Below are 144,179 nucleotides of genomic sequence, written 5' to 3' on the forward strand. Positions count from 1 at the left end.
TAACTTGTGTCACATAGGGCAGTGTTGTGTGTGCGCTACGGTGCAGTTTGATTATCAGTTTCCGCCCCACCAACTTCAAATGTCACCAGCCGCCACTGCCCCAGTGTCTGGCACCTCAGGCAGTCTGATACGGCAATGAGATAGATCCTTTGTAGTCTGGCTGGAGTGAGATTCCACCTGTGTAGTATTATGATGGATATGTTGAAAATTTGCATTCTGGGCCACTTTGCGTGGGTACAGTGATATCCTATCCCACTAATTTGGCGCAAATGCAAAGCCTATATTCTCCTCCCAGGTCCCTTTAGGAGTGGACAAGGAGTCCTTTAGTGTGTGAGCTTGTGTTTTGTGTAGCCAGGTAATCAAATGGCAGCCTTCACCTATTGCCTGGACAGTTCGCATCAATGGGTAGGGATTCGGTTCTGAGTCCACTATGTCTCACCGTCTGGCTAGTACGCTCGTTAGCCTACGATAGGTGAGGAAATGGCCCGCCAGGAGGCCTGCTATGTCCAACAACTGGTCAAACGGGATAAGGGCCCCATTCAGAAAAAGGTCTCCCAAAGTGCTGACTCCTGCCGCTTCCCAATGTCCCACAACCTCTTGGCTGATCTGCTCTCAGAAGGCCCAAAGGGATCTCAGTTGGATCTCGGGGGCATATTGAGTCACAAGGCCCTGGCAAACCTACAATGGGTCTCCAGCAGCAGACCATATGCAGGAAAAGGTAACAAGGTTTCTTGCACTGTCTGTCTTGGCCTCTCACCAGGAGTGAAGATAAAAAAGTCTATAAGTCTCCTTGTGAGCCAGCGGGCAGGCCACTGCAGCTTCACCACCAAATAGTACTGTTCAAAGTTTGAGACCTCAAGACACCTGCGCTCCTTCAGGAGCTGTAATTTAGAGAGTGTGACACGCCGTCTGCCTTTGTTCCAAATGAGACCACTCAGCATGGCGTGCAATCTTAGAAAGGTGCCTCGTGGAATTTCACTAACAAGTTGGCAAAGTAGTATAAGTCTCTGGAGCATTACCATTTTAGAAAGCACCACCGTGCTCTGCACTAACAGGGGGAGGAGGCACCAGGAGGTGATCTGGGGGCAAAGGAATGCAGTTGCTTTTGTGAGGTTTTTGTTGATGCAGTCAATGGGCGTATGAATTTGAATTTTTGAATTTGAATTTGAATTTTGAGCTGTTTGTAAAGCGCACGTTCACTGGGCAGTTTCTTGGCGCTATAGGATTTCAATTGAGGGAGGGAGAGAGGTTATGAACTAAATGCTTGCTGAAACAAAAAAGTCTTGAGGTTACTACGAAATTCTGTGTAGGAAGACAAGGATCTGAGGGAGGGTGGAAGGGAGTTCCAAAAAGTAGGGGCGAGCACCGAGAATTTCTGGCCACCGGAGCGCTTCTTTTTAAACCGAGGAATGACTAATAGGGATTTAGAAGAGGAGCGCAGGTCTCTGGCAGGAATGTAATTAGTGATAACTGTGTTAATGAAGGCAGGAGCAGTGCCCACTCGGGCCTTGAAAGTAAGACAGCCAAGTTTAAAGAGGGCTCTTTGCTTTATTGGGAGCCAGTGAAGGGCGGCAAGCAGAGGGGAGGAATGATGAAATTTTGATAGGCCATGTACCAGGCGAGCTGCCTGGTTCTGCACCAGCTGGAGGCGATGGAGTGCGTAGGCCGGTGCGCCGTTGTAAATGATATTGCCATAATCGATTTTGGATAAAATCATGGCCATGACGATCAATTGCAGGGCAGAGGGAGAAAAGAACCTAGAAACTTTCCTGATAATACGTAAAGTGAAAAAAGAAGAAGAAACAACAGAACTAATATGGGAGTGAAGTGTCAGCTGAGAATTGAGCATGATCCCAAGGGTTTTAACCGAGTGAGAAGGGATGGGGGGGGGAACCAAAGGAAACAGGCCAAAAGGAAGATGACTAAGGGTTATCGCTGCCCCTAGTCAAAATCAGTTCTGCCTTTTCCGGGTTGAGTTTGAGATGGTTTGCATTCATCCAACCACGGATAAACAGAAGGACCGACTGGAAGCTAGAAGGAACAGAAGAAGATGGGGAAAAATTAAAAATAAGCTGTAGGTCATCAGCATAGTTATAGACTGTGACCTCCATTTGTTGGAGTGCAAAAATAAGGGGAAATATATAGAGGTTAAACAAAAGAGGGGAGAGGGAAAAACCCTGGGGAACCCCGCAGTTCACTTTGCTTGGTGAGGCTGAAAATTCACCCAGGTGAACCGCCTGTGTGCGACCCTTCAGGAAAGAACCTATCCAGGCGAGGGCCTGGCCGCCTATTCCCGCCGCCTTGACACGGGACAGGAATGGTCCACCGTGTCAAAGGCGGCGGATAGGTCCAAGTGGACCAAGGCTTGGGGAGTGTTAGAGTCTAGGCCCTCCCTGAGTTGGTCCATTACTGAGATGACTACCTTCTCTGTGGAGTGCCGGGGGCGGAAGCCCGCCTGGCTGGATGCGTGATAGCTACTACTTTCAATAAAGGAGCTAAGCACTTGGGTGGCATGGGACTCTGCTATTTTTCCCAAATAGGGGAGAAGGGATATGGGGCGATAATTTGCAGGGGAGGAGGGATCTGCTCCAGATTTTTTCAATATTGGGAGAATAGTGGCTGTCTTGAGAGAGGCCGGGACGAAGCCAGATGCAAAGCAATTATTCAGGAGGGTCAGGACCGGGGTAGGGCTCGCCAGAAAAAACTGGCTGAGAATACGTGCAGGGGCAATATCAGCCGGGGAACCCGATTTAACTCGATTGAGTAAGGGAGACAACAGCTCTCTAGTGAGCGGGGGAATGGAGATGAGGGAACAGTGGTTTTCGGGTGGTTGGGGAGAAGTAAAAGAAGTGGGGGGAAGGGGAATGTTGGCTTTGATGAGGATTATCTTGTCGATGAAAAAATTATTAGGAGAATCGCATAGTGCCTGGGAGGTGGGAAATTTGGGTGAAGTTCTGTCCGAAGCAGCTAACTCATGCACAGTAGAAAAAATCACACAAGACTGGCATTCTGCCGCCAGGATGCGTCCGGAGAAGTAATCGGTTTTAGCCGTGAGTATGGAGGTTTTATATTCCTTAAGTACCATGACGAAGTGTTCCCGACTGATGGGTGAGTAGGTACGACGCCAGGCACGTTCGGCCTGTCTAACCTCCAATTTCTTGGTTTTGAGGTCCGGAGTGAACCATTTATTTGCCTGATGGGTACGGTTAATAACCATGCGCTACAGGGGGGCCACTGGGTCGCAGGCGGTGATAAGCCATTGATCCAGTGTGGCAATCTGGGAGTGGGGATCTAGTCCCATGATATCAGGGCAGGTAGCAGAGAGTGAATTGAAGAGAGAAGTGATATCTACTTTATTCCAGTTCCTGGCCCAGGTGTTTTTAGGAACGGGTGGTGGAATTATAGGGTTCAAGTCCATGGAGAAAGCCAGGAGAAAGTGATCCGACCAAGAACAGGGCGAAGAAATGGGGGAGGAAGTGGGGATATTAATTGTCCATATCTGATCCAAGATGTGGCCACCGATGTGGGTGGGGCTTTGAACATGTTGGATAAAATTAAGACTGGAGAGAACTTGAGTAAAGTCTTTGGAGGGGGAATCTTCAGCGGGATCCGTAGGCCAATAGTTAAAATCGCCCAGGACTAAGACTGAGGCGTTGTTAATTACCAAGGTGGCCAGAAGATTCTGAAAGGCAAGAAGGAAGTCAGGGGACGACTGGGGGGGGTCGGTACGTTATAACACATGTAATCGGTGACTTGAGGTAGGTAGAGCGCACCACAAGGCAGTCAGCAGCTGGTAGAGTGGGTGAGGGCAGAATCTGAAAGTTGAATTCCTTGCGGGCAATCAGAGCTGCACCGCCTCCTGCTCTGCCGCCTGGATGATCAGCGCGGAGTATGGAGTATTCAGGAGGGAGGGCAGCAAGAACAAAGGGCATGGAGTCAGGCCTGTACCAGGTTTCTGTGAGGAACAAGAGATCAGGGGTGATTGAGTCCAAGAGATCGTAGATTTCGATCTGGTGCTTAACAGCCGATCTGGTGTTAAGGAGAAGGGCAGAGGTAGTTGGGTGGGAAGGGGAGGCAAATATGAAATAGGACCTGGTGCTGCGATACCCAATTTGTGGGTGTATGTCCTAGTGCCTTGATTCAATTGCCAGTCATCATTTAACGAGCGCAGCGTATGCTACACATTGATGCCAAAATATCGGAAAGTGCGGGCTTGCCAATGCACCACGTGCAGGTCCACCACCATGTGTTATGGGGACAATATAGGCCCAGCCAAGTCTTCGTCCAGTTTATGTCCAACCCAAAGCACACTGAAAGGCGTCCAGTATATCTGTGATCTCTGCAATGTCCACCCTGATGTCCCTGACATAAATAAGAATGTTGTCAGCATATAGGGTGTCTGTATCTGTTGTGTCTCCCAATGGGTTGCCTCAGGCCTGACCAGCCTGTCTTACTTTTTGTGCCAAGGGTTCCATTGCCAGGGCAAATAATAGCGATAAAAGAGGACAGCCCTGACGCGTGCCTCTGCTGAGTGTAAAGAGGCCCGATGAGCGTTGACCTATCTTCACCCTGCATTGGGATTAATATATAATAGTTTAATGAGTTGCAGTAATCTGCCAAGTATGCCCATCGTCTCTAGGGTTGCCAACATAAATCGCCAATCTAAGGTGTTGAACACTTTTTCTAGTACTAAGACCACACAAGCTGCAAAGGACCAGTGTTTTGGGGCCTCTTCTAACATCCGATGTAGTCTACAGATATTGAGTGACGTGGATCTGTGAAGGATAAATCTTGAATGGTCCCAGTGTACTAGATCCAGTAAATGTTCCAGAAGCCTCGCAGCTATTGCCTTACTCAGTATCTTATAGTTGCTGCCTAACATTGATAGTGGCCTGTAAGAAGTTATTTCCAGGTGATCATACCCTGCCTTTGGCAGCAAGATGAGGAGCGATTCCCAAAGGGACATGAGTAGTTGGCGCGATGCAAGTGCAACATTACACACCTCCAGGAGTTTAGGGACTGGGTGGTCTCATACATTTTGTAAAATTCAACTGCAGTCCATCTAGACACAGAGTTTTGCGTGTGGGAGAGGCTCGGATGACTCCCTGAAGTTCCTGTTCCATTAGGGGGCCATTGAGGGTCTCACGGTGCTCCAGCAACACTGCAGGTAATTGGATCTGGCCTAAAATATCCCCAATATGTTTCGGATGATGGACGGGATGTGGATTATACAGCATGCGATAGGATAGTAGGAACAAAATGCCTTTGTGGATGTCTTCCTGACTAGTGGCTAGCGTTGTTGGGGAGCTGCAAATGGCTTTGATTGGAGTGGTAGCTGTTTCAGACCTCAAAAGACATGCCAATAAATGACCCGCTTTATCGCACTCAGCATTCATTCTGGCCTGGTATGTTTTATAGTCGAGGCCATGTAGATGCCGATGACTCTCTCTCTGCTCTGCCGGCATGTTCCGCTTGTTCAGATCCTTCCTAGTTATCTTTCTAGGGTTCCCAGCTCGTTCAATACCTGTGTTAGCTCTTGGTAGATGGTACCTTTAACCCCTATCACTATGTGCATGTTATGGCCCCGTATTTCCCATTTCATGGCCTCCCAGTTCAAGTTCAAGTTCAAGTTCGGAGATTTGTATAGCGCACTACTCACCCAGAGGGTCTCAAGGCGCTTGAGGGAGGGGGGTGCTTTACTTATCGAATATCCAAGTTTTTAGTTGCTTTCTGAAGGCGAGTTGGTTCTGTGTAAGGCGGAGGTGGGTGGGGAGAGAATTCCAGGTTTTGGCCGCTAAGTAGGAGAAGGATCTTCCCCCCATGGTGGATTTATGGATGCGCAGAATAGCGGCGAGGGCTTGATTGGACAATCGTAGTTGGCGGGAGGGGGTGTAGAAGGACAGTCGCGTGTTGAGGCAATCGGGTCCTTGGTCGTAGAGGGCTTTGTGTGCGTGGGTGAGGAGGCGGAACGTTATTCTCTTGTTGACGGGGAGCCAATGGAGGTCTTTTAGGTGGTCAGAAATGTGAGCTTGCCGAGGGATGTATATATAAAGGAGAAGCACACCTTGATTTTTAACTATTTTACCTTTCTATAAATTCCAATTTTTCTTGTGAATACTCAATGCGTGCTACAGTGGTGGCCCGTATGTCCACACGTGCCCAAACTGACCCTACCTACCTAGAGTGAAATCACACCCGACCACTGTGCACTGTTGCAAGACGCTTTTTTGTTTATTTGTTTGAATAAAACTTTTTCATTTCTTCATTTCCAAAAGTAGATCAAATTAAACATTTTCTTCAATTCTGAAGTTTCAACAAAACATTCACAATTTTTTTAACAGTTAGCAGATCTGACAGCAAAATTTGTAGGCTAAACAAACATATCACATTATACATTGCATTTTACAATTTGATGCCCGATGCATTTCGAGCCGAACAAGGCTCTTCTTCCGGGGCCTGAAAACTGAACAGAAATGAAACAGATATATCAGAAACAATCCGGCAAATGCGGGACCGACTCATTAGTGTATGGTTTGTGTGTGTGCGCGAACTCGTGAACCTTCACCTATCACCACGTGATAGAAATGTAGAATGCTTACCCTGCGCCTTGAGTCACACAAGACGAAGTCTACAAATACAAATAAGGGGAACATCAAGATTAGCCTAAGTTGGAAAATGCACGGACGAAACCTGCTCTGTGCGGACTCTGGTAACTTCAAAGGAGCACAACTCACCCTTGACGATCGAAATACACTCGTGTATTCTGAAAGGCAAAAAACAAAACCTCAGCTCACCGCTCCTACAATACTCCTAAACTGCTTCCCGCTGACACTAATAAGTACCTTGTAAGCTCGAGTATCTGACTCCTCTGCTGTCTCCGCTACCGCTGTGGTGATTTCTTACACGTACAGGGCCACCATTTTTACGTTGCGTCTTCCGTCTCTCTTAACCAATCAAACGCGGACCATCCTCCTTTACAAGCTAACGACAACTAGACCGAACCTGGTTCTTCAAAACGGCAATACTTCCTGGTTCCTCTAAAATCACGTGAGCGCATACAACTCACTGCGTCTATCGGAAGCGTATGACGGTGCGCAATGGTCTAGTGACTAAATGGTACAACAATGTTCTTCTGGACTGGAAAAATCGACAAGATGTAGTTCGGCGCAAAACTAAAAGAAACGTGGTGAAAACAATAATGTGGTGAATAACTCGTGGCTGTGATTCAACAAGTGTTCATGCAGTGATATAATGAAAACTTGGAATGGACCAGAAACAAGTTCACAAATATACAAGCATAATTCTTCTGAATAACGATCAACCAGATTTACAAGCATGTGCTGTGGGTGCCATACTAATAGATACATCATAGAAAACATGAGAAATCTATTTTTTCATTTAACCCCTTCGGGTCTTGGGTACCTAATCTTTTGATCCAGTAAATTTCTCTCTGTAAGAGAGATCTAGTCAAGTCTGTGCCTTCAAAATGTTGGACTTTTTCTAGGACTGAAAATTGTAGTTGGGCTATACTGTGCTTTGCCTCCGACCAGTGTGTAGCTAATGGACTTTTGATTGACCGGTTCCTGATTATACTTTTATGTTCTGATATTCGGATTTTTATTTTGCGCTCTGTTTTGCCTGCATAAAGTTTCCCGCATGGGCACTTTATGTAGTAAACCAAAGTGTTAGAGTTGCAGTCTGTATTGTGATGTAATGATATGGTTTGTCCTGTTTGTGGATGGTGAAGAATGGATCCTGTTATAACATTATTGCAATGCACGCAGTTGCCACATTTTTTCATCCCATTATAGGACGAGGGTTGTTTCTGTTTGAATTTGGGTTTCAGTAGTTCTTTCAAGTTTTTTGACCTTGTGTAGGCGAAAATTGGCTTCTGATCAAAAATTCCATTGAAATCTTCTTCATTTTTTTTAAAGTTCCCAATGTTGATTGACTATATTTTTAATTTTTTGAGAGCTTGTAGAGAATTTAGATACAAACACGTGTCTTTCTGTATTGGGTTTAGGTCTCTGTTGAAGTAGGTTTGTTCTGTCATATGTTTTTATGCGTTCTCTTGTTTTCAACAAAATATCCTTAGGGTATCCTCTTTCTTCATATTTTTTCTGTTGTGTATCCAAATGTTTTTCCAATGTCGATTCTTTTGAGCAAATTCTTTTAATTCTCATGAATTGCGATAATGGTAGGTTATTTTTCAAATTTTGAGGATGGAAGCTCTGAAAAAGTAGTGCATTATTTACATCTGTGTCTTTCCGGAAGACCTCTGTGTGCAATTCTGAATTGTCCAAGCAAATTGCTACATCTAGGAATGAAATATTTTTGTTACTTATATTGAAAGTAAACTGTATGTGTTCATTATGTTGGTTAAGTAGAGTCAGTTTACTCTCCAAATGGCTTTTGTCTGAGTTCCATATGACGAAAATATCGTCTATAAATCTGCAGTAAATAGTTGCATATTTCTTCCAATCTTGATCTGCATATATGTAGTCTGCTTCAAATTTAGCCATAAACGTATTGGCGTATGCAGGGGCCCCTGCAAATCCCATAGAGGTTCCTTGTTGCTGTAAGAAGAAACGATCTTCCCATTGGAAATAGCTGTGATATAGACAGTAATGTAAAATTTCCAAAATGAACACCTTTTCCGCTCTGATTGAGGGTTGGCTCAGCAAAGCCCATTCCACAGCCTCCAGGCCTCCTTGGTGAGGGATAGAAGTATACAGCGATTTAACATCTATGGTACATAGTAACATATTGTTATTTACTGTAATGGCTTGAAGTTTCAATAAAAAGTCTGTGGTGTCTTTCACGTATGAGGGCCACTGTTGCACAAATGGTTGTAAAAATGTATCTATATAGTGTCCCAGGGGTTCGAAGATGGTACCACACACTGTCACTATTGGTCTCATTGGTGGATTATGTAAGTCTTTATGTATTTTAGGGAGCATATACAGGCGTGGTCTCCTTGGATGGTCTACTGTCAGGAATTGTTTAGTGGTGGTAGTGATATGACCGAGTTCCAAAGATTTCTCCAAGATAATTTGAAGTGTCATTTTGAGTTCATTTGTTGGATCCCTATCTAAATGTAAATATGTTTGGGTATCGGCAACATGTTCTTCCACTTTCTCTGTGTAAAATTTCTTGTTCATCACGACAATTGCACCTCCTTTGTCTGCTTTCTGTATCAAGATATCTGGGTTATCTTGCAGTGACCTTAGGACACTTCTATGTTGTATAGACAAGTTTTTCTTTGGACACCTTTGTAGGTTGATTTTCTGAAGATCATTGCGAACTGATCTTTCGAAAGCATCTAGAATCTTGAGAGAAACTGGTGCCTGAAACTTTGATTTGGGACGGAATTCCAAATAATCTGTTTCTTGTTTTTGAGATGAAGCTTGGATGACGTTCGTGAAGAAATGCCTCAACCTTAATGTTCTCATGAACTTTAACAGCGACACTTCACAGTCAAGTTGGTTGGTGGTGTAGGTGGGCACAAATCCCAATCCTTTGTTCAGAATCCTCAGTTGCTGGGCGGAAAGATTAGTATCAGAAATGTTCACTACTAGATTTACTTCTGACTCCTTGTAATTGGTTTTTTTAAGACCTCGCCTGGTTTTCCTGTTGGTTTCGATGTTCCCGGTGGTTGGCTGGAATCCGCAGCGTTGGATAAAAAAGGCTGCTTTGACCCAGAGGCTTGTGCCCCTGTTTCTTCCGGTGTTTTGGCTGATGTAGATTCCCCTGAAAGTTGTGATCGTCCTGGTGGTCTGTTGGTTGAAAGATCTGAGTCTGACACTGAGCTCTCTTCTGATGACAAATTTGTTTTCTTCTTAGGGTAGCTTCTCCGCTGGGCGTAGACCTCCGCCCAAGTGTAGACCTCTTGCAATTTATAATCTAATGTATCCCTTTTAAATTTTCTCAGTTTGCCTTCTTGGATTTCTTTTGTATGCTTTTCCAACCTCATATTGATTTCCTCTAGGGATTTGTCCCAATCAACTTTGTCCATTCTCTCTTCTAGATTAGCCTTGACTTCTTCAATTTCTTTTGAAAGTTCATTTATAACTCTAGCTAGTTCTACTAGAAGCAAAATTAAATCCAAGCTGCATTTGTTTAAAATCGAATACCATCGTTCCATAAAGTCTTTGTTGAGATGAAACCTAAATAGCATGGGCTTGATAGACAGCCTCAATCCCCTGGGAATACGTTTAACTCGATGGTATTGCACCAACGTCGATGCGTGTAATTTCTGGTTGATTTCTCTCCTTGCCGAGAATTCAAAGTGTTTTAATTGCTGAATGATCGTGGTCCCTTGTGTGTCGGTTGTTTTGATTTCTTGTATTAGTGAATAGATGTCAGATGCTTGTTCCGCTGTATAAGCTAGAGTGCTTGCTCTGTGTTCTGTGGTATTTGAAATTGCTTCGAATTGCATGGTGGGTGCTTTCTCTCAGTGGACAAAGTGACTGAAGTATATATAAAGGAGAAGCACACCTTGATTTTTAACTATTTTACCTTTCTATAAATTCCAATGTTACTTGTGAATACTCAATGTGTGCTACAGTGGTGGCCCGTATGTCCACACGTGCCCAAACTGACCCTACCTACCTCGAGTGAAATCACACCCAACCACTGTGCACTGTTGCAAGACGCTTTTTTGTTTATTTGTTTAAATAAAACTTTTTCATTTCTTCATTTCCAAAAGTAGATCAAATTAAACATTTTCTTCAATTCTGAAGTTTCAACAAAACATTCACAATTTTTTGAACAGTTAGCAGATCTGACAGCAAAATTTGTAGGCTAAACAAACATATCACATTATACATTGCATTTTACAATTTGATGCCCGATGCATTTCGAGCCGAACAAGGCTCTTCTTCCGGGGCCTGAAAACTGAACAGAAATGAAACAGATATATCAGAAACAATCCGGCAAATGCAGAATTGAAGAACATTTTTAATTTGATCTACTTTTGGAAATGAAGAAATGAAAAAGTTTTATTTAAACAAATAAACAAAAAAGCGTCTTGCAACAGTGCACAGTGGTCGGGCGAGGTCTTGCTGAGGGATGTCCAATATGAGTCTGGCTGAGGCGTTTTGGATTCGTTGGAGTTTTTTCTGTAGTTTGGCTGTGGTTCCGGTTTAGAGGATGTTTCCGTAATCCAGTCGGATGGTGATCAGTGTGTGGGTGACCGTCGTTCTTGTTTCGGTGGGGATCCAACGGAAGATTTTTTTGAGCATGCGGAGGATGTTGAAGCAAGATGATGAGACGGCGTTGGCTTGTCTGGTCATCGAGAGGGCGGAGTCCAGGATGAAGCCAAGGTTACGTGCGTGATCCGTAGGTCTGGGTGCGGTTCCCAGGGCTGGTGGCCACCAAGAGTCGTCCCAGGCAGAGGGGGATGATCCTAAGATGAGGACTTCCGTTTTGTCCGAGTTTAGTTTTAGACCGCTGTTCTTCATCCACTCGGCTACGTCTTTCATCCCTTCGTGTAGGTTGGTGTTGGCGGTGTATGGGTCTTTGGTGAGGGATAGGATCAGCTGAATGTCATCTGCGTAGGAGATAATGTTGGGGTTGTGCTGGCGTGCAATGGATGCGAGGGGACTCATGTATATGTTGAAGAGGGTGGGACTAAGTGAATATCCTTGTGGTACGCCGCAGATGACTTCGGTGGCCTCTGATATAAAAGGGGGAGGCGGACTCTCTGGGTTCTTCCGGCGAGGAATGAGATGATCCAGTCCAATACTTTCCCTTGTATTCCGATGTTGCTGAGGCGTTGTATGAGGGTGCTATGACAGACTGTGTCGAAGGCTGAGGAGAGGTCGATTAGGATGAGGGCAACTGTTTCTCCGTTGCCCAGTAGTGTTCGAATGTCGTCTGTTGCTGCGATGAGGGCTGTTTCAGTGCTGTGTTTGGCTCGGAAGCCGGACTGTGAAGGGTCGAGGGATTTGTTGGATTCGAGGAAGGCGGCGAGTTGACTGTTGACGGCTTTCTCAATGACTTTGGCAGGGAATGGGAGGAGCGAGATGGGGCGGTAGTTCTTAAGTTCAGTGGGATCTGCTGTGGGTTTCTTCAGAAGGGCGCTGAGTTCGGAATGTTTCCAGCTTTCCGGGAAGGTAGCGGAGTTGAAGGAACAGTTGATGACGTCTCAGAGATGGGGTGCAATAAGGGAGTCTGCTTTGTTGAAAATGTGGTGGGGGCATGGGTCGGTTGGCGATCCTGAGTGGATGGAGTTCATAAGGCGGATGGTGTCTTCGGTGGTGATTGGGTTCCATGTGCACAGGTTGTTAGAGTGCGGTTTTGGTTCGGAGGTGGGTGGAGTGGGCTGGTGTTCGGACTGGTTTTCAAAGCTGTTATGTATATCAGCGATTTTGTTGTAGAAGAATGAGGATAGAGAGTCGTAGAGGTCTTGGGAGGGAGTGATGTCGTTGGTGCCGGCGGTGGGGTTGGTAAATTCTTTGACGATGTTGAATAGTTCCTTACTGTTTTGGGCATTGTTGTCAAGTCGATCCTTGAATGCTGATTTCTTGGTGGATCGGATCAGTTGGTGGTGTTTGCGGGTGACGTTCTTGAAGGTGGCCAGGTTGTCAGTGGTTGGGTTTTTTCTCCAGGCTTTCTCGAGAGTCCGATAGATCTTCTTGGATTTCTTAAGGTCATCGTTGAACCAGGGGGCTTTTTTGCTACTTTGCTTGAAAAGATGGTTCTTCGAGGGTGCTAGTTCGTCGGCGCTGTGGGTGATCCATTGTGTGAGGTTGGTGGCTGCTTGGTTTGGGTCCGATGATATGGCAGGAGGGTTTTGGTGGAGCGAAGTGAAAAGCTGGTCGGTGGTGATTTTGTTCCAGTTTCTTCGAGGAATAGGATGTGGGGGGTTGTGGGTCGTGGTCTTTTTGTAGCTGAAGTGAACGCAGCTGTGGTCCATCCAATGGAGGGCTGTGGTGTGATCGAAGGAGATGTGCTTGCTGGAGGTGAAGATAGGGTCGAGCGTGTGTCCGGCAAGGTGGGTGGGGGTGTCAACAAGTTGTTTGAGTCCGAGATTGTTCAGGTTGTCCAGAAGGGAGGTGGTGTTGCTGTCGTTTTTCTTTTCCAAATGGAAGTTGAGGTCTCCTAGTAGAATGTAGTTCTCGGAGGTGAGGGCATATGGGCTGATGAAGTCAGTGATGTCTTCACTGAATTGTGTGCGGGGTCCTGGTGGTCTGTAGATGAGGGTGCCTCTGAGTGTGATCTTGGGGTTGGTGTGGATCTGGAAGTGAAGGTGTTCGGCGTTAGCGAGGTTATCGTCGGAGCTGGTTGTGATGCGGATGGTGTTCTTATGGACGATGGCGATGCCTCCTCCTGTTTGGTTGATGCGTCCTTTCGGATGATCTTGTAGCCGTCCGGGATGGCTATGGCGATGTCGGGCGCTGATGAGGCGTTCATCCAGGTTTCTGTAAGAAAGGCGACGTCCGGTAAAGTAGTGTCGAGTAGGTTCCAGAGTTCAATGGAGTGTCTGTGGACCGAGCGGGTGTTCAACAGGATGCACTTCAGGAGGTTAGAGTCAGAATTATGTCTTGAGTTAGAGGATTTGGTGTGGGTCCTGATGCAGTCGAATTTGCAGGAGTGGCAGGAGAAAGGTCCAGGGGTGTGTCCTGGGGCAGCTTGGTAGCAGTTTGGTGGTCGGCCGGGGTTAAGGGCTGAGAGGGTTGTGGCGTCGTACGTTATGCGGGCAAATTGGGTATTGCAGGGGCCAGGGAGTCTGCGCTGGGCGCGGTCCAGGCGCGGACGGGCGTAGACGGGCTTACCTTTGGCGCACCTTCGGCGCGCATGGGGCGTGACCGCTGCGCGCAAAGGCATCTGTCATATGTGGATGGTGGAGGGGGAGGGGCGAGGGAGGAGCAGCTGGGAGGCGGGGCGGGGTGGAGAGCCAGGCAGGGAGGCACAATAACAAACAACAAAATAGATGGCTGCGAGCCAAAAGCGAAAGAGGATTGGGGCACAAGCAATGAAAACGCGAACAAATTGGCAATGGCACTGGCACAATCAGGCACAAGACAAATAATTAGGCAAAGGCAGCACAGCACAGTACAATGATATAGAAAGCGCACTTTCGCACCATAGCGCTGTTATACAAATAAATGTGCAGTCAGGCACTACTGGTTTTGTGAGCAATGCGAGCTAGCAGGTATTAATTTTGCAGTCTGGTGCTACAATACCAATCAGCAGGGAGCTGGGAGCTGGGAGCAGCGTGAGGAGCGACCGCTTCTGATCGGATCAGGAGCAGGTGGTAGTGGTAGTGGTAGTGGTATCCCAGTTGTCGGTTACGTCAGTTGATTCCCGGAACTGTGTCCTACAGTGTTGTAAGCTGCAACTGCCACATTGGCACAGGAAGAAGCAGCACTCCCCATGCTATCTGCAAAAGCAAGGGATTGTGGACGGATAGGGTCTTCCCGAGGTACTCTGCCATTTTACTCATAGCTCTATGGAGAGGCTGCAGAGGCTGCACAGCAGTTGGTGCTGTGCTATGTTTGGAGCATCAATGCTCCTCAGTAAGACGTCTCTACCTTCTAACTGACCCTCAACAAAAAGAATTTACTACAACTGTTGCATTTCGGAAGGGTACTGTGGGTCTTGTCCATATGAGTGTTCCCCTAGCATACCCAGAGTATGTGGTGCTGTAACATTGGCCACACCAGACGCTTCTGGAGCCGGCTGTCTTTTCCTTTGGCAATATGCATCTTCTGGAGGAATACTATGTGAAAACCCTTTAGATTTGAGATATTGGTGTGCCACTTTACTCTTGCGTGTTTTTCCCATTCCCCAGACATTCCAGGTTAGAATAGGTTCCCAAACCATGGCGTGTGGTCAGCCAGGACACTATGAGGTGTGTAGTGGGTGGGTGGCCACTAAACTGAAGGGTTATAGCAGAGGGGCAGGCCAAGCGTATTTAGGCAGCATAGCATGTCATGCAGTGTAACTGAAACAATGAACAACTTTCCCAACTCCCATACCTAGGGCAGCAGAGTAATGCCTAACTGTCCCAACAATAAACACAGAACATCTTCAGAGGGGACTCCAAGCCTTTCGATATGTTGCCGCCATATTCCTGTGGAAAGACAGGGGAAGGGTGAAAAATAGGGGGTAACTGAGAATCCTACTCAAAGGTGCAAGATGTTTGGGGACAATGCTCCAAAAGGCATGTGGCCCCCAGTTTTAACATAAAATCTATAACTAATTAGCCATCTGGGCATGCTTCACCGAGCCTCCACTCACACACAATTAGACAATGTTATCAGGAGTCTGTGGAGTGACCAGTGAGAGTGCGGTTGAGGTTGCGCTGTATTTGGAGGAAGTGGATTCAGACTCCGATGGCACACCATCCACAACTGCCATGGGTTGAAAGGAGTTATCTGCCCACATGCTGGTGGCCACCGTGAGTGACTGTCCTAGCTCCTCTTGAGGCTGCTCCAGGGTCTGCCAGATGTCAAAACTCTTTTGCTTCCCTATTGGCATGTCCTGTAGCAGTCTATCTCTTCCATGCGTTCGGAGTTCCCTTCACAGGAAATTTATAGCGTTGGTGTTCTACCCAGTCCCAGGCATCCGCTAGTTCTGTAAAAAAATAGCTGGTGTGGTTTGCTACCACCATTAATTTGACTGAGAAGAGGAGCGATTAAACTAGGCCAACAGCATGCAGCATTTTCCTCACTCCCAGGAACAAAGCTCTGCGACACTGCACTGGCAGTGTGAAGTCTGGGAAGATGAATATACTTGCATTGCTGAAATTTAGGGGCCTGGCTCGCTGACCTGCCTTTAGGATGGATTCCTTGTTGTGGAGGTTCATGAGCTTGGCCACCACCAGTCTCAATGGGGCTCTTTGGGGAGGCCGTCTGGCCGGCACCCTGTGTGCCCTCTCCAGTAGGAATAAGAGCAACAGGCCTTAAGGAGCCCCCACTGTGGAGATCCAGTTTTTGGAGAAAGAGACCGGGTTTGGGCCCTACAGGAAGCCCACGATCCAGATAGCCCATTATCCGGATGTTCCTTCGTCAGGATTGTCCATCTGCGTCGGCCACTCTATTTTTGAGGGCCTGTAATCTGACCGTCGGGTATTGGATCCTTTCCTCTAGGTCTGTCACAGCCAGTTGCAGGATTTGTCAGGTGGCTTGAGTATGTGTGACACAGTTCATAAGCTCCTGCTGGTCACCGTTCAGCAGACTGTGTTCTACTGCCACTGTATCCATTCTGTCCCTGAGGTCCTGCCTGGTATCGACTATGGCAGCTAAGATCATGTAAAATTTTGTGTCTGCAGGCTCTGGGGGAATGGTTGTCTGTGGCATGTCCGCCATTTCCGGTTGTCGGCCTCCTCACCATGTATCTAAATGTCTTATGGACCGAGCACCTCCGATACCTCAGCACCCCATGTGTCATCCGGGGCCATAGAGCAGGGGCAGAACTCCATGTGGGGGCCAAAAGTCGCAGGGCTAGTCAATCCAGTATTTAGTAAAGTGGTGATCCATAGGTGTGGGAGGTGGTGGAATTAAGGTGTCTGGCATCTGAGAGGCACCTCAATCGTTCACACCCTCTGCAGTCAGGCCTGGGGACCCGTGTTCCCCCAGGCTGACGTTCTTCTAGCTCTGTTGCAGGGGGGCATGAGCAGTCCCTGTGTAGGGCGCTTGGTGAAGAGGGAGGATACAGGGCCCAGGCGCACCCCTCAAGCACTGTTATAAAAAGGGAGGTCCCTCTCCCTCTTCCCTACAAGTGGGGGTGTACCCGCATGAGGAGAACCAGTTGCCGTGTGGCCTACTCTGATGAATCACATTAGTCAATCCTGGAACCCGCCTCACCCCACCCCGGGCATGGCATATGATGCTGAAGGGGGAGGCCGCAGGACCCAAGTGCCTTGCTCAGTTATGCACTGTGAGGGGGGCTCCTCTATCACACACCCTTATCCCCCCACCCCCCAAAGTAACAGTCAATGGGGGGTAGAGGAGGGCAATGTGGGCATTTAACAGGTTGGGAGAGGTGATGGGAGAAACTGCAACCCTTGCAGGGGCCCTTCAACAATCCAGGGCTGCACATGATCGGGAGCTTCTGCCACCTTGGCCTACCCCCGTCCGTCCTGCTTTAATAGAGTTTCATCCCCTCGAGCTGTTACCCAATTTTCAACAGACTGTTTCAAACTGGATTATAGTGTTAGATGTTTGAGGACCCTAGTGATTACCATAGTGCACTCCCTTACTCACCCACAACCCTCCGAGCCCAGGTTTTCTGTGGCGCAGACTTTCGCCTTCTTGAGAATGCCCTAATAAAAGGCATGCTAGGCCTGTTTGCAGTAAGGAAACAGGAACTACTGAAAAAGTGGATAGGGTTGCCCCAGGAAGGTTTTACACAATTGATTAGAGATTGCCCAGGAGTCACCACTCCCACAAGCTGACCCCATACCTAAATGTGACGCTAGAAGGCACCTGGACAGAACACTTTCTGGACCTTCAGAAGAACAGAAGAAAACTGGACCTATTGTCAGTGACCTGAGAGGAGCCCTGAAGGAATTGACCTGTTCTCCCTTGTGGCCAGGACAAAGAAGTGGGCTTGAAAGTTCAGTTGGCTAACCCTTGTATGGCTACAGAGACACAACAAGTTGCAAGAGCCCTTTTCCATAGAGTGCCCAGCTGACCAGGAGCAATTGAACCTGGACTGGACCTTCCTGGCGGCCTCCACTGAAGTAAGTTCTGGCATCTAAGTGTTGACCCTATGGTCCTGGGTGCCTTGGAGGTGACCCAGAAAAGCTGCTCCAGAAACCCTAAAAAGTTGGGACTTGAAAAGCTAAGGAGCTAATTTAGTGTTTGGCGGACCATGTTAGAAGCATCATCATGGCAGAGCACTTTACTCATGCTATGGCTAAGGTACTCTGCCCACCAAATTTAGAGATGTCCACCAGCACAGCAGACATGTCTAGCATTTACAGGAACCACCGTCATGGCGGTTCCTGTAAATGCATTGTACGTGTGCCGTGCAGCTCTCTCATCATGACGGGTCAGCACTGCACATTTTCATTTACTTTTTTTATTTTCAAAACCAAATTCCAAAAACAGGAATTTGTTTTTGAAAATGAAAACAATAAGGACCCCCTTACCTTGGGAGCTTTCTTCTATGGCGTGAGGGTCATTGAATTTTTTTTTTACTTTTTCATCTGCCACATTTTGGGTTGCGGTTTGTAAAAGTAAAACTAGCCATGTGTCTGCCCACTCAAAATTGGGTGGGTGGAAACATGGCCAAATCTTCTACGGCCTTTATTCTGTCGGACTGTCGTAGGGGTATGTAGACGGAGGAGACAGAGTAGTCTCCATTGCCCACATACTGAAGGTCCACCCATCTGCAAATCAGATGGGGGACCTTCCATTTTGCGGAATGGGAATCCTTTGCTTTTGAGTACCCTCTCTGCCAAACTCTGAATCAACCTCTTTGTCAGAAAGTAAAATCAATGATCGAGATGAACCTGGTTGCCTTACCCGACTCAGGCTTCATTTCATTTAGCCTGAAATCATGTCTCAGTCCTGATCTATTGCAGTCTGAGACTATCATTGCTGCTTAGTATTTTCTGGCACTATTTTTACTTAAAGCTGTACAAATTCACATCTCCAGTTCTCCATATTAGATTTGTATTGCTTTGATGTCCTTTTGTTTATTAAATGTTATTCGAAGTCTCGAATGTGTTTTGGGATTTGTATTACTTGGTGGCATCCTACTAATTACAGTGTTACAAAGATTTATTGTGTAAAGATACTATATTTACTGATATTATTTGAATAAGGTTGGACTAATTTATTAATAATTAATTTATTGTGCTAAGATTCGGAAGTTAATGCCGTCCTAATAAGCTTGTATAGTGGTTTGAATATTTTGGTACAACACAATATGACGTTATTTCTTTGCAATTAGCTGGCATGTGTGTGACATGACAATAATCAATACGGTGTTGCTTCCTTAAACTGATGTGGTTATATGGCAAATCTATGTGAGGGCTAAAGGTATCAGATGGCCTAACAATACATTGAAATCTCATATATTTTGTTTTATATTTCGCAGAGAAAACAGAAGAATTTGAGGACTTACAGCCTGATTCATTATTCTCCCGTTTTGCGAGCCCCTAATAGCGATTCATAGCGAATCGCTATTAAGGACTCGCAAAACGGGATTCATGTAGAAATTGCATAAAGAAATGCGATTCCTACATATTCCTTATTTGCGATTAGCAAATTGCTAATCACAAATAAGGAATAACTCGCCATTCATTCCTATTGGCCAAAAGGCCCATAGGAATAAATGGGGAGTATTCCTTATTTGCGATTAGCAATTTGCTAATCGCAAATGAGATAGCGATTTGAAGGGTGCCAGGGGTGTCCAAAGGACACCCTGTAGCACCCTTCAAATGAAATTGTACACAGGTGTTGCACACACACATGTCCAAAGGACATGTGTGTGTGTGTAACATGCAACTCAGAAAAATGCATTTAAATGCATTTTTCTGAGTTTTCGCAATTTACCACGAGGTCTGACCTCGCGGTAAATTGCGGCCAGAAATTGCGAATTCGCAAAAAAAATGTGGATGATGAATTGCATTTAAGGAATCTCAAATAGAGATTCCTTAAATGTAATTCCTCGCAAAATTGCGAGATCGCAATTAGCGATTTTTGCATTTGGGATGCTGAATCCCAAATGCAAAAATCGCACTCGCAAAGGGCCGGATTCTCAGAATCTGGCCCTTTGCGAGCCGATTTCGGCATGATGAATCAGGCCGCTAATTTGCTTAAAGTGCGATCCAGCATATGGATTCAAGTATTTGTACACCCTGGAAAGGTTGGAAAATAAATGTTGCGCATAAAAATTAGACTGAATGAATGTGTACCTGCCATCCTTGCTTATTTTGCCATCTTCGACTGAGAAAATGAGGCCAAATAACTCTAGAGGCTCCGGTTTGTGTATATTCAATGGAAATATAGTACTAATGTCTGCTGTCATCGAATAATTAGGCCCACGTCATGAATAGGGGAGCACACACAGTTGTTTCTTATTTATACAGGATGCAAGGGCATTATTTTGTGCTTGTGGATGTCTGCATACAACATATTGGAATCTAGCCTTGCATATTTTGCTTGCACGTCCTACAATACATGATGTAACGTTGCATAATTGTGGGGCAACTAACCATATTAAATTGTGTTTTTTCACAACAGGATGCTGTGTACGTGAAAAAGGCACATGTGATGGTGTGCATGTGATCATTGTTCATCTGCCTGCTGTTCAGCGATCGATCCAGCCAGGGAAGGGAACTTTTCCTGCCTCTGCCTCTGGGCCCACATCCTCCATCATCCCTGGATGGAAGCCATACTCCTAATCAGATGCTGATTTTCTCTCTGCTACATCTGCAGATCTAAACTTTAAAAAGCTGATTAATTCAGCTCCCTCGCTTGCCTCTCTGCCTGAATTGTGCTCGAGTTATGTATTATTGAAGAGAGCATTTGCATCACATACGGATAACTCAATAAAATAGGACGAGACATTGTCTATTTTCTCAGTAGAAAGGGGATGTCTGGCACATTTAACTTCTGGTCCGAGTCCAGCCATTGTCAGACAGTCGCATTTGCACTGTGTGGACCGCCCTAGTGGGTGGACATTGTTCATTTTAAATTGCATTTTGGTAAGATAATTTTTTTGGATAAAGGGTCAGTGACTGGTGTTTCCAACTCACAGGGCACTAAAATGACCATACTAGGTATAATGATGCAAATATATAAATATTGACATTAGATAAGGACTGCCGTGCCTTCTTAGATTACCCATTACTCCGCTCTGACTGCCCAAAGCCTTTTAGCATTTTATTATGACGCTCACTCCTGACAACCAGGATCATAGCTTAGGGCCTTATTTTGAGGTTAGAGGGTGGGATACTTAGTCACAGCTGGCGGGTGACACGTCTGCTACAAGTGCCTATGGCACTTCTAATATGGCGACAGGACATCAGTTACATTTTGACAGAGTATCTTACTTGGCAAACTCTAAATTATCCCCTTTGTAATTGAGACTCGGGTAGGTGCTGTGAAACCAAAATTTCCCAACAATTATCATGGAGAATCCAACTAAAAAAAATGCTAATGGGAAGTGAGGTAATCCATATATGGTATGGTGCGTGAGGGGATTGATAGGGAATCACTCCCAGGTTACAGGCTTTACTCCGAATAATTATAAATATGATCCAAATAGTTAGAACAATTAAGTGTCTGAAGCTGTCATCTATGCATAACCGGCACAATGACCACTTTTCAGACATCTCCTGGTGGCATCCCATCTCTACTCTATAAAGCAGGGTGCAATATCTTCTCCCCTGAACACATGATGCGCTGTACCCTTCCCAGGAGGCCTAGGGACTAACAGCATATTTACAGAAGAATCTGAAAGAAGCAGGTGAAGCCACCCCATTCCACTGATTCCGACCTGCAGTTTACCAGAGCAATCTACCTTCACATGGGTGTTCCTATAGCATGAAAGCTAGGTAAAACCTCCGCTGTAGCGTGCAGCCAGGTTTCACTGCATGAGATACTAGTGCTGGCGGGGTTTGTGGTAAGCTACCTCCCCGCTGCATCAATAACTACGGGATGTACTGCTAAGTTCAATGCGAGATGACCAGAAACTGTTCTCCTCACCAAGCTGCACACACCAAGCCCCGTAAGCGAAGCACAGTCCTGAGGACCTAATGGTGTAGAGCTGCTGAGCCAGAGGACCAGGAGTCCTCTATCTTAGATTGAGCTCTGGTCGCATCGTTTTCATTCACTGGACTCAAAGCCCAAACCTTTGCCCATGTGGAACGCTCCCTTGGTCATCCATTAGCAAGGTGCAGCAGTCCTCCGTTAACACGGCCAAAGAACTTATGTTTCTCAATACTGAAGTGGCAACTTTTCTCCAACTGCTGGACTGATCCAACTAATGAAAAGAGAAACTTGATTCCACAGTACAGAATATGCCTGACTGGGGCAATGAATCCCCAATAATGGGTCACAGAACTGGCGAATAGAAACAGATGTAATAATATCCCATTATATGGCGCTTCAGAAGCATAAGATAAAGGCATATATCAAATTTCCAGTCCACTTTTTTCTCCCAACTTCTGGAAAGAGAGTTCAATCCAGCATTAGAATTTCAGAGGACCCCCCAACTCGATTGCTCCACAACATTAAAAAGAACTTTCCCAGACCTATCATTTTCTGCCTCAACAGGTGCACCAAATTATAAATCTGCATCGTCCACCTGCCTGCAAAATTCATACAATTTCACTAGCAGTAGACTTTTATGTCAAAACCAACCCACTCAGGAGAATATCCCTTGCTCTACAACCAAGACTTAGACATCATGAGCTGAGAGACGAATTGTTTGTACCGGCCCCAATGCTCGTGATTATAAACGGCAGACTGAGTGGACCTAGAATGTTTTCTTGACACACTAGACCAAGCCCACTGCGAGACTTTAAACCTCACTTATCTCAACCATGGAAACTGCGCTATCTTATTCCCTGATGATGTTTTCCTTGAAAGTGTGTCCAGCTCTGCCACTAACCTGAAACGCAAAGCACAGAGAAGGGATCTGAAACCTCGGGTAGAAGCAGATGCAAATCGAGTTCTGCCCTTTAGCCCTAGATCTGGACCATACACAGACCAATGTGTCTACCTTCTCAGTGGGACTTGACTAGATGAATAATTGATCCCATGCACTAAACACTTACAGTAGGCCCCTGCAAGCCACCTAAAATAGAAAGCTCGCTCGTATAAAGACTGCTACTAGACATTGATTATTGACCTCTGCTTGAGTCCCTCATACCTCTCTCACTTTACATACAGAGTTCAATGTAACTGCCCTCCTCATTGCCCATACCACCTTGCCCTTTCAACTCACTACAAAAATTATACATACCTGTGCCATGTTTACGATCTCACTATTGTCCATATGGTCCTTGAATGTCAACAACATGAGAAACTACTTCTGAAATAAAACAAGCATTTGCAATGCAATAGGTCTCGCATTTACGTGAGTTTAAGCTATTGGCATTGTAAAGGAAAATGCCTTTTATTTGTTTTAAAAACGAAAACAAATAAAAAGCATTGTCAGTTACAATGCCAATAGCTCAAACTCTGGTAAATGTGAGACCTATTGCATTGCAAATGCTTTTTTTGTTAATTTTGTGTTTGCTCCACCGATGGAGCCCTGCCTCTTTACCCAACTCTTTGATTGGCTGGTTTCTTTGCTTGTTCTGTTCACATTTAGGAAACTTCTTTTCATGCTTCACTTTCAATCAATCTTTTGCAATACTTTATGTTTTAATTTGATGATCCATCTTCGATGAATAAATAAAAAAGAACAAAAAGACACAATGTGGCAGGGGCCACATCATACCACTGATTTCATCTGTAGTGCACTGCATACTGCAAGGCTACAGCCTCCAACTCTGATGACCTGCATGCTAAAAGGGGTGGCCATGCTGGAATTTTAAAACAATGCAACGCTATTTACCACAAGGCATATACCCTTTGCTATGTTTAATTTATGTTTTTATTACATTCGTATGCCTGTCCTGTTTTGACAACAGTATATTTTATGGGTTTTTTTCCCTTCCCTTTGTATCTTCCATATGGTGTTCAGTTTGTGTGTGTGTGTGTTATTGTAATTGTGTAAGTGAATGGATGCAAAAATCAGTCAGCAGGTGACTGGATGGATGCTTGAGTACATGGTGATAAAGTTGCATGTATGCTGACTTACTGAGTGCTTATACTCATCATCAATGACTGAAGAGGCCCTTTCATTTAAAAGCCAGACCTACTGGCATTGCCAATTCTAGTTTCTTTGTAGGTCTTACTCCTTTTAAGAAGAGACGTTGAGTGCAAACATTAGCTGTACTGAAAGAAAGTACACTCAGAGAATTTATTCAACTTTTAGTAAGGGTGGCCAAGGCCGTGCAGGTGGATGCAGAGCTGAAGTTGATATTTTTCCTTTAGGCATGTCATATCCCAGTTGGACATGATAACCTTTGTTTTCTTTGGGATAAGACCTTGTGCCGATATTAGCTACTGTGTGTGAGCAGGGCAGAGAATTATCGCTTGGCATTGTTTGCCTGGGTGCTATTTTGAACTAATTGCCACTTAGCACCAGTGTTTTTCCACCTGCTCTGCAGTAGACACTGGTACCTTTCCCCCTGCTCTGTGAGTGGACACCAGTCACACAGCGCTTCCTGGTCTCCTCTGTTTCGGTGACGTGATGTAGTGAGTCTGAACTGAAGCTCTGCATGTTTATCCTCCCTCCGCACATTCAGTGCTCTCAGGAAGTGCACTTCCCAGCAGGGTCATGCCGTCGTGTTTATTACAGAGCTCCGTGTACAGGATCTAACAAGACGACTCTGAGACTGCTGATGCCATGCAGGGTCCCCGGGAGCTTCAGAGATGATCTGGAGCCGACAGGGAAGCATCCTGCACGAATGTGAAAGCGTGCCAGCCCTACACAGGCACAGGATATGTGCACGCGTACGGAGTGCACATTTCCTGTCCGTACGCGTGCACATCTCCTGTCCCCCTTTGCCCACCAAACCGACAACAATAGGTCTCGCCAAGGCGAGCAGCGCATGCGCTATATCGCTAGGCGAGACTTAAAAAGGCACTGAACTATTTTTCATCAAACAATTCTGACATGGCCCTTGTTCAGGGGACCCACTAATCCCCTGAAGAATCAGACAGAACATGGTGGTAGAACAAGGTGGAGCTCTAGTCCTTTTCTAATCCTTTTTTCTGACTCCGGATTCCTTAATTAATTCAAGTGAATAATCTCATACCAAAGCACCAAGAAAGATACCACCACCACAATAACAAATGTGAATATGGCACAACTGGTGCAACCTGCATTCCTGGGCAGCTAGAAGTAAGAAGAGCAGCTGGTTAAAATAACCCACCACCAACATGAATGGACCATCACTAAAAAAACTCATTCTTACTCTCACTGCTGCACTGAAAGCAATAATGGGGTATGTGGGAGAGTTGAAGCACACAGAAAAGGAAGTAGGCACGCCTGGGGAGAAGCGTGAAGAGAGTGAGATTGCTTCATCGTAAAGGTCTTCATTTCCATCATCTCCTTCAAGTCCAACTCACTTTACATCTAAAATCCCCTTTCAGATGATAATCTAAGGATTGGGCCCCCAGTCTGTAAACCAAGGGAAACAGGGCAAAAGGGTGTTTCATGAAACCCTACCTATCAAGAAGATGAACCTATGATTGTGATAGTGGCAATGAGAGATTGTAAGCAGTAGCCACTAGTTGCCTCTATTGTTTGTAATAAGAAGCAACAGCAGTATCCTGGTTTCGCCACCCCCCTGGATTTCAATACCCTCACTTCCGTTAGTCTTGAAATAGCCTTCATTTTATGTTTTGTGTCATTTATCATGTCAGTTGTATCATGTTTGGTTGCAGAAGTGGTAGTTTGTACAGTTTAGTTTTAGACCACTGCTTGCACCTGTGCATACACAGGCTGAAGTTGAAATTACTATGAACTTACAATGAGGCTGAGGACGTCTGAGACTCTGCCTACGCAGTGAGTCAAAGTGGAGAAAGTTCACTCACCGTCACGCTCCCTCCTACACGCTGCAAGTGTGGGACACAGCAAGTCTGTTCATAATACAGCTCCTGGAGGGCCAACCATTTGACAACAAGAAACAGATGATGGTGACGCTAGATGTGTCATCTTTGTACACCTCTATTCCCCAGATCACTGCAATGGAAGTCATTACGAAAACGCTAGACAGAAGAGAGAGACCCCACTGGATACCGACTGAATTTTTGATGAACCTCCTTGAGATTGCGATGAAGAAGAATTTCTTTGTGTTTAGGAATCAATTCTATTATCAATGTAAAGGAGTAGCCATGGGGGCAACTTATGCTCCTAGTCTGGCTAACATCTTCATGGACCACTACGAGGAGGAGCATCTGTATGACCTCAGCAACCCCTACCTGCACAACATTGATGTATGGAAACGATACATTGATGATGTGCTTATGATTTGGTCTGGAACTGAAATGGAACTGAAAGACTTCTATACATGGATAAATACCAGGAATAATGATATCCAATTTACGATGACCAGCAACTCAGAATCTATTGACTTCCTGGACCTTACATTTAAAGTTGAAAATGGTCAATTGTACACTGATTTGTTTCGCAAACCAATGGGAAGAAATACACTCCTGATGTATAGATCACATCATCCCAGGAACCTAAGAGACAATTTACCCTATGGACAGTATTTAAGGGTAAGAAGAAATTGCTATAGACGCCAGGACTTCTTCCAGGCTGCGGAAGACCTGACATCGCGACTGAGGAGACGTGGATATCCATCGAGCTTGCTAAAAAAGGCGAGAAAACGCGCATGGTATCAACCACGTGAACAATTGCTGGAACCAAAGGAGAAGACAGATGGCATGAAGAACCTGGTATGTGTAACCACATATAACACCAAAAGTGCGGATATTAAGAAAACTATAAAGAAGTACTGGAACTTGGTGGCGAGTGACCTACAGACTGAGGAGCAGCCATTATTCGCATTCAAACGGGGACGGAACATCAAGGACGTAGTGGTTAGTGCCTTTCTCAGTCCACCCAAGCAGCAAGACTTAAGAAGTATGTTGAATTTGCCTCCGTTGGTTGGCAACCACAAATGTGGTAGCTGCAAGGTGTGCGATCTTTGCCAGGAAGGATCCAGCTTCACGCACAACTCCAGAACATACAAATTGGCACAGTTTACGAATTGCAACAGTACGCATGTGATATACGCCATCACTTGTCCATGTGGGTTGCTTTACGTAGGACAAACTACACAAAAAGTCAAAATAAGAATTTTGCAGCATATGAGCCGAATTAGATGCAACACTATTGGGGCCCCACTGGTTGAGCATTATAACACCTATAAACATAAGCCTGATGAGATCAAGTGGAGAGTTGTGGAAAAAGTAACCGTAGGCCCAAGGGGTGGATCCACAGCGAAGACAATGAGCTATAAGGAATGTAGATGGATACATTCTTTAAACAGTGTCTCAGAGGGGCTCAATGAGAGAGAAGAAACAGCGAGACAAATGGGACAGCTATGAATATTTAGCCATGAATATATTTGTTGCCTTATTTTTGACCAAAAACATCCCCAAACACTCTAGCTTAAAATATCACACTGTTTTCGCTAGCAGAAAAAATCCTAACGTTGGATGTTTTTTAAATATAATGTGCATGGATCACGTCAACATCGTTTGTTTTTTCAAATGTAATAATTCATGTTAACATTATTTATGGCGATGGAAATATGTTAATTTTCCTCTGTGTCCCCTTTCTTCTAATCTGCCTAGAACTGATTCATGAACAAATGTAGTAGTTCTAATACCGCTGTTCATTAACCCCAAGGTCTGTTTAGCCTTCTCGTACTTATCACCTAGCAACGAGAGGCGTCGTGTAACTGACTCGGTACACTTCCACCATAGACGGGCTGACGTCAATCTGACGCGTGCCGTGTCTCGCGTTGTTGCTAGGCAACCCCAACGCCGACGTCCTCGAGGCGAACGCGGAAGTTGATAACTACCGCCGTCTGGGACTCGCATTGAACTAATCGGCACTGCTTAGCCGAGCGAGCGAGTCCAGAATCCCGACCAGACGAAGGCAACCATGGATAAAAAAGTAAGCGCCGCAAAACCACTGAACTAACACGGAATTTAATTCCGTCTGTGTGTTGACGTTACCTGACGGATTTTTCCGTTTCAATATTACAGAATTCCTACATTGAATGCGAGAGGGCTTAATTGATGGCAGACAGCAATATGGATACCCACATATGCTAATGGTGAGTGCTGCCTAGTCAGTTTAGTGGGGTGACTAACTATGATTAGACACTCCTAATAAACTTTTCTTCTTTTTTAAACAAACACTATTTTCCTCTTAAAAAAACACTAATTTTCTTTTTTAAAAGCACTAATACCTTGCAAATGATATTAATTCGCAGATTGTTGAGAGTGATGCACAACGATCGTGGTGATCAGGGAGAACAGTCATCCCATAATTAGAAATAACTTCGAATATGGCCACATGATACGCAGAATGGGTGAGTGTAATACACCCGTGAGGTCTGATCCAATTCCTAATATGGTTAATATTCAGTAATCAGTCCACTAATACTCATTGTTTGATTACTCAGATTCAAGATTGATGAAGACACCCGTATAAAGTAGAATATAAGGATGTCTGCTCGGTGAAGACCTGGTAATTTAATTATAACAACGTCTTCCTACAATAATTTCTCGTGCAAAACCCAAACTTGATGGTTTTATCCTTTTAAACCAACAGGCGCAATAATCCTTCCCAGTCCCCGTCCTGAAGAAGACCCGCCAGTGACCCATAAATAAGGTGTCCACAGGGTCGAAACGTCGACAGAGCCATCAAAGGACCAACGTACCGAGTCCAACACATTATAGCTAATTGAAATAGCGTGTTGGTCCCGAGTCTAAATGAGATAGGAACTGGCCTTTTATAAACCTATCCCCTTTCCTCATAATCACTTATTCACTTGTATATAGACCTTCACGTATATATGTCACAATGTCACAATATTTCACACTCAGTCACTTCTTACACTGATTTGAATTGTTGCGCCGCAATTTGTATTTTGTAAAAAAGTAAAAAATTGCTTTTTATGTTCTAACGGAAGGTGTCAGTTGAAAACTAAAAAGAAAAGAGAAAAAAATAACTGTTTAATTAAAAAACACCCTGACCCTTCTTCTGGTGTTTGGTTTTGCACTTTAAAGATGACTAATGTAGCATATTTTTGAAATTATAATTTTTTGATTATTGCCGAAGGCATGCATATGATTCAAAGCAATTGTTGAGATACCCGAAGGAACCACTGTTGAAATTACTACTGTATTGCCCAGGTTCTCAGGGATACTGGGTTACCCCGTAAGAATTAACCCCCCCATAATCTAGCAAAGGCAGAGACCCCCCCCGTATTGCCAGACATCCAACTTGTGCTTTTTCTTGCCTCAATGATCACTTCTCCCTGGACATCCCTCTTCACATCCCCGGGCCTGAATCTGCAGAGTGTTGTGAGGTCAGTGACCAAACGCCATCTCGGCACTACCTCAACGTTTGCATCTCCTCATGCACCTCAGTGAGCCTCCCTGTCCTCGCCACACTCAGCAAAGCACTCCTGCTTTCCAAAGGTGTAGACTAGCCAGAAGCCGACTGCAGGCACCAAAGAAATAGGGGGCCTAGTTCAGGTGCTCAGAAGCCTATGGTAAGCCATGGAAATAAACATAACTAGCAGGACACTAAAAAGAAGATACCTCCCTCAGTGGCCCTTGAAGCTATCTTGGTGTCGGCTGCCATGTTGCCATTTAGGCAACAACACAGAGTGCACTAGTATCAGAGGTATAAAATATGGTTGGCTCAAATCCTAAAAATAATAGTAGCAGGGATATTGGCCCACATGCATCATTGTGACCTTTTGCACTTCCCAATTTGCGAAAAATAAGGAATCGCAAATTAAGAAGTGCAAAATGCTATGCATCATTATTTTCGGTATTCATTTGTGATTCGGTAAAAATCGCAATTTTTACCGAATCCCAAATGAATACCGAATTCTTAAGTTAATTTTCGCAATTCCCATTGATTCCTATGGGCCAAAAGGCCCATAGGAGTCAATGGGAATTGCGAGTGGCACTTTGAAAATTTCATGGGTGCAGGGAGGGGTCCAAAGGACCCCCCCCATGCACCCCTGAAATGTATTTTTTGCATCATGTTTCACACACACATGTCCTAAGGACATGTGTGTGTGAAACATGAATGTTGAAAAAAAAACATTTTAAGCATTTTAAACACTTTTCCCAAATTTACCGAGTGGTTCAACCACTCGGTAAATTTGGCACCCTAATTGCGAATTTACAGTTTTAAATTTAATGATGCATTGCTTTTAAGAAATCGCACATCTGCGACTTCTTAAAAGCACCCGCAATTTTAGAACTCGCAAACATGTTACGAATTCTAAAATTGCTTCATGCATCCCAAAAAGCACTTTTGCATTCGCAAACGGCCGATTTTAAGGAATCGCACCGTTTGCGAATGAAAAAGTGCTTGATGCATGTGGGCCTTTGAGTTCTTTGAAATGGAAACTGGCAGACATAGAAATGGAAAAGGCAGAAGACTCATGTCCTGTATGTCGAGGTGATTAGGACCTGCACTAGTATCAGAGGTGTAAAATATGGTTGGCTCAAATCCTAAAAATAATAGTAGCAGGGATTTTGAGTTCTTTGAAATGGAAACTGGCAGACATAGAAATGGAAAAGGCAGAAGACTCATGTCCTGTATGTCGAGGTGATTAGGACCTGCCCTGTGAGTTATGTACTCCACCGTATTGGATTCATCTCTCCCTATAAGGGCTCTCTAATTCTTCACACTGCATTTGGGGATCATGGGCCCGATTCACAGAACTAACTTAAGAAAAAATCCTAAACTTACTACCATTTTGGTATTCACCAAAGGCACATACTCATTTTGGTATTCACAGAAGGCACTTACTCATTTCGGTATTCACAGAAGTTAGGAGTCCTAACTTTAGGACTCCTAAATGCCTTCTGTGAATTAAAAAAAGTTTTAAAAGTTAGGATTTTTCTCAGTTTATGAGTCCTAAACTTAGGAGTCCTAACTTTAGGACTCCTAAATGCCTTCTGTGAATAAAGAAAGTTTTAAAAGTTAGGATTTTTCTCAGTTTAGGACTCCTAAAGTTAGAAGTCCTAACTTTAGGACTCCTAAATGCCTTCTGTGAATAACGAAAGTTTTAAAAATTAGGATTTTTCTCAGTTTAGGAGTCCTAAAGTTAGAAGTCCTAACTTTACTACTCCTAAACTGAGAAAAATCCTAACTTTAAGACTTTTGGTATTCACAGAAGGCATTTAGGAGTCCTATAGTTAGGACTCCCAACTTCTGTGAATACCGAAATGAGTAAGTGCCTTCTGTGAATACCAAAATGGTAGTACGTTTAGGATTTTGTCTTAAGTTAGTTCTGTGAATCGGCCCCCTATATTTATCCCTGTTTATTCATCTTGCCTAGATTACTCAGGGCCTCACTTCCTCCATCATTCTGTGTGGCCCTGCATCTTATGTATTACTCTTTCTGAGGTTGCGACTACCTCACCTGGATTTTTTCAACCTAACTAGGCTCGGTGTCAGCAATTGTGCCCGATTTGTGCAGCCCTGTCCAGATCCTCCAGACTTGTGTTGCTCCTATTCATACGCATAGCACCCTGAAGAAGAAATGACCCCTGTATCCGGGTCTTGCACCGAAACGCGCTCCTGCGTATTTTTTCTACTCGACTGGTGCAAGTTCCCCACAAAAGTGGATGCCATTATATGTTTCTAGAAAAACGTTTTGTGAAAGAATTTACAGAATCCAAAAGATGTAACAATAGCAATTACTGATATTCTTACAGCACTGTATAAGGAAACAGTTGTTATCTTAATCTTTTTCATTATTTGTCCGATTATTCTTTGGTCTATTATTTGGGTTCATGTGGAGTCTATGTGCTGTCCATGTGTTTGATGAGTGATTTAATGAGTGTGGTTTCGATTAGAATCTATGACAATGAGGGCGTTTATGTATAATATGTGTGGTTCACTCGTCTGTCCTGGGAGGTAATTTTTTATATATACTTCTCATGTGTATCTATTTATACCGACTATATGTAATCAATTTATGTAATATGTTATAATCCTATATTATCTATTTGTACTATAAATGAAGGATGTTTATCCTAATAAAATGAAAAACTATCTATCACCCGTTTAATTTTGCCCTCTGTCTGTACACTGTGTTTGCCCGGTAATAAGGTGGCAGCCTATTCCCCCTTTTTTCATATGAAGACGTTGTCGCTTTAGGTAATAAATAAGTTTCAGTCAGTGGGTTTGTTTGTTTGATTGAATGTTGGTCAACACCTACAAGCACCTGGAATATTGTACAGAGAATTACAGCTGCTATAAGAAAACCCGGATGCTTCAACTTCACTTTGACAATGTATTGACAATCGATCAATGGCCAAAGTGGTTAGCAAAAACGTTGACAAAGCTGTGTGTAATGATGAATCGGTCACTTGTGGATATAAAGAAAAGGCTTTATTCAGGAACACAGCACATGTTAACACTGAGATCCCACACCTGCTTCAGGGTAAATGCCAGGTGTAGAACCCCACGGCTGGCAGCACACTCATCATGAGAATACTCAGCATGCAGATCCCACTGAGAATTCTAAAAATTAAGTCACAACACATCTATTTCTTTTATTTTAAAAAGCAAGCAAGAAGAACAAAAATAATAAGACCTAAAAGCAGTGACAAGAGATTGCGGATCCCACAACATAATACAAACTAGAAAAATAACACACTCTGTATTACATAGTCCTGCAGGTATTCTGGAGTACTTTATTTTACATAGTCCAATAATTATTCCACAGGTCTTTAGCACCATATTAATCTCCCCCTTCTTTGGATGTCTGGAACAATGTTCTGCTGTCCACTATTGTCCCCTCCATCACTGTCTGTCATATCCCTTCCTGCCACATCTTTTCTTCCCAACAAATCATCATCATTCATGACCAAGAAGCTACTGGACTGCTCTTGTTCTACAGTGTCAACGTTTCCATTCCTACAATACAAGGCCATGCTCCTTCTAATCTGTCTTTCACCATTTTTCAAAACATCAAGTGGGGAATGAATCACTTGTCCTGCATAACATGGGTTAGCGGTTCCTCGTGTTCAATGTCCCAATATAAAACCCTCAATTTATTTATTTTGTGGTTTTTATAGAGCGCATCAATCATCCCGAAGGATATCACGGCGCTAAGAGCCAGAGAAGCTGCTAGGGTGACAGCTGGGATTTATGGTTTAGTATAGAGATACGTTTTGAGATTCCTTCTGAACTGAAGATAGTTGGAGGTGTGTCTTAGCTTGGGGGGGAGCTCGTTCCATCTCTTGGCTGCTAGGTGGGAAAAGGAACGTCCACCTGTTCTGACCTTATGGATGCGTTTAGGCTTTGCCAATGCAGATTGGCAAGATCGCAGATTTCTGTTAGGTTTGTAAAATTCGATCCTTCCTTGCAGTATCGAAGGGCCAGTTCCATGTAGGGTCTTGTGAGCATGACTGAGTAGCTTGAAGGCAGCCCTCTGACGCATTGGGAGCCAGTGGAGTTTATTTAGGCACTCTGATGCTGAGTCGCGCTTACTTTTGTTAAGAATAAGTTTAGCCGCCTGGTTTTGCACAATCTGCAGACGTGAGAATAGATGGTCGTTCATCCCATTGAAAAGTGCATTACCATAATCCAGGCGACTGACCAGTAGTGCCTGCGTAACGGACCGTCTGCAGTCCAAGGGTAGCCAAGGGAATATTTTAGCAAGGAGTTTGAGTATGGCAAAACTTTTCCCGCAGAGTGATCTGACATGATCTTTCATGGAAAGAGTATCGTCCATAATGATTCCCAGGTTCCTGGCCTGTTGACTGGGAGAGGGGGCCGTTCCCAGTGAAGGGGGCCACCATGTGGCATCCCATACATGTTTTGCTCCCCCAAATAGTAGGATCTCTGATTTCCCGGCATTCAGCTTCAGGGAATGCTTGTGCATCCAGTGGGCCATTTCTCCTAGACAGTTGTGTAGTTTGGATTTGATGACCTCAGGGCCTTCATCCATAGTCACCACCAGCTGTGTGTCGTCAGCGTATGAGCAGACTCCAATGCCCCACTTCCTCCCAATGTCGGCTAAAGATGAAACATAGACATTGAAGAGGGTGGGGCTCAAAGAGGCACCCTGTGGTACCCCACAGCCGATGGTGCTTGGTTTAGAGTGATACTGTCCCATGTGTACAGCTTGGGTACGGTTGGATAAGAAGGAGTGGAGCCAGCCCAAGGCTTTGGACTGTACTCCCTTGCTTCGAAGTATATGAAGCAGGTGTTCGTGGGAGACCGTATCAAACGCCGCTGACAGGTCGAGCAATATCAGTGCCACCGCCCCACCCTGGTCGGCGGTGGATCTGATACCGTCCGACACTGCCAGCAACGTTGCTTCGGTACTGTTATTGGCTCTAAACCCTGTTTGGGACGGGTCTAGGAGGGAGTTGGTCTCTAGGTATTTAGTCAGCTGTATGTTGACCAGTTTCTCCAGGGCTTTTGAGAGAAAAGGGAGCTGTGATATTGGTCTATAGTTTTCGGGATTTAAGATGTCGGTTCCAGCTTTCTTTAGTAAGGGAGTGACAGAGGCGTGCTTCCAGGCTTGTGGGAAGGTGGCTGTGGTTAGTGATTTATTGAACAGTTGGGTGATGAGGGGACAAAGCGCGGATATAATTTTTGAAAACACAAAATGGGGGCAGGGATCTGAAGGGGATCCAGATTTAATTGTGTTCAGTACTGCCAGGACCTCTTCGGTTGAAAATAATTCGAAGCTGGTGAGATTGGGCCCGGTGTCTAGGTCTGAGGAGTTTAGGAGGTCTGTACGGGATTCTGATGGGGGGACATTTGTGAAGGAAAAGTTAAACAAATTAGTGTTTTGAGGGATGAAGGAGGAGTAAATCTTTTTGATTTTGTCCGAAAAGAAAGTGCTAATACGTTCACAGGCCTCTGTGGAGGGGGTTAGAGTTTGTGACGTACTGGGGGGTTTGCCTAGTTCTTTGACTATTTTGAATAACTCTTTTGTTGAGTTGCAGTTATCCTGTATTCGTTGTGTGAAGTAGTCCTTTTTTGCTTGTTTTATGGCACGGATGTATTGTTTCCGAGCGTTGACGTAGTTTAATCTGGTTTCACTGTCTTTGGACTTTCTCCATAGATGTTCCTTTATTTGGCAGATTTTTTTTAGGCTTTTTAGGTTGGGAGTATACCATTTCTCAGATATGGTTTTGGTTCTGGCTGTTCTTAGTGGGGCTAATGCATTCAGTGTTTGCAGAATGCCCTCCTCAAGTAGGGCGGCGTTCAGACAAATAGAAGAGTCCTCCGGAAATATGACCTTGTCTTTAGGGAAATTGGAATCAAAGTTTGTTTCGTTAATCAACCTCCAAGCTCGCTTGGATATCTGTTGAACGGATTTGGTTTTAGGGGGTCGCCCAGGAAGGGAGAGAGAAAAATCTATAAGAGAGTGGTCTGACCAAGGCAGTGGGTTGATTTCTTTAATGCTGGTGGAAGTGATGTTGGTGAGTAGAAGATCAAGTGTGTGGCCCGCAGAGTGCGTGGGGCCCACAATACACTGTTTAAGTTGAAGAATTTCCATATCTGATTTGAGTTCAGTAGATCCTGGGGCGTCTGTTTTTTCGAAATGAATGTTAAAATCACCGACTAGCATGTAGTTTCTGTGTTTTAAACATATTGGCAGGAGTTGCTTTAATAGGTTTGCCCCGATGTTTGTCTGATGTCCTGGGGGGTTGTAAACCACTGCACCTGCTAGCATGGTATAGCCGTCCAGGAGAATTTTGAACGGTAAGATTTCGTGTTCGGGTTGGGCGGTTGTTGTTTCGACCAGGCAGGTTAAGTGCTCTCTGAATATAACAGCAACCCCGCCACCTCTCTTTTTGCCGGCTCTGTCTTTGGAGATGATTTTGTAATTGGGGGGGATGGCAATCGCAAGATCAGGAGCATTGGATTCAGACAACCATGTTTCTGTTACAAAAACCAGGTCCGGTGACTTGGATGTTAATAGCTCCCAGATATCTAGAGCATGTCCCGGTAAAGATCTGGCATTAAAATATAAACAGTTTAGTACAAGATTATTATTCGTGGGGGGTGAATGACTATTGAATTGGGCTGGAGCCATACTAGACCAGTGACAGGCCATGCACGAAATGGGTCCATGGGTAGAGCCTGGTGTCAGGCGAGCGCATTGTTGGCTTACGGCAACTCTGTTGTTTTTCTGATAAGTTAGCAGTTCACTACGAGAATAGTGAATGGGTGTCTGCAGGCATTGGGTTGAACTTGCAGGGGGTATCGCCCCTGGCCCCGGTCGGACGCGGACGGGCGCAGACGGGCTTGCCTTTGGCGCGCCTTCGGCACGCATCCGTCGCGCCCGCTGCGCTCGTCCGCTGCGCTTCCGGCACATGCACATGTTTATGGCAAGGGGGCAGTGAAGAGGGCGTGGCCTCGAGTGGGCGTGTCCCCGTCCTAACGTGAGGGATCCAGCTGGTGGGACCGGCGATTTCGCCCTACCCAGCGCTCGTTTTTGCTCTGCAATGGATGCCTGTGCACAGTAATCGTGCTACAGACAAGTGGGTGAGTTTTCAAACAAATTAAAATTTCAGTTTTTACAAGGTTAAAAACACAATTTACACTGCTGCTCCCGGCTGTGCCTCAGGAGCTGACTGGCTGTCAGGGCGCTTGTGGTTCAGCGCGCTATTTAAGTGAAATTTGACGAAAAGGGGGCGTGGCCTCGAGTGGGCGTGTCCCCGTCCTAACGTGAGGGATCCAGCTGGTGGGACCGGCGATTTCGCCCTACCCAGCGCTCGTTTTTGCTCTGCAATGGATGCCTGTGCACAGTAATCGTGCTACAGACAAGTGGGTGAGTTTTCAAACAAATTAAAATTTCAGTTTTTACAAGGTTAAAAACACAATTTACACTGCTGCTCCCGGCTGTGCCTCAGGAGCTGACTGGCTGTCAGGGCGCTTGTGGTTCAGCGCGCTATTTAAGTGAAATTTGACGAAAAGGGGGCGTGGCCTCGAGTGGGCGTGTCCCCGTCCTAACGTGAGGGATCCAGCTGGTGGGACCGGCGATTTCGCCCTACCCAGCGCTCGTTTTTGCTCTGCAATGGATGCCTGTGCACAGTAATCGTGCTACAGACAAGTGGGTGAGTTTTCAAACAAATTAAAATTTCAGTTTTTACAAGGTTAAAAACACAATTTACACTGCTGCTCCCGGCTGTGCCTCAGGAGCTGACTGGCTGTCAGGGCGCTTGTGGTTCAGCGCGCTATTTAAGTGAAATTTGACGAAAAGGGGGCGTGGCCTCGAGTGGGCGTGTCCCCGTCCTAACGTGAGGGATCCAGCTGGTGGGACCGGCGATTTCGCCCTACCCAGCGCTCGTTTTTGCTCTGCAATGGATGCCTGTGCACAGTAATCGTGCTACAGACAAGTGGGTGAGTTTTCAAACAAATTAAAATTTCAGTTTTTACAAGGTTAAAAACACAATTTACACTGCTGCTCCCGGCTGTGCCTCAGGAGCTGACTGGCTCGTGTAATCACGTGTAAAAGATGGGTTTGGTGGTATATCTTGATTCTACGCCTCTTAATCACGTGACAGCATCATCATGGGGTTAGTGCTCATGCTTCTTCCACCCGGAGGTGAACCCCTGGTTAGTGCAGTAGTGATCAGTGATTTTAGGGGTCAGGTGTGGCTTTAAAAAAGAATACTCGTACAGCCAGGAGTCGATTTAATAAGTAGGGATTCACGATATAGGTTAAAAGATAGAGTTATGTGCGTTCTGAGATTGGGTTATGGATCTCCCGCACTTCCAAGAGTCCTTTAAGATGGTCGACATGTTTCAGCCCTTGATTTGCTTCTATCGGTCAGATCGGCTTTCTTCAGGACCAGGGTGAGTGAGTGATGTGAGACTGTGAGTGTCTCGTGGTGTGTGCCCCTCGAAAATGTGTTGTTGTCGAGGAGAAGTGAGAAGAAGATATATTAATCTAATTCTTGACAAGGTCCAGTGGTACCTGCGAAAAGAGAAGAGGGTGGGGGGAAAAGGGGGGGACACAAACTTATTCAGAGTTATTGAGTATGTCACTCTTCCTAACAGTGCTGTCTGTTTGTTTGTGTTTTATATTTCAAATAATCAATATTAGCAACTACAAAATGGCAAAACTTCAACACTAAACCACCGTTCTCATGTTTGGCAAAAGGTCTCTCTCTTGGTTCTTAAAAGATAGAGAGTATTGGTATGTACATAACATGACTGTGTTTCGTAATAGGCAAAATATCTCTGCTTGCTCAGTTGGCAAGAAATAGAAGAGGATTGTCTTAAATCAATACGTGAGCCACTTCTAATCTAAGGTGTCTAAGGATGGGCTTTCCTCATACTTCGCTTCTATTGGTGTTGGGGAAAGAAAGGGACGCAGCTTAGGTGTATTGTAAAACCATAGCGGACCTCATATTGCCAATCGTGTGTGCTAACCATGTTTAAGTGGTAGCCTGCGGTCAGCAGCCACCGGGTGTTTGGATTGTACTTGTTAAGGTAGCGGGTAGTACGGTTACTTTGATGAGTACATCGTAAAGTATTATCATGTAATGCATTCGTGTCCGCACTGAGAGTATATTATGAGCTGCACGTTTCTATGCGAGAAAATAGTGTTTGTACTTCTAATTTAATAGTTTAGTAATTTATATAAGGCCCTATCAGTGTGCTTTCATGTGTAAGACGGATATGCAATGGGTGCGGTGTTAAATTACATAATGGGGTGAGGCGCCCGTATTAACGATCTTACACATACCTTCTGTAATTCTGAAAACTGCTTCAACGGGCTGCCAGTGAGTCTTTTATGCCTTCTAGATAAAGAACATGACTCCAATTTAAAAAGGTGAAAGGTACATTACGGTTTTGATGTGAAGTCCGCTTCCAGCTGTTACATCTACCTTCGGCATCCTGTCAACATGACTTGTGCTGACTCTGCTGCTCTAGGCCTGGATGGTTCGCTCTGTTTCCGGGTGCGTGTTTGTATGCTAAGGGTTTGCAATGAAAAGCCCTGAGTCTATAACTCGATTATCAGGGCACAACACCTTGTTGTTTATAATGATTTGTGTTTTTGTTTTATGAAGGGAGTAACCAGATATTCTACCAAACAGTGCAGCTTCTTTCTCTATTTCCCTCATGGCTTCTGTGGGGGACGATGAAATGACAGCTACATCATTGGCGTATGCCAACACTTTATATTCTCCACCCATGGTCTTAACCGGTGAGATGTCCCTATTTGCAGTTAATCTGCGCAGCAAATCAATCAATCAATTAAAGCATTTGTATAGCGCGCTACTCACCCGGAGGGTCTCAAGGCGCCTGGGGTAGGGGGGTCCACTACTGCTCGAACAGCCAGGTCTTGAGTTGCTTCCTGAAGGCGAGGTGGTCTTGGGTCAGGCAGACGTGGATGGGGAGGGAGTTCCACGTCTTGGCAGCCAGGTAGGAGAAGGATCTTCCTCCGGTTGTGGCTCTTCGGATGCAGGGGACGGGGGCGAGGGCGTGGCTGGTCGATCGAAGCTGGCGGGTGGGAGTGTAGAAGGTCAGGCGGTCGTTGAGGTATCTTGGGCCTTGGTTGTGGAGAGCTTTGTGTGCGTGGGTGAGGAGTCGGAACGTGATTCTCTTGCTGACGGGGAGCCAGTGCAGGTTTCTCAGGTGTGCGGAGATGTGGCTGTGTCGGGGAATGTCCAGGATGAGGCGTGCTGAGGCGTTCTGAATGCGCTGGAGTCTTTTCTGGAGTTTTGCAGTGGTTCCGGCGTAGAGGGAGTTGCCGTAGTCCAGTCGGCTGGTGACGAGGGCCTGGGTGACCGTCTTCCTGGTTTCGGTGGGGATCCACTGGAAGAACTTTCGTAGCATGTGTAGGATGTTGAAGCATGACGAGGAGACGGCGTTGACTTGTCTGGTCATGGAGAGGGAGGAGTCCAGGATGAAGCCCAGGTTGCGTGCATGGTCTGTTGGTGTGGGTGCGCTGCCCAGGGCAGGGGGCCACCAGGATACGTCCCAGGCGGAGGGTGAAGATCCCAGGATGAGGACTTCCATCTTATCTGAGTTCAGTTTCAGGCGGCTGTTCATCATCCACTCGGCTACGTCTTTCATCCCTTTGTGTAGGTTGGTTCTGGCGGTGGTGGGGTCGTTGGTGAGGGAGAGGATCAGCTGGGTGTCGTCGGCGTAGGAGATGATGTTGAGGTTGTGTTGGCGTGCGATGGCTGCAAGGGGGCTCATGTAGATGTTGAACGGCGTGGGGCTGAGTGATGATCCTTGTGGTACGCCGCAGATGACTTTGGTGGCCTCTGATCTGAATGGGGGGAGGCGGACTCTCTGTGTGCTTCCGGCGAGGAAGGAGATGATCCATTCCAGTGCCTTCTCCTGGATTCCGATGTTGTTGAGGCGCTGCACTAGGGTGCGGTGGCAGACCGTGTCGAACGCCGCGGAGAGGTCCAGGAGGATGAGGGCCGCTGTTTCCCCGTTGTCGAGCAGGGTTCGGATGTCGTCGGTAGCTGCGATGAGGGCGGTCTCGGTGCTGTGTTTGGCCCGGAAGCCGGACTGCGAGTGGTCGAGGGATCCATTCGTCTCGAGGAAGGCGGCCAGCTGTCTGTTGACGGTCTTCTCGATTTTTGGCAGGAAAAGTAAGGAGCGAGATGGGGCGGTAGTTTTTGAGGTCGGTGGGGTCTGCTGATGGTTTCTTCAGTAGGGCGCTGAGTTCGGCGTGCTTCCAGCTCTCTGGGAAGGTGGCGGTGTCGAAGGAGGCGTTGATGATGTCCCGTAGATGCGGTGCGATGACGGAGTCAGCCTGGTTGAAGACGTGGTGAGGGCAGGGGTCGGTTGGTGATCCGGAGTGGATGGAGTTCATCGTGCGGATGGTGTCTTCGGTGTTGATCGGGGTCCAGTCGCGGAGGGTGGTGGTGGGTGGCGTTGGTACGGTCGTAGGGTGCGTCGGCTGTGTGCTGAAATTGTTGTGTATGTCTGCGATCTTGCTGTGGACGAACGAGGCGAGCGAGTTGCAGAAGTCTTGCGAGGGAGTGATGTCATTGTTTCAGGCGCTAGGGTTCGAGAGCTCTTTGACGATGTTGAAGAGATCCTTGCTGTTGTGGGCGTTGTTGTCCAGTCGTTCCTTGAATGTGGTTTTCTTGGTGGCGTGGATCAGTTGGTGATGTTTTCGTGTGGCGAGCTTGAGGGTGGTCATGTTGTCTGTAGTTGGGTCTCTGCGCCAGGCTTTCTCGAGGGCCCTGGCAATTCTTCTTGGAGCGCTTGAGTTCATCGGTGAACCAGGATGCTTTCTTGGTGCCGGGTCTGGCAGGGGGGTTTTTCAGTGGAGCGAGGTTATCTGCGCAGTTGCTGATCCACCTCGTGAGGTTGTTGGCTGCTTGGTTGGGGTTCGCTGAGCTGGCGGGAGGGTTCTGGCTCAGCGATGTGGCGAGCTGGTCGGCTGTGATCTTGTTCCAGCTTCTGCGGGGGACCTGTTGCGGGTGGTGGTGGAGCGTGGTCCTTCTGAAGCTGAAGTGGACGCAGCTGTGGTCTGTCCAGTGGAGTCCGGTGGCGTGGCTGAAGGAGATGTCCTTGCTGGAGGAGAAGGTGGGGTCAAGCCTGTGGCCGGCGTAGTGGGTGGGGGTGGTCACCAGTTGCTTGAGTCCAAGTTGACAGCGAAAAGCAGCGGAGAGCAGGGACAGCCCTGTCTAGTGCCCCGTTTGATTTCTAGTTCCTTTGTGTACTCCCCGTTGACCCTAACCTTGCTGTGGGTGCTAGATAAAGCACCTGTATAGCCTGTATATATTCGTTCCCTATGCCACCCCAACGTAAGGATGACCATAGATAGTCCAAGGAGACCCGGTCAAACGCTTTCTTCGCATCTAGAAGCATAACCGACATTGGGTCTCCTGAGACCTCTGTGGCGTCAAATAAGGTGATGACTCTCCGTATATGTTCCGTTGTCCCTCTCCCTGGAATGAAACCATGCTGTGTTTTGCTAACTAGTGTGTCTATCACCCTTGAAAGCCTAGAGGCCAGCACTTTAGAATAGATCTTTGTGTCTGCATTTAGTAGTGTAATTGGCCTATAGGACCCTGCCTCTGTCGGTGCCTTACCTTTTTTAAGGATAATAACAATTTCTGCTCCCGCCAAAGATTTAGGGATAGATTGTCCCTCTTGTGCCTGTTGCATTGTTTCCAAAATATACTTAAAAATATCTGCCTGAAAAGTTCTATAAAATTCAATTGGTAGCTGGTCCGGACCTGCGGTTTTCCCTGCCGGAAGGTTCGCCAACGCAAGCCTCACTTCTTCCTCCCCCATAGGTGCCTCCAATTCATCTCTGTCTTCCTGGGTAAGGCATGGGGCTAATATGTTTGCCCGATATTCCTGCGTTAGTGCCTCATCAGTTACCTGATCCTCACAACTAGAGTTTAGTGTAGTATTGTCTAAATATCTCGCATATCCCAGATGCCTCTGTTACTAAGCTCCCATTACTGTCCATAATTCCCTTTATCTCTCCCAGTGCCTCTTTTTGCCTGGTTCAGACTGCCAGAGTGTGGCCCACCCTTTCTCTGTATTCATGGCAATGCTCCCTCCTTGCTGTATATACCTCAGCTGCTTTTGATGGAATGTTTTCCCCTGCCTCCACTTTCGCCCTAGCTAGTTTCACAAGAGTCTGATCTATCGGTGCCTTGAATTAATGCCCCCAACTCTACCTCCACATCTGCTACCATCTGGGACAACCTGGCGGCCTTTTCCCTCTCTTTATTTTGACTTGATAGGCTGTAGCTAAGAGTTTCTCTACGTACCCCTGCCTTAAAAGCGTCCCAGGTGAAACCTGTAGCAGTACTATGCCAGTTGATTTGCCAATAATCTTTTATCCATTTTTTCATGCGTAAGATGTATTTGCTGTCCTTTCATTAACCTACGTTCAAAGGTCCACTTGCGCAAGATGGCCGCTGATGGACCGTAGGAGAACAGTCGCACTATCCCTCTCTCCTGCCATGATGTGATAAAAGCGATACACTGCGCACCCAGTGACCAGTGGATAATGTGTTTTTTTGCAGAGTGGCTTGCAAAACTATTGCATTACCCTCGAAAGCCAATTCAAACAAGTACTCACCGTAAGGATTTTGATATGGTCCAGTACGTGGCGTGGCGCTAGAAAGCCTTTTTGGAGATCCGTTCATTGCAGAGGAAGACTCAGCACACGCGCACGATGGCGCCTAGGGGAGCGAAGCCCAAGGAAACCACGGACACAAAGGAGCAGTCTCTGTCATCAGCAGCAGTGCCCTCGACTCCAGGAGCACCGGCCTCCACATCAATACGCGGAGGGCCGGCCGCAAAGAGAATGGTGGCGGCGGCTACAGCTAGAAACATAGGAGCGGCAAGATGGGTAGGGGCGCTGCCTGAGCAGGATGCGGGGGAGAAAGATGCTGCCCTCGATAACAGCAAGAAAGGCGCTAGAGGCCGGGCGCCCACCGTCGGGATAAGTAAGGATGCTCCAGGCAAGGATACGCTCCGGCTGGCAACTTTGTTTGAAGCTTTTCCCGCAGTTGGTACACCAAGGTCAGAGGTGAACCCAGGGAAAACTCCAACCCAGACTCCTCGTGGCATCGAGCAGGATGCCAGGCAGAGCGAGCAGAGCCAGGATGGGAAGGATGATTGTGAGGATGGGCTGCTCAGTAAAACGGCAGTTACGGAGACAGAAGGGAAGGAGGTAGCGGCGGGAGCAGACACACCAGCATTGGCACCGCAGGAACAGATGGGTGTATGGAAGGCCAAACCCAACAGGAGTCACAGGAGGTAAGGGACTCTGCAGCAGTAGTAGAGCCCGCAGTAACAAACACAGCAGGGCAGCAGCCGGCCCGGGAGCGGGAGAAGGCCCCTGCAGTGACTCTTCTCACTATTGACCAGGTGCAGCCACAGGTACAAGCAAAGGCACAGCCACAGTGGCAGAAAGTAAAGGAGGGGGCTGTAAAGGCGGGCCATCTAAGGAAATGCTATTCAGCACTCTCAAGCAAATGCAGGGAGAGGCCAGGGCAGAGTCCAGAAAGGCCAGGCAAGCGTACACAAAATACAAGGGTCCTTCAGGAAAATGAATAAGCTCTACACAGACATGGCAGGAAGGGTAACCCAAGTGGAGGAGCGAACTGGGAATCTGGAGGATGAAGTCTCCAAATGGCAGGAATTTAAAGAGGCGCAGGAAAAATTGGCAGAAGACATGAAGTGGAAGCTCGAAGAGTTCGAGAATCGCCAAAGGCGTAATAATGTGAGACTCCTGGGAATTGCCGAAGGAACCGAGGGGCAGGACGTGCGTGCTATTGTGGTTACACTATTAAAAAATGCATTTCCAGAATTGTCAAATTGGAACTGGGAAACCGAGGTGCAGAGGGCGCACAGGTTCCCCCTGACTCAGAAGAAGGGATTCACAGCTGCAGGAGACACGAAGCCCAGAGCAATCTTAGTTTTTCTTGGAAACTACATTCTTCGACAAGAGGTGAGGACAGAGCAAGGCCCGAGGCAAAAAGAACAGCCGAGGGGACTACCTTCTTTGCTCGTCCAGACTTTTGCCATGCAACAGTAGAGAGGAGGTGGAGGTTAAGGCAAATGATTCTGGCATTCCAGACTTTGGGACATGGGTGTACTTGCTCTTCCCGTCACAATTGAAAGCCTTGATAAATGGGAGGGTTAGAATGTTCTTCTCGGAATTAAAAGCTCAGGAGTTCTTGACGGAGTTGAAGGAAAAGAAGGCTCAAGGGGGGGTGATACCCTAATAATACATTAACATAGGCACTCTAGGAGGTTTTTTTCTCACAATTTAAGGTTGGGAAGTAACACGGGGGAAGGGTGTGGCAGGACAATGGAGAGACCGCAGGGACTGGGAAAATTGGCAGGAGGGTGGGAACGCGGCTACCTACGGATACACAGCAGCTACACATAGGTCATGATTGACCTATTTGCCTGTAGGGGGAGGGGCTCTGCGGGAGTGGGCATTGGGGGTGGGGGGCTGCCGGGCACACTTTTGAAGGGCACAAGGTAGGACACGAATATGACACACTAAGAATCTTACTCATTAGGGAAATATTGAAGGGCACCGTAGATTTAGAAATAGAAAGAGAGGACGTGAGCACTGATGCTCAGGGTGTAAGAATGGGGCAGATGGGAAAAAAAAGAAAAAGAAGATGAGTACCAGAATAATTACTATCAATGTTTGTGGTTTGAATGATCGGGTCAAAAGGCAACGAGTGGCAGCCTACCTAAGAGCCTCAGGGGCGGATTTCATGGGTCTACAAGAAACGCATATAGAAGGCAATAAGGGGTATCTTTTGGATCAGCTAGGCTTTCAGGTACTGGCATACTCAAAACAAGGGGCAAAGACCAGGGGTGTGGCAATACTCGCTAGAAGAAACCAGGTACCAGTCAGGAAAAAACTGGAGGAATCATGGGGCAGATGGGTCCTAGTAGAGAGCTTAGTTAATGGGGACTGGATTATGATAGGCTCCATTTATGGTTCGACAGAGGATGATCCAGAGATCTTTACATTTTTAGATACTGAGCTCCCGGCATGGGCCCGGTAGCAATCCTGGGGGGAGATTTTAATATCAATGGCATAGGGGTGCTCGGTATATGCTCGCCAGGGAAACATCAAGGGAGGAAAAAAAGGGTCTGTATCATTGAGGTGGCAAGGAACAACTCACTGGCTGATGTATGGTCAACACTTAAGCCGCAGGACGATGGTCTACCTATTTCTCTGCCCCGCATAAAGTCTTTGCAAGGCTAGACTTCTTTATGATTTCAAATAGAGTGATAGTAAAATCACAGATAGAAAAATTTCCCCACATCGTATCAGACCACAACCCGTTAGTACTTTCCCTAGATACCTCAGTAAAGACCAGATCTATGCGCAAGTAGACCTTTGAACGTAGGTTATTAAAGAACACCTTTCACCTTTTTTCATTGGAGTCATGTTCTTTATCTAGAAGGCATAAAAGACTCACTGGCAGCCCATTGAAGCAGTTTTCAGAAATACGGAAGGTGTGAGATCGTTAATACGGGCACCTCGCCCCATTATTTTAATTTAACACCGCGCCCATTGCATATCCGTCTTACGCATGAAAGCACGCTGATCGGGGCTTGTATACATTATTAAACTATTAAATTAGAAGCACAAGCACGATTTCCTCGCATAGAAACGCGTCACTCATAATCTACTCTCAGTGCGGACACAAATGCATTACATGATAATACTTTACGATGTACTCATCAAAGTAACCGCACTACCCGCTACCTTAACAAGTACGATCCAAACACCCGGCGGCCGCTGAACGCAGGCTACTACTCGAACATGGTTAGCACACACGATTGGCAATATGAGGTCCGCTATGGTTCTACAACACACCTAAGGCGCATCCCTTTCTTTCCTCAACACCAATAGAAGCGAAGTATGAGGAAAGGCCATCCTTAGACACCTTAGATTAGAAGTGGCTCACATAGTGATTTAAGACACTGTAACAATCTTCTACTATTTCTTGCCAACTGAACAAGCAGAGATATTTTGCCTATTACGAAACACAGTCATGTTATGTACATAACGATACTCTCTATCTTTTAAGAACCAAGAGCGAGGCCTTTTGCCAAACATGGGAACAGTGGTTTAATGTTGAAGTATTGCCATTTTCTAGTTGCTAATATTGATTATTTGAAATATAAAACACAAACAAACAGACAGCACTGTTAGGAAGAGTGACATACTCAATACCACTGTATACGTTTGTGTCCTCACCTTTCCTCCCCGAACCCTCTTCTTTTTTCGCAGGTACCGCTGGACCTTGTCAAGAATTAGATTTATATATCTTCTTCTCACTTCTCCTCAACAACACATTTTCGAGGGGCACACACCACAGGACCCTCACAGTCTCACATCACTCACTCACCCTGGTCCTGAAGAAAGCCCATCTGACCTATAGAGGCAAATCAAGAGCTGAAACATGTAGACCATCTTAAAGGACTCTTAGAAGTGCGGCAGATCCATAACCCAATCTCAGAACGCACATAACTCTATCTTTTCAACCTATATCTCGAATCCAGACTTATTAAATTGACCCCTGGCTGTACGAGTAGTTTTTTTAAAGCCACACCTGACCCCTAAAATTACTGATCACTATTACACTAACCAGGGGTTCACCTCCGGGTGGAGGAAGCATGAGCACTAACCCCAGGATGATGCTGTCACGTGATTAAGAGGCGGAGAATCAAGATATACCGCCAAATCCATCTTTTACACATGATTGAGGGTTTTTTATTGGAACATGATTGAACACGAGGAACCGCTAACCCAGGTTATGCAGGACAAGTGATCCATTGCCCACTTGATTTTTTGACTTGGACTAAGGAAGCTGAATGGATCACAGCTTCTTCTTTCTCCCTCTTCTTTGATTATTTTCACCATTTTTCAACACCACATAAAAGGCATGCCCCTCCCTTACCTTGCAAAAGTTCATGATACCCCTTTCACTTTTCCACATCTTATTTTCAACAAATGTCCTCTTTTTACGCCACTCTCCAGACATAGTTTTCCTGGAGTCTAAACAGTCACTCCTTCATCGCTCAACAATGAAGACATCAATGCTGGATACATCTTTGTGCCAGCTTTTCTTCCTCTCTTCACATAAAAAGGTATCCTTCCTGTCACACCATTTTTTTTAGTGTGATAAGCCCAGACTAGATCACTCACCATGGTGCAAATATATTTTCTACTACTCAAAGCCATTTGACATCTTTCACCAAACGAGTAAGCCTCTTGACTATACCATTCGCTTCTGGGTTGTACAGAGAAGTACAAGAATTACATATACTACAGAATTTGAGAAATCTCCCATTGCCCTTGACACTAACTGCTCCGTTAATCATATTAAGTCTCATAGGTAAACCTTCTCTGAAAACCTCTTACAATGCTTTTATAGAAGTCTTGGTGACAATTTCCCATAAAAACTTTACCATCAGCCATTTCAAGTGGACATCTACCATGTTTAGTGCAAACTCTGTAATGCCTAAAGAGCCAATGAAATCCGTGCATGTAATAAGGTCTGATATTTCTCCCCGAACACCTTGCTTCCCAACCTTTAACCTTTTTTCACCTTCTCTATATTCCACGCACCTCTCAATTCAACCATTCACTTCAACATCCATGCCAGGCCACCTAAGGTTTTCTCTTAACCTTCTCTTAGTTAGAGATTGACCTAGGTGTCCTTCATGTGCCAATTTAAATAACTTGCTTGTCAACTCTCCGGGGGAACAAATTTATCACCCCTCATCAATATATTCCTTGCAACTAGTGACATTTCTTACGGAATTCTCACAAATGGCCTGGCAGAAACACTTACTGCATTTTCCTTTCTCCTACCTTTTAAAATCAGCAACCTCACCTCGTTTAAGACCGAATTACCATTCATACCATTTCACTATTCTTCTTGTGACACGGCTCCTTGAGTTTACTTCATCATATCATCGACACTTGCCACAGCACCTTCTTTTTCACACATTTGTACATATTCTTTCTCTATATCCTGCCACTTCTGAGTTAAGTGGGACAAATAATCCGCTTGAACATTTCGCCAACCCGGAATGTACTTGATACAATACTGATACTCCTGAAATCATGAAGCCAATCGGGCCAATCTTGCTGATGCTTTACCCGCTTACACCAGCAATAATACTCTCATCAAAGGTTTATGATCCATGCAAAGTGGTATGTTCTGACCCAGACATACGTTCTGAAGTACTCAGCACCCCACACAGCCACTATGGTCTCTACCTCGATTACCAAATAATTTCTTTTAGTTTGAGATAAGGATCGCAATGCGAATGTAATTGTTCTTTTGTTACCTCAATGGATGTGGGCTAAAACTACTTCCAAACCATCACGCTTGTATCTACTAAGATGATGTTTATACAATTCACATCAAATAATATCAATACTTTTGCTTCACACTTATCTTTCTTTATGTTTTGAAAAGCAAATTTCTGTCCTTCCTCCAATCGTACACCAGAACCTTTTAATACCTTCCTTAGATATTCAGTTTTGTCCCCAAAGTTCTTGATAAATTTAGAGTAATACTCAATCAACCTTCATGATCATAGCTGATCCTTGTATGGGGGAAGAGGCTTTTCTAATGCCTTCCATTAAATCTCTCTTTGGTTTAACAATCTGTTTGGATAAAGCATATCCTAAGTATTTGAATTCCTTGACCAGGAATTTGACTTTCTCTTTTTTTAGATTAAGACCTGCCAAACTAAGCCTGTCCAACACACACTTTGAAGTCCTGTTATGGTTTTCCACAGTCACACTGAATACTATGAAATTATCCTGGAAGTAAATAACATTGCCTTTAGCTCTAAACACTTCCCCTATCATCCTTTGAAATACACCTGTAGTAGAGGTGAGACCGAAAGACATTCTTGCATATTGGTAAATGCCTTCCATTATAATGAGGGACATGAGAGCTTTGGAGTTATCATACAATTTTATCTACGATCTAATTTAGTAAAGTACTTACCACCCTTCGGTAACAAAATCTATTCATTTATGTTGGGTAATGGATAATTACCTAGAACAGTATTCTGGTTGACTGAGTGGAGATCGACACAGAGTCTCAAGCTCCCATCAATTTTTTCAGTGAGTATCACAGGAGAGATCCAACCAGAACTAGATGTTTAAGTATGTTCAATAACACTTTTCTCCACCATATCCAAAATCATTTTACAGACCTTCCCACGTGCAGAGATAGATACCTTCCTTAACTTGTGCTACACCGGAACTGCATTATGTTTGTTAATTTTATATGCATATCCCTTAAGTTAACCCAGTTTGCTACTGAAAATCTTTTAAGCTTCTTCCAAAATCTCTTTAAGTGTGTGATCCTCAACCAACATGACCTGCTTTTGAAACCTCAGATCTACCCTAATATGTAAATCATATTTGTGATGCCAATTCCAAAATTGGTGGACCACTCGCTGTCATGTATACTTTTCCTTCCACCTGTTTTCCCTGGAAATCAATCTTTGCCAACATAAAGCTAATTATGTCAACTTTATATCCCTGCTATCCTCCTGGGTCAATATCTTTTGGTAGCAGGCGCACATGTGGCCATTCTCGCAAAAACATCTCTTGGGGTATGATTGTGTAAAGTTACACTGAGTCTAGCATTAACTGGATGATCCTCCCTCTTACTCTGAAGTTTGCTGTTGGCCTGGGAGAACAATCGCATTTACTGATGCTATTGTCAACACACAAAGCCCTATCTATGACTTCCTCAAACTCAAAATGTTTTCATGTACAATTCTCACCCTAGAATTGGGGCCAGTTTTGAACACATTTTGTAAACTCTTTCTTCAAGGCAAAACAATATTTAGATTCTGCACAGTGGAATGTACTCTCACATCTGGTGCATACCCTATTAGTAGATTTGTTCAAAAGTCAAAATGATTTTTATTCGACCAATACATATTACCATAATAGCAAAGATTTAAAAACAGTTCAGTTTAAGATGAAAACATATGTTATTCATATCATTTTAAAAACCAAATAACATCATACTAAAAAGGTATCTCATGAGGCCATTAAAATGCATGTTTCTCAATTTAATAGCAGCAACAACATAGCTGAGTACAGCAGTGCAAATTGCAGGTGAAGCTAGACTTTGTAGATGTAATAATCCTTCTATATAGAAAGTAAAGTGCTTTTGCTGAAGTATTGGGTTAAAAAACGTGCTTTCTAAAAGTATGATACAGGGTGCAAAAGTGGATAAAGTGCACTGTGAATTGGGCAGAGAAAGCATCACATGGGAACACGGTAGAGAGGTATACCAGGTGCCTTCTAAAGGAAAGGCTAATAAAAAGTGGATTATATTCAGTCTCAGTCTAGTCAAATAAAATCTATATTCTGGGTTAGCAATCCAAAATATGAAAGGTATTTTTAACATAAACCACCCATGGGATAGCGGACATGTTTTCTAAACTAAGGTAGTCTGCCAATTCATGCCTTGAAAACTCTGCTCTAGGAGGATATCATAGCTTCAGCCACATTAATAAAGTGGTCATGTTAACTTGGTCCTCCACAAAATCCAGGTGGGAGTCAGATAAAACTCAATGTAGCTTTCAGAATGGCTAAAAGCATAAAAAAACATCTGTTTTCAGCTACCTGTAATTTCCCTGGGACAGCATAACCCCAGACTCCAGCTCGATATGTGGCAACTGAAAGGCACTTGCATTGATCATCTCCTTGGTTGGCTTATGGCCTAGTCTTTTAGCGCATCTAAATATTGTGTCACAGGCTGCTCTCACCTTTTACACTCTCTGATTTATTGACCTGTCCCATTCACTTCCAACAGTATCCCTAAATAGTTAAATAAAGGTATATTTTCTATGGATGTCCACTTATGTAAACGTTTTTAAACTAAGGGCCCGATTGCGATGTCGGACGGACTGGAGTCTGTCCGGCATCTATAGTATGCTCTTCAGGTGAAATAATCCACGTAGACAAAGAAATATAATTCTTAGTTTGAGGTTTTAATCATGGAGTAAATAACCCACGACTAGCGATGTGAGAGTACAGGCTCGTAATGACACTTAGATCACATCACAGCATTCTTAGAACATAAGAAAGAACATTAAAGAAACATTCCTTAAAGCAACCAAGTATTAATAAATATAGTACATACTACACATCCTTCCCCTAATAAAATAAAAAGAAAACAAAACACAAAAAGAAAACTAATTCAAAACATAGTCATGAAGTCTAACAGGAACAGTTCTAATTCTACGGCCAACACCCATACCATCCCCCTTACCATCAGCATTTAATACAGGTTGAAACATGGAGAGCGATGTAACACTTGTGGAATCGCCACGAGCCAACAGAGAAGAAGAATCAGAAGGGATATTCACAGGAAGATTAATGGGAACAGGTGGAGGCATAGAAATTTCCCCAACACCAAACCAATAAGAATTCAAATTATCAGAGAAAATTGAATCCTGTTTGTTAGAAGAAAGGATTTTGGCTTGTTCGTCAGAAATTTTAATGAGAGCATTCTTGTTCCACCAACCGCTTTCAAGTAAAAGGGCTGCTGTCCGAGAAACTTTTACCACTTTCACGGGAGCAGAAAATTTGGACTGACCTTTAGTAATTTTTACAGGTTTTTTGATGATAACCCAATCTCCGGGAGCAAGAGATTTATCTACAACATGCATACGCTTGTCATAATGATTTTTGTAAGACTCTTGTTTCATTTTAACGCGGTCACGTACTTTAGGTAAATCAATATTAACCTGAGAATTTTTCATTAACCAAGGAGGATTCAACTTAGAAGTCGGAATGCGATCTCGAAGTAAAACAAAAGGAGCAACTCCAGTAGTACTGTGTGGAGTACAATTATAGTTCCAGATTTTCTTACAAAGAAATTCAGAAATATCCAATCTATTAGCACAGGCAGTTTGAACAGCCTCTTTCAACAAACGGTTTGCTCTTTCAACCAAACCATTTGATGAAGGACTGTAGAGAGGAACCAAGGTATGTTTAACATCTGAGTTATTCAAAAACACATTCAATTCTTTAGAAACAAAGTGTGAACCGTTGTCGGTAACAATTTCATGGGGTGTACCATCAATGAAAAATAAACGTTTCAAAAATAAGATCACAGAAATGGAATCAGGGTTCTTAACAAAAGAAAAATAAATCCATTTTGAAAAATAATCAATTGCAACTATTAAAAACTTCTTCTCAGAATTAAAAATAGTAAACGGGCCCGAGAAATCCAGGGCAATGTTCTCCCGAGGAGCTTCAGGCCACTCCACAGGTATAAGTGGTGAATTGGACAACTTCCAATGCTTGTCAGAGCATAAACACTGTGGACATTGATTGACAAACAATTTAACTTGATTATCAATACCAGGCCACCAATAAGTTGATTTAATGTTATTAGTAGTGCCAGTGATGCCTGTATGACTTTCATGAGCTAAGGATATGATGGATTGTCTAATTCCACAAGGTGGAACAAATTTGTCTTGTCTAAATAAAATGTCACCAGAAACAGACAACTCAGATGCAACTTGTGCATAATGTTTCTCCTCCATGGACATACTCCTATCCATAGGCCAACCTTTAATCAAAAATCTTTTAACATTTTGTTGGCAAGAATCTTTCTCCATGCCCTGTAACCAATCTTGTTTAGTGATTTTAAAATCTTGAAGTGCATCATCAATAGAAAAAACACATTCAAGATCAGAACTGACTGACTCATGCATTGGTAAAGGAATGCGTGATAAACAATCAGCACGGATGTTTTTACCGCCAGGCAGGTACTTAATTTCAAAATTGAACTCTTGGAGACGTGCCAGTAATCTAACTAAACGAGAGGAAGCTCTATTAGAAGAACTTTCACCAAGCATGTAAATTAAGGGTTTATGGTCTGTGTACAATTGAAATCTTGTACCCCAAATATACATTCTGAACTTTTCTACAGACCACGAACATGCTAATGCCTCTCGCTCGATCGTACTATAGTTAACTTCAGCAGGAGTTAAAGAACGTGAAGCAAAGGCAATAGTGCATTCTTCACCTTTAATCATTTGACTGAGAACGGCACCCAACCCACGGGAACTGGCATCTACCGTAATGATACTCTGTACACCATGAGAAAAAGGTTTGATAGCAGGAGCAGCGAGAATCATGTCTTTAATAGAATCAAAAGCAAGTTGAGATTCCGTAGACCAAATATACTTAGCATGCTTTTTTAAAAGGTCTCTAAGAGGTTGAACGACCAAGGCATAGCCCTTAACAAAACGAGCATAATACTCGCTTAATCCTAGGAACGCCCTCAATGAGTCTTTGTCTAATGGACAAGGAGCATTCTTAATAGCTTCTAAAAGGGAGGACTTAGGTTTAATTCCTTCTTTTGAAAGATTGTGGCCTAAATAATCAACTTCATTAGCTAAAAATCTGCATTTCTTTTTGTTGACAGTAAGTCCATGATTTTGTAAGGTTTTCAAGACATACTCAATTAAAATGTAGTGTTGATCTAAAGATTCAGAATGTACTAAAATATCGTCTTGGAATGCTTGCATTCCAGGACAATTATTGAAAATACTGTCCATCAACCTTTGAAAGATACTAGCTGCAGAGGCAAGGCCGAAGGGAAGTCTTTTATACATATAGACACCAAAAGGTGTAACAAAGGTTGTCAAAGGTTGGGATACTTTAGATAATGGAATCTGATGATATGCGGAACGCAAATCAATGGTTGAAAAATATTTGCTACTACCAATATTAGCCAGCATATCATGAATCTTTGGTAAGGGATGCACATCAACAACAATGTTACGATTAAGAACTCGAAGGTCTGCACACAAACGAATATCACCAGATGGTTTTCGTGCTACGACGGCAGCAGAAACCTATTCTGATGAATCAACAGGACAAATAATGTCTTGAGCAATTAAAGATTCAATGTGTTTCTTCAAATCATCTTTAACTGATAGAGGAACAGGGCGAACCTTCTGAATAACAGGGCAAACCTTATCTTTCAATTTTATGGTATGCTCAAAATTTTTGACTAAACCAATTCTTTCATCAAAAACATCTTTGTATTTCTCTAAATTATTACACAAAATAGGATCATTGCAATTGTCCAGAATAGCAAAAATGGGTAGATCGCCCAGAGCAACCGGTTCAGGATGGCCTGGCTTTAAAATAATTCCAAGCCTAGCTTGATTTTGCCAACCCAAAATATCTTTTCCATTAAGTGCCACGTAGATCTTGGTGTAAATTATTCTACCTTTAATGTCAATGTTATCAGGAAAATAACCACGCATGGTAATATCGAAGCCACCAAAAGCTTTAGGATTCACATCAGTTGGAAATAATTTTGTATTATCCCAAGAACTATGAAAAGTATGTTCATCCAAGATGGTAATCGGTGACCCTGAATCTGCCATAACCTGTATACATTGCACACCAATAGAAATTTTACAAATTGGACCCTTGACATTCAAATCACAGAAAGCATTAATTTGAATATAAGATAAAGAAGAAACATTCAAAGCATCACAAATTTCTTCTTCAGAATACACCATATTAACTTTTGTTTTATCTTTGGGTAAACGGCATAGCGCAAAGAAATGACCAATGCGTTTACAATTCGAACATCTTTTACCTTGTGCTGGACACTTAGGGTTGTTTCCGACATGAAATTCTGAACCGCACCTGTAACAAAATACATTGGATTTCTGTTCAAAAACCTTTTTTCCATTAGAACGGTTAGAAACAACATTAACATTAAAATTATCATTTGTTGTTTGCGAAACATTACTAAACTTTTAGATGAAACAACTGAACACTCGATGCTTTTTGCAATAACTATAACCTCATCCAAAGTAGGATTTTTGCAAGTCAAAATTCGCTCTTGAATTTTTTTGTTGAAGCAATTGAAAACCACTTGATCACGCAGAGCAGTTTCAAGATAAGTGCCAAAGTCGCATTTTGAGGCAAGGACACGTAAAGTTGCTAAATAATCTTCTATGGACTCTTCTTGTGACTGTTTCCTTTTGAAGAAAACATGACGTTCAACCATGACAGATGGATCATCTTTAAATTGTTTACCAAGGCGAGTCAAAGCTTCAGTATATACATTCCAAGTGTCATCATCGGCAGGAGTCTGAACAACAGCTAAATTATCAAATAATTGTTGTCCTGCATCTCCCAAATGATTAAAAAGAATAGCTCTTTTCCTTGAAGGAGGATAATCCAAAGCATCTATTGCCTCCAAGTAATTAGTGAAAACACGTAACTATTTGTCCCAGGGAGTAGGAGGCTTGCCAGGAGCAATTAAAAATGATGGAGGTGCAACAATTCCGCTGTTATTGTTATTAGAAGAAGCCATTTAGAAGAAATTAAAATCTCTTACTTGTATGGATGTGACTCGGTATGAAAATCCACTTGAACCGATCCTTATCGTTTCCGTTTAATAAATGTTATCTTTAAAAAATAACGCGTTGTAAATATCTCCTTGTTGCTTAAATGAAAAGTAAACACTAGTGCAATTTCTTTGTTGCACAAAATGGCCGCCGACGTGATTAGCGTAATGACGCTACACGCACAATTCGTAAGACAATGATGACAATACACGCTCCTGCGTGTTATCGTCAACACAGATGACGTACTTAATGTTCGGCGAGAAGAAGACAAGCTGGATCGCGTCGCTAGTCAAGAACACAGCCAGTGTTCAAATGAAGACAAGTAAGTGAATGACAGTTGAAACACCGATCTTCAAAGGTGAATATTAAATTAAAATAAAACTCACAGTTCTGGATACCAACACGTTGAAAAATAGAAGCAAAATGATTTCTTGATTTCTCCGTTTTCTTTATCTTTAAAATATAGTCTTTGAGGATATCAATAAAAAATCCTTACTGTCGGTGGGTCTGAAATCTTGAAGATGAAGAACTTTTGAAAAAAACGTCGCCAATAAATATAGTATGCTCTTCAGGTGAAATAATCCACGTAGACAAAGAAATATAATTCTTAGTTTGAGGTTTTAATCATGGAGTAAATAACCCACGACTAGCGATGTGAGAGTGCAGGCTCGTAATGACACTTAGATCACATCACAGCATTCTTAGAACATAAGAAAGAACATTAAAGACACTTTCTTTAATGCAACCAACTTTTAATAAATATAGTACATACTACACCATCGCTCTAGAAATGGACCCGAACAACTTCCTGTTGTCGGTTCCAGCCCAGCTATTAGGATGCGATCCTATAACAATCCTATTCCGAATGGAATGCATGCTCTCATAGCAAAGAGGAGGGGTGCTGTTCATCCCTGCACCCTGTGGCAGGCACGGGGTGCAGGGATTAACAGGGGGCATCATGAGTCATGCATCTGGGAAGCACTTTGAGAGCATACCTTTAATAAAGTCTTGAAGAAATCTCCATGAGACTCCAGAGTGTTATTGCTACACATTTGTTGACGAGAATGGGACCCGTACTCGCTGCCAGTTTTGTAATGATGAACCTGCCACTGGCGGATATAAAAATAAGGCTTTATTCTGGAACACAGCACAGATTAACACAAAGCTCCCACACCAGCCTCGAGGTAACGGCCAAGTGTAGAACACTACGGCTGGCAGCACGCTTATCATGAGAATTCTCAGAATGTGGAGTACACTGAGAATTCCAAATATTAAGTCACAATCCAGTGCCGTCTCTTCATTAATCAAGAAGGAGCACTAGCACACACCTAATGCATGTGTACCTTCCTACTCAACTATCAGTGCTTCTGGCTTGGCAACAATTTAAATTAGTTTAGAGTCAGAACATGTTGACATGTGATAACTTTCTTTCTGCAAGGTAACCCTCCCATCACCACGGCGAGGTTCATAGCATTTAAGGAGATAGTGGATAAATGTCTGGCTTTGAGAAGCTTCCTGTTTTAAATGAACCCGACATGATAAATAGAGTGCCCATTCGGGCATGACCTGTGAAACACTTTTTCAGGACAAATCAATCTCTGTGATGCCATTAAGTGAGCTCCCAGCGGCAACTGTGTTTTCCCAGCAATGTTTTGTATATTGGACAATGTATTACTTAACTTTGCAAATATACACTTTTTATTTTATAACAAGGACACTTGAACTGTGCAGTTGTAATTAGGTTTTTTATGTATGGATTTTATTAACCGAAATAAAGTTACTCTCTCTCATTTAGTAATAAAAGAAATATATGCTTTACAATTTGCAGAATGAGTCTATTCATCAGATTAATGTAATCGTATTTTTTCCAACAAATTTCACAATCTGCAGTGAGATCCAACAGAGTGTAAACTCGGCACATTAACCATTTACCTGCTGTCACAAATGCAATTTGCAATTCAAGATGTGGTGTGACAATGTACCTTCCAGCGGTATCGCCAGGAAAACCGTGCCAGCACCAGGGGGGAGAACTCGGTCCCAGCCATTGGGGAAAGGTTACCGCACTAACGCCCACGCAGCGCCCGGTCTCTCCCAGCCGTCAGCGCTCCTCGGACACCAGCGCGACAGCGGAGGAGGGGAGACCGAGGGGCAGGAGAGACTTCATCTCCCAAGAGCCCTAGCGCTGTGCAGCTGACGACGGGGGATGACGCGCCAGGAGGCGACTTGAAATTGACACTGACCTCGGTGGAGCGGGGCTATCGCCAGGAAAACCGTGCCAGCACCAGGGGGGAGAACTCGGTCCCAGCCATTGGGGAAAGGTTACCGCACTAACGCCCACGCAGCGCCCGGTCTCTCCCAGCCGTCAGCGCTCCTCTGACACCAGCGCGACAGCGGAGGAGGGGAGACCGAGGGGCAGGAGAGACTTCATCTCCCAAGAGCCCTAGCGCTGTGCAGCTGACGACGGGGGATGACGCGCCAGGAGGCGACTTGAAATTGACACTGACCTCGGTGGAGCGGGGCTATCGCCAGGAAAACCGTGCCAGCACCAGGCGGGAGAACTCGGTCCCAGCCATTGGGGAAAGGTTACCGCACTAACGCCCACGCAGCGCCCGGTCTCTCCCAGCCGTCAGCGCTCCTCTGACACCAGCGCGACAGCGGAGGAGGGGAGACCGAGGGGCAGGAGAGACTTCATCTCCCAAGAGCCCTAGCGCTGTGCAGCTGACGACGGGGGATGACGCGCCAGGAGGCAACTTGAAATTGACACTGACCTCGGTGGAGCGGGGCTATCGCCAGGAAAACCGTGCCAGCACCAGGGGGGAGAACTCGGTCCCAGCCATTGGGGAAAGGTTACCGCACTAACGCCCACGCAGCGCCCGGTCTCTCCCAGCCGTCAGCGCTCCTCTGACACCAGCGCGACAGCGGAGGAGGGGAGACCGAGGGGCAGGAGAGACTTCATCTCCCAAGAGCCCTAGCGCTGTGCAGCTGACGACGGGGGATGACGCGCCAGGAGGCGACTTGAAATTGTCACTGACCTCGGTGGAGCGGGGCTATCGCCAGGAAAACCGTGCCAGCACCAGGGGGGAGAACTCGGTCCCAGCCATTGGGGAAAGGTTACCGCACTAACGCCCACGCAGCGCCCGGTCTCTCCCAGCCGTCAGCGCTCCTCTGACACCAGCGCGACAGCGGAGGAGGGGAGACCGAGGGGCAGGAGAGACTTCATCTCCTAAGAGCCCTAGCGCTGTGCAGCTGACGACGGGGGATGACGCGCCAGGAGGCGACTTGAAATTGACACTGACCTCCGCGTCGCGGGAGCGCGCGGGAGCCGCGCCGGGCTAAGCCCGGGCAAAGGGCGGGCCCTCTGTGGCCCTCAGTGGACCGATCAGGACGGGACGGGCCACCCCCCTTGTTATCTCTGCAAAAGGAGGTATAGTGTACATACTATAACTTAACTTTGACTGTAACATCATTACTGCCATTGTGATCATGCCCTGTAAGGGGGGAACAAGCCCAGATGCGCAGGGGTGTCAACCGGGGCAAATGCACCAAATGCTTACCACAAACCCCCGGCCAACTGTGCATGTTACAGACACAATCTGCCCCTGTTACTCCCCATCTAGTACATTATCTCCTCCACTAAATTCCCCAATAATGCAGAATCCTTCGCCATGGGGTGAGCTAAATAGACTATGTCAAACAAAATATGTCAGTGTAGACTCACCCTTCTTCGCCAACGGCACCCGTATTACAAATACTAAAGGCAGATTACAGGAAACCCCCTCTCTATTGAATAAAGTCAATACACAAGCCTCCGTACTTACATGGTTACTACCTGTCAATAGAGATAACATTGAGGACAAGGCCGAAAGGACTCAATCAAAACCTCATACACCAACTGTTACTCCCGTGACGCCCGTTCATAATCCCCCTACCATCAAGGAGACTGATGTCAAACTGGACGAACAAATATCTTATTCCCAGATCTCCCTTTTGACTCAGATTGAACAACTTGTTAAAACCATCATTTCCCCACTAACAGAACAAATCAACGCTATAGGGGTAAGGCTCTTAGGTCTCGAGAACAAAATCACGGCCATTCTGAAACCCACTAATAATCCTGTAAACTCGAACCGATCCCAGCCAACCATCACTTATCCACAAGCTAAGCTCCCTGCTATCCTTAAAAGTAAGCAAGCCACTCCATTATTTCCTATCATCCCAGGGCCAACTACTTCCAAAACTCCTTCCAAACCTGTTACATCAAGGCCCCTAGAGGCCAAGTCAGTACGTATTGCACCAAATATACACCTCTCGCCACAAGCAGCGCCATATGTGTCCGTCCTCACTGGAGTGCCACCACTTGCGCTGGGAAAAACTGAGAGCCAGCTGGATCTAATGAACAAAGTTATATTCTGGTTGGGAAGGAATAGACCCCTACCACCGGACAAAGACGGCGGAATCCTGTCTGTGAGAAGGGTGGGCTGGTTGGGCCGTCTACCAAAAAACATTTCAGGGGACTTGGTTCTGGTCAGATTCAGGAATCAGAACATTGCACCATATTTAAGATCTTGTCCAGCCCTAGAGGGGGATGGTCCAATACAGACTTGGGACTTACATGATTTCTATCCCTGTACGCCAAATATCCCCCGATTAGGAACAACAACAACAGCCTACCACCACCCGCTGGGTGGGGAAGCCCAGGTACCCAGTGGTACTAGTTTCCGTGTTGCTAACAGATGGTTTTCATCGCACAATTGCCGCAACTTTTGAGCCCACTCACTTTAAATGACAAATTTGTGTATCTTTATTCAAGATAGGGATAAACCCTTTAAAAATATGTCTCACCGCCGATTTTTGAGGTGTAGGACTATGTCGTTCTTGAACGTGAAGTTATGTTTGTGTTGAATGTATATATTTATTTTAATTACTGTTATCTTTGTATGCTTTTATGATTTTAAGAAAGAAAATCGAATAAAGCTTCTATTCATTCATTCATTCATTCATTCATGTACCTTCCAGCCAAGCTCTTATGTGTTTGGTTGTAGATCGTTCAATCTGTATTGCCAAGCTCTGATGCAATTTGGCCATAGAGTATTCACTGTTATGGATTGTATGTTATATACTTGCTATGGACTGAATGGTGGTGTTACCTTCTGGCTGGCAGGTGAACTGTGTTTTTTTTCAGAAGGGCGCTGAGTTCGACGTGTTTCCAGCTTTCCGGGAAGGTGGCGAAGTTGAGGGAGCAGTTGATGACGTCTCGGAGGTGTGGTGCTATGATGGAATCTGCTTTATTGAAGATGTGGTGAGGGCATGGGTCTGTGGGGGATCCTGAGTGGATGGAGTTCATCAGGCGGATGGTGTCCTCAGTGGAGATTGGGTTCCATTCATTAAGGATGTTCAAGGGGGGTGAAGGTGTGGCAGAAGGTTGGGTGGGTTGGTCTCCGGGTTGGTTGTCGAAGCTGTTGTAGATGTCTGCGATTTTATCGTGTAAGAACGAAGCTAGGGAGTCGCAAAGGTTTTGAGAGGGAGTGATGTCGTTGGGGTTGGCAGTGGGGTTAGTAAACTCTTTGCCGATGTTGAATAATTCCTTGCTGTTGTGGGCGTTGTTGTCAAGTCTGTCTTTGAATGCGGCTTTCTTGGCTGTCCGGATCAGTTGGTGATGTAGACGGGTGGCGTTTTTGAAGGCGACCCTGGTGCTGGTGTTTGGGTCTTTTTTCCAGGCCTTCTCAAGGGAGCGCCAGAGTTTCTTGGATTTCTTAAGATCATCGTTGAACCAGGGGGCGTTTTTGTTGCCTAGTTTGATTTGACGTTTTTTCAGGGGTGCTAGGTTGTCGGCGCTGTTGGTTAGCCATGGCTAATGGCTGCTTGGTTGGGGTTCGAAGAGTGGGCAGGGGGGTTTTGAAGAAGCGATGAGGAGATCTGGTCGATGGTGATTTTGTTCCAGTTTCTTCACAGAGTAGGTTGAGGATGGTTGTGGGTTGCGGTCTTATTGTAGATAAAGTGAACGCAGCTGTGGTCCGTCCAATGGAGAGCTGTGGTGTGACTAAAGGAGATATGTTTGCTGGAGGTGAAGATAGGGTCGAGTGTGTGACCTGCGTAGTGAGTGGGGGTATTAACAAGTTGTTTGAGTCCGAGGTTGGCGAGATTGTCCAGAAGGGCGGTGGTGTTGCTGTTGTTGCTTTTTTCCAGGTGAAAATTGAGGTCTCCCAATAGAATGTAGTCCTCGGAGGGGAGGGCGTGTGGGGTGATAAAGTCAGAGATGTCTTCACTGAATTGTGCACGTGGTCCTGGCGGCCTGTAGAGGAGGGTGCCTCTGAGTGTGGTCTTGGGGTCGGTGTGGATCTGGAAGTGAAGGTGTTCGGCGCTGGCGAGGTTGACGTCTGAGCTGGTTGAGATGCGGATGGAATTCTTGTGGACGATAGTGATGCCTCCTCCTGTTTGCTTGTTGCGGTCTTTTCGGATGATCTTGTAGCCTTCCGGGATGGCAATGGTGATGTCTGGGGCTGAGAAGGCGTTCATCCATGTTTCAGTTAGGAAGGCGACGTCCGGAGAGATGGTGTCTAGTAGATTCCAGAGGTCGATGGCGTGTCTGTGGACCGAGCGGGTGTTGAGCAGGATGCACTTCAGGTGGTTGGTGTCAGGTCTCTGTTTGGTGTTAGTGGATGAGGAGTTGGTCTTGGTGCCGTCAAACTTGCAGGAGTTGCATGTGAAGGGTCCATGGGTGTGTCCAGGGGCGGCTTGGGCGCAGTTGGGGAGTCGGCCGGGGTTAAGGGCTAGGAGGGTGGAGGCGGCGTATGTAATGCGGGTGGGGTGGGTGGGACGGGGGCCAGGGGGTCTGGCGCTGGGCGCGGGCTTGGCGCGGACGGGCGTAGACGGGCTTACCTTTGGCGCACCTTCGGCGCGACTGGGGAGCGTCCGCTGCGCGTGAACGCTGCGCGCAAAAGCATCTGTCATATATGGATAGTGGAGGGGGAGGGGCGAGGGAGGGTCAGTAGGGAGGCGGGAGCGTGATTGGAGGAACGGGCTGGGACTACACAAACAGCAAAATGGCATCAGCCGTAAACAACAGTGGTCAGGAGCAGTGAGCACAATAATAAAAGCACACAGCAGCGCTATAGTAACAGCGCGTTAAAGCAGAGTGCAGCGCTATTAAAATGAGGCAAAATGAAATGCAGTAACTGCATAGGTAGCGTCCAATCACAGGCACAATGCGGCGAGATTACATGAAGTTAAAAAGCACAAGTAGCGTCTAGACACGATGCACAATGCGGCGCTATGAAATGTGGCTAGATGCAATGTGAAGCTAATTGATGTAAGCAAAGCCCAGGCAGCGTGGAGAAAAGCTCTACGATACCAGGAGGAATTGCGGGGTGCGGCCGATTCTGTGCAGGACAGGACAGTCCTCTTCAATAATTACTCCACCAATATTTCTTGCACAACTGGGAAACCCACCAATAGTACGGGGGGAATTGGTGAACATATTCTAAAATTATCTTGAAGCTTTGGATGGCCAAATTTTCACACAAGCAGGGAAAGACACATATTTTGTTTTTGTCCTCATTCGCCTTTAACCCTCTTGAAAAGAAACCAACTGCCACTCGTAGCCCTACTGAACGCGTTCAGGAGTCTTTAGCAATTTATTGACTCAGACCAGAGTACGGTTAGTAGGCGGGAGGAATGTCAAGGGGTGAGGATAGGTTTTTTACTCCACCTCGGTCTTTGCAGACCTGACGGACCATATCGATGACCTAGAAAACAAAAACAGTAGTCCAAGGAGTACCCAAGAGAGGCATAATCATCGGACCCGGGGAAACCCCCCCCCCCAAAAAAACGCCAGGCTCTCTATCTCCACTGTATCAGTAAATCCCAAAAAGCGATCTTATTCTTCCCTCAGGATCTAGCCATGTCCATCTTGGATACTTCGTAAAGCGAGGACAGCCATTCTGAGTGGGTTGGTGCTACTGAGTCCACCCAATGCTTACATAGTTGTCTCCTAGCCATTAGGATTGCATAAAAAAGTAGAGATCTGGCGGGACCCATGATGTAGTCATTGAGGCCAAAGATGATTAGAGGCAGACTGATATCCAGTGATACCTTCAAGATGGACTCAAGCGTCTTCTTCACATTTTCCCTAAAGGGGCGAATGGAAGGACAGTCCTTAAACATATGAACATCTGATGCTTCAGGCAACCAACATTTGTTACAGGCTTTCCCTATCTGAAATTTCGATAGCTTGAGAGGGGAAAGGTACGCTCTATGAGCCATGAACAGGTGATTCTGCTTCAACCAGGCAGGTTTAACTATTCTATGCAGTATACTAAATGAGTCCACCGAAACCAAATCACACTGAACATTCATCTGCTCTCCTCATAACTCCTCAGGGAGTTTGAAGACACCGCCCATTTCCTCCTCAATCGCCCAATACCACACTGAGACCTCCTTTTTCCCCACCGGTCTCACCACAAACTGTTCTTCCAGTTTGCTGACCTTCCCCAAAGATGTATTATACCTGACCTGGGCCTGGGTCCAGCTTTTCATCTGGATGTACTTAAATCTGGAAAGGCCAGTCCCCACTCTCTCCCGTAAGTCTTCCAAGGGGAGTAGAGATCCACCAATCATCAAATATCCCCACGTTGTGATCCCAGAGTCTCTCACTGGTTTGGTCAGGATGTCCTGGAAGCATGCGGGTGTGCCTGGGAAGTCCCACAGTGGTGCTAATTTAGAAAAGTAACTGAGCCCCACTTTTCTTCTTATTGTGGTCCAGTTTTTTACCATCGAATGGAGAATCTTTAATTTGACTTTTTTATTTTTATTTTGGTCACCGAACTTAAATATAAAACCTTCCTCTGGTAGCCCTGCCGCCCTTATCATTACCCTAAACATCTCACCTCCTGCTGTACTAGTGGTCAATTTCAACAACATTCTTGAGTGTGAGAGCTGAAATGCCTAGGCATAGTATTGCAAGTCGGGCAACGCCAAACCACCTTTATCTCTCTTCCGCCTAAGCTTCTTCCATGCCAACCTAGTTGCTCTGTACTTCCAAATAAAGGAATTTAGTTCACGTTGGCATATCTCTATCTGGTGCTTATCAAAAGACAGCGGAATGGTGTTGAAAAGAAATGTGAGCTTAGGCAAAATTAACATTTTTACTAAGTTAATCCTCCCCAAGATGGATAAGGGGAGGTGAGCCCATGATTTCATCTGCTTTTGACAGTCTTTGAAGACTTGATCAAGATTATATTCTGCAATTTTATCAACCTCCTGTATAAATCTAATCCCCAAATATCGCATGGTAGACCCAATCTGGAGTTGTGTGACTTTTATATTCCATGCCATTATTTCGGTTTTACTAGCGTTTATTTCATATCCCGAAACTTGGCCAAATTCCTCTGCACGTTTGATGACTGTGGAGAAGGCTGAATCAAGGTCGGCTGTTAGGATGAGGATGTCATCTGTGTATAGGGCTACCCACCTTTCCCTCAATCCAAATTTAAAAGAAGTGATGTTTTGGTCTTCCCTAAGTACCTATGTGAATGGTTCGATGTACAGGTTAAAGAGCAGCGGGGAAAGCGGGCAGCCCTGTCTCGTACCCGTGGTGATCATAAATATATCTGTCATAGTTCCATTGACTAGTAGTCTAGCTGTCGGCCTTGTATATCAGTTTTATAGAGCGGCAAAATGTATTCCCCAGATTGAATTTCCTCATTACCTCAGACAGATATGCCCAATTTACTCTGTCAAAGACTTTGGTTGTGTTAAGGGTTAAAACAGCCAGTGTTAGTGTAAAAGTAGAGCCAATATCAATTGCGCCTACCAAATCATAGGTAAGATCCGCTAATTGGCGCCCTTTGACAAAGCCCTTTTGATCTGGGTGTAAGATGCTATCAGCCACCCTCCCCCATCCTATTTGCCAAGATGGCCGCAAAAAATGTATAGTCATTATTGAGTAGTGAGATTGGGCGGTAAGACCCATAGTTAGTCGGGTCTTTACCAGGTTTCAAGATCAGTATGACCATAGCCTCAATCCACGAACAAGGGGGATATATCCTTTTAGAAAGTATATTGTTCTAAACTTTGACAAGTACTGGAATAATAATCTCTTTAAGGGAACAATATAATTCCACTGGAAGGCCGTCTGGGCCGGCCTCCTTCCCTCTTTTAGACTGGTCAATAACCCTTCTTACTTCCTCCTCTGTTATTTCCTGTGCCAGATCTGCTTTTTGATCATCCGTTATGGTAGGTAGGATGACCTTCTCTAACCACCTTTTCCTTTTACCACTATCATCAATGATCAATTCATTATATATGTCTTGGAAAAAGTTGCGAAAAGTCACCCCAATATCTAGGTTGGAAGAGCGAGGTGGTATCTCGTCTCCTACCTTAATCTCTTTTATATAATTACGCACCTGATCTGATTTCATTTTCCAGGCAAGTAATTTGCCAGCCCCTTCACCATATTTAAAATGGGAAATTTTGCTTACTTCCCATCTGCGAGTAATTCTCTCTTGGAGAATGCACTCCAACTGTTTTTTAAGTGAGTCTATTTTCTCTAGATCTTTCTATGGATCAATTCCTATTTGAGTATTCAATGTATGCTCCTTTTCATTCATTTCTGCTTCTAGGCCCAGAGTAGCTTCCCTAAATTTCCGTTTTCTAAAGGTTGCTCTGTTGGTAATGCAGCCTCTCCAGAAAGCTTTCAGAGTGTCCCAGACAACAGAAATATTGGTTGTGTCTAAATTCACTTACAAAAAATATTTTGTCTCAGAGAGGAAGAGGTTGATTTCATCATCCTCCAACAAAATGGTTCGATCGAAGGACCAAGATCTAGTCTGATGTTCCTGTATGAAAATTAAACTTAAAGAGATTGCAGAGTGGTCTGAAAGATGTGATGGCAAATATTCAATATCTTTCACTAGATCCTTAAGATTATAGCTGATCAAGGCGTAGTCGATTCTACACTTATGTTTATATTTCAGATTTCTGAACGAGACTCCCAGTTGATCCCCTGCCCGTTCCCTCCATGTATCAGAAAGACCAATCTGGTCCATTATTATCAAGAGCAGCTGTCGAGATTTAGAAGGGACAACTGCCCTGGAGTTTGGCGATTTGTCCAGTTTAGGATGCAAGACTATGTTAAAATCGCCTACCCAGATTATAGGATCTGGGAAATCAATAAGGTGGTGGCGAATGGTATATAAACAAGAGGGATCGTCCTGATTCGGGCCATAGTAACCCACTAAAGAGAGAAATATACCTCCTAAAGAGACCCTCAAAAGAAGCCATCTACCACTTTGATCTTCCCTATATTCCAATATTTGGTCGTTGGCTTGTTTTTTTAAATAAGAACAACACCCCTCTAATATTTGCCGTCTGATCAGTGCAGATAAAGACATCTACCCATTTCTGATTATTTAACATTTCTTTTGTCTCTATTTTCAGAAGATGATTTTCCTGGATGGCAATGACCTGCGCCGGAGAGTCTCAAAGGATTGTAGAATTCTAGCTCTTCTACTCTTCGTGCGCAGGCCATTGACATTCCAGGACAGAAACTGGAGTGAGGTCATTATGATTCTTCCTTCACTTTGACAAGTATCATGCGGACCATCCATCTCCCGCAACCTAATCCTAACCCTCTCTGAACCCAAACGGCCTCATAGACTCCATGTGTGAGAACACTGCTGAACTTTTGGCATATATAGTACTAGCAGGGTATCCGTAAATGAGGAATTTTTATGCTTAGCCCCCCTGTGCCCCTCCCCCTAAATCCCCCCACCCTTTGGGAAACCCATCCCTTATTACTCTGGCCTGATGAATGACCAGGTTTACGTCCTGCAGCCGCTCTCCCCACCCCTTTCCTCTATATCGTGTTGTATTGTGTCTGCGCGGATATGTTAAAAAAGATACAGAGCCAAGAGCCATCCCACCTCATTGTGCATTGTGTATTAGTGTGTACTTTCATATAGAACATATAAAAAAAGTATTCCCCCCCTTTATTTTCTTTTTTCCTTTTTCCATAATTTTTTCTTTTCTTCTTCTACCCCAAATCTGTGTTATATTTGGGGGTTTCCTTCCTTTCTTTCCTCTCTCTCTCTTTTTTTTTGTTTATTATTTTTCACTTTTCACATTTCACTTACCCCTTTTCTACCCTTCATTTGGCGAAATACTACACTAATGAAGCCTCAACTATCAAACATACATACAAAAACATACAAAGCAGATTAGGGGGTAGAGAGGGATTAAAGGGAAGGATTCAAAAAGCCTCGATCACCACAAAGTGAGACCTCAGATCATATCAGATCAACCCTATCGAGCCCAGCTCATTCCTTCCCAGGAGATACATTACTTAGGGATTCTAGTAGCACGTCTGCCTCATATGGAGATCTGATATTGTACATCTTGTTATTGAACATAATTTTTAGAAAAGCGGGAAATTTCAGTTGCACTGTAGCACTCGCCTCCCTAAATTTGTCCATTCTTTGACCCAATTCCCACTGGCGCTCTAGTGTAACTTTGGAAAGATCCGATCGCACCTCAAAGGAGAAGTCAAGGCCTCTTAAAGATTTGGCCTTCAGGGCCAAATTCAAAATCTTCTCCTTAACCGCATAGGTAAGAAAAATAATGAGGATCTTCCTAGGTTTAGGTCTGCTGGGATTGAGGCGAAAAGGGTCTCTGTGAATCCTCTGGATATCCTTCTCCAGAAAACCCACCGACTCCTCAAGATTTAAAGAATCCTTAAGCAGTGCAACAACAAAGGTCTTAATATCTGCCCCTTCCTTGCCCTCTGGAATCTTCAAAAGACGAAGATTACTTCTACGGGAATTGTTCTCAAGTGTCTCCATTCTGTCCCGTAGGGCATCTCCATCTCTACGTAGAGTTTGAATTGTTTTCTCTGCAGACCCCAGATTTGCCTTAAGCTCATCGACTGAGTTCTCCAAGGATTCGGTCCTTGAATTTAGTAAGTCGACTTTTTTTTCCAAGATTTCACATGCCGCTCTAATCACAGTCTGTTTATCCACTGACACTGCAAAACCTTGTTTTATGTCTTCTTTTAGAGAAGCAAAGAGAACTTCTATCGAGCTCTTAGCTGAACTCTCTACTCCCCCACTTTCAATCTGTCCCTGTTGCGTAGTCTGCTGTTCCATAGTTATCCCCAGGACTTCCAAGGACCTGGGTGCTGAAGTTAGTGCTGAGGGTGACGTAGAGATTTCAGGAGTGGTGGCGCTAAAGCTAGAGCCGGCGATCATAAGTGTGAGCTTGGTCATGCTATTAGCATTTTCGGGGGGGCTCTTTAGAATCCATAATGGAAGAGATTTTAAGAGAAGTGATGGGGCCGTGCGGTCGAAGGGGCCCCTACTGTTTTGAGATAGTCAAGATCTGGGGCTGTACCCTGAAGAATGAGCGTACGGATGGAGTGACTTTAACAGTATTAATTTTGGAGGGTGCTTTGAGAGAGCCTTTACTTCTAACCCCCTTTATACTCCTCCCCTTCACCCGGTAATTCTGAAAAGCAGTGTTATGACCAAGGTGAGTTTCTTCCTGTAGTTGACCCCTTGATATCTCTTTTGCCTCTGCTATAGCTGTTGCATCTTTCGGGGAGCACTGCTCTTTATGCTGCCCCTCAAGACTACCTAACTGTACAGCTTGTATATTGTTGTTGTATATTGTTGTATATTTCCCCCACTTCCCCTTCCACCCACCCCTTTCTTGCTCGTGCTGGTATTTACTAAAGGGGGGCCTGACTCTAATGTCTGCTCCTACACCACTATTCGAGACCCCCCTTGCAGAGAGGGGGTCTCGCTCTTACCACTACCACCTCCACTGCCGCAGATGTCTTCGATGTCTTCGTTGTCCTCGATGTCCTCTTTGTCTTTGTTTTTGGGGCTGCAAGCCTTCCCGCCATCTGCTCGAGAGAAGAGTGCGCTGATGCCGCCACTGGTGCTTGTTCTGACACTGCCGCAATTCACCGGGAGGAGACTGCGGGCAACAGCTCTGCGACCGCGTCTCAGCTCCAGGGCGGCTCCGGCAAGAGGTGGAGACGCGGGAGACCCAAGGGCACCTCGAGATTGCCGACGCAAATCAAGAAGTACTCCGAAAAAGGATCAGCAATAGGGGAAAAAAAGGTAAAGCGGGACTACAGGGCTCGGCACACATCAGAAACGCCGCTGAACCAGGGGAGGGAGAACGATTGGGACGTGCGCAACCGCTCAGCTGGCGGGCGCCATGTTTCGCTCTTGTTGGTTGGCTGTGGAGTCAAAGTTGTATTGAGACAGATGCACGTAACACATCCATTTTGAGGGCTGGCACACTCATGGAGAGACTTGCTGACTCTGGGGTCGGATCTAGCAGTTGTACAGATACACATTAGAAACACTCTAGAATCTGACCTGCATGCAGCCCCTAGTGATAGGCCATTGTGATTGTGTGCCAGTGACACAAAATCATTACACACAACAGACAATATACTCTGTCTAATACAAATAGAGATTATGTGCTACTAAAAAGAGAAAAGAAAATAATCAATATAATAATAACGTTTTCAATGAACATCTTGCAAACATTGATAAAACAAAATGCTTTGACTTATTGAGCATTCTTTTTTTTTATTTCTTTAAACATGGAGTCCTCTTCAATAATTACTCCAGCAATATTTCTTGCACAACTGGGAAACCCACCAATAGTATGGGGGGAATTGGTGAACATATTCTAAAATTACCTTGAAGCTATGGATGGCCAAATTTTCACTCAAGCAGAGAAAGACAAATATTGTTAAGCACATTAGAAAAAGGTCAAAATGTTTTTAGATACTTGCCCACTGCACTAAAAGAGGACGGTCATCCAATAGAGGACATCGACAAAGAAGCACAAAAAAGACTCAAATTAATATTTGCATTTGCAAAGAACACCTACATTGTTATCACTACATATACATTTTATATCCAACCTCCAAAATCTGAAGAATCCAGTGGCAAATTTGTAAACAGATTATGTGAACTTTCAGTAAAATGTCAAGTTGAGATGATGACAGATTAAATGATTCATAGGTGTTTTATAGTGCGGTGCAAACGTTATAAAAATGTAAGAAAGGTAGTGGCCAGCGAAAAACACTTCATTGGAAGATGCTATAGAAATTGTGAAAGTGATGAAAGAATCAGATGTATGAGGAAAATGGAAAGAAAAGATGGGACGATGAAATAGTGTTTGTTGATAAAGAAGTCACTGAAAACTCTACAACTCTACAATTAGAAGAATGTTGAGTAACATGATAAAAGAGAGTAAATTAACCCATTGAAATTGGATTACATCAGTGGTGATAGAGAAAAAAGCTGATGAAAAGTTGAGGTTCTGTGTAGACCTGAGAAGTTTGAATTAAAGCATTGTAGGGCATAGTTTTCATTTGCCTAATATTAATAAGCTCATATTTTTCTCTTAAGGGGGGGAAATATTTTTCTTAATTAGATCTAAGCATGTCGACCACCAAATAAGATTACATGAGGATTCTAAGCCTTTGAAGGCATTTATAACCATAGAAGGTACCTTTCAATTTACAAGAATGCCTTTCGGTCTCTCCTCTGTAGTCTATCTTCTAGAGGATGATGAGCAAGATATTTCAAGTGATTGGATTATGTTAGTTTCAAGATGACACACAGTGCAAGTCCATGACAAGTATACAGTATTAAGAGCTATAGAATTGGACCCAGCACCTTAAGATAAAGACCAGTTATGATATTTTTGCAGTTAACATCTTAGACAATACACAGTGTAAGCGTGGGTTAATGAATAAGGGTGCTCTTTTGTGTGGAAGTATCTTCAGCAATGATGTTTTGACAACATTAGGGATGCAAAATGTACTGCAGGTGTATTAGTTCTGCACAATATCAATCACAAAACCATAATACCAATTGATGCCACTGCTGCAGGTATTGGTGCGATCTTGTCCAAGGTTCACTCCTGGTTGGAAAAAAAAGGTTGCATTCATAGAAAAGGAGAAACATTACGCTGTGATTGAAAGGTAGGCATTTGTGGCAGCATGGGAGCTAAAGTATTTTAGGACCTACATTTGGGGTATTCCTGCTTCATACAGTCCATAACCTCTTATGAACATTTTGTTGCTAAGAGGAGTTGGTAAAGATGCTGAGAGACTTTCTAAATTACCTGCTTGTCTCCAAGAATATCAATATAAGGCAGCCACTAATACAGGCTGGATCATGTCATGCAGACTGTTCATCTAGGCTACCAATTTAATGAGAGGCAACAGATAAAGAAGCAGGATAATCTAGTGAGAAGGAAGGAGTAATTATGAGTGTAAGCAATGATATTGAATGGAGCCAAGGTGTAGTGACCAGTGATGAATGGTTCTCTGAGATCGAGGCAGGTTAAGTGTTATGTGGTGTGATGTGAGCTAATGATTTTGATGGGTGGAAGGAGAGAGTACTGTCTTGATCTCATAACGACAACAACTCAAGATAACGAGGAACTATCATTGTGTGGTGCTAAAGTGATGAATGAAAGAGGGGAAAATCATAACGTCTGTAGGAGTATGGAGAAAAGTATTTTATTTAGCAAAAGAGAAACATGTGGGGCAAACATAAACAAAGAAAAGGTTTAAAGCATAACTTTGATTGGTCTTGAGCGAGGTGCTGCACTGAGAGCAAAGAAGCAGAAAAAAAGTTAAGAATGAGAGGAACAATTTTTATTCGAGAGATACATGATCAAGGGGAGGTGTGGCACAGTATATGTTTAGATTGTATTGGTCTACTACCTGGAATCAAGAGAGAAAGAAAATTTGCTCTGTTAATGGTAGTTTTACATTCCAAATGCTTAGTTGTGAAATTTCTTTTAGACATTTCCACTAAGGTAACAATAAGTACACTGGCAGACGTTTTCAGAGAAGAAACAGGGTATCCTTCTGTCCTCATCACTTACAATGCTACCCAGTTAACATCTTAACAAATTAACAATTAGCTAGCTTTTTATGAGAGTGAACATTTTCCCACTGCACTGTTTAATCCTCATGCTAACAGAGTGGCTGAGACAGCCAATTGTTTAATCAAAAGCTATTCAATTGGCACAGGCAAACAGAGGTGATGTGGCGAGTATAGTTTCTGACTTGCTTTGGGCATATCAGACAACTAAGAATGGGGAGACTAATCTATCAACTTTTCTTATGATGAGGAGAAGGAAGCCTAGTTCAGGGTTGATCCCGCGGTGCATGAAAGAATTTGGGAAGGGCAATGTAACATGAATTTGAGAGTGGTGGCTGAGGCATAAATCCTAGAGATTGGGTAAAGGTCAAATCTGGTTGAATAAGAAATGGCTTGAGCAACTTTTGGGGCCCTTTCGAGTTTAAGGAAGTACACAATTGATATGTAATCTTGATGAATGGGGTGAAGTGGAATTATAGGAAAGTGACATTGTACGGAAAGAAAGGGAGCCTAGAAAAGAGTGAGGTAGAGAGATGTCAGGTATTAACCTCAACAATGTGGAATGAGGAAGTAGTAATATTAATCAGGGAAATTAGATAACAAGGGAGAGTTTTGGAGTTGATCGTACAAGGGAAGAGGGATACGAAAATCACCTTGATATTTACAAAAATATGTAAGATAAATATTTGCTGTTGAATAATGAAGAAAGGAGATATGCTATGCCTTCCAGCCAAGTACTCATTGCTTTATTTGTAAAAATCAGAAGTGCCAGGGCCCACCTCAGGGGGCCACCCCAGCTTTCACCACCTATTACAACTCTCGGTATTACCAATGACAGTACATGCACAACTACTAGCCATCACACTGCTACAAGTGAGACAATTCAGACTGTGTGAGGCCCACCAAAGCTATAAGTATGGCTTGGGAGGCAGTTATTAGTTGTTTTAATATCTATTTGATTAATAAACAGCTGCTGTTGTGCTCAACTCTATATTACACAACAGCGTCACCATGTGATAGCTGTCGTAAGTCCTGGTGCAATTAAGATCCGGTGCTGAGCACCAGAAACCACCGCTCAAATAAGCACTGCAAGCATGTATGTGTTTGGCTAGAGAGTGTTTAATGTTGAGTATTCTCTATTGCCAAGCTCTGAGTGTTCTGTGTAGTCACGTAACTGCTGGCTGCCATGAGGAAACTACGCTTGGGTCACATGTTCTAATAAACCTATTTTTTTGCATTCCTGGATTAAAGGATGTTTGTTATTTAAATGACTTGTGTGCATGTAAAGCTTAGTATCTGCACCCTGGGGAATGGTGAAGTCCACCGGAAATGGATGATCCACATATTCTTTACTTTCCCCTCAACTAATTAAAGTCAGGAATGTAATCCCCATATTCTTTTCTTTCGCCTCAATCAATTAAAGTCAGGAATATAACCCAAGGTGTAGGGCTCCATGTGTTATTAGCCTGCCTGCTTACCCACTGACAGCAGGAAATAAGAGGGCTGATGGATATTCAGAGTCATAGGCAACCGTGATAAGGAGTTATGAGTCCAGCACGGTAAGAAAAGGAAAATAATGTCTATACAAAGAACTGTGCTGTCTGCTGCACAATTGTGTGAAAATAATCATTCTCCTCATGTCAGCACGTTTCATACCCTGCTAATCACAGTTAATTTATTAAATTACCACTCTCATGGCTATTAAGCCAATTTTGTCAAACCCCGGCCTTGTGCCAATTCCGGATTGACTGTTTCAAAAAATAAAGTTAAATAAATAGTGACGTATGTAGTCCATGCTTGGTATGACCTAGTCTCACAAAGTAGAAGGTCTTGGAAGGTTATACTTGAAAAGTCACACTAAACAGAACAGTGTAAATATATCTCTATTTTAAAGTGAAATATTGATGACAAATGCACAACAATCTATTTCATTTCCTTCAAGAAGTATAACGTTTATTTCTTTTTCTTTAAATTATCATTTCTGTTTTATATAGGAATCTCTTCTCTTATTTTTTCACAAGTAGAAAATTACTTTTTTTTTACCATGTCTTTTTTCTTCTTTTTGCTTTGTTTGAATCAAAAAATGTCTATGTTAAAAAAAAATGTTTAAAAAAAAGTAATTTTCTACTTGTGAAAAAATAAGAGAAGAGATTCCTATATAAATAAGAAATGATAATTTAGAGAAAATGAAATAAACTTTATACTTCTTGAAGGAAATGAAATAGATTGTTGTGCATTTGTCATCAATATTTCATCAATAGAGATATATTTACACTAGAGTTGTGTGGCCATTGAAAGGAAATCTGTTCTGTTTAGTGTGACATTTCATTCCCCTCCTTTCCATGGCCTGATTGAGTCTTGAGGGGGTCGCATCATATCTGCTATTATACTTGAAACGTCTGCTGACATTGCTGCGAAAGTGTAATGAATTACATACATCAGTTAGCACTTTAAAATGTCTTAGGAAAAGATAAGCACATTATCTTTTCACATCTATAAAATACATTGTTTTCCAATCAAGTCAAGTCAAGAATTACTTAATTTTATTATAGAAATATTACACACTGTACCCAATTCATAAAAATAGACAATTTAAATAGCCTAAAACAACAATACAAAGTTGTATCATTCAACCACATATACAAATTATACAATCACAACCATATGAACATTAACATTTCTCCATATCAAGACTCAATACAATCCTCAGCCCAAAATCTCACATGTTAGTAACACATTAAAGAGATTAATATGAATTTGACCAATAGCAAACAAGTCATTTTACCCTATTATGCATTAATAAACTGCACTTTGCATAGCAGCTTATCATAACCTCAAGGATCTCTCTTAATCATGCCTCTGTTAGGGACTTATTTCAGATCTCTAACATATTCTTATTGGAAGATCCTCTCATTACACTTAACTTCCCCTTGCAAAGTAGAAACACAACCATGCCTGCCTAGATCTTAAGCTCTAAGAAGTGGGTATTATCACTCGAGTCTTTATGATTTCACAGAAATATTGGCCAATGGCAATAGCTACATCCCAGAATCTGATGCCATGAATCAAATCTAGACCCTTCTACCTAGTTTGGATCCCATATTTTTTAAACTCAGGTCGGAGAACCTTTTTCCTTTCCTCAATAAAGAACACCCAATCCATCAGTAGGTGGCTCACTGAATATTTCCCACCTTGCTTGAATTGTAACTGACCATTATTCGAAGCAACTTCTGTTTTTAATCGCTTAGTACGCCAACTTGGGTCAGTTCCCACCCTCAAACGCAAGACTACATTACGTAAGCGCATGTCCAGAATATTATATAGGTAAGGGAACATATTTGTTCTCTCCAGTGAGCTTCAGAAAGGAATAACTGAGCTCTAAATTTTAAAGTAGTGCAAATCCTCTCTCCACCTATTTCAAAAGCACTTTGCCTAAGTGTACTCTTCATCTGGCTGAGTCGCACTACTTCCCCCTTTGGTGTTTTCCAATTACAACTCAGTAACTCTGAATTTCACCTGATGGCCAGAAATTGAGTTACATTTAACTTCTGATCCGTATATGGTAAGAATCTGTGCATTGTTTCTATAAAAAATGATTAATTTAAAGTTTGATCTATCTTTTTCTTAGAAATATACTTTATAGTTGTTTATCACATATAAATGAATACCACATTTCTCAGATAGGGTGGAGTCTTCAGCTGCATACCTATACTAGTCAATTCATTAAGCTCTCTTCAACATTTTCGTTAATATTTTCCAGCCTTGCTCGGCAGTTCTTGGCACTACTAGTTAGTATGATATAGGAAACGGTAACCTCATTCCACTAAAGTTGCCATGTTCGAGAACAAAGTTCTACGTTTTTCTTTTCTTCCTCTTGTACAGTAAAACTTAGAGGGATATTTTCTAAGTTAATCTTCTGTTTCAATGTTGTGCTATTCCTTGTCCAAGTCTCAAATATTCTGACCTCCGAGGAAACTTTTAATTGTCAAGAAAAGCATTTAACAACAGTGATAAAATATGTGTTTTCAAATAAAGAAACATAACTATCGGGCCTGAATCAAAGCCAAAGTCACTTGTTTCAAATATATTTAAGGCATCATAACAATTGCAATTTGAAATTGAAAAAAGTGGTTGGCGATAGTAATGCGTGTTGTATTTAATTCATTCACTCACAGCTTGTCTTTTAGGTATCATATTTGTACATATTTCCAAAATGTTTTTCTGGCTGCAACAATGTCAGTCATACATGGTGTATGTACAAGTTTATGCTCTACATGCTGACAGTTTCCAGGCTTTAGAGCTCCCTTCGCAGCCATCTGCAACCCACATCCAAAATTCAAGCATGTAAACTTCTGAAACATACATATTCTCGAAAAGAGCAAAGTAAAATTTGGGATTTTATAAGTTGCACCTTCAATGCAATGTGCAGCAAGGACTTAAGCCCTTCTGTGATATCCCGTCACGAGGTTCGGCAGTAGTCAACTGTGGAGCATCTTCTCCAGGCTTTGGTCTGTGTACATTGGTAGATAAATGCTAACTACTCAAACATAAACCCCACCAAGCCATTTTTGGTAGCTCTCAACTATCTCATCAACTAGACTGGGCGTTTGTGGGCCAACCATATGGACACCTGTCCAAATAGTTTCTGGTGTTGAGAAATCTGGGATTCTCAATTGTGACCAAGTAAGTCATATCTCTGTATTTTGTAGTAACTGTTTTTTTAACTGTTCTTTATGGGGGATTTTTCCACTTCTCAGTTTTCCACCTAAAACTGTACTTAGCGCAGAGCGTGTTTGTGTATTCTTACTTGGGATTTTTGCAAGTTGTGTATAAAAATCAGAATAACACTTTACATCATGCATATGCTTTTGTTACTCCTCAAGTCTGATTTTTTAAGTTAAGTTAAAATATTGGCTTTGTTGTTTATCACCCATTCTCTTTTCCTAGCCTTTGATCGAGTAGATGGTGTGGAAGAGCTTGCAGGGTACCAAAATGAATACTACTCTTCCTTGCACCTTGAAGGCTGATAGCAACCATTATACCCCTCAGGACACAGACAAAAACATGTCTTTTCATTTGTAATGGTATGGTAGCCTAGGATGCAACACCTCTAAGAGAAAATAAATCTTGTGTTCCTTACTGGGTACCTGTCTAGATCTACGTTTGTAATCCTTCACTTGTTTATACTGATCTAACACCATTGACTTTGAGACCCATAAAATCAAGCTCCTGTGTGATGGGTGTCAACAAACAGATCTAGTACTCATATCTAGGAATTGTCGTAGAATATGCATAACTTTACACTTAACGGAATCTAAGCTCAAACAATTCCTCATGCTTTCTGTAATTATGCTAATTTTTCATTCCCCTTGATGATCCCATATGCACCACACTGCTTTTGACTTTCCTAAATCTCTTTCTGCCGTTAATGTATTTCTCTCTGTCCACATATCCTTAATCTTCCTTCCATATTTGTACTTCTGCTCCATGATTCTGGTGCTGTTAGACCTGTCTGCAGCCTTTGACACTGTGTCGCATGAGATTCTCCTTGGCCGTTTGCAAAGAGTTGGAATTGGTGGCGCAGCTCTGTCCTGGCTGGAGAGCTTTCTCACTGGCCGCTCTCAAAGTGTCAGCCTGGGCTCCTATGGTTCCACCTTTAGGGAGCTCACCAAGGGGGTTCCACAGGGCTCATGTCTAAGCCCCCCATTATTATTTAATGTGTACGTGGCCCCCCTTGCTGACATTGTGAGAGCATACGGGTTCACTCCTGTGTTGTATGCCGACGACACCCAGCTCTTGTTTCCCTTCCTGACTCTCACCCTGGAAATTAAAAACCTGTTTGCCGAGGGCATGAGAGCGGTATCCAATTTCTAATTTCTAATTTAAAACATTTGTAGAGCGCAACGTTCACCGAGCGGTTTCTTGGCGCTAACAGGGTCCGAGTTACTGAGGGTTGCAGGGGTGAGCGAGTTTATGAAGGGAAGGCCTGTCTAAACAAGAACGTCTTGAGGTCTTTTCGAAAAGAGCCATAGTGTGTGGCAAAACGTAAGTGATCAGGCAGAGAATTCCAGAAAGCAGGGGCCAAGGTAGAGAAATTGGCACCACCCCACTTTTTTCGCTTAAAGCGTGGGGTTTGAAGGAAAGCTTTGGAGGAAGATCGGAGTTCTCTGGAGGGAACATATTCGCTTATCAGCGAGGAAATGAAGGCCGGGGCCGTGCCTTGCCGGGCCTGGAAGGTCATACAGGCGGTCTTAAATAGGGAGCGCTCCCTGATAGGCAGCCAGTGGAGCTCCCTGAGAAGGGGGGAGGAGTGATGGTAGCGTGGGAGACCGTAGATAAGCCGGGCCGCGTGGTTCTGTACCACCTGGAGCCTCCGTAAGCTGTATGCCGGAATGCCATTATAGAGGGCATTAGCATAATCCAGCCGCGAGATTACCAATGAGGTCATAATCAATTTGAGAGCATGGGGGGAAAAAAAACGGGAAACAGTACGGATTGTTCGAAGGGTGAGGAAGCAGGAGGAGACAACGGAACTGATTTGGGAATGAAGAGTGAGGTGACTGTTCACTTTCACTCCCAGTGTTTTTACTGTGACTGAAGGGGTAGGGGCGGGACCAAGAGTGGGGGGCCAAAAGTGGGGGTTCCAGGGACTGGATGAACCACCAGTGAGAACCAACTCGGTCTTCTCCGGGTTTAATTTGAGGTGGTTGTGGTTCATCCAATCCCTGATGAAAATCATAATGGACTGAAAATTGGAAACGGAGAGAGAGGAAGAAGAAAGGTCGAAGATGAGCTGGAGGTCATCTGCATAGTTAAATACAGTGACCTCCAGCTGCTGAAGAGCAAAAATAAGAGGAGAGATATAAAGGTTGAATAGTAAAGGAGAAAGAGAAGAGCCCTGGGGGACACCACAGGTGACGGGGAGTGGGGTGGTCGTGAAGGCTCCCAGCCGAACTGCCTGGGTACGGTCCCTCAGAAAGGAGGAGAGCCAAACCAGGGCTGTTCCCTGGATTCCGGCCGCCCTGACACGGGACAAAAGGATGTTGTGGTCAACCGTGTCAAAAGCGGCGGAGAGATCCAGGAGCACCAGCGCCTGGTGTTGGTTATGATCCATTCCCTTCCTGAGTTCGTCTAGGACCGATACCACGACAGATTCGGTCGAGTGCCTGGGACGAAAGCCAGCCTGGCGGGAAGCCAGTCCCCCATTTGCCTCTACGTGGGCACTGAGTACCGTGGTGACGTGGCGCTCTAGTACCTTGGCCAAGTAGGGCAGTAAGGAAATGGGGCGATAATTGGCTGAGATGGATGGATCCGCGCCAGGCTTCTTCAGTATAGGCACTATGGTAGCAGATTTAAGTGCAGGTATCAAGACTCCCTGGGCCAAAGAGTTATTCAGGAAAGTGACGGGGGGTTCAGGGCAAGAGGAATATATTTGTTGCAGAATGCGTGCAGGACAGACATCTGCAGGGGAGCCCGATTTAACCTTAGGGAGAATCTCCAAGAAAGCTTCCTGGGTAAGGGGGGGAATAGAGGTAAGACGACATGGGACGGTCGGAGAGGGAGGATCGACAAAGGCAGATGAAGGGGGAGGGATATTGGCCTTGATGGTAACAATCTTATCTCGGAAATAAGAATTGAGTTGGGCACATAAAGACTGGGATGGAGGGATTTGGGGTGTGGCTCTGTCAGAGAAGGCTAAATCATTCACTATGTTGAAGATCTCCCTGGGCTTGTTTTCAGCTGACGTGATTTTGGCAGAGAAATGGGCGGTTTTGGCATCAAGGATTGCCGTTTTATATTTGGCAAGTGTAGAGAGGTAGAGGGTTTTTAATACAGGACAATAGTCCTTCCTCCAATGTCTCTCTGCTTGACGGACGGTCAATTTGAGTTCTTTTAAGTTGCCATCAAACCATCTATTTGAATCCTTGGGTCGACGGATGGAGATACGGCGCAAGGGGGCTTCAGAGTCACAGCCTCTAGCTAGCCAGGCATTAATTGCCTCGGCTTGAGAGTTTGACGAGAGGCCAGCGAGGGTCGGGTGGAATTCCGGAGCAGGGAGGTCAAAGCAGGGAAGTCAACTCTGTTCCAATTTCTGGCCCATATGTTTTTGGCGCGTGGGTTTTTAGGCGCTGGTTCAGTAGAGATGAAAAAGGAAATGAGGGCATGATCCGACCAGGGGCAGAGGGAAACAGTCACCGGGGAGATTGGGAGGTTGAGAGACCATACCTGGTCGAGAATGTGACCGTGAGAGTGGGTGGGAACCGAATTATGCGACACAAAGTTCAGGGAGAGAAGAGATTCTGTGAATTCTTTCGAAGTGGCGCACTCGGAAGGATCGGAAGGCCAATAGTTAAAATCACCGAGGACCAGGACTGAAGCGTAATTGACCACCAGGGTGGCCAGTAAGTCCTGGAACGCAGGTAGGAATAGGGGCGAGGGCTGGGGTGGGCGATACATCAAGAGACAAGTGATGGGGGAGAGAAATAGAGGGATCGGGCAACAAGGAATTCAGAGGAAGGAATAGAAGAAGATGAAAGAATTTGAAAATTTAGGTCTGCCCGAGCAATCAATGCCACACCACCGCCTGTCCTGCCCGCTGGGCGGTCAGCGCGTAGGGCAACATAGGAAGGGGGAAGGGTGGCCAGGAGGACGGGGAGGGACGAGTCACAAAACCAGGTCTCGGTCAGGAGCAATAGATCCGGCTTCTCCGAGTCGAGGAGGACAGATAGCTCATGATGGTGTTTGACCGCAGATCTGGTATTGAGTAAGATGACAGATAACGGAGGAGTAGGGGGGGAGGGTTAGATAGGGGGGGACAAAGCGAGGGTGGAGCCGACAATGGCCGCAGCAGTGTAAGGGCAGAAGAGGAGATGAGATCTAACGATGCAATGTGCCTTACAGTGGATTCTGAGAGTGGCCAGCGGCCCTGGAGAGAGGTCAGCTCCTCAGAGGAGTAGCACATAAAATTGGCATGGGGACGTGCCCCTGGCCCCGTCCGGTCGCGGACGGGCACAGACGGGCTTGCCTTAGGCGCGCCTTCAGCGCGCAAACGGCGCGCCCGCTGCGCACGTCCGCTGCGCGTTCTGGGGTTGCACATTGAAAAAGGAGTTCTCTGGGACGGAGAGGGGGCGTGGCCTGTGGGTGGGCGTGGCCAGGCGCGAAGGGAGCGGCGTGGAGGGTGACTCGTGAGCGCTGGATCCGCTACACGGCGCCCTCAAGGAGTAAAGTGCAAGGTGCTAGCAGCAGTTGAGGTAGGCTTTGTAAAATACACAAAATACACAAAGATACAGTTTTAAAATCAAGCTCCCGGCTGTTTTGCCTCAGGAGTACGAACCAACTGGGCGCTTGTAAGTCAGCGCTTTAAGTAGGGTGGAGGGGGCGTGGCCTGTGGGTGGGCGTGGCCAGGCGCGAAGGGAGCGGCGTGGAGGGTGACTCGTGAGCGCTGGATCCGCTACACGGCGCCCTCAAGGAGTAAAGTGCAAGGTGCTAGCAGCAGTTGAGGTAGGCTCCAACTGCCTCCAGTGTAATGTCGCCAAGACAGAAGTTATGCTCTTCGGGAAAGCCAATCTCCTGTGGTCACCGGATTGGTGGCCCTTAGAACTAGGACCCGTCCCCTGCCCAAAGCAATCAGTAAAAAATCTGGGAGTAAGACTGGATCAAGACCTGGTTCTAAAAGAACATGTAAACCTAGTGACAAGCTCCTGCTTCCGAACTATCGGTCTCATTAGAAGGGTTTTTCCCTTCTTGTCAGACGATTATAGAAAGATACTTGTCCAGGCCCTTGTAATAAGTCGTTTGGACTATTGCAACGGTCTCTTCATCTCTGCAAATGAACATGTGCTTAACCGTCTTCAAGTGGCCCAAAATACTGCTGCCAGGCTGGTCCTTAATGTTCCTTCGAGAACACCTTCTAGGCCCCTACTGGAACAGCTCCATTGGTTGCCCATACGCCAGCGAATCAATTTCAAGATCTGCTGCATTATACATAAAAGTCTTTATGGATCAGGCCCCCAATATCTGAGTCAGAAATTCCAAATCCATACACCGGAACGTCTCTTGCGATCTAGTAACCAAGCCTTGCTAAAAATTCCTTACATTAAGAAGGCCAGACAGGGAGGCCGAGCACTGTCATACATAGGACCCTCCATTTGAATGGACTCCCCAGCGATCTGAGACATAATACCAATCTTTTATCTTTCCAGAAAGCACTCAAGACACATCTCTTCTGTGAAACATAGCTCCCCTCACTCCTCTTACAGGCACCTTTTTCTGGCACCAACAGCGTATCTGATAACACAAGCAAATTAAGCGCGGAGATACCCCTTCGGGGGTCGCGTCCAGCGCTATAAAAGAAAATAAATAAATAAATAAATTGTAGATCTACATTAACTGCTTCCATAGTAACATCTTTTCAAATGTGTATGCTCAGTAGTACTGCGCTTGTGGCCCACTGCATCAATTTTCTCCATTCAAAACGTATCTCCAAAATGTTCTTTCACTTATATGTGTATGTTCTATCTTATTTTGATTTTGGCTCTCCTAATCGCCTTCTCTCCATCTCTTTGTTTTTGCAAACTCTATTCTGTTCATTTCCAACACACATTAATTGAACTTCAGAAATAATAAGCTTTTTGCACTTCCCACTGCTGAAACATCCCTCTTATGTCTCCTATTGTCTTTTTCCATTTCCTTTCAACTTGTGTGTGTCCCTTCTCTTTCTCCATCCGTCTTTTTTTTACTTCATCCAAACACTGCTTCCTCCTCTGTGAGTGGCTCTCTCATATATTTTGTTTGTTTAGCAGCATTGACTTTTCCAGAGTCCATGACTCTTCCCTGTTTGTAGACTGCACCTGCCACTGGTCTCAACTAATTTAGCAATAACTAGATTTTAAGAGTGTTCCCACCATGGTAACTTTCTTCATTACTTGTGTCAGCCGTTTCTCTCTTCCTAGATCGCTAAGCTCCCCCTTGCTCAATGCCTCTATCCTATTACCTCCTGTACACTGCCACCCATACATCTGCCGAGATTGTAGTGTGCATTTAGAGAAGAAAATGTGGTTTACTGCAGTTTCCATCCTAATAGCACACCTTCCCAGCCCTATGGGGCATTCTTTCTCCTTTCATGTCTCCATGCTGGTTCCTTTATCCTACGTGAAGTAGATAAAGCTAAGCTAGAGAAACCACTGAAGTCTTCAATAGGTTAATGTGCAGAAAATTGACAGAAACATGGATCAGGGGTTCATTATCCTACATCTAATTATGTATATTGCATATCATTTCTTCCAACAAAGGGACAGGCTTTCCTTGCAAGGTAATACATATCAGATCTCTGAAAAACGAGAAAATACTCGCTGCACATGTCAATCTTTTTCTGTTTCCTCCTTTCCTTGTCCCCAGAGCTGGTTAGCACCCAAACATATTTATATGCCACATGTAGCACTCATCGCATCTGCAGCTCATCAATATTACTTGCAAGGTTCTTAAATTTTAATATTTGTTTGCTTTCGGGACGTTTTGAATCGTCTTCTCTTTGACCTTCGCTCAGCTTGATTTTGTTTGCTCCAAGTCGGAGTTGTTTACATCATGTCAATGTGGTTTTCTGAAACCCCTCTAAACAGAGTTGAAGCTGAGATGCTGCCATGGTAAACGTTGGGTGCAGGGCGTGGAGAAGGTCGGCAGATTACATCTTGAGCCATGCACTCACATGTGGTGTGTGGAAGAAAGCCAATCAGAGCAAACATGGACAAGTTAATAAAAGAAGAGACTTTTCATTCTGTAAGGGGTTCTAAATGTTTACCGCCCTCGTGGCCTGGGAATTCTCCTCCTCCTTGCTCCTGCTAAAGTCCCTCATACAAAGCTATATTCTTCCATTAACCCAGTCTAAACCGCAGCGTCCTGTGTACATACAGGACAGCCCTGCCACATGTTTATTAAGCTAATAAATCATGCACTGAATATGTTAGGTAGAACACCAGCCAAGGACCGCTCTGTGTATATATTTGGTTTGTGGTAGCTATTATTTACACTCCTGCCTCTTCATTCGATATTAATACAGCGATCCATCACAACTATCAGCCCCCAGTAAGACAAGTGATGACAGCCTTGGGTATACTTAGAGCATCCTCCATGTCATTGACCCTTCTCTGCTAGAGCCTCCAAGGAATTCAGGCGCAATTGCACAATTACATCTGCAGGGCTGGCTGTGAATCTCTACACTTTGAGTTTATCTCCCTGTTGTGAAAAATAATTGTTTCTAAGGTGGGGACCACTTGGAGTCTGTCAAAGAACATCATGAGGCATTCATGAAAACAGTTTACTGTTCAACTGATCCACTTTTCCAAAGTGCGGATGAAGATCGCCTCTAGAGCTGGAGGTGGGGCTGGTGGTCAGTGTAAGCATTTGGTGGTCCTTAAGACCATTAAAGACTGACTGGGTGGAATTTTCTCCTTCGGTGGAGTGAGAGTTTATGTTTTTGTCACTTTAAATGGGCAAGGGTGGTCCCTTTTCCTGTGCCTCAAGGCCAGCTACTCTTTCTCTATCCGTAGGTCAGGGGTTCGTAGTAGGCTGTCATCCATATGGATTGTGAGAAAACCTGAGGAAGTTCAGGCACATTCACCTATTAACAAGTAAAACCGACAGTCAAAAAAGTGACCTATGTGGTGCACTCTTCCTTAGCCCCATATCCTCCTATACTTCTGGACTACCTAAGCCTCATCAGAGCAGGTAGCAAGTGCTATAGAAATGCAATTGCAAAATAACACAATACAATATGTACATTCATCTATTATTGTTGGACAACTTGGTCCGTTGTTAATGAAAACAAGTTTTGTTTCTCAAGTCAAATTAGTCTTTATTCGAATTCGAACTCATAAAAGACATATATACATTTAAAACAATAATCCATACATTTAAAATCAAATTCATTATCCCGGAGTTACAGAGTTCAATATTCCCTTGAAAATTCCAATGTTGCCTAAGTACATAATTCCTATAAATAAATTATCATAAAATCCAGTTAAAACAATGGCGTCCATACAGCCACTTTACAAAACCAGGGGGCATATTATCAAGGGGGTTTATCTCCGCTTTTTTGGCTTTAAAAGCCAAGAAAGCGGAGATAAAATTATCTCCCTATTACCTAGCTGCCGCTAACACCAGTTAGCGACAGCTAGTAGGAGATAGCGACCATCTTGGGCCCCACTTTGCATGTCAGTGATATTTATCACTAATGAGATGCAAAGTGGGCGTGCCAAGATGTTAGAGACTGAAAACAGTTGCTAACATCGCTATCTCCTATTACCAACTTTTGGAGATATTCGCGCTAAGCGGGAATATCTCCAAAAGCTAACACCTGCCCTGAGCAGTTCTTAGCCATGTTATCCAATGGGAGGTGGATAACATGGCTAAGAGCATTAGCTCGCTAATGCATGAATATCGCTGACTTTTCAGCGATATTCATGCTTTGCGGCGATTTTTACCGCATTTGCGTTAAACCTTGGTAATACCAAGGTTTATTTGCGGTAAAGATCGCCGCAGCGCTGCGGTAAATTTTTGTCTCTAACCAAGCAATAGCGATAATTATCGCTATTGCTTGGTAATATGCCCCATCGTCCATTAAAACAGATGAGTATGTTCCCATCTCATAGTTCATCATGTAACCAAACCATGTGCTCGACGGAACCACATGCCATGTAGGAATTTTGAGATGGCGATTATACTAAATTCATTCTCATCAGATCTTAAAATCCTTCGTGCTTCTGTACCAGAAGTAATTCCCAACAATTGACATGTCGGCTTTAACCATTTGTGCCTCCAGTTTTGTTTCTCATCACTCTTACATCAGAACAGGTGACGGTATAGTTCTGAAGTCAGTGTTGGACAGAAACTGATTCTGCTAGAATGGCAGATGATAGTCCGTTGTCTCTCCCACATTTCCCCGCCTTGATTCGGTCAATGCAAATTCGAGAAATACTGGGAAGGTGACTGATACTCTGGCACTGCTGACTGCAGTAGAATGAGGGAGTGCCAACAGAGGAAGCTGAGGGATAGCAGGACGCGAGGTACAATAGGATAGGGAAAACCAGGATCTCCCATGGCTCATGTCCCCTGGCACAGAGGATTTATGGACCAGCTTGCAGGGTAGCCATGATGTGGATACTTGATATACAATTTTAGATGGGTGGCTGTGAATAATGGCACATATTACCCCCTCAATGTTTCAATTAAAAAAATGGGAAATGAACCTTAACTCTTGTTATTTATGGTATCACTTGAAACGACTAAGTTCAAAACAACCATACTAATCACAGGTATCCACCTATAATTCTCTGCTTTTTACTGAGGTCGGTGAAGCTAAAAAATGATTGCTTGCCTGTGAGAATTTGCAAACCCCTAGCATCGGACTGTTCCGATTGTGAGGTGAAGTCCCTAAATATAGTGTTGCAGCGTGGTGGCTGGGTCGATGATGGGTTCAACAGTAGCGACACCAAGCTTTTTGAAACAACCATGATTGTTTCAAAGATGTTGCTAATGATGAAAGCAAAATACTGTACTTTTGCCTTTCCAGTGAAAATCTAGTGAGAAGTAAAAGTATATCCCTAACTCCCAATTGTTTGATTAGAGTCTCAAGAGATAAACCTCGGGAACATCCAAACTACATCAGAGGAAGCCATGCAACTCTAGATGTTTGTTCGACAAAGACCTTTCCTCAGAATACCAATTCAACACGGTCATCAGATCTATGTTCTACCACAAGTGCTTTCTGCATTAAGCAGTATTTCAATGGATGCAGACTGAATCCTATGCAAACGTTTGCACCCATTGTCTCTTGCATTTGTAGAACTTGTGGTTAAGTGCACAAAATATGAAATCAAGTATGATGCTGTGAAAGAAGATGTAGCTGCAACACGGCACACTGCCTGGGGTTATGCAGAGCTTCGGCTAACCAGCACCCAATGAGATATTTCCACAGCAGACACGAAATCAGCCTGCACTGGAACCTGTGTCCTTTGAAGCCCTCTGACACTTGGATATGTACCCCTGGATGTAGTTGTATGGTCATTTTTAGTTTCTGCTGTACTTCTTGTGTGATTGCTGAATATCCCAGGGGATTTGATAAGGCAATTATGCTTTGCCCTGGTGGAGAGACAAAGACTGAAAACTGCCAATCAAAGAAGTGTTCCTGGATTTTTCCCCACCAGCTGGAGGACAATGCAAGATGCACAAGTGTTAACATTCTGAGGAAAGGACAGTCTGGGGGGGGTGAGAGTGCAGGTGGTAATCCAGAAACCAAAACCAGCCCTGATTCGAGAACTGATAGTAAGTGTTTACCACCCACCCCCAATCTGCTGCTATCCACATCGTTATAGGTGATCTCATACGGGCCCAGGAGAAAGAGACAGAGACAAATGCCTTGGATAACAATCAAACAGATAATGTGGGAAACTACATTGAGGTGGCCAAAAGGACTGGCCAGCACCCAGATTTCGAGAAATGAACTTTAACACCCAGCCAACAAAAGTAAAATACACCTCACTGAATTGAGACCCAGGTTGGTGATGAAAAAAACCTTCGCCATTGCGCATGACAGTCCAGAAGACTGTCAAAAGGAAGTGGGAGAACTAGAAGACATATTACAAGAAAATAGGACCCTAGTCCCACCTCACATTACTGTGACTTCAGTGACCCAGGAGACAAATACAGGTGTGGTCCAGCAAGGACATCAGTTATCTGACTACAAAAGTCCAGAAACTCAACTCTTTGTAATTAGGAGTCCCAACAAGACTGGCTAGTGTATCAGGCACAAAGCAAAAACAATCTATATCAGGATTAAGGAATAAAATTTACCCTTAAATTCATCAGTATGATCGCTTGAAACCTACCAACCATTCTCAAATTGTCCTGTTGATAAGCAACTTCAGCTTACATGTCATTAAGGATAACATAAATTCGAATGAGGAAGGTACATTTTCAACGGTCTATTTGAACCAGTTCCTAAGAAACTTACATCTCAGACAAATGAGTGTCATTGGATAAACACCGCCATGCACATTTCTTCCTGCAAGACATGAGATAGGAAAGTTACCTTGAAGAAGCCAAGCATTAGATTGTTATCACCCTCTATAGCACTATAGCAAGTAATGACTAGAATTGAGAGGGAGCAAGCATGATAGTGATTAAATGAGTCAAAGAATCAACAAATAAATAGGATCATCAGCAAAGAGATCTAGGATATTTTACCAGATAGACATTTGGAAACATAAGCAATCACTAACTCATGCACCGCATTGTCTATGACTGTCAATATTTGTTTCTTTTTTTATCGAAACCAGCAAAGGCATCCGAATCTTCAATACTGATAAATATTTAGACGTTAGAATTGAATGTGAGGACAATCCAACTGATGAAAATGAGTGAAGGGAGAATGGGAACCCCTCCTATTCCCAATAACTGCACAATGCACCAATGACACAAGCGCCTTGAAAACCGCCAGGGAATTACATCAATGGATGAACTTGAATCACTTACCTAGAATAAAGCAGCTGACTCCTTGTTTCATATACGGGGTGAGAAAGAGATCTCTATTATGAAGAAACACTATGATATCAATCAATCAATCAATCAAGGCATTTATAGAGCACGCTACTCACCCGTTAGGGTCTCAAGGCACTGGGGTGGGAGAGAGCTGCTACTGCTTGAACAGCCAGGTCTTGAGTAGCCTCCTGAAGGTCAGAAGGTCTTCGGTCTGCCGTAGGAGGATGGGGAGGGTGTTCCTGGACTTAGCAGCGAGGTAGGAGAATGATCTGCGGCCAGTGGTCATTCTTCAGATGCAGGAGACGGTGGTGAGGTCTTTGGTGAGGGAGAGGATCAGCTGTGTGTCGTCGGTGTACGAGATGATGTTGAGGTCGTGCAGTCTGGCAACACGGGCGAGCGGAGCATGTAGATTTGAACAGGGTCGGGATGAGGGATGATCCTTGGGGTACGCCGCAGATGATCTTGGAGGCTTTGTATTGGAAGGGGGGGAGTCGAACTCTCTGTGTTCTGACAGAGAGAAAGGAGGAGGTCCAGTCCAGTCCAGTGCTTTGTCGCAGATTCCTGCATCGTGGAGGCGAGTGCGTAGGGTGCGGTGGCAGACCGTGTCGAAAGCAGCTGAGAAGTCCAAGAGGATGAGGGCCACGGTTTGGCTGTTGTCCAGCAGGGCCCGATGAGGGCCGTTTTGGCAATGTAGTTGCTGCGGAACCCGGACTGGGACGGGTCCAGGATGTTGTTCACCTCGAGGTTGTGGGTCAGCTGTTTGTTGAAGGCCTTTTTGATGACCTTTGCCGGGAACGGGAGCAGGGAGATGGGCCGGAAATTCTTGAGGTCCTTCGCCTCTGCCTTGGGTTTCTTGAGCAAGGCCTTGATTTCTGCATGCTTCCAGCTCTCTGGGAAGGTCCCGGTCTCGAATGAGAGGTTGATGGCCTTGCGGAGGTGGGGTGCGATGGTGGCTCTGGCTTTCTTGTAGATGTGGTGAGGGCACGGTTCTGACGGGGAGCCGGAGTGGATGGTGCTCATGATTTTGATGGTGTAGTCGTCGTTGATGTTGGTCCAGGTGAGCAGGGGGTTGCTGTGGGTGGTGTCCGAGGTGTTGTTGTTGGTTGCCCCGGTGGTCTGGTTGTCGAAGCTGTTGTGGATGTCGGTGATCTTGTGATGGAAGAAGGTGGCCAGGGAGTCGCACAGGTCTTGCGATGGTGGGATGTCGTTGGTGTTGGAGCTGGGGTTGGAGAGTTCTTTCACAATGTTGAAGAGCTTTTTGCTGTTGTGTGCGTTGTTGTCGAGGCGGTCTTTGAAATAGGTCCCTTTGGCAGCTCTGATGAGGTGATGATGTTGTCGCATGGCGTTCCTGTGGGCTGCTTGGTTCTCCGGTGTCTGTTCATGGCGCCATTTCTTCTCCAGTTTCTGGCAGTGTTGCTTGGAGGTCTGGAGATCTGCAGTGAACCAGCTGGTGTTCCTGTTGGTGCGTCTGCCGGAGGGGTTTTTGACCGAGGTGAAGGTGTTGGCGCAGTCATCGATCCAGCGTCTGAGGTTGCTGGCAGCGGCGTCGGCGTCGGTGGGGTCGGCGGGTGGGCTCTGGGAGAGGGTGGTGGTTAGCAGGTCTTCGGTGACTTTGCTCCAGCAGCGGCGGGGGATCTTTTGGGTGCGATGGTACGTGGTAGGTTTCCAGAAGGTGAAATGGATGCAGCGATGGTCGGTCCAGTGGAGTTCGGTGGTGTGGCTGAATGATACGTGGGAGCCTGCAGAGAAGAAGGGATCCAGCGTGTGGCCGGCGGCGTGGGTGGGCGTTGTCATGAGCTGTCTGAGTCCGTGGTTGGTGAGGTTGGCGCTCAGGGTGGTGGAGTTGGTGTTGTTGTTGTTCTCGAGGTGGAAGTTCAGGTCTCCTAGGAGGACATAGTCCGTTGATGCGAGGGAGTGCGTGCTGATGAAGTCAGCGATGGAGTCGTTGAACTGTGGTCGTGGTCCGGAGGTCTGCAGATTAAAGTTCCTCTGAGGGTAGTGTTGGGGTCGGTGTAGATCTGGAAGTGCAAGTGTTTGGCGGTGTTGAGGGGGTCGTCGGAGTTGGTGGAGACTTTGAGGGTGGACTTGGCGGTACCGCCTCCAACTCCAACTCCAATGGTGCGGTGCCTGCAGACGATCTTGTAGCCCTCCGGGATGGCTATGGCAATGTCGGGTGCCGAGGTGTTGTTCAACCAGGCCTCTGTCAGGAAGGTGACGTCCAGGGAGGACGTGTCAAGCAGGTCCCAGAGTTTGACGGCGTGTTTGCGTGTGGAGCGGGTGTTCAGGGGTATGCAGCGGAGGTGGTTGAGTTTGGTCCTGGTTGGCGGATTGACGGCTCTGCTGCTGGAGAAGCTGCAGTTCTGGCAGGAGAAGGGTCCTTGAGTGCACTTGGGGTGGCTTGGAAGCAGGTGTGGTCTCATCCGGTGTTGAGTGCGTGGAGGGTGCTGGCGTCATAGCTGAGTCGGGCGTCGTGGCGCTTGGGGGGGGCAGGGGTTCTGGCACTGGGCACGATCCAGGCATGGGCAGGCGCAGACGGGGTTGCTTTAGACGTGCTTTGGGGCGCCAGCGGCGCAGACGCGCAGCGACCGCCATAAGAAGGGGAGATGGAAGGGAGGAGCAGCTGGGAGGGGGAAGCTGACGAATGGGCGAGTGGGGGGGCGGGCCGCAGGGGACGCAGCGGAGGAAAAGCGGGAGGTGGGAACGGCGAATAGAAGGCAAAAGGAACAGAGGAAGGGGAGAGAAACAGAAGGCAAAAGGCACAGAGGAAGGGGGAGAGAAACGGTCACAGAAGAGGGAAAACAGGCAAACGTAGTGAAAATAATCTAGATAGAAGCAACACCAGGAATCGCTCTGCTCTTCCGTAGGCAGGAAAGCTAACATTATCAATGATTGTCATGCTCATCTCATTCCTCCAACAGAAGACTAAAACTAGCTTTGCTATTACAGAGAAGCCAACTAACAATTGAACTAAGCTTTGGAAATATTAATCAAACTCTAAGTAAGCTTAGTTCACAGAAGGTGTTGAAATAGTCATGGGATTGAAGTAGTGGCATCATGGCAGCAAATGCATCACAACAAACCAAATGTCTGGGATATCTGATAAACGAAAATTTTGAAAACAGGCACATACGGGCAAGTCTTTGACTTTTCAGGATGCATGACGGAACAGAAGGAAAGGATCATCCGTACTACACTAAAAAATTGCTGGAAAAGCTGTACCTGGAATGAAAGAACTGTAATTATGAGGCGGAGATGCAGTGAATTCCTTTTAAACCTTTGAAAGATCAGACTAGGCCTCCACACCAATAATAGTAGGGTTGCTCTCTGTTTTGGTCTACTGTGTTTGTGCCAAAGATGCCTTAGATAGCAAAAGGTGACTTCAGCAACTAATCTACCAATTTAAATCTGCAAGTGCTGAAGCCAAACTGCTTGGCCTTGTGAAGCTAAGTGTAACACACCGAAGTTTGCTCAATTCTTTACATCTCAAGTAGAAACCAAGACCTGATTGCAGGAAATCAGATGTAATAGATCATACTGTGGCCAGGATAGTAAAATGTTGATTTGGGAAATTGCATGAGTTTGTTTGGGCGCCAATGTGAAAGATAATGTTATATTCTTGAGGTAGAAACACAGGTAAACCAGGACTTAAAACAATCATGCCTATGTGGGGGAAGTTATGAGCCATACATCTTTTGGTTAAAGTCATGTTCCTTGATGTGTGTTGCCTAATTGCAGAAACGAAAATTGGGTGAAAAGCCATCTATTGGGAATTACTGCACTCTTGACGTGAGATAACAGAATGCTTTCCGGGTAACTAGTCATAATATTTATTTGTTACAAGATTTTTGTAACATTCTGGCAACATTTTACATGTCACATGCTCAGATTAAACAATCTGCCACTGTTAGTAGATCTCTGTCCACTAGGGAGCCTATTGCAAACTGTGGTGTTTCTACCCCACCCATTGCTTACCATTGGTTGGATTTATTGTAACTTTCATTTGCTTGTTTCTTATTCAATATCTTTCATTGCTTTAGTTTGTCCATCTTGTGCTTGTCCCTCTCCTGGAGCATTGCCTTTGTACCATCTGTCCGTTTGGCTGGCTTCTATCCTTCCACTGGTCACTAATTTATTACTGGAAATTACTTTATTCTATTTGCATAAGTACTCCATGCTCTGTCCCCACTTCAAATATCCATCCCATACTCTGTGTTGCTGTATCCCGCATGTTGCAAGTTCTCTCCTGTTTGCTCCTGTCCCGCCAAACTCACTCCCTTTCTCATGACCTGTGTTGCTTTCTCACTTGTGTGCTTCATCCACCACCCTCTGTTGCTCTCTTTCATGTGTTGCTTTTCCCCACCCAAACCACTTCCTGTTGCATCCCTACTTGCTTCTTCATTGCCCCCAGACCCAACTTTTTTAACAACTATTTTTTTCTTTTTTTTAAAGGTAATTGCTGCCAGCCCCTCAGCCTGAAAAAAGAGATTTCCTGTTACTTCTTTTCATGTTTCTTTCAATGTACCAATCCATCTCCAATCGGTAAATAAAAGACAATGGCGCCTGCATCATTTTGTAGGTGTGGATGTGTAATGACGTATGGGTTATCACATATGCTTGCACCTACAAAATGACGCAGCTCCTGCGATGTTGTCATTATGCCTTGTTTTTTACTGTTTATCCATGTTGCACAACATCTTGGTGATGCTGAACAGTATCGCCAGAAGGGACTGGCAAACGCAATAGGTCACATAGGCGAGACACACTGGCTTTTCCACTTCTTGTTTTCCTTAGGGTTGTTGAGAATATACCCACTGCATTAAATGAATGGGCACTGTAAGGCCCTGATTTCGAATAACAGGTGTTTGTGGATGTAATACTGCATCCAGAAAATACTGTGCGGTATTAACGCCCTCCCCAACACACACACGCACATACACACACACACACGCACACGTCGCTCACACACACATACAAACACATACACACACACATTCGGTGTTCCGCATCCCAAAATTGGGCATAATTTAGTAATACTGCATGGTTTCCTCGTTCCAAAATGGAAAATGTTGCATGAACTTTAATTTTGACAAAATACATGCAGGTGAAAAAGTGCAGTATGTTGCACTACTCGTAACCTCTAAAGTTGCACAGACTCCTAGGTGCACGGGGATTATAAGGCTCTCAGACAGTGGCCATATAAATATGTATTGATTTATCAGAGGTTTGATGGCCACATTGTACTGACAGTTATGCGCCTAAAATCTGCCTCTGGTTCGCTGTTTTACCATCAGACAGTTCTTTTTCAACTTTCTCACATTATAAATGCTGACCAAGTCATGAAGAAAATGCAGTCAAGCTAGTTTATGCAAAACAACACAAACCGAGACAATTTTCCATAATTTATAGGAATTTCATCATTCGTGAGAGAGGCAGTATTAAAAAAGGAATATTTGCATTGCCTACTAAAGAATAGATTTACTTAAACTCCCCAGGAACGTAGCAGAATGTTAGAAGAACAGTCAATTAAAAATAAGTGAATAATGTGTCTGATCCACCGAGGCAGTGCGCACATTTATGGAGGCAATTGCTTCTATTCGCACTTTATTGGAACAGCGGTGAACCTTTCCAAACCAGGGTTACAAGCTCATTAACATTAGTTGAGAGAATTCCAGGGGCACAGATTTATATTATCAAATTGGCTGCCTGAGAACGAACTGAACACAAGGCAATACGCACGTTATGCAAGGCTGGTCCATCTGCATTAAATGCGTTTTTTTTCTAAAATATTAGCTTATTCCCTCGCTCAGAAAAAATGCAACTAAACAGAGCCAAAGAAATTACACAAACTGGGAAAATAAATGCTCAATTTCATGTTTTTTTTTTTTAATTCTGCCAGGAAGAGTAATTTTTCCAGCCTGTGCTATCTTGGCTAGTCCCAAAATTGCGTAAGACCGAAAACAAATCAATGAAATTACATTTTTTTTGCTTATTCAACTTCGGAAATCTGTTGAAACCGGGAAAGCATTACATCTCTTTTGGGAAGAAGAGTCCTTCTCTATCCTATGCTTTGAGAAATACTTCTTGAAGATGTCTCTTAAAATAAGGAAATGCTATACCCCATACTTTGGGGCAGGTCGTTGGAAGAGTAGCAGTTGTCACGACACCCCATCTTCTAAGGGGCACCCTCGGAAACTGAACTTCCTCTAGCTTATCTCTTTCTGTTCCTATATTTTAACCTCTCTCCCCTCTGCCCACCTCTTCTTCTGAATCTCTCTCTTTGTTTAGTATAACTTTAATTTTAATTTTTGGGGCCCTCAGAAATACATATTTCAACTGCTTTCGTGTGACCCCATTTCTATAAGTATGGTGGGCATCATTTGATCATCAGTTAGCAGAAAACGAGCTGTTATGAATAAGGAGCTCTCAAAATATGTCTTGCCCAGGACCCCAAAAATCCTTAAGACTACTCACCGCTTCTGTATTCCCCATGTAACATAAGCAAATAGGTACTACGAACTTAGGGGCCCATTAGGATAGCGGGCAGTGGCACCACCACGCTGGTGGCGGAGCGGAAAAACAGCTTTTCCCGCCCGCGAGCAGCGGCACTCACGTCCGCCACATTAGGATAGCAAAACATAGGTAATTTCCCGTCCGCCGCGGAGCGCCACGCATGGCCATCAAAGTGCGCCCGCAACCGCGGAGGTGTGAGCCAATCGAGACACACTGCCGTGCGGAATGACTTCCGCATGCTACACAAATTAGGATGGCCCAAACAAGCAGACGCACCGCAGCGGAGACACTGCCCAACCTGAGCAGGCGGAAACTCGACAGCGGAGCAAGATAGCCGAGACCTGGTCATGAACGCCATGGACCCAGCCCTCCATATGCATCCGGTGATGTACCTCCTACAACACTACCATCAGATGGCCCGCCGCGGACGCCGCCGCAGGTACGCGACTACACAAATACAACACACAACACACAGGCCGACACAGGGTCCAATCACCACACAGACACCCTGCCGGGGGTCACAACACATCCACAAGGGCACCCACACATGACCCACCTGACAATAAGGCACCCCTCAGCATCCGGGACACACATCGACCGCCAACCAGCAGCAACCTCCCGGTCCCGGTCACGTCACCGCCGCGGTCAACACATGCGCACAATGCAGAAGGCAGGGCCACTCCAAGGCATGGGCAGGGCACAAAGACCACATCACCCCCAACCACACATCAACACACCCCATCAAGTCACAGGCCAGGTGCCCATCCTGTTCCCCCCCATGTACACCAATAAGCAACAAGCACTGCAGCAAGCAAGCACAATACACACCCTGCACCACACAACACACAACCAGGGAGACAGCCACTGCAGGAGTGGCTGACAAGGAACACACAATACTAGTGCCACACACACTGAAGGCTCACAATCCTTGCCGGCACATACACACACAAACAAACACACACCCTCGGTGTAGCCACAAACACAACACACACAGGGATGCCTCAACAGATGCCGGCACAAGAACAACATACAAACACTACAGGAACACATACTGAACCCCAACAGAAACAGACATACCCTGTCAGCCAAACTGGGGAAAGGCAATGGGAGCACAGACACAACAGGAGTTCTCAACATCATCACTCAGGAACAAAACACACACACCATAACACATATCACACAAGAAGTGCATCAGGACAAACCCACACTGCCACATCAAACCAACCACAGATGCACATGAAACACTAATCAACAAACACCACAGGACATCAGGGTATGCACATCAGACAATGCCAAGGCCAAGGCCACATTCACACAGCACTGCATGCACAACAAGCAGTGTGTGCATAACAAGCACAACAGCCACACACAGACATGATTGACACAACCTCATCACACACACCACAAACCAGCACAGCACAAATACAACAGCACACCCAGGAAGTGAAGAAATACCACAGCCAACACACACACATCCAACACAACAACTACACATGCACCACTCTGGGATACAAGAGCCAAGCCATCTCCACCAGAGCACTGGGCAGCACACACAGCTGAAGTGCACATGACCACTACAGAATGACTAATAGCACAAGGACAGCACACATATACCATTGTGGCAATGTCCAGAGTGCAACAACACTCATGGCGTAAGAACTGCACCACAAAGCACAAGCTCACAAATGAAGTGATGGGGAGGCACACACACATGGAAACCAAGGGGACAGCTGACATCAAAGTGAAATACCCTGCATGTCAGTAGAAGACATGTAAGGGGTGTACCACACACAAATAGAGGGAGGGAAGACCCACAATGGCCAGGCACAAGTGGCACACATAGGGGATGGCTTTACACCACACATACCATGCCATACAGGAGGAGAAAAGCCACCATGTGCCTGCAATGCATGATAAACACAAACACAATGCCAGTGTGGAGCAGCAGGGCCATACAGTCTACACAAACACACCCAAGACACATTGAGGATCAAACAAACACAACACTGATGTGCAACTCACACACGTTGCACACTTCTTAGTTACCAACACAACAAGGAGGAGTCCCACACAACAGCATGGAGACACCAACACAGCACACTGCACAACAAACAGCTCACACAAGTGCATACAATCTTATACACAGGGCAAGACAAAACAAGCAACAGGCAAAGAACTCCTGGGTGACACATGTGTGTCTTTCACAATCCAGGGGCACACACACATCCACTACAAACTTACACCCTTCACCCTGCACACCTCTGCTACACCCAAGACCACGCATCTCATGTAGGCCATGGTACCAGGACTAAGGGCCAACACAAGATGATCATACACATACACGGCTGGGCACACATAAAGGAATCCACACACATGCATCATTACATATCCCAGCCTGCTTCCAAACCTTTGCACAGCATCACACCCTGTGCTGGCAGTGTCCCCCAACCTTCCATGTGAACAGTGTAGCCAACAATAGCGAATCACCAAGAAGAAAACTGCATGGTAGGTAAAATAGCCATCACAGATTACACTATTATCAGATTCAGAATGGACAGAAGACCCTGTCAACCCCGTCTAAAAATCTGATATGTGCAAAGAGCTTCACAATGTTGAAGTGATACATGGAGCATGGGGCACAGCCAATCAAATGTAAACACCAAAAGAACTTTAATCAGCAAGCACACTGACAAAACACACAACAGGAGTAACTGTATTTATTCACATATCGCACAGCCGTAGCAGTAGAACAATATTAGACAACAGCAAGGCACAAAATTATGATCATATGCAAGATACTATGCACAGGTTAAATACAAACAGGAAGGCAAGTGTCCATAGCACAGGGGAGAGCCCAACACAGCAGAGCAACAGGGCCAGTGTCCATGGCACAGGGGAGAGCCCAACACAGCAGAGCAACAGGGCCAGTGTCCATAGCACAGGGGAGAGTACAGCACAGCAGAGCAACAGGGTCAGTGTCCATGGCACAGGGGAGAGCCAAACACAGCAGAGCAACAGGGCCAGTGTCCATAGCACAGGGGAGAGCCAAACACAGCAGAGCAACAGGGCCAGTGTCCATGGCACAGGTGAGACAGCAAGTACATGAGAGGCTGCACAGGGGAGAGTACAGCACAGCAGAGCAACAGGGCCAGTGTCCATGGCACAAGTGAGACAGCAAGTATATGAAAGGCTGCACAGCTGAGAGTACAGCACAGCAAAGCAACAGGGCCAGCAACACACCCAGGTTGTAAACAATGGTCAGGACTAGCACACCTGTATGAGGCACAGGTGTATGAGGGGGATGTCAACTCACTTCTGGCTGTCATGCAGACTTGGACCTGGCTGTGTGTCAGGGACAGCAGGCCCACTTGACTGGGATGACAGAGCCCCAGGTGATGTGGGGCTAACAGTGGCTTGGCAAGCTGGAGGGCTGTGTGGACCAGGTGGCATAGTGGCACGTGGAGGTGGAGTCATGCAGACCTCTGACACAGTGTGAGTGGGAGAGGTTTGAGGGGTGCCCTTCCACTTTTTGGAAATATGAAATGGCTTCCCTGTCTTGGGGTTGATGGGAAGTGGTGATGACACAACAGGCACACACACCAACTGTCCCACATCAGGTGCAGACACTGGCACTACCTCTGGTGATGTGCTGGATCCTGCAGAACGCTTGGTCGGGCTACACCTCTGGACCACCTTCCCCTCTTTGCCAGGTGTACCCCCTACAGTGCCCTCCTTTGCCTTTTTGCCAGGTGTACCCCCTACAGTGCCCTCCTTTGCCTTTTTGCCAGGGGTGGTCTCTGCAGTGCCCTCCTTTGCCTTTTTCTCAGGGGTGGTCTCTACAGTGCCCTCCTTTGCCTTTTTGCCAGGGGGGTCTCTACAGTGCCCTCCCTTGCCTTTTTGCCAGGGGTGGTCTCTACAGTGCCCTCTTTTGCCTGCCCTCTTTTGCCTATTTGCCAGGGGGGTCTCTACAGTGCCCTCCTTTGCCTTTATGCCAGGGGTAGTCTCTACAGTGCCCTCCTCCACCTGCTTCAATGGTCTTGGAATTGGGGTTGATGTGGTGGGTGGATGTGTCCCTGTGCTCTTCCTAGGTGTACCCCTGATATGCCACACCTCCTCAGTGGGCACAGACACTGCATGGGTAGGTCTGTGTGTCTTTTTCTGTGACATGAGAATCTTTTGCTGGTGATGCCTCTGCAGCATCTGAGCCTGATGTCTGCCTCATTGCTCTTCTGGCCTTGCTCTTCCCTGACTGGCTCTTGTATGTGCATTCTGGGGTGGCCCTGCTCTTCAGTGGGGATGGTGTCTGTGGGCGGGAGTGCTTGGGATGTGTCTGTTGTGTGCTCCTTGTGCTGTATCGTTTTGGTGACGCAGGCGAACCGTGGTCACTGTCATCTGATGTGGCCACTGACTGGGGGCTGGACAAAGGCACCTGAGCTGGAATGGGAGCATGTGCCTGTTGAAGGACAGACGTCACTGTGGATGACAACGCCTGGATTGTATGGTGTAGCCCACCCACGTCAGAGTGTATGCCCTCCATATATGTAACCACCTGGCCTAATTTCTTGTCATGGTCACTGAAGGCATTGAGCAGGGCGGTCTGGCCCACACAAATTGGCGCAGGAGCTCTACGCACTCTGCACTGAGGGCAGCAGGGGGGACAGGTGCCGGGGCAGCGGTGCCAGGTGTGAATGTGACTCATCCCCTCTTAGTGACACGGATACGGGCAGCACCAGAGGAAGTGAATGGGAGGCTGGGCACTGGCCGCTGGGTGGTAGATGATGATGCAGACTCCCCATCCCCTGTGCCTGCCAACATGGATGCATCCCCGCTGGCATCAGATGATGTGGTACTCTGAGTCTCAGCCACGTATTCCTCCTGCATACTTCGGTCCCCCTCAGATGCGCTGGTGGGCTCTGTGTCACTGGCCTCCGCTGCAGCTGTTGTGCTACTCTCGCCACTACTGGTTTCTGGCTCATGTTCCTCCGTGGTCTCTTGCGAATCTGCATGAGAGAGAGATACAGGGTTGTGTAAGTGTCATCATCTGATCACACAAATTCAAATCAATGCAGTACAGGAGAGGCCCAAATCTATATGGTAACCACCACACCTTGCAATCACTGTGTAGCAACACACAACAAAGACCACAACAGTGCCTGTAACGCAGAATATCTGCCATGAGTGAGCCATGTTGATGCCACACAGCACTACACCATGCCCGTAGATGGAGTGCACCACACACACAACTTGCCCTGCCCTCACCTAGGGACTTGATATGGGTATAGCACTTATTACCACTAACAGACCTTCAGGGAACAGGAGGGGACAACACACACACCTATTATGACATTACAGTCCACAATGCCAAGTAGGCCATAGCAAGCACCATGTGATAATCTGGGGCACATTGTTTTCAGATGTGTGGGCCTCAGCGATGATGGTGCATGCAAAGAAGGCATTAATGAAGTCACACTCAGAAAGTGGACACTGCTGTTCACCAGATAATAGATTCCCCACACTATCCCAATGATGAATGACCATGTGGAGCCTAACACATCTGGCAATGCAAAAGTACAGCTGGGAGGATCAGCTTAGTAAGGCCAGGGGGGCCCAATGCCTCATACAAGCACACATCACAGCAGCCACTCACATTACACAGCACAGCACAGCAACACACGCACATCACATGGGTCACGGCTGCCACAGGCCCTGTACACATGCATCCACTCCCAGCGAAATGCACCCTCCTCAGACACTCTCCACCCATGCCTTGCTGGCGATGCTCCTTCAGACGTGCATCCAGGTCTGGATGAGTCACTGCCAAGGTACGACCCATCAGTGGAGTCATGCTGCGCCGTGCCAAACGCCCTGTGCATGGTAGCATCCCCAAGGTCATCTCTGCCACTTGCTTAGCCAGCCAGCTGATGTCGTCCCCCCTCTTGTGACAGTGGGTGCGTTGTCTGTTTGATACCCCCAGGGCTCGCACCTTTGCTGCAATGGCCCTCCACACGGCCTTACGCTGGTGTACCTTGAGCTGCAGGTATGAGAGAAAAGAAGGGTAAATTACTAGTTACACATTGTCAGGTACCAACATCTATCAGTACCGTAGCAAAACACAGACTCAGGACCAATTGTAACCTCCCTCCCTCCAAAACTGGGGTACCCCTCACAAGGGCACTCTGCATGGCCTAAACAGATGTAATTGCATGCACACATTGGGGCGTTGAGGGTCCATGACAATCTCGCAAATGCAGGATGCATCAACACAATATGCATCGACAGAAGTGTGTAAGTGTGCAATTATACAGGGCATAGATGGGCCATATCTACTATTCACTGTGAAGGAACTGGAGCAAGGAGCATGTAAGTCTGGTGATGTTTTCTCGTTTCGGTGGGCAGGCACTGGTCATTCTCTCTGGGTCACACTGAGTCAGACAACAGGGCACACTGAAATATTCACACAATCAATTACTGTCCTGACACCTACATGGCTAACATCCGGTGGCTCTGTATGGCTGACAATGTAACGCACCCCACTCACACATACAAGTACAGGAATGGAAAAAGGTGACCTTGGGACACACACACTCCCTTGCCCTGGAGACAGCTTGTCTGTCAGTGTTTGACACAACCCCACACCCCCAGGCATATACTGCAGCAGCATAACTACATGTCTGATACCCCCCTGCCATACAGCTACCTTCATGGTGACTTACCACTACATTGGGACCACCAAACAGCCTTGGGTACTGTGCCAGCACCTCATCCACAAGGACCTCCAGCTCCTCACTTGTGAATGGACTGGCACAGATTTTCTCTGTCCTTGCGATCCCTGTGGACATGGAACACCTGTGGTGGAAGTGAGTGGTGAGTGGTCACAGGCAGCAAGCTCTTCAGGCAGCAGCAGGAGAGGGTCCCAGGCAGCAGGCTCTTGAGGTAGCAGCAGGAGATGGTCCCAGGCAGCAGGCTCTTGAGGCAGCAGCAGGAGAGGGTCCCAGGCAGCAGGCTCTTGAGGCAGCAGCATGAGAGGGTCCCAGGCAGCAGGCTCTATGAGCAGTGGAAATGTGAGGCTCACTCCCACAGAGTTATAGCCCCCTGGGCTCCTTTGTAAGCTGAAAAGCTGCAACAATTGATTGTCCAGGTCTGCCTCTTTCAAAAGCATCCAATGATCGCCTCTGTGGTGGCGGTGCACACCTTCCGCGATTTTCAAATCTGCATCATGCCACCACGATCATCGCTGCCACTGGCTGTAGGCAATGCTTGATGGTGGTGATGCACCACGGGGGCCCGGGTTGCGCTACCGCGATGGTGCATCTTTCAAAAGCATCCCCTGACCGCCTCCGTGGTGGCGGTACACACCTTCCGCGATTTTCAAATCTGCATCACGCCACCACGATCATCGCTGCCATTGGCTGTAGGCAATGCTCCATGGCGGTGATGCACCGCGGGGGCCAGGCGGTAGCTACCGCCATTTGGGTGGCGGAGCATGCCCACAGCCATCTGCACATGTCTCCATGCCAATGGCTACCGCACTTGTGAAGGGGTGGTGCTGGTGTCACACCGCCGGGGCCAGGAGGTAGCTGCCGCCATTTGGGTGGCGGAGCATGCCCACAGCCATCTACACATGTCTCCATGCCAATGGCTACCGCACTTGTGAAGGGGGTGGTGCTGGTGTCACACCGCCAGGGCCAGGCGGTAGCTACCGCCATTTTAGTAACATTTACTGGCTGTGTCCATCGTGAACACTGCATCAGTACACAGCAGCAACATGGTGAAGGGCACATCATTGTACACACAATGCCATTCTTCCATATCATCCACAGGTGGACGCACGTTCTGTGTGACGCACTTTCGTCTGTGATCCCTGCCATGTTACTTATGCATTTGATGGTTGATGATGCTTGACACTCTTAAGCTGGTGTCAATGTTGTTGAAGAAATCAAAGTGTTGTGGGTCAGTGCTGAGCTTGTCAAGGCTTGTCTCACTGTATGGTATCGTACCAGACTGGTGCTTTCACATCAGCTCATGCACACAACTAAAGTTTTTCTGTCTACTGTGATCATTGTGTTGTGGATGTGTGCAGAGTTTACATGATGCATTGAGGTGTGACAGGTACAGCAGATGGGTATGATACAGTCATGGTCATTTTAGACACATTGGAGGATGGTACAGCACCAGGCGTGCACATGTGAAATGTGTGGTTCAGTATGTGTGCATTCACATTGACCCATGTGTTGTTTTCGGCACTTGTATATTGTTAGTGGAGAGGTGTGCCCTCTGTGTGTCTCAACTGGCCACCCATGTAACATGGTGTGCCATGCATCTCTCAGGGCAGTCTTTGTTTTGCTATGACATCGTTGATGGTGAGTGCTGTGGCCATCTCATGATGGTTGTCACTGACATTTGCACATTTACATCTCAACTAGGAGGAGGCCAAATCTCCTACGACACCTGACAGTGCTGGAGGACATGGAGAATGTTGCAATCATTCAGAAATTCTGCCTTGACAGACCAACACTGAAGACCCTGTGTGATCTTTTGGAGCCCCACTTGCAGCCTTGCCACCACTATCCAACAGCATTCCCACCCACATACAAGATGATGGCAGCCCTCCACTTTTTTGCAACTGGTTCCTTCGAGGAGACCGTGGCCAGCGATGGAGGGATATCGCAGCCCATGTTCAGCCAGGTGCTGAGGGATGTTCTTGCAGCCATGATGCTATATAAGAATCGCTGCATTCATTTCCCTAGGGTAGCAGAATTGGCCAGTGTGAAGGGTGACTTCTATCCCCTTGGGCGTATCCCCCATGTTGTTGGTGCCATCGATTGCACCCATGTAGGTATTCTGCCACCACAGGCAACTGAGCACATTTTTAGAAATCGTAAACATTATCATTCTATCAATGTACAGGTGGTGTGCCTTGCGGACATGACCATTTCCCATGTCTGCAAGATTTTCTGGCTCTGCACATGATTCGTACATCATGCGGAAGAGTATGGTACCACAGATGATGGAAAATCTGCATCCCAAGCGTGCTTTGGTTGTGGGTGGGTTTGCCTACTGATATGGCGTACTGTGGGTTACCTGCTGGACTCTGGCTGTGCAACATTGCAATGGGTGTTTGTCATTCACAGGTGACTTGGCATATCCCAGTCGGCCATGGCTGTTGAGACCGCTAAGGAATCCCAGAACCCCGGGTGACATCCGGTACAATGTGGCCCATGGCAGGACCCGACGTGTAATCGAGCGGACTTTTGGCGTGCTGAAGTCAAGATTCCGCTGCCTTAACAGGACAGGAGGGGCACTGGCATACTCGCCTGGGAAGATCTGCAAGATCGTTGTGGCATGCTGTATGTTGCACAACCTGGTCATCCACAAGGAGATCCCCCTGCTCATGGACGATGGTGAGGAACTAAGGCCACCGCCTGCTCAAGGACCTGAGTCCAGTGATGAGGACAGTGGAGAGGAGGAAGGAGTTGGCCAGCGCCAACAGCTCATCCACACCTACTTCACTTAAAGGTGGGTGACGAGGTATGACTTGTACATAGTCTGGTGTTGTTGCTGTTGTTTTGAAGGGCTTTGCGTGGATGTACCAGACAGGCACATGTGGAGTGAGCTGTATGCGAAAATGTGTCAGTGACATTTCACATGTGACCATATGCAAGACTCTGTTTGTTGACACTTGCTGCACATTGTGTTGTCTGCCTGTACAGTTATGTTGATGTTTGGTGTTGTGTTATGTCTGTGATAGCACACTGGCGCCAGTGACTGCAGTTCTGTTGTGTCTCCCTAGGTGCTACGGAGTCATCCTGGCCTACATAATGTACATCTTTTGTATACATCATGGACATTTTGGACACAGTCAAAATAGCACTAAAAACAAGACTGCACAAATTGTAGTGTGTAAGGTGTTTTATTTACAACGTTGACATGTGAGGGGTGCGGGCATTTTCACATGTAGGTGGTGATGGAGCAGTGAATTGACAGTCACAGTAGATGAGATGCAAGGGTAGAGACCACATGGATGTGGTGACCCAGTTCAACAGACATGTGCCATTCACAAGGCAGTGCGGGGAAGGACAGTTCAAAGAGTCAATGCAGTGGGGAAGAGGGTTGCCATCAGGGCTGGCTCAGTGACTGTCGTGTGACTGGTGCTTTGCCTCCAGAGACTCCCAGGCTCTTGATCTCTTGGGGTGGGGGCTGCTGCATGGCCAGCGGCGTCTGAGGACTCACCCATCTCTGTGGCCGCAGGGGAGGATGGTGCACTGTCATCCTGTAGCACAACAGAGGGGGGCAGAGGTGTTGTTTGGGACGCTGGCTTGTCCCTCAGTAACGCCACTTGCTGGCCCATGAGGTCCACCATCTGTCCAAGGCGGTTGTAGATGGACCTCATCAGCAGGATGAGCTCCTGTAATAGTTTACGGCCACTTTGTTAGTGGACCTGTTGGTATGCCTCCACAACTCTGGTGAAGTGATCCAGGGTTGGTGTCCACTCCTCCTGAGGTCTGGTGGTGACCCTGGCCCTCCCAAATGCCCTGCTGCCACGTACTTGTTGCCTCGCCACTCTGGGTTCACGCACACTCTCCCTGCCCTCCACAGTTGTTGGTGTGGCCTGGTCATCCCCTGGGGCAGGGAGGGTGCTGCAGGTGGTACCGGTGGTGGTGGTGGTGGGGGCAGCGGTGGAGGGAGAGGCCGTGACTGCAGGGGTCTGCTGTGCTGTTGTTGTTGCAGCAAACGTGGTGTTGGGGAGGATGGGGTCTTGGGACATGTTGGTCTGTGGCACACCAGATGGGCTGGCTTGGAGCTCATCGTCAAAACTGTCCTGGGAGTCAACATCCGAGAGTCCATGTACTGGGGGTGGAGACTGGCTCTGCTGTTCGTTGTTGTGATCCTCAGCAGTGAGTTCTTTATAACCTGTGGATTAGATGGGTAATGGCCAGCGTTGGGCACTGTGCAAGTATTGTGTCATCTGCGTGTCATCGACTATACACTACACAATTGTGTAGTCTCCACTAGTATTATTCATTGCAACACTGTGTGTAATTTCATGGTGCAGAGGAACATAATTTACTCATACATGTCAGGTGTCATTGCATTGCATGCAATTATTGCTTTGTGTGTGGGGATGCAGGTCTCACACACACATCAAGAAGAGTGAAGATGGCTACCTACCTGTTAGGTGAGGGAGAACATTGCAATGGCTGACACATGCTCCTGGGTGGGAGGGAGTGCTCCATGCGGCTGGGGTGTAGGCCTTGGGACATGGTGGGAGTTGTTGAACAAACTTCCCACCCCCAAACAGGCCTCTCAAGCAAGTTGGACAAACATTACACGCAAGATGGCTACCTACCTGTTAGGTGAGGAAGAACTGTGCAATGGCTGACACATGCTCCAGGGTGGGTGAGGCCTCCATGCTGCTGGAGTGTGAATTAGGGGCATGCTGGGAGTGGTAGTGCAGGCCTTCCTCCCCCAAACAGGCCTCACAGTGAAGATGGCTGGCTACCTGTTAGGTGAGGGTGAACAGTGCAATGGTGTTTGGGTTGTGAAGGGAAGTACTTATCAGTGTGTTGTTTGGCATTTGTTTGTACTTACCAGCCTCCGTTCACCCGGGAACTCCTGTGAGACTCTCAGGATGCAGTATGGCAAGCACCTTCTCCTCCCATGGTGTGAATGTTTTCTGTGGGATGGGAGGGCCACTGCCAGTCACGTTCGCCAGCTCCCAGTTCTTGCTCCTCTTCTCCTTGACAACCCTCTTGAGATCATGCCACCGCTTCATGATCTCCTTCTTGGATCTTGGGGTGGTACCCACTGCATTGACCCTTTGTACCATCCTTTCCCACATTTGTGTCCTTGTGGCTAATGGTGTCTGTTGGACCAGGCTACCAAACAGTTGTGGCTCTACTCTGACAATCTCATTGACCATGACTGTCAATTCACCCTCTGTGAATTTGGGCATTTTCTTTTGAGGTCATGGTGTGTGGTTGTTGAAGTGTTTGTGGGTGCAGGTGTGTGGGTAGCGGGTGTGGTGTTGGTGTGTGAGGTGTGTTGTGTGCTGGGGGATTGTTGGTGCTGGTGTGATGCTGATAGTGATGGTGGTGGTGGTTGTGTATGTGTGCTGTGATCCTTTGCCTCTCCTGTCAGATGTGGTGTATGGCCTTCTCTTCCGGAGTGTTGCAAAGGATTGTGGTCAGTGAAGGGGCTGGCTTTATATTCAGCTATGTGGGTGTGTCCAAGTGGAATTCGGCTGTCAGGTGTGTTGTGGGAGTTGTCCTGTGCTTTTATTTTTGGTTTTGCATTTATTTATTTCATTTGTATGTTTTGTATGTATTTGGGGGCCATTGCTACTTTGATTTGTGCAATGTTTGGCATCACTGAGGTGTTTTTGCATTGTCGGCCATTTTTTTCATGTACCTTCCGCTGCGGTGGCTATGCTGCATCTCTTCCGCTATCTCTCCCATTCACTCCTGTGTGCGACCACGGCGGTCGGAAAGAGCGGTTTCGACTGCGGGAACCTTGGGGATATCCTAATTTCACATGCGGTGTCTCCGCTTTCCTTGCGGTGGGTTGTTGCTTTTCCGCTGCTTTTCCGACCACCGCAGTCGTTTTTTTGCCGTCACCGCCCGCGTCAGGCGGTTTTGGTTGGCCCGCTACCGCCGCGGTCGGTCTTTTGTGGCAGTTTATCCGCGGTCCTGGTGGGCGGTTGTTTCCCGCCTCCATGGCGGTCAGGGTGATTTTCCGCCTTATATCCTAATTGGGGCCTTAGATGTGATTTATCCACAAAAGACAATGCATTGGAAAAGCCGACTGTGAACCCAGGTCTTTTGCTTCCGAATACAACAATAAAGTGAGTTCATTTCGTTAGGCGGCCCCCAGGACTCCGGGGGGTAAGGGGTGCACATGGGGGGTAACTATGGTACCCCCCAGCAGTTCCATGCACAACGTGGCAGGCACCGCGCGGTGCCTGCTATGTTGTGCATGGAAGTGCACTGCATGCCTTCCTACCATTGTGGCGTGCGGTGCTGAGTGCACCACCCGCCACAATGGTAGGAATGCTAATGCCATGCATGGGACCCCCGCCCTTATGGCGGGCGGTCCCTAGTACCGTGAGGATGGCGGGCGGGCACAGTCCGCCCCCCATCCTAATGGGGGCATTAGAGTCAAAGAGTCTCAGTTTACTAATGCACTTCAATTTGTATTACCAAGTTACTCTACTTGTATACTTGACTCTCCAGTGATTTGAAGCAAGGGTAAGCAGTTAAGGCATACTCTGTGAAATGATACAGGCTTTGAAGTCAACTATGTTACAACACAAATTATGACAAAAATTAAACTCATTATTCAGTAAGAACTATATATTATAAAAAGTAATAGGCCTTTTATTTATTTGACTCCACAGCTTATTAATTGGCGTACTTTACCAATGTGGTTCAAATAATGCAAAAAAATGTAATATGTGATATCACCTTGTCACATGATACGAGCCACCCACTGTAGATAACTTGCACCTTATTCACAGTGCGCCGTTCACACTGTTTATTTCTTCACTTGCGTCGCCACTTTCACTTTCACGACAGTCACTTTTGTAGAGCACCAAATTTTTATGGTTGTCACGTAATTGAGTTTACACAGTGCTGCTTATATAACTGTATACTCTCGACCATGAACGTATATTATAAATAAGATGGTTTGACTATCTTGTCTTAAAATTCTAGAGTGTTCTCCTTCTTTCCTTGTAGCAATGCGAAGTGCATGCTTGTTTAATTGACTGTTTAATTTTACCTATTGGGACATTGTTTTTTGATTGTACCTTTTATTTACATAGCACAGAAAAGCTAAAGGCTAAAGGCTAGCGACTTGCAATTCTATGTATATTTTGAATCTATAAGACTCTGCTCAGAATATGTAGCTATACTTAGTTTAAAAACAGAGGAGCTGCTTAGGACAATAGCAGAGAGAAGGTTGATGGTGCCGTGGGACCCCGGACCGGGGTATGAGAACGCGATTCGTACGGTCCACGTCAGGTAAGGGCAATTCGTACGGACAACCACACATTCACATACACACCGTACAGTGCGTACACCCCATGATCGCAGGGGTATGGTCCGTACCGCTGCGATCATGGGGTGTACTCACCGTACCCCATTATCGCAGGGTGTATGCACCGTACACCCTGTGATCATGGGGTACGGTGGGTACACCCTGCGATCATGGGGTATGGTGCGTACACCCCATGATCGCAGGGGTATGCACTGTACCCCTGCAGACATGAGGTGTACGCACCGTACCCGGGGGGGGCGTTCCGTACCTGTTTCGAGGCGAACTCTGCTTCTCTGGACGTTTTGGGCTCCCGTAAAAAAAGCATTGTACGGTGCGTACCCGAGACAAATCGTACTTGCTGGGTCGGGAAAACCTGCTGCCAACCGTACGGATGTCGCGTACAGCGGGATCCGAGGGAGAATTGTGAGGAGATTAGAGTCGTACGGTCTTTGTACGATTCGTATGGAGTCCTGCTCCTGGTACGAATCGTACTACATCGTACCTACGGGGACGTTGCAGGGTACGATTCGTACGGGACAAACGCTCTGTACGGCTATTCAGAGTGGTTTTTCCCGAATCGGAATCGGCTCCTAAGTGTAAATACGCAAAGGCATGTGAAACTGCATTTCAACTGCTGCGTAAGAGCAGCCTCCTCACATTCTTTTATGAGATAATAGTAGATACACTACATTGAGGGTGTATATTCTGTTGTTGTGCTTCCAGACCACCAGTTCATTGAGCTCTGTTGGTTAAAAGTCTTCTTAAACATGACGTATCTCCAGTGGTCTAACTTCTTGTGAAGCTTCTCTCTTCCTGGTCATTTGCAAGGCCTTAGCAGCTGCCTTTATTGTTCAGTCAGTATTCAGCTCAAGTGTGCTCTTTACAGAGCTTTTTGCACATGAACTGAAAAAGAACCGTGTGATAGGTGATCTTGTTTGTTTCTCATCTTTGTTTGGGAAATAAATCCAAAGTTTTGCTACTTGGAACAGAGAATGAACTTCCACTGACGATTTCTGGAGGGAAGGTAAGGTCATTGGGATACCAGCTCGAAGAGTATCTAGCCTCACATATTACAAAGCTGGGGATGTAAAGAAGCAAAGTTGGCCTTGTGGCCTACATTAGAGTATTGAGGATAATACCCGACATAAAGGATTGACATCATACGCGGGTTGGATTTTTTCTGATTTTCACCTTTATATTCTATGCTATTTAATACTTAGTTATAGCCAAGAGGGACTTCTTGGTCCCGAGGAATGCCATTAATACTTTATTACAGGGTCAATTTAGGCAGAAACATGTTGACCTTTACCAGTGGGTAGAATTATCCCCCACTCTATTTCAAACCTGCTACCGGGGGACTCAATAAAATACCTTCCTTACTCCCCCAGGAGGCAGTTTTAATCTCCACTATATTAATTCCCTTTGCACATATGCGTCTCACATTTGTTCTTTCACATTTCGGAAGACCACTTTAGTGTTATGGCGATCTATGAACAAAATCTCCCAAGCTCCCCATATAGAAACTGGGTAGTAGCTTTCACCTTATTCAGTTAGAATGGGTACCAGGAGGTGATGATGAATGGTGAAGCATGTCACCCATTGGGTGGATGAGGACTTTTGTCCTTAAAATTTCGAAGTTGCCATCCCAAGTACACCCTAGGTATTCTCCACATCTTTGTGTTGTGCTGCTACACAATGCATACTGTCAGTTTTTGCGTGGCTTTGTTGGTGTAAAAGTACTGCCCTCCAAGTGATTCCTGACTGTATTTTGGATTTTGTCAATGCAGATGTGGGCAAGTTCCTGGATCATTTACTTTCATTTGCAAAATCATAAACAGTTTATATGTTTTATGATCAGAAGAAATCTATAGTTTTTAATCAACCTCACCAAAGTCAAGTTAGAGGATTGTCAGCAGAAGAAAATGGAGGGGGCATTATACCCCAGGGGCAAGCACATTTTATAACACCTTAAATGCATCCATTAAGATGTGAATAACAGAGGAGGAGCCTAGCTAGCGACCAAGATGGCCGCTTAGGGAGTCGGCTCCGCCGGTCTCCCTTGCCCTCTCTGACATCCTGCAGCGTATCCTGATTCTAAGCCCCTCTCCCGTGTGGTGGAAGAGAAGCGCCCCCCGCCGGAGTTCGTTCGAGCCGCCTCCGAGGTCCGGCGGCGAAGTTACGTCGCTGCATGGGTAGGGGCCTCATTCGGCGGCCAAGCCGGGGCCTTGATTGATTTGCTGGCTGGCCGGGAGTGCGACAACATCGGGTGCGGAAGACCGGGGAGGTCCCGCTCCGCCCCGATCATCTCTGAAACTGCGTCTAAGAGACAGTGTGCCAGTAATAAATTACAAGATAGCGAAGTAGAGGTGGGGGGGGCCAAGCCCAAGAGGACACGCCTTCCTAAGCAGGACTACAGAGTATGGGACCACAGAAACACACACTAACCCTAAAACATAGTTGCAGGCGAGTTGAGGTCTTTGGCAATAGCCTGACTGGCGCGTAGCTTGGAGCGCCTCGTTGGAGACAGTGGTATCGGCCGGTGGGGGTGCAGCCCCGGAGGTCAACACAAGGAGCAGGAGCCCAAAGTGCCGCTTCGCCCGCCCTGAAAATCGCGAGAGAGGCGCTTCCAGAGCGGGTGGCGGTGAGTGCCTTTCCCCGTGGTGTAGTGTAGGTCCTATATTCCCAATAGGCAATGTGCATTGGAATAACATAAACGATAGTTTAGACGTAGGACTGAGGTCGACTAGGTCTCTATTGAATATGTTAGACTTAATTGTGTGTGCCATCTAGCTCAGAGGTCACTAGAAACTTTCTCGAGTAAACAAGAAGGTGTTTAGCTTTCCTGAATAGACAAGAAGGGATTAGCTTCTGACAATCATATCACATGACAACTTTGTTCCCCCTGCAATAAGGAATATATCTTAAGAGTCGCGGAAACAATAGATAGCTATTTTACTCAGTCAATCGTGCATTCTTAGTTTCACCAGAGATGCAGAGAAATCAATCAATCAATCAAGGACATTTATAGAGCGCACTACCTACCCATAGGGTCTCAAGGCGCTGGGGGGAGGGGGGTGCCGTTACTGCTCGAACAGCCAGGTCTTCAGCTTCTTCCTGAAGGAGAGGTGGTCTTGGGTCAGGCGCAGGTCGGTCGGGAGGGAGTTCCAGGTCTTGGCGGCTAGGTAGGAGAAGGACCTTCCTCCTGTTGTCGCTCTTCGGATGCGGGGGACGGCGGCGAGGGCGTGGTTGGCTGAGCGGAGGTGGCGTTTGGGAGCGTAGAAGTTAATTCGGTTGTTGAGGTAGCTCGGGCCTTGGTCGTGTAGGGCTTTGTGTGCGTGGGTGAGGAGGCGGAAGGTGATTCTTTTGTTGACGGGGAGCCAATGCAGGTCTCTGAGATGTCCGGAGATGTGGCTGGTTCGCGGGATGTCGAGGATGAGTCTGGCTGAGGCGTTCTGGATCCGCTGGAGTCTCTTCTGGAGCTTGGCGGTGGTGCCGGCATAGAGTGCGTTGCCGTAGTCCAGTCGACTGGTGACGAGGGCCTGGGTGACGGTCTTCCTGGTCTCGGTGGGGATCCACCAGAAGATCTTCCGTAGCATGCGTAGGATGTTGAAGCACGCCGAGGAGACGGTGTTGACTTGCCTGGTCATGGAGAGAGAGGAGTCCAGGATGAAGCCCAGGTTGCGTGCGTGGTCTGTCGGTTTGGGTGCGGTGCCCAGGGCGGGAGGCCACCAGGAGTCGTCCCAGGCGGAGGGCGAAGAGCCTAGGATGAGGACCTCCGTCTTGTCTGAGTTCAGTTTCAGGCGGCTGGTCGTCATCCACTCGGCTACCTCTTTCATCCCTTCGTGCAGATTGGCTCTGGCGGCGGCGGGGTCGTTGGTCAGGGAGAGGATCAGCTGGGTGTCGTCGGCGTAGGAGATTATGTTGAGGTTGTGTTGGCGTGCGATGGCCGCGAGGGGGCTCATGTAGACGTTGAAGAGGGTGGGGCTCAGCGAGGATCCTTGAGGGACGCCGCAGATGACTTCGGTGGCCTCTGACTTGTACGGTGGTAGGCGGACTCTCTGTGTTCTTCCGTCGAGGAAGGAGATGATCCATTCCAGAGCCTTCTCCTGGATTCCGACGTTGCTGAGGCGCTGTACTAGGGTGCGGTGGCAGACAGTGTCGAATGCCGCGGAGAGGTCTAGGAGGATGAGGGCCGCTGTTTCTCCGTTGTCCATCAGGGCTCGGATGTCGTCGGTGGCGGCGATGAGGGCGGTCTCGGTGTTGTGGTTGACTCGGAAGCCAGACTGTGAGGGGTCGAGGGATCCATTCGTCTCAAGGAAGGCGGCCAGCTGCTTGTTGACGGTCTTCTCGATGACTTTGGCTGGAAACGGGAGGAGCGAGATGGGGCGGTAATTCTTGAGTTCGGTGGGGTCCGCTGTGGGTTTCTTGAGTAGAGCGCTGAGTTCGGCGTGCTTCCAGCTCTCAGGGAAGGTGGCGGTGTCGAAGGATGTGTTGATGATGTCTCGCAGGTGGGGTGCGATGACAGCGTCGGCTTTGTTGAAGACGTGGTGGGGGCAGGGGTCGGTCGGAGATCCTGAGTGGATGGAGTTCATCGTGCGGACGGTGTCTTCGGTGCTGATCGGAGTCCAGGCGCGGAGGGTGGTGGTGGGGGGTGGTGGTTCGGTCGTGGTGTGCGTTGGTTGGTTGTTGAAGCTGTTTTGTATGTCCGCGATCTTGTTGTGGAAGTATGAGGCGAGGGAGTTGCAGAGGTCTTGCGATGGGGTGATGTCGTTGTTTCCTGTGCTGGGGTTGGAAAGCTCTTTCACGATGTTGAAGAGTTCCTTGCAGTTGTGTGCGTTGTTGTCCAGCCGGTCTTTGAATGCAGTTTTCTTGGCGGCGCGGATCAGCTGGTGGTGCTTCCGGGTGGCAAGCTTGAAGGTGGTCCTGTTGTCCGGTGTTGGTTCCCTTCTCCAGACTTTCTCGAGGGCTCGGCAGTTCTTCTTGGAGAAAAAGAGAGACAGGCATTTTCAATAAAAGGGTTATTTATTGAGCAGTCTTCCCTCTCATGCAAGAGAAATGAATTGCCACAATTGCAATACTTGTCATAAAGTAAAGTGCGTACAGTTAAAGGAGTATTATGAAATAATACTGTAAAAGCATTTATATGGTTTCTAAGCCATAAGATACTTTAAAATGGATAAAATACATACAATGATAAAATAATGACTAAAGATACTCAACTGGTGTTTCTAAGATACGCCTACCCCAGTGTACCTAACCTAAGCCTAGTACAGGGAAGGAGTAGATGAGTTACAGTTTTTGCCAAGAATCTGAATAAAGAATTCTCTATGTGTCTAATCAGCTCCGTACCTTAGGTATAGAATGAAGGAGGTCTTGTATCTCTCTCTCAGGACTCTATCTCCCAGAAACCCGTGAGGGTATCAGGGAAACACTGGAGCTGGATTTTCTCGGCAGGAGAAAAGACAGCGTCTCTCTCAGTGCGTCAGCAGGGAGGGTCTGCTTCCTTCGGTACTCGCATCAGCAGGGCGTCGGGCAATAGATAGCTGATTCTGCTCCAAACCACCGTGTGTTACTTCAGGCAGAGGTTGGTATATTTACACTTGGAAGGTGCCGAGTTTGACGTAAGGTTGGACATAAGACGTCACTAAGAACTGGCAGTTCTTTCAGTACTCTCAGGAGTTCTAGGACAAATCAAAACAGAAGCAGGGGGAATTCCCAGGCTGCTGGAGGCTTGGTTTGTTTAAGAACGCGTTGTACTTTCTAGGAGTCTATGGGAGTAGCCTTGCCGTATTTGGACTGCATTGGCTATGACTTAATATGGATATGACTCTTATGCCTTTATAAGGATAAAGTTATAACCACATAAGGGCATACATCGGGAATATCTAATTAGGGTCCTAGATACATTCACAACACCCACTCCACGTATAAAGTCCATCATTACTAAATACTAAGCAATACTAAACATATAACGATGCATGTGTTTTCCAGCCCACCCCAAAATACATAGTTTGCATTTGAAATGGTGTATACACGAAAAATGAGTATAATACTGTATGTTTTCAAGCAGTGGTATCATTCAGATAATGCATATTTTGTACATTTAGAATGTTGACTGAATGAATCACAACATTTACATTTATGAAATGGCTCTTAATATAGAAGAGAAGGTCGAGACCATTTCATCACATATTTATACTATGTACATGTGCTAGAGGCTAAATCAAAATATTGTCCCTAGGTTTTTTAAAAATAGAAATCTTGTTCTCTAAGAATAGTTCTACTTTAAGCAGAGTATCATGTGCCCAAAAAAAAAAAATATTTTGGGAACTGGGGAAAAATAATTTCACTTTCGGGAAGAAAAATAGTCCCAATGTTTTTTAGAATTTCTGTTTATCAAAACTGAAGGCCGAATTCAAAGTTCAGGGAACGCTGTGTGCTCGCTATTTCAAATATTATCCCCGTTGTTAGGAGAGAACATTACCTCAGATAGGCGGGCAAAAAATGTGTCTACAACAGTAGGTGAAAGTTAGCCCAGATTTGAAAAGGTGGAAATAGTGCATATGTGCGATGCATTGCCATCATCGGTGTTTAGATCAGCAATGGTCACGTAAGGTTGTACCTGTGTGCCGCTTTTATCTCGTACCTCACCGCCACCTAATCGTAATGGTGAGGTCTCAACGAATGTCGTAATCAGAATGGGTAGCCGCTGGAGACAACACGTTGCAAGAGCCGTTACCGAACCAAGCAAAGTATCGACATCCATAGGTACTGCTGATGGGAGTGTGAGACAGACGTCTAACGCGCATTCTTCTCCGCAAAGCAAGCATCGTAGAACAGGTAGGATGCAATCTTGCCAGATTGGTCTGAATCAAAGAAACCAGGTAGTATTCAGATCTCTTAGCCGAGCCAAGCCGAGGACTTTAGTGATCCGCTCTCGGTATTGCATTGCTAGGATCGTGTCTTCCATTGTAGCCTGAGTTTTGTCTGTGACTTGACTTGCCATATCGGAGCAGAAGGAACAAAAATAAGATTCCTGCTACGAGTCCCAAGATGAGAGGCAGACCACCGAAGACAGAATGCACGAAAATCGGGAAAATGCCAAGAATTGCTTCAAAGGGTGCTAGCATTCCCGAAAAATTTGACTTAACTACATGTGTGATGCCGCTGGTATCAGACATGTTTAAGATTTGACTTAACATTTCTACGAAATGTCCGGGGCAATTTGTTGATAATAATGCATGTATCTCTGCTGCTGTCCTTGCAACTTGCAGATCATAAGTTTCTCTAGACGAGGTTAAAGGCACATATGGCCGGGATGCCTGTGACCCCCTCCCAACACAATCCCCAATGATGGGAGACGGACGCAGTTCTGAACTTTTGGAAGGCGGGAGTGAGTTACCCTCCTGGCCGTATTTATTAAAATATGAAACAAAATTAAAACATTAAATAAAAGTTTCATATCATGTACAATTTTCATTTATTACATTTCGATGAAGACATGTTCATTGGCTAACCTTAACAAATCTCTAGTACAAAGGTTTTCCTAGCCGAGTCTAACATCCTGCAAATGCATACTTTCTAAATTAAAATTGTACATCCTAGCATTACGGGCCAATGGCAAGGTCGCAACCGGTGTCAGATCCCTACTACCAAAACTCTTGCTGTGCCAACTCCAATTTCCCTTGTCTTGTTGGGGGCCCCCCATTTAAACTCGACGCCATCTTAAAGGTCGTTCGAGGACCCGTGTGAGGTGTCTGTAAGAAGGCAGCGTGGACTCCCCCTCCCACCCCACACTGTCTATCACATCCGCCGTCGCGGATATCCGGGCCCCGGGAAATTCGTAGGAGGGGCATATAGCCGCCTCCTCCCCTGGAAGGGGTCTATGGCCGTCTTCCCCTAGGCGACCCATACTTAGTGGGTGCTGCCTCCTCCCCGTGGGAGGGGCCAATGGCCGCCTCCCCCCAGGCGCTCCCATCCATAGTGGGTGGCGCCCCCCTCTAGGGACCTTGAAATTACTGCTCACCGATCATGACCTTACCGCCACAGGCCGGATAGTTGACCGGCTATCCGGCCCCCCCACAAACTCCTCCTAAAGGTCATGCTTACTTAAACCCCTTAGCCATGCTATGAAGTCTCCTATGAGTAAGACATTCCCCTCCCGGGACAAGTGAACCCCATCCTCGAGATACATGTGATCACCCCGAATACACCCATGCGGAATACTGTGCAACTGCGCTGAGCGAAACAACCTACCAATTTTGTTGTTGACCTTCTTTACCGAATGGTTCAGTGCTGACACCGAAAGGCCCCCCCGCCACACTTTCCTGGGAATCATGTGGGACCATGCAATCGTGCACCCCGGGATCCTTTTCGCCAGCCAGCTCACGGTAGACAAGACTCGCTCGAGTAATACTCCCCTACCGAGTGTCACCATGTCATTGCCCCCCAGGTGTACTATGATTACAGATGGCGGTGACCTCTGCCGCCCTAAGAGTCCCTCGATAAAAGATTCAAACTGGTCAATACAGAGCCCGCCCCTTCCGTGGAAGGTCACTCTGTACCCGTATTCCCCAGCTGCGTGATTCACGTCACCTGCTTTGAATACGTCCCCGGCCCTCCTCACGTATGATTGGCCCACGACCCACACCACTCTCTCCTCAGCCGGTGATGTCTGACCGCTGGTCCCCAGGAGCCGGGTCGACTGCAAATTCCGCCCCGCATAACATGCTCGCGAAACTGTAAATCAAACAGAAGACAAGAAGCGTGAGTGCCTGTAACTTGACTTCACAACATGTGCAACCGCACATACCTTTTGAAACAATTCGAGGACCATCGCCCCAACAGTTTCACCTCTTCGGCACTCTGACCCCTAGCTGTAGCCTCAGTAGCAGCCCCTATCCTGAAGGAGTGGGTTCCAAAATCGCCCGGGCCCAAGCCCGTCGCTGCGATTGCCAATGTTAGCACCCTCTGAAACTGAAACCTCGTGAGTGGGGTGGCATCGATGTGTCTCAGCAGACTCCCACCCCATGTATCCGCCCTCAGCGCCAGATATTCCTCAATGCACTTTACCGGGCACATGGGGGACCCTTGCATGCCCTGGACCACCACACTGTCTCCCATAGCTATCTGGTCAGTCTTGGACTTAGCTATTGTAACCACCATTGAATCACCCCTAACCAGGATGTGATTCCTACACAGACCTCCCTCCACATCGTTCTTATTCTTTGCTACCAGTTCGCTCACCCGCATAGCCCCATGGAATGCTAATGCAAAAGCGGCCCGGAACAGAACTGCCTCGAATTGGGAGGAACATGTCGTGGGTAGTATCGCCATGAGCAGGGACAACCTCTCTAACCCAATCGGGCGCCTCTCGTCTACTCTCCGACCCTCAAGGCGCTGCCAGCCACGAAGGGCTTTCTTCGCCAAAAAGGAAGATGTCGGGTCCTTGACGCCATGCACCTGCGCCATGAATGAAATGGCCGCCCGGTGCCTATTGGCCGTTGCCACTGATCGGCCTTCCCTATGTAATGCTACCAGAAACCTCAGGAAGCAATCCTCCTGACCCCATGTCTGATCCCCTGCCAGACCCAAAAATGCACAATAGGAACGAAACGCTCCTTCGTATGCCTTCCTTGTCCTGGGGGCTAAGCTTGCTGCCACGAGGTCTTGTAATCCGGGGCACCGAGTAGCCAGAGTACTTTGGGGAATGGTGCCGCCGCTAGGTGCGCAGTAGGTAGATAGCCCCTGAATGCCTGCATATGTGAACGAGAGAGTGCATCAGCAGCATGATTCAGTACCCCCGGCACATGCTTTGCCCTGAATTGTACATTTAGTCTCATGCAAATTAGTACAATTTCTTTCAGCAATCTCAATATCCACTTGCAGCGTGCTGCCTGATTATTTATACATTCAACAACAGTCATATTGTCAGACCAAAATACCACAGAGCGATTTCTGAACTCGTCCGGCCATGCCCTCAGAGCCACAAATATAGGGAATAGCTCGAGAAAACCAATGTTACTTGTGAGACCGCTGGTGTGCCACCATGTCGGCCATGTTTGCGCCGACCATCGATTGCCGAAAATGGCGCCAAATCCCACGCTTCCAGCCGAGTCAGTCCACAAACCTAGCTCGTCCGAAGACGCTGGCGGCTTGTTCCACACTACTCGACCGTTGAAGTCCGCCAGGAATGACAACCAAATACGCATGTCCTGGCGAACCTCTGCAGACAGTCTCGTGCGGTGGTGTCCTTCTTTGAGACCGACCATAGCCTGTGCAATAGAGCGTGAAAAGGGACGGGCCATTGGTATCACCCTCAGGGCAAAGTTAAGCTGACCCACTGCCTGTTGTAACTGATGCAGGGTCACTTTCTCCTTACTAAGGCACAGTTCCAGGGAAGCCCTAAATTTCGCTATTTTTTCTACCGGCAAACGGAAACATCCCTCCACAGAATCGAGCTCAATTCCCAGAAACTCGAGTGAAGTAGATGGTCCCACCGTCTTACCTGGTGTCAATGGCACCCTGAATTCCCTCATGAGGATACAAAACTCCTGTAGAGCCTGCGCACATGTTGTGTCGCCGGCTGCCCCCAAGAACAGAAAATCATCTAAGTAATGCATAACATTGCTATGCCCAGTGGCCTCAGTGAACGCCCACTCCAAAAAACAGCTGAATTTCTCAAAATAGGCACAAGAGATGGAGCAACCCATTGGCATGCATCTATCCATGTAGTAACGTCCTTGAAACACAAAGCCTAACAGACGCTGGTCCTGCGGGTGTACCGGGAGCAACCGGAACACCGACTCGATATCTGACTTCGCCATCAGCGCTCCGGGCCCCAGGCGATTCAACATGGTGACGGCATCATCGAAGGATGCGTACCGCACCGAACAAACTCCTGGGTCAATCGCCTCGTTCACCGAGAGACCCTTCGGTGCTGACAAGTTATGGATCATCCTAAACTCCCCTGGGTCTTTTTTGGGGACTACTCCCAACGGGGAACAGACAAAATTTGCCACTGGAGGGTGCTGATATGGGCCTGCCACCCAGCCTAGTAAAACTTATTTTTCAATTTTCTTCTCTACCACCGCCGGATTATGCCGGGCCGATAATTGGTTTCTACAAAGTGATTCCCCACGAAAATCCCCCGCCGGGATGCGGAAACCATATAAGAATCCGTTCCTCAGCACCCCAGCGGAGACATGATCAGGGTATTCGTTTAGCCAGGGGGTTATTGCCATGATATCAACGGGGGTAGGTAACGGTACACGGTGACCCTCCTCAGTCTTGTTTGGACCCTCCCTTACCTCCCGACCCGCCATTTTTGGATCTGCACGAACTTTCCGGGTGCGAGGAATTCCCACAACCCGCACATGCATGCCTGAACTTACATGCCCCTTGCGGTCTGGAGCAGTTGCCTCTATTAAAGCTCCAACAGACCCCCCGCTTTCCCCCATTCCCACCGGGCCTTGGTTGGTGATCGCCACCGGAGCCCGCTCGAAAGGGCACCACGGGCTGTTGGCGGGAAAATCCCGACCCATTCCCACCTGGCGAGGACGCCTTCGTCGCGCCCGGCAGGAGCTGCTTCTGCCAAGAAATCGAGTCGAGACAATCCCACGTCAGAGATTAATCGTACTCCTTGGCCTTGCAGAACTTCATGTCGTACCCCATCCATTCATTCCCCTCATACGTTTCGTAAAAATCCATTATTCGTGCCTGATAGCAAGACAATTCAGGCAAAACCTCAGGCTTACGTTCCCCAATAATTGCAGTAAACATCGCAAAGGCCTTGGCCCAGTTTGTTATTGTCTCATCCACCCTGAATCCCGCCATCTTGGCTCGCCAGACACTCGGGTGCCACAAATCCTTCTGCGTTTTAGCATACTCCATCTCTTGATGGTCAGTTAACAGGGAAAACATATTAACATACTTGTCAGCCCAAATTAACTCTTTCGTGGCCAACGGGATATGTTGAACCACTTTCTCCCGTCTTGAGGGCAATGAGCCCCCCCGCAATTGGCAATGCCTGCTTACCCGGTAAGGTTGACGTTCCCACTGTTTTTTCCACGCCAGCTGCCGGTCCTTCCGAGGTTACCTGTGGGGGGAGAAGAGGGAGATTCGCCTTTGCGGCATCTCGCGACTGCCGCAACTGCTGCATTAGTAACCTGGCCTCTGTGGCCGTGTCTCCAGGTGCCGTAGCACCCCTGTTTTCTTGCCGAGCCATGCGGCCAACTGGGCGGCCAATTCAGGCGGCATGTCCTCCTCGCTAGCGGGCGTAATCACAACCGGTATCGGCTGACCCGCGTCTGGGAGTATCGGGGCCTCGACCGGAATGGCAGGGCTCACCGGGGGTACCTCGGGGACGGGGACCTCCCCCCCTGGGGCCCTATTCCTGACCCGCTTCCCCCTACCCTCCGGGGCAACACCCGGCAATGCCGGGCCTATTACCTTCTTTGGTTTACCCGGATTGTTCATCGCAGCCATCTGCTCCTTCATGGTCGCCATATCTCGTCCAACGGTTCGTTCCATCTTCGTCATTCTACTAACCAACATCCGGAGCATCTGGTCAGTCTCGGACTTCTTTCCTGCCTTTTTGCCAGGCATTCCTTTCGAGTATTCACTCTAAGACGATCAGAAACGGTCCCAGGTCTTTTAGCCTTGAAGTCGCTGAAAGAGAAACACAAGAATTATAAATTCTCTAAATTGCTCCTTGTTCCGTCGAGGGCTCACGTGCAACGAGTGGGTGCAGCTTCCAAGCACAGGAACAAGAGGATGCTTCTTTGGATTCCCGCTCTCTTTATTCCTCGTCGGGAGGGCGTGAACCCTCCGCTGGTACGCCTACTGGGCGTGGCCATCGGTGTAGGTGTCTAGGACAACCCTTCTTGGGCGGGAAAAGGCGCGCCCCGGCTACGCCGCTTTGGGCATACCAGCCGTGACACGCCCCCCACCCAAAATGGTTTCCCGGGAGGATCTAGGCCCCCAACCATACGTTCGGGGGGACCGAGTGGTTGCCCCTTTCCAGTTGTTTGTAAAAGAATAGACTTCATTCTGCTTAAAGTATCAATTCGAATAGAAGAGATATTCAAAGAAGGCCATATTGCCACCTCCATGTCTGGGTTGCTGTTTGGATACAATACTTGCATACAAAAAGTGACCATGGAAGTAACGCTCACGAGATAGGCTTTTCCTGGCACCATGCCACAACAGCTGTGGTCACTTATTATAATGTAGCTGCCGTTGGAAAGCTGTCTGAAAAAAGGCTCTATCTGTGTAGCAGGGGTGCCGTGCAGGTGGCATGAAAGGTTATTTGAAGAACCTTCGCAGGCTCCATGCAAGTTAATTCCTTGACACAGAAGTGTACCACTTAGTGATTTTTTACAGTTGTTACCACTAAGAAATACTTCTTTCTTGCCCCCACTCCAACATCTATCTGTATAAGGCAAATTCCAGGTTGACTTGATGTATCCTTTACCCAACCTTTCATACAGGCCTGCTGGTATATACTTTTGGCAGTATTGAAACTGAAACGTTGTTATCAGGATTGTAATGGTGCTATGTATTATCCATTCAATGACCGGTCGTTCTGACATTGTCAATGGCAATTTTTTCGAGTTTTTCAATGCTCAGCACCATGTAGTCTTTGTGCCAAAGAGATTTGTTTATCAGTAAGGTTAAAGATTGAAAAGAATGACGTTGTATTGATTAGACGCCATGGCACGTTTCCTGAACGCAAATTTTGTAACTTCCAGCCTAACTGTACAATAGAACGTAATTGGGACTGGCCATGTTGTAACATTAGCATATCCTGTTCTATTATATCAATAGCAGATGACACAATGCTGTCCAGTGAATACATTCTGGAGGACAGAGTCGTTAACCCATTGTCCACTACAGAAATTGATTTTTCCAAATTAATACGATCAATTTCTCGTATTTTTTCTGCAGTTTCAATTTGTGTTATTTTCCAAGCTTCATTGTAAGCTGCGTATATACCGGCGTATATGAAACATTTTTGACGATGTTTGCTAGGTCCCAGTAAGAAATCTCGCAAGTCAGCACCTTCTTTAAGTAAAGTCAAGTGTTGCTTAATTTCTGGTAGTGTGGATCTCTGTAGCCATTCGAGGCATAGTTTTCCTACACTGTAGGTTTTAACTATCCCTGGATGTTGTCTCTAGGAATATCTTGGGTCTGGCCTATTCTGTTTCAACCCCTGTACTTTGTTCAGGAATCTATCTTGACAGGTATTAGTGTCTGTGGGCCAGATCAACCATTTTCTCCAATCAGGATTTGTTCTGTTTTGTTTTAAAATAAAGGACAAGTCTAACCCCTCATCTGTAGTGTTATTTCTATCAGGCATAGGCTTTGGTATAGACGGGCTGTTTAAATCTTTTATCTTGGCTAGGCCAAGACAGGTTGTTTGTTGAATGGTATCATTCAGGAACATTATTTGTTCTGGGATCATGCAGGCTCTGGATAATGATTCTAACCCTTGTACCTGCCATTCTTTTGTACCCCAGACAGTTTTTGTCTCAATGTTGTTTTTCCAAAATTCAAAACCAAATGTAGACATTTTTTCATAAAACCTTTCAGAATATATCAGTTTAGTGTTTGTCAACATGTTTTTCATTCCTGTCTTATTCGTAATTTTTAAAATTAAACGTTTCTGGATCAGTGATATTAAACCCTGTAAAGTATGGGAATTTCTCATAAAATGTTTTCGAACTGCCTTTTGGCTGGGTTGGACAATGTTCCCACTGATTATAACTGAACACATTTCTAGGATTAGCAGATTTATGCAAATAATGATGCCCAAAATGATTATGGCAATACATTTCTTCATAATTTGATGAACCCTGTAAATAATCATGTTCTGTATATTTAGCTGACATTTCTAAATCTGACATCATATTATTAATATTTTCAAAGTCCCAATCATCAGAGAAAGTACTAGGTGATACTAAGGGCCAGATGTAGGTAGCCCTTTACCGATCGGAAACGGCCGAAAATACCGATTTTCGGCCGTTTCCGATCGGTAAAGGGCTAGGGAGATGTAGGTGCACATATTCGGTAATTTTACCGAATCGTTAATATTACCGAATCGGTAAATTTACCGATTCTGTAATATTTAACGAATCGGTATAATTATTACCGATTCGGTAATATTTACCGATTCGGTAAAATTACCGAATATGCTATGTGGGTAGCCAATTTTACATTGGCAAATGGCTTACAGAATCGGTATTTTACCATGGAATACAAATCCATGGTAAAATACCGATTCCTGTGTACATGCACATCTGTGCATGTACACATGTGCCATGTGACAGACAGACGTGCCCTTAGGGCATGTCTGTGTGCCACATTGCACACATGCCCGTTTTGGGGGTGCTAGAGGGTGTCAAAGTGACACCCCCTGCACCCTTGACAAAATCGGTATTTACCGAATCGTTGAATACCGATTCGGTATTTGAATTGAATCCTATGGGCTTCAAAGGCCCATAGGATTCAATAGCAAATACCGATTCGGTATTTACCGAATCGGTAAATACCGAATTTTAAGGATTCGGAAAAGAATCCAGATGTTGGGACCTACATCCCATTTACCGATTTTGAAATACCGAATCGGTAAAATTCGGTATTTCAAAATCGGTAAATGGGATTTACCTACATCGGGCCCAAAGTCACTTAAAGAAATCTTGAACTGGTGTGGATATTTCAAGAGTTCAACTGGGCCATAGATTTCGTAATCAGTATTGTCTCATGCTACACCACCAGGTATAGGAATGGCTGTGAAGTTCACTGATAGTTCTCTTTTTTCAATGTGAGAGGATCTGTGAGGTTTTAGAACCAAGTTGATGTTCTGACTTGCTGTGTCCATTGTACTGTATTTTCCATCAATCATTCTCCCCAAGCTTAAAACTAAGATGAGCCAGAGCAGGAGGAAAAGTACACCTAACACAATCCACCGTTCAATCCAGGGTGAAATCAGGTATGTTTCTCCAAGTTGATGAAAGAGTTCTGTAATTTTGTCTTTGAAAGTTTTGTTTGCTGATTTGTCTCCATGTTCACTTGGATCATCGGAAAAGTCATCGAAATTAATAAAGTAGCCAGATGCAGTTCTGTCAGTTGTTTGGATGGCATCAGGATTGTTATTAATCTTTGCAGTTGCTTCTTCCTTTTTCATATTAGAATAGTCCGAGGCTACATCATTGTAGACAGGTGTTTCTTGACGAACTGTTGCAATTTGGGTTTCAAGAGGCACAAGTTCCATGGCTTTGTTGCATAGTCCTTTTTTATTCACTGCAGGTTTATCAAATGTGATTAGTCTCTCAGTTTGAACCTCTTGGATTGTAGCAAGGTGTGGTCTTCTGCTACTTCATGGGAGTCCACTGGGCCTACTACTTATTATTGGCCACATTGTTGTGGTTTTACCAGGTCGATTGATACAACTCGGTGCTCCTTTTTACCAGCAAGGGGCGGTAGTACGATTGATCCTGTTCCGCTGATAGCTAAGACAGGTACTGCTTTTCTGTAAGAGGGCCCAAATTCCTTCTTCACCGCGATTTTTTCTCTGACCAGATCCCCAATCTTTGGAATCCAGACAGGTCTTGCTGGGACAGGTGGTTTCTCTTCAGTGGCTGTTGGCTTTAGTTTTGTGTAACTTAGACTTCTCCTTGTTTCATTTAAGTCCTGTAAAAGAGCCAAACGATCTTTGATATCAAAAGCTTTTTGTTTCACCACTGAAGTCTGACAATCGAGATCTTCGATTATCATTCTTGTACCAAACAAAAGTTCATACGGAGTGATTCCACCCAAAGAATTTCTTGGCAGATTGTTAAGACTACGTTGGACACTTATTAGATGTTTGACCCACCCATCACCTGAAGCTAATACCCTCTCTGTTATAGATTGCTTTATGTCACAGTTTTTTCTCTCCACTACCGCATTTCCCTCAGGATGGAATGGACTAGAGTACCGCAATGCAATGCCCATGCTGGCCATGGCCTCCTTGTAAGCTCGAGAGCTAAACGCAGGACCCTGGTCAGAATGTAGCATGCCAATTGCGTATGTGCCGATAAAGACTCGCAGATCTTTTATAACAGTTCTGGCGTCAGCCGAGCGCTGGGGCCACATCCAAATGAATCTTGTCTTAATATTTATGGGATCATATTTGTCTGGTCGGACGCCTGTGTGTAGATAGTCTAATGCCGTCTAATAGAGGTGTCTTGGCTGGTATTACCGTGTTAGAATCAGATATCTGGTTCGGTTCATAACTGTGATCTCTATTGCAGTCTTGACAATACATTGCAAAGTTATAAACTTGCACGCTCATTCCCGCCACCAGTATTTTGATTGCAATTCTATTAGAGATTTCAGGATCTCTTGGTGCCTCAGACCCAATCCCATGTGTGCTACTTGAATCAAGAAGACTCTCCTGTTCGTGTTTGGAATTACTCTATCCCCCACTCCAGGGATTTGAGCAAACGGAACAGAGTTTGCATCAATTATGTATGTATTTCTGAGTGGATAGTTTAGAGGTAACGCTGCATAATTGCCTTCCATTGAGGATCTTACTGCTAGTAGCGTTTCTCCATCTATTTGTTTTTTAGAATGCTTTTTTGTAGCTACGGAAGCTGGTTGCCCAGCTGCCGTTGTGGCTCTGTTAGCCAATGAATTCCCTGCAACGTGAACGCCATCACGTTGAAGACTCTGCGTATGTATTACGTGAGTCTTTTGTAATTCTTTCTGTAAAATAACTACTTGTTCCAATAGTTTTTTATATTTTATTGTGCCACCTGTCTCATCTTTGTAACCATTTTAAATCCAGGTCTGCATGGAATTATTATAAGATTCGACGTAGTAATGCGAGTCGCACACTATTAGTGTGGGGAATTTGCGATCTGCATTTTCAAGCGCCATCTTCAAAGTTTGTAGTTCAGCTCGCTGAGCTGTACACTTTCCGATTGATTCAGCTTTAGTGACCATTGGTCTGAATTTACCTAAGCGCCAGCGACCTTTAACAATTGGGCACGCAGCATTGCAAACTTTTTTATCCACAACGTAGTGTTGCGCAAATCTATCTGTGTAGATTACACAGCTATTCTGTTCCAGAGGCAGAATTTTGATCGACAGAGGACATTCTTGTTCGTATTCTAGATGTTCTAGCTTTTTCATTCTGGGATCAAATGCGTGTATCACTTCAGTTGTATCAAGAGAATTAACCCATTGTATCCATTTTGGATCTAATGCCATATCATTTGGAATGCTCGGTCTTGTTACTGCTTCAAGGGCTGATACTGCTGTTAAACAGATATCCTCTTCCCATGAGCTAGGGCTTTTTCTTTTGCTACAGCCATTTGAACCGCAGTTAGAATTTTTTCAGTAAAACTGAATTTCATTTCAGCTTGTGTGTACAAGTGTGATTTGTAAGCTATTGGTACCGTTTCTCCCTCATTAGAGGTCAGGTATGTAAATCCGCATCTTCCTGGGATGACTCGGATTATAAGGTTGCGTTAGTTTGTGCGTGTTTGCAGTTTTGTTTTAGTTAATATGTCTGTTTGTAATGATCGTAAAATTTCTGTGTGTTTTTGAGTCCAATTATTTGGTTTGAAATCAGGTTTTATTAATTCGTAGAGTGGTTTAACCCTCTCTGCATAATTTAGAATGTAAGTTCTTCCGAAGTTCAGGAAACCTAGAATTGAGTGTAAGTTTTTCAGCATTTTTGGAGCTTGGAGTACTGCACATTTCTCTAAGAAGTTGTCTGCTAGGCTTTTGCCTTCACTTGATAATTCATATCCTAAGAATAGGACTGCCTGGTGGGCACTTCGTGACTTTTTAAAGTTAAATTTGTACCCTTCAGATGCGAACCCAAGTATGATGGTGTTCACTCTTTTCAAGTGTGTCTCCAGGTCATTGTCTGTAATATAGATGTCATCGACATAGGATAATGCCTCATCATCATACATTTGTAGTAACTCTGTTACCCTGGCTGAAAATAATCCTGGGCTGTTCTTGAATCCCTGTGGGAGACGAAAAAATTGCTTTTGGGCCCCCATGCTGGAGAAAGCGGTTAAATACCTGCTTTCTGGTGCAATGTTTTCACAGAAAAAAACATTTGAAATATCTAATGTCGTTTTATATTTTTTGCGCACGATATTATTCATTAGTGCTGCACTGTGTGAGTTTTGTACTGCAAATGTTTTACAACAAGAGTTTAGGTGTCTGTAGTCCAAAACTAGACGATATGAATCGTCTGGCTTGGAGACAGGTGCATGTTTCAATCACCCCGTGAAATTCTAGTTGATCTAAGATCTCTCTGACTTGTTTTTTAGCTTCTTGCTTAACAGGATACTACCTTTGAGCAGTTCGTTGATTTTTAACTGGATTTTATGGTGAGGAGAATCCTCATCCTATCTTACATGATTTTTATATAATGCAGGAGCTTGGGCCACTGCCCATTTTCTTGCATATGTGTATTTTTTATGAATTGGAATGTGATTTGAGAAGGCAGGCATAATCATTTCTTCGCCATGTGGGCACTCCCTGACAAACTCTGGTGGCCAGTCTTTTTCTGCTAGAAGGATATCATAGCCTTTAGGTAGGTTCTCCCAGAAGAGACCTTTTTTTTCCTGGTTTTATCTCCCTCTATACGTAATGGTATTTCGTATAGTTTATGGGGCATGCTAACTCTGGTGTCTGCAGTTTCCACTTGAATGTATTCATTCGTGTCCACTGTCTCCAGAAGATTCATCAGGATCTTGCGAGCTATTGTCACTTCTGCTGCACTGTGTAGCATTGTTTGGGCCCACTCTCTGTTCTTGAGTTGTGTCCTCAGGATCCTCGGCATGTTTTATTTTAATACTGGCTACCTTCTTTTTGGGAAATTGTAATTTTTTACTTTAATGAGCAGGTTCTTTGTCTTTGGACTTGCCACGCTCTTGTTTATGTTCTGACCGTCCTCTTCTTTCCGATTTCTGTGAGGAAGTCTGAAAAGATTGAGAGGGACGTGTATCAATATCGTGATATCTGTCAGGTTTTCTCAAATTTTCACTATTTCTAAGGTTATATCTTTTTTCAAAGGGCTCCCGTTGTGGAGACTTGCCCCCTCCTTCTGGAGATCTATCTCTCCGTTGGGGCGACTTTCCTCTGGACTGGAAATGTTTTTCTCTGGGAGAGATTTGCTTATTACCCTCCCACTTCTTCTTTTGTGAATTGAGATTATTTTTAATGAATTTTTTTTCAGGATTTTCAGTTAGTTGTGGTTTTAGTGGTTTACCACCTAAACTGTCTCTACCTTATTCTTTGTAGGATTTTTTCAATTATTCTGGCAAGTTCAAAAGGTTGGTCTGCTACATCTGTTTCTTTTAGTTTTTGGCGGATTGCCACGGATGCTGCTTCTCCTTTTATGTTGGCTAGTAATATAGCCGAGACTTGCTTAAAGTCTTTCAGTAATTTCATACCTAGAGTTAAATCAGGTTCTGGACCATAATCATTTTGAATCTGTCTTAGTACATCTGGTATAACCGCCATAGACGGAACACCCTGTGTTTTTGTGTAGATTGAAGCAAAGAATGTTCCCCAAGTGTCACAGTCCTCCATATGTGGTGCAATCCCCATTGGCAGGGAGATTGTCAGAATTCTGTGTTTTTCGTGTGGGGTAGTATCAGGAAATACTGCCTCTAGCTGAGTAATTTTTTGAGCTAACCAGAACGGAATTTGTTCCCGTTTTGCGGGTATTTTACCAATGACTGATTGAATAGTCTGTGGTGTAATTTTATTTGTGTTCCCCCGGTGAGGGCTGTGCTGTGGAATTTGTATCGCTGGTTGGACTGTTAAAGTCCGCATGACATATTGTACCAATTGTCTATGTATTTTAATTAATTGTTTTACTTGAACTAAAAGTTCTCTGTCCGACATTTCTTCAATGACTAGCAAAAAAATGGTCAGGGGTTCTGCCCACTTAACCCTCCCGTACCTGAGCAGGAGACATCCTAGGATGAAAAAGTAGTAACACAAGGTACCGAAGGAATTTATCCAAATTTAATTCTCAAACAAGAAACAATTAATTCTCTTGTGAATCAGAAATTAAACATGAAAAAACACATATGCAAATTTATCAACACACATATGAGCGGACATCATGGGAAGCACAACAACCGACAGTCTATATACAAAACATCACATGTACATATATACAAATATACATCACATTTACAGTATCACGTTTCTATATACCCTAAACATAAGATATATATAAAAAATATATATATATATATCCCAATTCGGAACAATGCCTCCAATTAATTTCCAATAGAGAGCACAACACAATGGTAGTCCCAGCAGTAAAGCACCTGGGGGTTACAACAGCAACCCAATCTATATTTATAATGGTGCCAATCAGAAAAAAATCAAACAAATTTTAAAAGTAACAAGGGGACTCCAATCGAAGCAAAAGGTGTCGACGCAGTCGCGGTCGCGTTTCAGCCAGATGATGTAGGCTTCATCAGGACAAAGGGGTACTCTATTCTTCTTGGTCCTCGCAATATCTCGGACAAATGTCGGCGGCCAGCAAACACACCCACCCACACAAGGGTGGGGGGTGGGGCAGACAACACTATCTCACCCCAATACAGCAAATAATTCCTTTATATATATGTGTAGAAGGTCCACTCAAATGAAGCAAGCGGAAGCCGGGCGTGGTTCAAATCACACGTACTGTGGTCAAAGAAGCAGCAGAGCGACACAGACAATCAGTGTTCGCACGACGAGATTCAAACTCCAGTCAGGGAAGGGCGGCCCGCCTCACGCATAAAGATGACGCGTGTAGCTTCAATGTCAGGATGTGGTGTATAGCTGGCTAGAACCGGCCATGTGGCTCCTGGTCTACCTAGTGGACCGAGCCTGGTAATGTGATTTTGATGTTTTACAGCGCCATTAAACGAGAGCTCATGCTCCTGGTAAGTTAGTGGAATTTCAACTTCCTTGAAAGGGGTGTATTCCGCTGGAGGTTCCCCTACTTTGTAGTAGTGGAACTCGTGTGTTACAGCATTTGCTGCTGTAAAAGTTATCCATGAATAGAATACCTCTGTCTGCCGATAATCATGTGCCTCGACAACAAATATGACTGTACCACCTCTTGATGATACTCTATTTTCTTTAAGTTTTATAGTTAAGGTTTTCATTACATTTACCGGGATGAGTATTGCATCCGGTTGATCTTGTTGGAGACTTGTGTCTTCCGTCAAAAAGTTGAGCTGCTAGTCTAGCTCTCTCCCTTTCGCCGTCACTTCTGACATTTTACTGACTGAAAGTTTGCAGATCAAGTTTCAAGGAAACAAAGATTAGGTGCACAATATTTTGGAACACTGTATCCTTCAACGTTGACTAAACCAAAAACTAATACATAGGAATCTCTTCCTACTAGGTTTTCGCGGATATTAACCTTTTACCCACTCCAGACGTCTATTGGAGTTTTTACGGGAAAAGGGATCTGTGTGAAAAGCACGACTGAGTTACTCTAGTATCTAGCGCTAAATTATCGCCTTACCAAATGTTGGGCGCCATGTAGTGTAGTTCCTATATTCCCAATAGGCTCTGCGCATTGGAATAACATAAACGATAGTTTAGACGTAGGACGGTGGTCGACTAGGTCTCTATTGAACATGTTAGACTTAATTGTGTGTGCCAGCTAGCTCAGAGGTCACTAGAAACTTTCTTGAGTAAACAAGAAGGTGTTTAGCTTTCCGGAATAGACAAGAAGGGATTAGCTTCTGACAACCATATCACATGACAACTTTGTTCCCCCTGCAATAAGGAATATATCTCTAGAGTCGCGGAAATGATGGATAGCTACTTTACTCAGTCAATCGTGCATGGTTGGTTTCACCAGAGATGCAGAGAAATAGAGAGACGGGCATTTTCAATAAAAGGGTTATTTATTGAGCAGTCTTCTTTCTCATTCAAGTGAAATGAATTGCCACAATTGCAATACTTGTCATAAAGTAAAGTGCGTACAGTAAAAGGAGTATTATGAAATAATACTGTAAAAGCATTTTTATGGTTTTTAAGCCATAAGATACTTTAAAATGGATAAAATACATACAATGATAAAATAATGACTAAACGTACTCAACTGGTGTTTCTAAGATATGCCTACCCCAGTGTACCTAACCTAAGCCTAGTACAGGGAAGGAGGAGATGAGTTACAGTTTTTGCCAAGAATGTGAATAAAGAATTCTCTATGTGTCTAATCAGCTCTGTACCTTAGGTATAGAATGAAGGAGGTCTTGTATCTCTCTCTGAGGACTCGATCTCCCAGAAACCCGTGCGGGTATCAGGGAAACACTGGAGCTGGATTTTCTCGGCAGGAGAAAAGACAGCGTCTCTCTCAGTGTGTCAGCAGGGAGGGTCGGCTTCCTTCGGTACTCGCATCAGCAGGGCGTTGGGCAAGTAGATAGCCGATTCTGCTCCAAACTACCGTGTGTTGCTTAAGGCAGATGTTGGTATCTTTATACCTGGAAGGTGCCGAGTTTGACGTAAGGTTGGACATAAGACGTCACTAAGAACTGGCAGTTCTTTCAGGACTCTCAGGAGTTCTAGGACAAATCAAAATAGAAGCAGGGGGAATTCCCGGGCTGATGGAGGCTTGGTTTGTTTAAGAACACGTTGTACTTTCTAGGAGTCAATAGGAGTAGCCTTGCCATATTTGGACTGCATTGGCTATGACTTAATATGGATATGATTCCTATGCCTTTATAAGGATATGATTTGTTAGAACCACATAAGGGCATAAATCGGGAATATCTAATTAGGGTCCTAGATACATTCACAACAGTGGGGAGTCTCCAGGAGTTGTGAGCGGTGGTGGGGGCCACACGGGGGGCGATTGCTGGGCCATCGTGAAGGAGGTCCATTAGCCTGGCGGATGCACACAGTGTTGCGACTGGTTGTCGCCTAGGAGGCGCTCCCCATCTGAGGCAAACCTGTGAGGGAAAGGCTGTGGCTGGAGACAGAGGCACAAAGAATTGCTGGGGTGACGCTTGGGAGTTGGAGGAGGCGCCGGGCGGATACCCCTGTATACTGGCCGAGATAACGATGAGCTCTGGGGGATGACCAGTCCGGGACTCTGCTCTGTTGAGCACTTGACCTGCGTGGTGGGATACCGAGTCTGAGCTGACCAGTTGCTGGGTCCGGGGGTGTACCTCAGAGGCGATGCAGTAACCCCAAGGAGGTGGCCATTTTTCCCTAAAGCTGTGCAGCTGGCTGGATATGTAGCGGACCAGGAGGTGAGGTGAGGTCTGGTGGAGATACATGGGGCGAGTATGGAGAAGGCAGTCATTGAGTTGTGTAGCGGTGTGACAAGGGCGTGTGCGGCAAGATGACGCCGAAAACTGATCACGACAAAGCCCTGCCTCGAACCTCCAAAGGAGCCAGGAATGTTCAGTCCAATACATTAGATCGCTACAACCTGCCCAAGGGGTACCCCGGCGGAGTCGAAACGGGCCCAAGTGGGAGGGGAGTCTGACACTCCTTTTTTGGTGGAGCCAACATTGTCGGGTCTCATGGTGGCCATTACTGGTGTCCAAACGTCTCTGGGACAAAAGATGGAGGCCCTCCATAACAAGATAGACACCGTTGCAATCGAAGGGGTGCTGATAAGAGCGGATCTCACTAAAGCAAGTGAGAAAGTGAAGTCGCTGGAGGTCAAGACAGCCAGCCTCATAGACGACTTGAATCTGTTGCAACCGGAAATACGGGTCCTTAAGGCCTCAAGAGTCCTCACAGATCGGAAGTTGGATGAGTTTGAAGGTAGAGCACGGCGTAATAACGTTCGCATTTTAGGGGTGCTCGAGAGATCGGAGGGTCAAACGCCTGACCTGTTTGTTGAAAATATTGTGCTCAACCACCTCAAGCCAAAAGGTCTCAGTATATTTTTTACAGTTGAACAAGTCCTGGGGGGCAGACCCAGGCCAGGGGCGCCTCCCCGTCCTATGATTGCAAGGGTCCAGAATTTTCGCGACAGAGATGTGATATTACAGGCGGCTCGATCAGGGCCACCATAGAAATTTGAAAACGCGACCCTTTCCTTTTTCCTGGATTTTACTCAAACAGTGCAAAAACTGCGACAGGGGTTCATGTTGGTGAAAAGGAGCTTGCGTGACAAAGGTATGAAATACGCCATGATGTTCCCAGCCCGTCTTCGAGTGGAGTATAACGGGAAGGCCTTGTTTTTTGACAATCCTGAGGTGGTGGCAGACTTGTTGGACAGCACACATACAGCGGAGACGGAGAGCCAAAACAGAGGAGAGGCGGAGGATCAATAAATAACTGACCATGGGGAATGAGCGGGCCTGAATTGGGGAGTACTATGCGCGGGAGGTGGGGCGGGCGAGAAATACTCCCCAGATACCGCTAAGTTGGTAACAATGCTTTGGGGGATTGATGCATGCAGAGGCAGGGTGAGGTGGAGGGGGGCGGGCTTGTCCTTGGGCCCTCCTCCATTTTCTAGTTTTAGTTAGTTGTAGAGTAGGTTGGGGGCGACAGGCAAACTGCTAGTTGGGGATGAGCATAAGCTACAGGCAGGGGTGCAGGGTGGGGGGTGGAGGAGTGAGAATTGCGGGGGGTTTGAGAATCTGAAGTTTTGTTACAATTGAGATTACAACATGTGTAACATTGTTAGAAGTTTGTTTTATTTGTTTATTTTATACATCAGGTGACTTAGATATGATGTACTATCTTAATGTCTTCTGGTAGACAGGGGTTGGGGATTGCCACGCTCAGTTGGAATGTGAATGGGTTAGGAGACTAGATAAAATGGGGAATGGTTAACCAGCTGATTAGGAGGCACGCTCTGGATGTAGTGTTGTTAAAGGAGACATATCTGGTGGGTAATCGTTGTATGGCATTGCACGGGGGGGTAAAGGCTAGTGGCACATGCTGGATTTGCAAAAACAACAACTGATGGACAGAATGCAGAACAATGTCATACATTCACCCCAGTACAGAGATCTGGGCCTAAATCCATTTTTTTTTTGCACTCCACACCACCCCAGTTCAGACATGGCCATATGCAAATCAGCCTTGACCCTGTGCCTCATGGGAACAGTCCAGCCCGAACTGCCAAACCATGTCTTTCCTGGACCTAATCAAGCATCCTAGGACCTGTTTCTGGCTATCAGCCATCTTCAGCCAGGATAGCCATTAAAGGATCGGGTGCTAGACGGTCATCTTCCTACCAAGACTATTTCACTGATCTACAAAAAATGTATTAACCACACCAAGGATCCACTGGTAACAATTAGCGAGCAATGGGGTGCCGATGGCCTAGTCCTAGATGATGAAGACTGGAGGAAGGCAGTGTCCTCCTCTAAAACAGTGGCTATCCAAATGAGACTTCGGCTGGTGCAATTGAAAATATTGCACCGGTCCTACATAACAGGACCCCGATTGGTGCGGATGGACTTGGTGGAGGATGGGAGGTGTCGGAGAGGACGTGGAGAGACCGGAACGTTCATGCATATTTTATGGCATTGTACAGAAATACAACAATATTGGGTCAAGATCCATGAAAAGTTTCGAGAGGTTCTGGGAGTGGAAGTACTGTTGGAGACCCGACGTTGTGTTTTGAATGTGTGGGAACCTTCCGACCTTACTGCACATGGGAAGCAATGGGTGACTCTGGCATGCATGATTGCTAAGCGTAACATCACGCAGCTGTGGGGTGCCAGTCAAGTGCCCCAGATGGGGAAATGGATGGAAGATTTAGACTGGTGCATGTTTAGGGAGAGGTTGGTGTACGTGGCCAGGGGTCGACCCGGGAAGTGGGGGAGAATTTGGGGCACTTGGAATAGCTACAAAGGAAATATTTGTACTCCTCCGACTGTGCGATACTGTAGCGCTGGAATCTCAATGATGCCTAAAGAAAATCCTACATGTATAATTTGGTGTATTGTGACGGACATATGATTATTGTAATGATGTTGGCTGTCACCTGATGCTTTTATTTTGGTTTGTCAATAAAAAGATTTATAAAAAAAAAGATGTGAATAACAGAGGCTTAGTCCCAGTATTGTTTAGATCAAATCCTGAAATTATCCAAATGAATTAAGGGAACTAGTTCTGTTCCACATTGTAGCTGAACTAAGAGCTCCCAGAGCGAGTCAATCTGTTCCAATGCCCTCCATTCAACCTTGTGAGGACCTCTGATGGTTCTTTGATGAAAACATCTTGAATTTTAAAGCAGATATGGGAAGTGGAGCTGTCCCCTCACACCTCAAATAGCTCTAAGGGATAAGATCAGAAATGCCAACTAACGCTATAGAGCACCTTGAGGAGACTTTCATCTGGCTCTCCTAATGAGCTGTATCCAGCGCATATTATGAAAATCCTCATTTTGTATGTGAAAAATGACCTTTCGGATTGTTTAACAGCTCTCCGGACTCAAGAATGTATTCCAAGGAATGCAAATCCACTTTAGTAAAGTCCCTATTGAAGTAGCAACATCTACGATCCAATAAATGATGTACCTACCATCCAATGTTAATAGCAGCTGATTTAGACAGACTATTGTGAAAAAGATGTCATCTTTCACAAACAATAGCACCCTGCTTGATTGATTAGAGACATAAAGGCTCGGACATAATCATGCTACCAGTGCTAAACAACCTACGTAAACTGATCAACAACCTTAATGTTGAACAAGTCCTGGTCGAATAAATCTTACTTTGGCTTTCGGTACCAACAAGCAAAACCTCCTGATTAGTAGAGTTGCTGGAGCAGGCTTTGCATTCGGTTGCATCCAGTTAAAATACTTTCCGGAGGAACGCTCTCAGATGTTCATTTTGCCTCCCCTCAGTGTGTCACGGGTCTATGGAAATCTAGCTGAGATGCACCTCAAAGGTAAAGATTATCCCTTCCTTTTCAACTTATAAGTGAGACCTGTATCAATAGTATTCACTCCTCAGTGGCCACATTTATCAACACCTAGTTGATTTTTGGCCTGTCAAAAAGAGCTAGGGGCGCTGGACGGGTTCAAGATCAGCGCATCTTAGCGTACCAGACCCTCGTACACGAGTAGATGGCCGAAAACATTTTAAAGCTCAATCTAAGAAAACCAAGCACTCCTTATCACTGGAGATGCAGTCATGTGGGAGCATGTTGCCTCAGTTGTAAGAGTTCATTGTTTAATAAGGCACAGCAGTAGTTGAGAAGCTGCCTCGTCACTTTGGTCCTATTGTATAGTGAAGTCCCATTGAACATTTTTATCTTCAATGAGTACCACCTATTGTTCTACAAGAAAAGGAATATGATTTCCTGGTGGGCGATAAATGGTATGAAATTTGATTTGGGTCCTGTCTGCAGATTTCAGTTCCAGTGACATAAATTGGGAATGTGGAGAGCCGATCAGGTACAACACTATTGAAATGAATGCCGCAACATATGTTTTCCCCTACCTGGTCGTGGTATAGTGTCGAAAGGCCCTGGTTGGCAGGGAGGCGGAGGAGTCGGTCCATTACAGAATCTGAGAACTTTCCTTCATACACACTTCTGTAAAGGGAAAAGCAGGGGAGGAAAGTTTCACGAGCCCCTTAGAGAGAACCCGGCGAAGTCAGAGAGTGGGAACAAAAAGAGATCCATGAACATCATCTTTCGATAGGAAAATAATTGACATTTTGACACCTAGTTACTGCTGACAGTGAGAGGAGATTAAGAAATCTGTTTCTATTTTCAGAGTGGCATCAATATTATGGCATGGTTAGCCTTCAGAAACAATCTCCATTAAAAATAATAGTGGGGGCCTTTTAATAAATTCTGTTTGTTTTTTCATGCATTTCCTGTGCCGAAAGTATTTTTATCTCTGTTGCAGTACATGACGTGCCGCATTATTTCTCTGCTGGATATATTGTCAAGAAAGAACTACAGTACATATTTGCCCAGTCGCCAATGTTCATGTCAGATTTTGAGAATTAAATACTTCCAGGAGGAGTTGCATTAAGACTGCCCTATCGGCCAGGTGAAGTGAGGTACCGACTTCACCAAGATCATACATGTTTGTGTTTCACAAGAAAATTAAGCAGGCTGCTAAAAGCAAATATGTAAGAGTTGTCATATTAATGCCGATTTCACATGTTATTCCCCAAAGACTTATCCTTTCTCAGGCCCTGGAGTTACCTGGAACCTGGCTAACAATTGCAGAGCAAGGAAATAACAGGAATTATTTCGGGGTGGTCGCAATGAGACTTTGAGTGGTTATAATGTTAGTACACGAAGGGCACGTATCGTTAGGCACCAGTCAAATCTGTGCCAGTGTCTCCAAGATGGGTGTGTTTCCACATGGGATGCAAGTAATAAAGAACTTCATTGATGAGTAAGAGCATGCTTCAATACCGCGCATCACTGCCACTGCCACTGGTGTGACATGAGTTCCTTTAGTCCATCCTGTGGCAACACCCAATACCCTTACCTGTGGTGGATGTAACTTTGAGAAGTATTCTTTTGCTGCTCTTATGGGACTTTTCTACAAGGACAGCATCACACCCCAGCAAGGATCTTCATGCTGGACACAATCTCCAACGTCTCCATCTTCCTGGAATCAGGTGAATATATTTTTACAACGAAACTTACTACCTTCAATAGTCAGCTCAGACTTGCTTGATTTGCTAGATTTGATGTGTTCTCTGCAATGTGCCAAATGTCACAGTCGGTCTCGCGATGCAGCAACATGTGTTATGTAAATCAAACCAGGTGTCATCAGGGCGAAACTTGCAAACAGATAGATACATGGGGTGAATATGAAACTAAGGCCCTTATTTATAGTTTGATGGACAGGATACTCTGACACAAACATGGCGGATATCCCATTGGTCGTGTTATAAATGCATTATAGCTGAGGGCAATTGTAATATGGTGGACAAAATCCATCACGTTTGCCAGAGTATCGCAGCCGCCAAAGTGTACATATGACCCAGGGGTGCGGTCTCATTATTTAATCAGTGCAGGCTATAGTGAATGCAAGAGTCTAAATCCAGTGCAAATCTATAGAAAGTTACATATGAAGAACCGTTGGGTTCATTGAAACCTAACAACACTGACTTTGATTGAACCCCCTGTGCAGGTATGGTCCCTCTCTCAGTCCGCACCCGCTGCGTATACTTTTCTGCTTGGAAGGGGGTGGTAGCTCTGCAGTGGCCTCAGAAGAGAATCATCCTTGTCATCTGGCAAGAGTGAGGATTTCTGGTATATAGTCCTCTTCTGGCAGTTCTCTCTGTTCTCTCTACGTTTCAAAAGTTGTGAGGTCCCTGCCACAAGCCTGCCTAGATTCCAAAACTCAGAGGTGTGATTGTCCACAAGCAGAAGGGTTAACTTTCTCCTGAGAGTGATGGGAACAATGAGTGTGCGGCGGAGAAGGGGGCATTACACTGAATAAACAGCGATGGCCCCCTGGTATCATCTGGCCTCAGGCGTGGCTCCTGCAGGTACTTGTATTTTCTGGCAGGAGTCGTGGACTTTGCTTCAGGGGGCTCCAGTTGCCGAGTCACCATGCAGCCAACAACAACAAGAAGCAAGACAGATGTAGGATATAAATCAATATACAGAACAGTGCTTTAAAGGGCAGTTGTTGTCAACATACCTGGAGCCCAGCTCACCTGTCCGGATGCCTCTCGTGTGTTGGAATACTGTCTCTGCTTTTTAGCCTTACCATCAGCCCTTAGCTCAGGCTTTCTTCGGTAAAACTGCCTCAGACAGCACCCCTGCTTTCAAATCTGCCCCTCCTTCTCAACTTTACTATCAATCAGCCTAAATCCGACTTCACTGGGACTGGCTCTGCCTGCTAGCTTGAACACCAGCTCTATTTCAGTTAATCTTGGACATCTTTGCCACTGTTTCTTGCCCTTCAGAGACCGCTTTCCATCAATTTTCTAGTCATTAATCTGTACGTTTCAAATTACATAGCTATATTTTCGAATTCCGTGGGGACCAACTGCGGCCGGGCAACCACCATTCATGTCAGAATAATTACCAGCCTGTTTAACGCCCTGCGCCCTTCCCTCGGTATATCACTATAGAAGATGACATACATTATAGCACGGTGGCGACTGGCATAGATTAAATACAGTCTCTGCCTTCCGATAGTCATTCCCCTCCACACATTATGATATATCATGCTCACTGTACCTCGGAACCTTTAGCATGGCACTCGGAGGATCAATTAAACCCCGGGCTCCTCTTTTCAATCCTGCTGTTACGTTTATGCTTCCTCTCTGACTCATCACTCTTTCCATTAGCTGTACATCGTAGTGCATTGTTTAAATAAATCTCATGCTTTAGATAAATTGTTTGGAAAACCCAAGAGTTGCGACACCAACTGTATTGCGGAAAACATGCATCTGCCACTCTGTAGACCTATATGTTTGCATAGGACCAAGTTCATCTAAGGTTATAATGAATGTATACTATAACCAATCAATACATCGCAGCCTGCACGCGTGCATGACCTGGGAAATGAGGTTTGCAGAGTGTCTCACCGTTTACATTACCACTGATGCCCAGCTGTATTCCTGTTTTGGAGCTGCAAAAAGTTTACTAATTGAAATACTTGCAAGCATCACCATCAAATGTCCCCAAACACTAAGAGACAAAGCTGTTATCTGTCCATCATATTGATAATCTTGTGCGAGTCATATCATATTTTACAACTGCTAACTTTGCATCACCCTTGATGCATAGGCCAACTGACAGGATACTCATAGGGTGGGCCCTGTGTATTGGAGGTTCCCTTCCGGTGCATGCCAGTTCATACCTATCCTAGAAAGGTCTGGTGGTAGTGAAAATGCTGGTGATCCAGGCAATTTCAGCCTGGTAATGACCTTGTCCAAAACAGGATTAGTTCAGGAACTGAAACACGACAAGACGAGTGCACACATTGAGAGAAGAGTCCCAGCTGTTGTTCTGTACTATGAATGCTTCGTGTGAAATAAGATTGAAAAGCTGTAACGCTTCTAGTTCGGGGACTACTACAAAAATACACAAACCTCAGGTTACTTACCTATTTCAGGTGCTGCACCCCCATCAGTTAAATTTATATAAACTTGTTAGAGATTTTAATGAATCCTCTTCTTTTCTTTTGAAATAACATATTAATGCGGGCATTGTTTTTTTTTAGCAGCAATCCTACAGAGTAGTATAGTAAGACGAACTTGGAAAGAAGAGACTGGGTGGGGCCTTCATTTGCTACTTAAGTTACTACCTTTACCTGTCTTTATATGCTTTTGTTTCGTTTGTTTGATAAATTCTTTCCAAACCTTGACACATACATTTCAGCTAGAAAACTTGGAGGTTTTGTTTATGCAATTTGGAAATGGGGGTTAACCAATTCCTTTTAGCAAATACCCTGTTGGTCTTAGCATGGAATCCCAGATGCTTTTTAAAAGTAGGTGAGGGCTCTTGTTTATTTTTTTATTCAAGAGTTTTATATAGCGCTGGTAAGACCTGGGGGTATCAGAGCACTTTACATAGGTAAATGTTCATTACACAATAGCAACTTTAATCAGGCGAGCTGAGTAGAGTCCGATCAAGACGGTGGTTGAGCACGAGGGAGGATAAATGACAAGAAGGAGGAGTAGGGAGAGTGGGGAGGAGAATCTGTAAAGGTGGGCCATTGATCTACTAGTTGAGATGCTGGATGAGGAGGAGATCCTTTTGCTGTCTCTTTAAGCATAGGAAGGAGGTGTTCGCCCTGTTGTGTGCTGGTATGGAGTTCCAGATTTTAGGGGGTTTGCTCGAGAAAGACCGCACCAGTGTTTTTGTTTGTGGGCTTTGGGTGGAACGAGGAGTAAGGTATATGAGCTTCTTAGGTTTCTTCTCTGACCTGCCTTTTTGCGTTTTGCAGCAAGGTAAGCAGGATTCCCAGTGGGAAGAGCTTTGTGAGTATGGCAGGCAGTTCTCAAGCTGCAGCGAGCTTCAATCAGGAGCCAATTCAGTTCTTTCAGGGCAGGAGAGATGTGGTCATATTTTTTTATTCCTGTGACTATTCTGGCTGCTGCATTGAGAGGGGTTCTAAGGGGTGCAAGGTGTATTTTGGCCGAGCCTGTTAGGGTGGAGTTCCCGTAGTCCAATCAAGACAGCACCAGTGCTTGTGTGGCAGATTCGAGATCGTTCATTGGTGGGTAAGGTTTGATTTTGTGCAGAAGTTTCAGGTGGTAGAAAGCACTCTTTGCACTATTCTTTATGTGGTCTTTCATGATCAATTTGGGGCCCAGTGTGATTCCTACAGTTGTGACGTCCATGAATGTGTATAGAGCGTTTATGGTGTTTAACCATTCTAGCATCTGAGGGGATTGATCTGTCTTTAAGATCAGAGAATTTCTGTCTTATCTTGTTTGAGTTTTAGGTGGTTGTGAGATAGCCAGTTTTGGGCTTCTTTGATGGTGTCATGAAGCCGGCGTATGTTGTCCAGGATGTCATCTACGTATAGATGGAAAGGGATGTTTGCTTTGTTGAGGATGATGGCGAGGGGTTCCATGAAGATATTGAACAGAGTAGGGAAAAGGACAGAGCCTTGCGAGACACCCTGGATTTTTTCTGTTGTAACAGAAGTATGATTGCTGATTAGTTGAGAGCGGTTTTGTAGGAAGGATGTTGAACTAGCTTAGGACCACCCCATCCACACCTTTCTTTTTTTTAAGGGAATGCAGGAGGAGCTTGTGGTAAACCATGTCGAATGCTGCAGATTGGTCCAGGAGTATGAGCTGGCAGCATCAATCTGAGCCCAGGGATTTGTGTAGGCCAACTGCTATATTCAAAATAGCTGTTTCTGTGCTGCATCCTTTTATGAAGTCGGGTTGGTGAGGGTCCAGGAGATTGTTGTTTTCGATTTGTTCATTAAGTTGTTAGAGAACACATTTCTTTAGTGTTTTGGCCTGGAAGGGCAGAATGGCAACAGGTCTGAAGTTACTTAGGTCGTTAGGGTTTGTTTCTTTTTTTTTTTGTAGTGGCGTGACTTTACCAAATTTGAAACAATCATGCATCACTCCAGTCATCAGGGAGCTGTTTAAAATCTTGGTCCATGGTGGGGTTAGTGAGTGATTGAGTTTTTTTGCCAGAGTGGCTGGTCGGGGGTCCGCTAGGTGCGAGTAGGATTTGGACGTGGCCAACCGAATAGATATGTTCGTTTCAGAGAGTGGGTTGAATACCTTACATTTTTTTGGGAGTTGAGTGGAGCCCTTGGATTCAATTAGATCCGTTGACATCCTGTGGGGTGGACATTGCTAGGGTGGTCGTCTAGATGGAGGGGGACTTTTTTTTCATTTCTGAAAGTGGAGTTCTCCTTGGAAGACTGGTTGTGATCGTCAAGGGAGAGTTGATCTTCGTGATTTTTCTCATTGAAGAATTTGGCGAATTTGTCACACTGGTGTTAGGATGTCTGGGTTCTTTTTTGGGATGGTTTGGAGTTTTGTTGCTTGATGATGTTGAAGAGCTGTTTGG

This window comes from Lissotriton vulgaris, chromosome 2_1 (genome assembly GCF_964263255.1).
Source record: "Lissotriton vulgaris chromosome 2_1, aLisVul1.2, whole genome shotgun sequence".
Lineage (NCBI taxonomy): Eukaryota > Metazoa > Chordata > Amphibia > Caudata > Salamandridae > Lissotriton > Lissotriton vulgaris.